Source organism: Achroia grisella, unplaced genomic scaffold, assembly GCF_030625045.1.
Source record: "Achroia grisella isolate CSIRO2021 unplaced genomic scaffold, CSIRO_AGI_Agris_v1 utg546, whole genome shotgun sequence".
Lineage (NCBI taxonomy): Eukaryota > Metazoa > Arthropoda > Insecta > Lepidoptera > Pyralidae > Achroia > Achroia grisella.
The window spans coordinates 3,188,330-3,308,974 of record NW_026712931.1 but is presented as its reverse complement, the minus strand read 5'-3'; the positions used below and the strand labels follow the sequence as shown (position 1 = coordinate 3,308,974).

Below are 120,645 nucleotides of genomic sequence, written 5' to 3'. Positions count from 1 at the left end.
GATATTTGTGGACCAGAGATTGAGTACTGTGTTATTTATCTATCATTCAAATTATAATGTCATTTTTATTTAAGTAATATTTATTTATTTATTTGTACAGTTTACATCAATGGTAATAGACAAAATATTTTAACACCAATCCCTATAGTAAGCCCAAGGGCTTGTGTCGCAGTAATCAGAAATCTTTAATTACAATAACTTAAATTAGTACAGGCTCCAGTTCAACGAGGTATATGATTAATTAATTTGATTTTTTAATATCAATACATCTTTTTCGGACAGGGTTTTATATATATCCTGTAGGTATATAAGTCAATTATAAAAAATATGATGATAACCTAATGTATGTAATGATTGTAACGTAGTATAGATTCGTGTTTACATTTACTTCTCTTCGCTCATTATTTATATACACTCTTATTTTAAGCAATTTATTATTACTGGTTCAATTTACTGTATGTTTAGCATTATAACTAAATATTTAAACTTTAAGAATAATTACTGTAGCTGGGAAGATTGTTCGAATCAAAATTTTAATGGAATTGTCAAAAATGTATCACGATTACCTATATGTTTGTCTGGTATGTTCTAGGGGTGAATTAAAAAGTGTCATATGTATTAGGTCCTAATATATAAAATTGGCATTTTGTAAGAGAGTAACATAAAGTCGATTTTTTTTTAATATAATAAATTAATTTAATCGAACCTTTACTAAAAAAAACATTCGGACGGGAATTCTTTAAAGGCGCTTTGGACGGCCCCATCATCGGAGTTGAATTTTTTCCCATGCAAGAAGTTATCCAAAATTCGAAAAAATTGTAATCTGTTGGAGAAAGGTCCTGGTAGTACAGTGCATGTCTTCGACATTCCAATTAAAGGTCTTCTAATTGCAAGTGTAGTGTGTGGTCTAGCGTTGTCCTGTAGCAGCAGTGGCCTACGGCGATTGACAAGCCTCGGTTGTTTAGCAGCTAGCTTTTCCATCATGATGTGCAATTACTAACAATACACATCTGCTGTAATAGTCTGGCCAGATTTAAGAAAGTTAAAGTGAACAAACCCTTCACTAGTCCTCCAAACGCTCACAAATAACATTTTTTGAGTCAATTCTCGCTTGGGGCAGGGCAGGGTTCAGCCATTGCGATGAGCATTTCCGATTATCGTACAAGATCCTCTTTACCAAGGTATATTAAGGTCAATCAGAAGCACGAAAAAAAAACGTCAGATATCCCGTCCTTCATTGTTCAATAAATCGAAAAGTATTCATCGGATTGTCTTCAAATATTTAGAGAATATTTTTAATATTGAATACTTTATAAAAATGTAAAAATAAAATATTTTTTTACAATTCTGTCTACTCCTAACGCCTTAAAATTTATTGTTAATATTTAGGTGCCCTTATCTATGATCACGACAACCAACGTGTGTTAAATGTAACTTGCAACATTTGAATAAAATTGTATTCAAATGTTGCAAGGTAAATTTACACGTGAAAAAAAAAATTAAAAAAAGAAAAGGAGTGCTCTCTATGTAGGTAACTGATATATTTTTGTGAATTAATGCATGAATCATCATCATCATCTTAAGAATTCGATGTATAGAATGTAAGCATACATATGCAGGTATATATGTAATACCTAAATTAGTTATTATTGATTAAACAGTTAATGTTGTGTATCATGTCATTAGTGTTTCATTATACTAGTAATGGACCAATAGTCCACATAACCATTAGTTCTTTTCCCCCAACCCATGCAGGATAAGGGGCACTATACACATTGGCACCATCGGTGATCGGTCGAGCTGATATAAAAGTTGAGATCTCTCATAGACCACATCTATGTGCTTTCTCTTCACCAATACTAACCTAAGTGTGTCTAACTAACTCTTTAATCTTATCACGTACTAATATGACAGATCAGCCCGACAAATCCGACGGATTTTTTTTTTTTAATAAATGTCCACTTGATATTATTTTCCTGTTAAACTCACATCTTGACTCAAAAAAAAAAATCTACATTATAAAGAGGTGAAGTTTGAGTTTGTAGGGGGTAATCCCTGGAATTATTGAACCGATTTAGAAAATTCTTTTACTAATAGCTAGTAAATGTGTCAAGTTTGGGTAAGGATGGAATTCGTTTTACTTTTTTCGTCTTAAATAATATGTCCAGCAGAAATATGCAAGACATCATAAATACCTACTTTATTGTTAAAATATTCTCTCAATATCTTATACATAAATATGACTTCATATTTATGTTTCAAGTTAAGAAGACCGATAGAGGCCTGTTGAATCAATTGGAATGAAAAAAGATATAGACAGTATATTTAATAGCTTTTTATTTCGGCGGTCGTAACTTATATCCATGCTAATATATATAAGAAAGCGTTGTTTGTCTGTTCGTTGCCTTTTATGACTACACAACTGAACAGATCTTAATTAAATTTGACATATAGATAGAGTGTGTCATGAGAACCGACATAGTCAATCTAGTAGGTACGTGCACTATACAAAATTATTGTATCTTAATTCTTTAAATTCAATTTGTTATATTTCAATATTCATTAAAATATTATTACAGTTAGGTACATAACTTACATAAAAAGTATTGAAACATTCCATCATCATCATTGGCTATCAATATATGCAGCTACAGTGGAAAAATATTATGTCCAGTCTAATAACAAATAAGTATTTATGTTGCTCAATGAACAGAAATATTGTTATTGTTTTGAAAATGAAATGAGTCACATCTATTGTGTATAAGTAAATCATTAGTTATTTACTTGCATTACTTACAGTGATATATACATATGTATCTATCACTAAAATACATATTAAAAAAAGAGCTTCAAACGTAAAAGATAACACCCTCATGTGAATGGCAGTGATCCTTGCGCTATCAAATATTTCAGAAACTAGTAATATCCATTAGATATGTAGGTAATATGTATTTTTAGATTAATCAATTTGGCTAATATTATTGGTAATGTTTTGTACAAAAAATTTGTTTTTATGACGGTCAACTATCTTCGTAATCCTCAAAATTTGATACAGATGACGGCGCCTGTTAATTAATGAACTTTTGTATTTGTATTTTGGACTCTTTTTATAGAAGCTGGAACGAAGCTAATGTGGAAGAAACAGCCAAAGACTGCTAAACAGAAAGATCTTTGTTGACCCAATCTCAATCTCCATCCCACTGCGTGTTCGTGGGTGTACCAGTCGCTGACCAGATTCAGTTAGATATAGCTTCTATCATTAGAAATTGATTTAGTATCTATATCAATATATATAGGCACTAAATTGAATATACACTTGCTTACATTATAAAGTTAAATATAAAACATATACCGGCTTTAAACAGATAACCTGCTTATACAAAACCTCCTAAAACTCTATTCTCCATATGGCTATAAAGCTACAGTAATTAACGAGTACGAGGTATTTTTATGGATTAATTAAGTAACATTTACTGGCTGATATTAATGTTGTACCTATAAGTTTAATAGTAATTATATAAATAAATAACTTAGGATGTGGCCTCCTTATATAAAATACTTACTGCACAAACATAGTTTACTTAAATACTTAAATATATAGAATAAATCATATTTACAATTTTAAAATTTGTAGATTTTTCCTTGATACCTATATTATTCTCGAGATTCTGTGTATCTGTACGGCTTCGTACCAAAAAGGTAAAAGCTTGTACATCCGTACAGCATTCATATATTTCAAATTATTTAGTGCGTATTGACAATCAATATAGTGTTTCTTGGAATCGTATTAATGGAGTATATTGTTTTGCACACTAGTTTATATGTTTAACATTGTTGTATTTTCATATCTACACATTACAATACACTTGTGTTTTGCAAATATACAAGTATACAAATATTTATATAATTAAAATATAATTCAATGAATTCTCAGAATCTGCTTTATCACTGCAGTTATTTTTGTTATCCACTGTTTACTAGGTTTAGATAAACTTTATCGTAATAACTCCTTGTACCTACACAACTCTAGAAATGTTGGTCATTCTTGGACAGGAAGAGAATAACATACTTATCTATCAGAATATACCTACTTAATAACGACTTGTGATTTCACAATAAAATAAAAAATGTGGGAATCACCAGTTCATGAAATCCAAGACAGTCTTAAATGTTCATTATATTGTATAAAGGTGGTTCTAATTTATGGGGAAGCACTGTCGATTTGGTGGAACTTAGTGACTAATCTAGAGACAAACTTGCGAAGTACATCCTGGCGCATACGTCCTACATCAAGGACTTCTTCATGATTCGCTTGTTCATCTGCTTCGTAACTTGTGACGCATTCATTCGTTATTAATGATAGAGCAAAGACATTCAAGTCGCAATGCCGCGCAGTTATTACCTGTAATATAATGTAGTTGATTAAACTTAGGTCTTGATAGTATAAAGACATTTCATCATATATATATTCAGTACAGTGTTGTGCATTTGAACGCCTAAACGAGGTTATATAAGGGTGTAGACTCAATAGCAGTCAGGAACATTAGAAGAATGGCTTTAACATAACAATACCCTTCATCTTATAATAAAGAATTAGCGAACTTTATGTCTACACCTTACCTCGTGAACAGTAGACATGCCAACGGCATCCACTCCAACCATTTTCAACATATTCAATTCGGCTACTGTCTCGAAATTCGGTCCTCCAAGGCATGTGTATACCCCCTCTCTAACGATATTTTCTATATTATATTCTTTCGCCACCTAAAATTTGTTTATACTTTGTAAATGACATTACGATTTCGTAGTTAATCTGAACAAAATTATCGTTTAACTGGCTGTCATTCGTGGTCTTAGATAACCTTTTACTTGATAGTATTGTTAAAAATATGACCGTGAAGTAGGTTATTTAAAATTACGCGCAATATAAAAATTTAGGTTATCTATACTACATTAAAATTCAATGAAATTAATCTTGCAAAATTTTATGGTGAACACATACTTTCTTTTTGCAAAGTAATATTATGACAGTGTAAACATGCAGACCTGCTTACTCAAAAACTTGAGCGGCCTCGCGGTTTTCATATTAATAACCTATATCTTGTATTCCATTTTTCATCACGAAAGGAACGTAAATGGAAATCTTAAATTCATTACAAAATCATATTATATATGAACCTTCACAATATGGCTGAAAACCCAGAGATCAGAAGTTTTCTTCTAATGTATGAACCTAAGGACTTAAGGAACTAAGGAAGCCCATCTTCTGTTAGTTAATGAGGCATATTGAGAAAGACCTATCCTCCTCTCTTTCAGCTCGGTTTCTCCAAAATCGAGGATAGAGCTGTCTCGTAGAGTTACTTTCAGGTTATACAAGCTTCTTGTAATGAGAAAGTGTTCCGAATTATCGGTAGATTAAAAAAAAAATGTTATGACTATTCAAAAGTGGAATGGTGAATAAAGGATTTTCTATTCTATTACTTTCTACAGTTGTCAGACTTTAACAGTATGGAAGGCGTCATGGAATACCAAAAAAGTGGAAGTCCACACTACTTCTTCAAAACGTTCGACATCTGAGTATTTCTGTGATTTACTTACCTCTTTAGCTAATTTTCTGTACTCATAATTATATGCCTTGCTCATAGGCGGAAATCGAGGTCCGAATCGCTCGTCATTGGGTCCATGTAGAGGATTGTTACCGGCAAAACCCATCATATTTATATGGTCTTTTACTATCATTAAATCACCAATTTTATAACTTGGGTTCAGTCCACCAGCTGCATTTGTAGCAATTAGGGTCTTTACGCCCAGCAGTTTCATCACACGAACTGGTAAACAACACTGTAAAATTAAGTTATATATATATATTTCGCCGAATAATACAACAGGGTATCGAAGATATAGGTATCAAATTTTTCACAATTACTTATGTATATTTAATATTAATTAATTGGACCCGGCGGCAAGAAATTTATAATTCGAGTTGCGATTGTTAGATCCATGTAGTTGTCCCAAACGTTTCCTATGCCTCATAAATATAGAAATAAGTTATACAGAGATATATGCAGATTACTTTTTTAGATAAAAATGTGTTATGATAAATAAGGTAAAGGGCCATATTATGAAACACCTTTTGAGTAGGAGTTGAATATTTTACATTGTTTAAAAAAAAATAGAGTTGAAACATTGAATTTTTCTAAGTTAATAGTTTGCCTGATATCTACTGAAGTGATAATAATTATTATCAAGTGAGTTTTAGTTGAAAATGCTAATAAATTGAATAAAGTAACAGACAAGTACATACGGCCGTATTTATGAAACAGTCTAAAGCAACACGTACGGGTGTTCCATCGGGAATGTCCCAAATTATGGAACTCAAAATGAACTGAAGTACTCGCATTAAAAACATTTTTCAGTTACTAATTTATTTATTCATAGTATCAAAAGTTTTATTACTAATTATTAATACAGTTAGATTTAAAAATTATACGAATAAACAAGCAATAAATAAATATTCACTTACAAAGTAAGTATGACAAAAACAGTTTCAAATCTTAGCATTAATAAACAAGATATAAAAACCAAATATACATTAAATTTAACCAAAAATTCAACTATTTCATTTCTTCTTTGATCCTTTGTAGTAATGCGTTCTCTAGTAGCTTTTTCCGTTCATCAGCTATCACTTTTTTCTCATTTAGTAATTGTTTTCTTTTATGTAGCTTTTCTTCTTTAGTTTTACGATCAGTTTCTTTTTTTGAGTCATATTGCATCCATTGATCAGATGTGCCAGCAGAAGGTAGTTTGAGTTTACCTGATGACTCAACTTTAATCTATTTTTTCTTGACTTCAAATTCAACTCAAATATTAATTCATCACCAACATTACGCTTCAAAATATTAGTTAAATTTAGTCAATTTAAATTACTACTTTCATAAATACCAGAATGAGCTTCAGTAACCATATTTAAGGTTCATTTTATACTATAATTTCATACAGTAATTACCTCAGGAATGGCTGCTTTGTTGAGACTGGGTACTGGTATTTATCAGAGGAGAATATTTATTAGAAGAATGACAATCATTGTTAAGTGTCATGTAATCATTAGTTTTATCATTCGATTTGATTATTAATAAAATTATTTTCTTACTGTTCTGTTCTTTCTCTAAAAATTCAAATTTACCAACGTCACTTCTTTGACAGTTAGTTTATTTATTTCAGGAAAACCAACCAATATCAAATTATAAAAATTATACCAAACAATCAAAAAAAAAATAACAATATAAAATAAATCTATAGAATAAAGATATCAAATTCTATAAAAAAAATGTATCTACCTACAAAAATTATTAATTTAAAAACATCTATAAAAATGTGATATGTAGGTGCTTCGTAAAAATTTTGAATTAAATAAAGTGTTATTAATTTTTTCAGGCAGGTTTTCCACTTAAGTATATGTTTTAATTAATATAAAACAATATTTATCATCCAGCTTATTCATTTTTGAGGTTATTTTCATTTTCATAGAATTTTACAATCTATGTACATATCTAAATGCAAATTTTTAGAAATATAAACTGTTCTAACGTAAATTGCTTTGTTGTAATTAATTAACAATGATTAACACGAAATTAACTAAATATTGTCCACTTTTTGCTGTTTCATAATTACGGACAACTAAGAAAATCGAATGTGAGGGGGATGTGGAACACTGAATATACTGTTCCATAAATACGGTCTGTTTAGAAATTTTTGCGGCAATTATGAAACACCTAAATAAAAAATAAATACCTTATTAAAGTACTTTAAATTCATTATCAATCAATAGATAATAAGTCAAACTTTTGATTGACATGTTTCAAGTATTTTTGTATCATTGACAAATATTTCAAATTGTTAAAACAATTGTGATGACACGTGTCATTCTCTAACTCTAAAAGACAGTCTTTTTTCATGCAACCTGACACGGGCATTTCATCTATTTTTTTTTTTGTATACATTTTAAGGTGTTTACAAAAATAAATTAATTTAATCAATAAATAGGTTATTAAAGAACATAAAGATAATATTATAAATACTGAATACGTTAGAAATTATTTGTAATTCGGATTTTTATCACTTGTTTCATAAACTAGTACAATGTTCCATAATATGGCCCTTTACCTTATAGATGGGCTACAGTCACAAACATCTTGATAATCATTAGATATTACGAAAGAGTGACGACTATTACGTCTTCTTTACGGACCTATAGAATCTATTCAAAACAAGCGATAACCTATAGACTGCTGGGGGTCGGAGTCGAGACGAGGCAGCGTCGAGATATTTTCAAAGACTACCGAAGTAATATTTCCATCCTTATCTATGTTAATTGTTGTTTTGTTAGTTCATGAATGTTGATAGAACAAGACTATGGTAATAAATCTGTAGTGTAGTCATAGTTAGGTAAGTATAAACTAAACTGTTTATTTAAAATTATTGATAGTTTGTAGATAACAATTAGGTAGAGATGAGAATATATTCTTGTTGTCTAATTTTTAGTAGTCGGAATTAAAGTAATAACGGTTTGGAGAGCAAAAATGTTCAGTTGGTGTCTAAGGCACTAGTTTTAATAATAAATCATAATAAGGGACAATCTATAAAATATATTATGTAGGTACTCTAGTATGTAAACTGATCCAAAGCAATAAAGCGAGACCAGATTTGTTCAATTAAATAAGTAGTTTAGAAATTATGAGGGTACAGATAAAAACATATACAAAAAAGCATGAATACATATCCGGCAAAATTACATATGAGTACCTAATCATTTTTTTTGCGACACTGTAGTAAATCAAAAAATATTATTTTCTTTTAATTGGCCCTTAATAGAGAAATATCCGCACCTTTTTCTTATTCATATAGGTAAGGAAGAGAAATAGAAATAGAAAAGGTAAGAAAAGTAGTGTAAGAAATAAATACTTTCTTACCTTCCATAGCGGATATCCTTCGTAATAATGGAAGCGTCCCTGCATGGCGACCACAGACACACCATCAAGTCGCCCAAACACCAACCTTCCATGGTGGCCTTCGACGGTGCTCACCGGAAAATTTGGAATCTCTTCATAAGGTATACTTTCAGCATCCATTATACTTTCTGCTAAAGAACCTATAGAAGAGTCAAATAAACAATTTTTTAAAAACATATAACAATCTATTTATACGAAATAATTTAATTCTTGAATCCCCGTACATGAAAGGTTAGTACAAAATGAACATAAATATCAAACATAATTTTAGTAGAAGATATGACATAAGGAAATTATACCCTCTTGTGTTATTTGATAATGACAAAGTTTGTATATTAGATAATGTGTTGAATTATAATTCGCTAGAGGTTGGTTGAATCCTGGGCCTCTAGAGACGTATGTACAAGTAAAATGTGACTAAAAAAAACAAAAAATCTACCACCTGTTCACCTTCTTGCCAAGTTCTTCTCAACTGTAGGTGAACTGAACGATAAAGATTGCTTATGCACGTTATATTGTTATATATAAATGTTTGTGAACTTGAGTTTTGAGTAGCATTACTGGAAATGAAATGAAAAAGAACACCAACATCATCAACACACATTGTGTCGTATTTTATATCTATTATTATGCAAGAATTACGGTAGCAACTAAAATTTATTGACAGTTTAATGTTTAATCGCAAAACATTAATATGTGATACCAAACTGAAAGAAGAAATGAGAAAAATAATTTTATTACTAGACGGTTGAAGTATTTTATGCTATGTATTCTACTATATACTCGTAAGTATATGGTTAAATTCTGACAAATGTATTTATTGTATTTCCAATTAAGATAGACGGCCAAGTAGGCACGATATCATTACGTAAACGTACAAAAGAGTTCGTTAGTATTACAGTATCCTGTAGGTCTACCACGAAAGTTACTGCCGATTATCGCGTAACGAAACGAAAGACGACCGAAATACTAGTTTAAAGGAACCATGAAGTTTCTTCGGAATAAGATATTTCGGACGGGTACCATAGACTATGATCGTGAACGAATGAAAGATGAGAAGTCTTTTATTATACACTCTTAAATTAGGAAAAAAATAAAGTGGTATACTCCGGATAAAATAAAATGTACAGTCGTTTATATTTAAATGTATTGAAATTATAAACTTCTAAAATTAGTAGTATTTTATGTCATAAGAAAACGTCAAACCTCTATTTACATTTGAATTTTTGTTTTTATTTTTTTATATATAAACTTAAGAATTATCATCACAAGTGTTTTTAAATAATTTTTTATTGCTAAATTTGTTCGTTAAACATCAATGAAAATGAACATCTAATAACTTTGATTTTATTTATTAGTTTCTATTTATGACAAGCGCTAACAAATGTATTTATGCATTTAGATGAGTCGACTATTTTTAGGCAGGGGTAATAATCGTACCACATACTGACAAAGATTCTCGAAGACTTCCCGACTGAGTCTGTATTTAGATACAAACTCGAAGTCGGGAATGGATCTTTGGAGGTACCTAGTACGCATTTTTCTTTTAAACCTGCGTCTTTCAATTTCTTCTTCATTGAGGGCTTCTAAAATTCCAGCCAATCTTGGCATAATGAAACTAAATCAAAATAAAGTAATGCTAAGTTGTAGGTTACATTGAACACAATAATATTTAAAAACACTAATTAGTTTAACTTTTATCACATTATTCACTGTAACACATTAACTGAATTATTAATTAATCACTTTTTTATATATTACAGCACTTATATACGTAAAATCCATACTTACGAAAGTAAAAAGTTAACTATTTAGGTTTCGTCTACTTCGCACTTTAAATCACGATAAACGTGCTGTCAAAACGTCATAATCACGTACGAACGGATACTTCATGGTACGATTTGGGACGATCGAAACGATATTCTCCGTTTTCGGGCACGATTTCGGAATGAACGTTTTTCATGGTACGAATCACACGAAATATCGATCCGAAATTTCGGAATTGCACTTCGTGGTAGACCTACTGCCTTAAATAATCGTTTTTAGTGCAAAATTTAATAATAGTAAAATAAAATAAATACATGGGTTTTTTTTTCATTTATTTGATTAACTTATTAGAGGCAATTTAATATTATATATTAAACCTTACAGATTAACATACACATAATATGGTATCCCTCACTATTATATCACTATCTTTCTTAGGTATTACCCACTTGTTATTACAAGTCTACTTATTCGTAGGATCGTTAAAATTTGCTATCACATATAGGTATAACCATGCTATAACCATTTAGTGTGAATAGTGCGTATTACATGAATAGTATGAAATAATAAATACCGTCTTTCCAATACGCACCCATCCCAGAACCGCAAATGATGCCAATAGTGGGCCGGATTGTGGTGCGCGTGAGCAGGAAGTTGGCAATCTCTTGTAGCGTCTCATACGAATATCTGTAATAGGTATATAGAAAATATAATTCACTTATGAACCGCATAAGTTACAGAAATAATTTTTGACAATGCCTTGGAGACTACTACAATTGTAATGGGAAAATTAGTCACCTATATCCATGAACTGCATTACAGACGTCACATCATCTCACAGGTATTGCCATTCGGGAATACTAAGGCGTCATGCCTCGTATCCTGTCATATCACTGACTAATCTATACCCTACAATCGAAACATAGCTTACAAAGCTAACAGCTTGGCGGATGAAATAGGTGAAACTGAGGTCGATCTTTTATAGTTTAGCGTACAAAATATTATATTTAGGTATCTATCTCAATTGCATTTTTAATTTTCGAGTTGTGATGTTGATTTATAGACGTTTGATACATCCAATTAACACATAGGGATTACATACTTTGGTCCTTTTATGTATAGCCGCATATAATATATATATATGCTGTAAGAGCTACTATTTTGTTTTTACAAATAAATACTTTACCCCCTACGAACACAGTCATCAGATAAACACATAAATGTTTGTATACATTGACTATCACCGAATTAACTCAACTCGTAAAATATTATTTATTACCAGATAACAATGTGTTTTATTTGCTTTCTGGATGTATTTTTCCAATATAAATTACATATCATTAAATTATGAAATTGATTTGTTTATATTTATAAAATGTATACTATCTACTTATATGGACAAATTCTTCTAGTTAGTTGCCTATTAACAGATACGCTTTCGCTTATTGTTTATAGCTACTTCTTTTGAATTCGACCACATCGATGTAGAGATTATTTTTAGTGGAGTCATTTCATTTCATACCCTATTTATCACAAAGAGATTACACGGCCTAACACTAAAATCAAAGGTAATATACCAAAAGCTCTGCATACCTGTTTCGCTACAACCTGCGAAGATCTAGGAAGCCACTGCTACGATTGAGTGGTAGTGATGCGGCTCTGATTATTATGGCGTGTGTAAGTTGTTTTATTCTACACAAATGCTTTAACATGCTTAAGTTATTTAGATATTCTCTCATTTTTTAAAAGCATCCTTGTTTCGCACGTAATAAATTATTATTTTCCCTAAAATAAGCCTATATTTTAAGCTAAAACTCGCTAAAACATCTTTCAGTAAACATAGAGAAATTTTCTCTATTGCCTAAAATGCCTTTGTCCTTCCAAAAAACAACAAAAGTAAAAACTCTGAAGAGTGATTTTTTTACTTTTGTTGCTCTTATAATGAAGAAATAGTAGATAGAAATCTTTCTGTTTCTATATCTATATATACATTCAGATTAGACATAAAGTAAATAAAAAATATGACCAGGAGTAGATACTTAAATTCAATAGATTTCTTGTATCATTACTCTGTACAATCAGTTCATTCATCACCAAAGTTAATTTGATATTCTCTTTTTGGCAAATATTTGCAAATATCTTAAATAACATTGCACTAAACCGGTTTCCAGGCGTAACACGTACGTAAAAGAATGCAGTTGGCCGTCATTAACTGTTCATGCATCGCAGCTCTTGATGGCGGTCGTTGCAGGTCGTTAACGTCGAAGAAAAGATACGTCAAGATTTAATATTATAGCCAATCATGCTAAAACTCCACATAGTGGTGTAAGAAGGGTCGCTATAGTGACCTCATGCCTCTATATGAAGTCATTATCTCTATAGACTGGTATCACTGTATATATCAGCAATTTTTTACTGAAAGCTTATTGAATAATTTGTCGATATATTTGCTAGCAAAAACCCGGCTCAGGTTTATATGCCTTATTATTAAATTTCGTTTAATTTTAAGAAATAGTGGAGCGGGAAATATTACTTGCGGGTATTTTTTCTTGTGGAATATTGTTGATAAGAACTCGTTTCTTTAAATAGTAGGCGTTCCATATCTTTATTCAATTAGTATACATTGTATTTTTTTAATTAATAACAATTCATTATTAATCTATTTCATAATAACACAAATTTGTTAAATTGTGTATTGTCTCTGTCTTTCACGTTTATAGGTCTAGAATAGCCATTTACATTGTTATCATGGCTGGAACGATATTTGTAAGATTATATTATTAGTGAATACTACATATATAGATATGAATGCAACATGTTTATTCGTCTAGTTGTTATCATAAACAAAGATAAAAAATTCTAGGAAATATATTTATCAACATCATTCACCGAAGCAGTCGAGTATTTCTTATTAAATAAACGATTGGCTTTGTAACTCGAATAAAATTTAGTCCACCACGCTTCAGGACTCAAGGGCAAATAAGTTCTAGAAAGTATATACCTATATTAAAACTAACAATTATTGTTAAACATAAGCTTTCAATTGACAATTTCAGAGCCTTATGTGAATCTTCTCCATTGGTTTTTCATTTCTGTACTATATACCATTATGTCTTTCGACCATTTTTTGGACGACGCTCGTAATATTGATTGACTTTTATGGATACATATATACCTACTCATATATATATAATATGTAGGTTGTTATTAATTCTGTGGTTTGTAGTAGGTCTTATATAATTGTAGCTAGATATTATAATTTATGGTTGATAGTCTGATGATTCATCCAATATTATCCTGTTTATCTGTTAATATAGAGTAAATTACGAATAACAAGTACAAATAGTAATACAATAATACTACCCTTACTCACGATTTTCTATAAAAGTTATTTTTTAATGTACACAAGTGTAATAAATATAATAAATGCTATTAAGATTTAACTATGCCAATGCATGCATTAAGCAGTTTAATGTATTCAAGCAAATTTTCGAGTGGTGTATGTGAGCAAGACTTTTTTTCATTCCTACCAGATGATTTTACTTTTACTACTACTTTTACTCTATTAAAATTTAACTATTAAACATAATGATATGTCCACATAGAATTACTAAAGACACACAATTACACTCGTTGAAAACGAAATATTTTAAATAAATATAGTTTTTTAATATTATTATTCACACACACATGTTTATTTAATATCAAGTGATAATGATAACTGAATTACTGCTTTTTCTTAATACTGTTATCTGCAAATCAATTGACATACCCATTTGCTGCACTTCCATTTCCGTTGCCCTCCGCGTCCACCTCTGGGAGGGTTTTTTTGGCAGAAACAAAATCCTTCGTAACGCCCATGTCGTTTACATTGATCGGTGCCATCACTGCACTTTATAATAAATGAGTTTTAATAAATACAACGTGCGTCGCGAGGTGTATAGTCCACTATGTCCAGTATACTGGCATGCAATGCGCGACCAACAACCCTACTCTTATTATATACACTCAATTGACGCTGCTCTTACTGATTATCGTTTTTAGTTTTGTTGTTGTACATGTTTACTATTATTGCTCCATGCTTATCAGTGAGATGATTCAATTCGGATCGCAAATTGACTCTGATTGCTGTTGAAAATTTTAATTAAGAATTTGAAAAACACGCGTCTTTTAAGGACCTCCTGTCGAATAGTTAAAAGAAAGATAAAATTAAAATTGTGTGTCCGGGAAATATGCAATTTGTAAAAAAAATATGTAAAACTTACAAATACGAAGAGTACACTTATTTAAAATCAACAAGTTTGATATCCGTTAAAAAGCAAAAAACGATCGTATGAAATACGTTTTCTCTGAAAATTTGTTTCATGTCTACTATACTACTACTTGAATATTTAATTTTCACTACTTACATACTTACTTTGATTATTTACGCAGAACTAAAAAATCAATCAGTATATAATTTTATTTCTAAATCAGTTCATAAATTAGAATATTTTATTGGTGTCTCGAGTCGTTTTCTAAAGAATGACAATACAATGGCATTTTGTGATGGTATCATTGCATTAGTTATGTTGTACCTGCGTACATATGAACATTTTTTTATGTTACTACTACATACTTTTATTTTCTTCCGGCATTTGGTTAGTAAAGATGTGGGTGTTCGTTGTAGGTATATTATTATTTTCTTTTTTTCTGAAAACGAAAACATCTAGCCAAGCATCGTATCCGCCAGGTTAAAGACGTCTTACTTATTATTTAAGGCATTCAACTTGCTGTATTTTTTAAGACTTTTCTTTTAATTCTTAGGGCCTAGATCGTTACCTATAATTGGAAATATATTATCAGTATGGTCAGATTTGAAGAAATACAAGTATCACCATAGAGTATGGCAATCATGGTTCCAAGTTTACGGCAATATTCTGGGTTTGAAATTTGGATTGTTAAAAATTGTAATTGTTTCTGGAAGAGAATTAATAAAAGAAGTATCAACTAGGGAAGTCTTTGATTCGAGACCTGACGGATTTCTTTATACAATGAGGTCATTTGGAAAAAAATTGGGTAAGTTCTTTGAAATTTATTTGCAATAATTACCTATATTTTGAGATGAAAGATTTTTAAATACTACTAATTGAGCCTACAAACTATGCTTCCATATGACTAAAAGTGGTAACAGTACACAATAAGTGTCAAAAATAGGTTTTAGCCACTTTCGAGAACTTGTAAGCAATATTATGTCAATAGGTCAATAGAAATAGGTAAGTTCAAAATTTAAGCGATTAACCTTCATAATTAATCAGCCTAAGTACCTAGTTATTGTACATATAGCACATCTGGAATTTATCATTAACCCTTCCCCCGTACTATCTCTTTTCAGATAAGAGAATATACAAAAAATTATACTACATATGTAAAATCAATAGTACCCCTTCTGAAGTCCTTGATACTGATATATACTGTAACTGTAATAGAATGTCAACTATATATATAGTAATTTATAACACCTATATTTCTTTTGATTCTGTTTATACTTATAATACAGGTATTGTATTTTCCGACGGTTCCACGTGGTTTTCAACAAGACGAGTTCTATTGAAGTATTTAAAACATTTTGGCTATGGCACTCGGTCCATGGAGTGTCTTATAACAGAAGAGTGCAGAGATCTCATCAAACTGCGAATGTCTGATGCTGGTACACCAGTTCTTGTTAATCAAATGTTTCATGTACCAATCACCAATATATTGTGGCGTGTAGTGGCTGGTAAAAGGTATAAAGTTTAAAAAAATCTATAATTACTGATTTAGGGTATTAATTTTGGCCATCATTCTACATTAGATATTGGTATATTATTAAATATGAAATTAAAGTAAGTTTTTTTACATAATTTAAATGGCCATACAAATTGGCTGCCCACCAGATGGAAGCTTGTAATGAGACAAATAGCACTACGATATCATAAAATATATTGAGACCATTGTAGTACCTCACTTTCATTGGCTAAGGGATAAGATCTCCATGTCCTCTAATTTATTCCGTCTCAAATGTGGAGTACAAAGTGAACTGTACTGTAATATCAATATATTTGACAAATGCTTAATATTTAAAAATCTTTATCACTCATTCTCTGAGGGAAGTAATACGTATGTATGATGTATCTTGGGATGGGATCACGTTAATGACCTCAAGTCAAGTCGAACAAACAAGTATAACACACCCGTATCATCTTTTCAAAGCAATTCATAACATTTTTTTTATTCTCTTTATTTCGTCTTGGGCAATGTTATCGTTTATTTTTATCGTACAGTTTTCGAAATAATTCAACTCTAATTTTGTTTATCACTTATTATAAAAATACCGCTCCCCTCGTATTTTCCTACATTTAATAACGCATTCTGCATAACGATTTTTATTATATTTTTAATTGAGGTAATCCATTCCGTAAATATATTTCTACATCTTATGTATAGTATAAGATGAGCCAGAAAGGCTGTTTAAAATATTCCATGGCCTCCCTAGAGCCCAGAGGCCTTACTCCACTCGGTTTTTTCCAATGTGGATACCTTAGAGTCGCGTTTACGCTAATAGACCAACCGCTGTAGTCCAACTGAAGAAAACCACTTGCTAAATAATGCTCCTAGATCTCACATATTGAACTGTCTGTGAACGTTTCCCTTAGTCCTAGATTATTTCAAAATTTATGATCCAGATTTGGAGAACGTCTGGATGGTTCGCATAACAGTGATGCTCTATAGAAAAAAAAATTCCTATCTACCTGCTTTTTCCCTACTATTTGTATTTTTTTAATGATGATTGGGTGGCCATTATTTCAGCTGATTTTAAAAATCTGTCTATTAGTGCATTATTTTACTCAAATCTAAACTGCATGAAAAAAATCATGTAGTTTGTAATTCGGTATGTACATTTGTAAATATGAGGGAATAATATGTTATTTTTTCCTCATATATAAATATTACAGTGTAAAAATCTGTGCCCGCTGTACTGAAAAGTTTATAAAATTCAAGTGAGTAAAGCCAAGTGTAATTTTCAAGATGGTCAATTAAACTATTGTGAATGGGTAATCACAAATTCATTTTAACGTTTGATTTCTTTTATTTGTTGTTATATGCTTCTTTATAAATCTAATTGGTTTATATAACTTTTAGTCAATTCTATTTAGAAAGTTTATTGACTATCTAATTAAGTTTATAGAATATCTAGGCACCACATAGGTATTGCACAGATTATACAGATACAATATTTTTGAAATACTTCCCAAAATGAGGAACATTGGCTCTCCATTTTGTGAAGCAGTCTAGCCTATGTTTCTAATTTTATTGATCATATAAGATATTACTCTGTGTCCTCCATACTAGAAAGTATTATAATTTTATATTTTAGATACAGTTTAAATGACGAACGGCTTATAAGATTGTGCGAGCTTGTCACACGATTATTTAGACTTTCGAACATGAGCGGCGGTGTTCTCACTATCATGCCTTTCCTTAGATATGTTGTACCTGACCTAATTGGATATAATGAAATGAAATCAGTTCACAGAAAATTACATGGATTTATTCTGGTAAGCTTCTTATATATTATATATTGTTTCATAATTTTTATACACTTAGCAGTGAGGTAACAATCTTCATTAAGGATCGACACAGTAACGTGCATTTATAAGTGAAAAATTAATGTGTACCTCTTCTCCCAAAAAATAACTTATATGTTTGTACTAACATTATAAATATGTCATTATTTGGTTGGATAAAATATAATAAAAAATATAGTAAGCCACATTGTAATTGAGTGATATATAGCGTGAATCCAAAGCTGACTTGACTATGAGATGCAGTAAATAATTATAACAATCGACAGTGGACTAAATTGTTCGTAATGTCTTGGTAAAATAACTGATTATAACTACAATATTTATAATAATAAGTTCATGTAGCAAACATGACCATATCTTATATTATTAGTTCACGGATGTACTATACACACTATAAAAATACTGTAAGATCTAATTTTACTCATGCGATAAATTATTGTATCAGGTAAATACTACCTATATAATTTTAACTGTATATAATTGAACGTAACTATAACTAGTTGGCAATGGCTTGATCTACGCAACATATTTAATAATGTCAGCAACTCTAGATTTTTTTATAGAGTTTGTTTAAAGCAAATACTATAGTCTTATAATGCGATGCCCAATATTATATAACTCCTTTTTTATGATAATGGAGTAGTACATCTGCCTCCGCTGACGCTCTTTCACCGTGCCAAATTCACCGGAAATTAACCATGAGGTGTTCCATGATCACCATCACATGAAAGTTGCCCGGATCTCGGTTGCTAGCAATGCGATCACTGGTCCTCGTTACTAAGAATGCCTGTCACCCCTAAAGAGTTTCAAAATGCAATAACAAAAAGAAGATGTGGCAGATATATGTTTCTTTCAACATAATTGACACTGTGCATTAAAAAGTGTGTTACATTTTTATAGGAAACTATAAAAGAACATCGCGATAGTATAGACATTAATAACCCCAGAGATGTAATTGATGCCTTTCTTATCGAAATGATGGACAACAAAACTACTGCAAGTTAGTATCAAATTGTACCAATTACTATGTAATGACTAAAAAGTACTTCATAGTTCGATATCTCATCAGATCTACTAATCTTTCAGCTTCTTGAATTCAGGAAGTGTGTAGTTATGTATGTCTGTGTGTTTGGCAAATATCATTTAAATCTTTTTAGTCATTTGTATCGTTATGTAAATAAACAATTCAAATATCTTAATAAACTTATATATTTTTAATAATAATAGCAAAGTAATAAATACTCTTACAACAATTAATGCCTAATAATCCATCTACGTTATTTAAACGCCTGGCAAATGTAATAAGCAATTTTCAATCTTCACGTGTAAATATAGAACGCGTTTTAAAAAGTCAATTTGGAAAAATTCTTGTTTTTCAATTTCCACCCAATTAAAAAAGGGACGGAGGTTCACAATTCGATTGCATTTTTTTGTAAGTTAGCTCAGAAGTTTTGTCTGTTTTTTCGCATGTATTTAACTTGTACTTCTAGTATATATAGATTTTTATATGATAGCTGTACCCAATTTAGAATACTGAACATTTTTAAGAGTGTTTATTTTTACAAACAAATCTTCGAGATGACTTATGTAATCAATATTGAATATATATAATACTACACTATCCATGACCTGATTCTGTCCAGCAAACTATACAATTACTTGCATGAAGCTACCGACCATGAACTAATATATCAGTTACAGAGGAGGAACTTCAAATTGTCTGCTTGGATATGTTAGAAGCTGGGATGGAGACTGTCACCAATACAGCAATATTCATGCTCCTTCATATCGTACGCAATGATGAAGTCCAAAAGCTACTGCAAGCAGAGATTGACAACGTGATAGGACTGTCACGATCACCGTCTCTTGATGATCGACCTAAGTATTATTTTCATTTAATGTAAATATGTACGTACTAGCTGACCCGCGTAACTTCGTCTGCATTACACTTACATTTATCATTAGGTATAATTCGCCCAATTTACGTAATATCTTTTTAAATTATATTGTGTTATTCTGATGTATAAGCTACATATATTTTTGTTAAGTTTCATCCAAAATCCGTTCAGTAGCTTATGCGTGAAAGAGTAACAAACATCTATCCATACTTATAAACTTTCGCGTTTTTAATATTAGTAAGATATCATAGTAATATAATTAGTTAAGCGTCTTTGCTCTGTGGTTTTCTACAGGTATATTGTAAAAAGTCATCTGAGTAAGAGAAACCTCAGTCTCACCTATTTAAGCCATGAAGGACCTCGATGGTGGGTATGGTAGCAATCAAGCACATGGCCCATCTGATACGCATCAGATGTATGATACTGATCATGTAAATGGATATCGCAGCCTATGGTCACATGAAATCAGATGGGTCACGTGCGCGATGCCGATCTTAAGAAATCTAAAATACACTTTTGTAGTCTCTAAATCTCGGCAGGTCGGAACCGCACGTGATCGTGCGGTTTCCGAGGAGCTTAGATTGTGGAATGCCGAAGCGGAATGCAAAAGTGTATTTTAGATTTCTTAAGATCGGCATAGCGCAGCCAGAGAAGAAACTTGGATCACGTGCGTCCGTCGTTTACCATTCCTATTCTGATTAGTCTCTCCCATGTTGGAAATATGTGATACGACATGTGATGGATTCAAATTAAAATATAGCGAGTGTAATGTTGCCATGTCAAGTTGCGTTCTCCATTACGTCGATAGCTGATAATGTCTCTGACTATCACATGCATTATAACAGTCGTAAAGGTATGTTTATTATTCGTTTATTTTTTGGATTGTGTTAAGCATGGTGTACACGGAGGCAATGTTGTTGGAAACTCTGCGTATATCTAGCGTGGCTTCTGTCGGCATTCCTCACATGGCGCGCGAAGATGCGTTACTTGGCCAGTATCTCATACCTAAGGTAAGATTGACAATTATTGCAACGTTATAAAATACCCTACTACTAATATAAAAATGAGTAGATGTGTGAACGTTTGTTATTTAGATTATCATGGTTGACACAAATGACTCTCTAGTCATGTAGAGTCTAAAATTTATTTATATATATAAAAAAATGGGATAAGGAAAAAGCAGTTGATGATATATAATTTTTTTTAATGTAATTGCAACAGCAAGCGATCTTAAGCCCAAGTGCAAGGACCGTCGCCTGTATACATGAACAGCACCATATACATCAAGTTATCATATAACGACCGTGGTAGTACTAGTGGTGAGTAAGCACTAGTAGTACTCTAATAATCTCGAGAACTAAGATCTCATGCCTGTGTATTTTCATGTGAATTTTATGTTCATGTGATAGCACAAGAAATTTTCTGATATCAGTAATGTTCGGTATACGTAGAATATCATGGTTATTAGTCTCTTTCAATGCAGATAGTCTCACCTATTTCAGTCGCCAAGCAGCTTGCTTTGTAAGGTATTTCTGCTGTAAGGTGCGATTAGGTAGGGTGTCAGCTGGTTTGTTATTTCAACTATATAAAAAAAAGGTTGCACCTTAAATTATCGTATAATCAAACTAATCTCCTTCGTCAATCGATCGTATCAAAGTGCGATACAGAGTAAACTGTTACTTACTTGTAACAAAAGGTTATAAATTGTTGTATCATTCTCTCTGTTACAGGGTACTTATGTTCTATTAGCGATACACGATCTCCATAATAGCAGCGATTGGGAGAAACCAGAATTGTTTCGTCCAGAGCGCTTCATTAGGGATGGAAACCTCGTACAGGATGAAAGGATTTTAGCTTTTGGCTTAGGTAACTGGAATATATGAAATAAAAATATATTCTTATTATTAAAATTAAGTATTATAAATAAACTAAAGGAAACTTTAGATTAAACTTTAATTTATTTATATTATTACAAATATTATAATTTCTCTAATCTTCTCAACGGTGTTTTGATTGTTTTGAAGTTAATATGTAATGGATACACTAAAGAACGAGTTACTATAGTAACTTAACGGCGAACACTTAATTTCGGCATCATTTTATTTTGGTGTTGATTTAAAAACTGTACGTACTTCTTTCATAGTTTCCTGTGAAAGTTAAGCACACTGAAAAAAAATATATAGTAGTTAAACAAACTTCTGGCACCTATCGACATTAACATCACTACTTACCATAAAATTACTCATGTTAAAACCCATTTGAATATATTATAATATATATACTAAACGCGAAAGTTAAAAAATAACTGTTACATATAATTTATAATATGTATTACAATTGATGGATGTAGGTGACACGCAGACAAGCACATCTATAATGAATCAAAATATTCATTATATTAGTTGTCATTATCACCATTCAGTGAACATAGATAAGAACTATAATGTTTTAATGTTAATGTTAAAAGTGTTTTTTAGGTAGAAGACGATGCATAGGTGAAGGATTGGCGAAGTCTGAGCTCTTTATGTTTGTGACACATCTCCTGCAAAAGTTCACGCTCAAAATACCTCAGGGCGATCCGATGCCATCAACAGAGCCTATAGATGGAATAACGCTATCCGCGAGGCCATTCAGACTAGTATTCGAGCCTAGATTTAAGTAAACTATGCTGTTATCTACATTTAATATCAAATGTTTGATCTGCTTCCGTTTGGTGATGGAATAATGGGGGGATGTTTTACTACCCTTTCCATAACAAAAAAATCACACTTACTTTATATACTGTTATATGCTTATTTATTATAATGTTATAACAAAAAAGTAGAATATTATACGTACTAACTTATTATTTAATAAATGAAAAACTTCAATGTTGTTTTAATTATAATAAAAAATAACACAGTATTGTTTGAAAACCTTAAAAGTTAAGAAAACCTCAATAAGAAGCTCATTTTACAACCTGAGCCTTTGCGTAATGGAGCTAACCCAATAACCGCAAAAGATTCTAACTAGGTTACAAGGTTTGAGAGTGATCAATGAATGCCCCAAATAGCCCTGAAGTTGCAATTAAACAGCTTTAATTTTATCTGCAAAATTCTGGATATATTTTAATTCAAAATTTTATTATGAACGCATATTTATTTTATTATGATTATTATTATATCCTTTACTACAACTAAAGATGTTACTACATAGTGGTAGTCTGTAATTTTCTCAAAACGAAATATCGTCACTGAAAATCAATGATGCCCGACACGCATGCGTCAGCAAATCCCCCGATCACTGTCAGAGGTGCCGGTTGAATACATCTTTTATTACTATTGTTGAATTAAGTAAACAATATATGTAACAATAATAAATATAAGTAGTTATTTCACTAAAAATGAAAAATGTAGACTAATTTAAAGATTAGACATTATTCGAATGAGGACTGAAATTACAAAGTATACTTCAAACAAAGATCGGTCTAATAATACTTATGTCATAACTTTGATTTTTTCTCAATAAATCGTATCGAAATGGGTGAAGTGATTAACTTTGTTTTTTATTGTAATATGAATACCGTAAACAACTGAATAATTAACCAGGAACATTGATAACCTTAAGTATGTAGCTATATCAGTGTAGGTGCTGTGAATTATGTCAGAGTGATACAATTTTAGACAAGCAAACAAAAATGAACGAGACTTTAGGAAGGGGCTACGCCCGAATAGAGGCAATTCGAGCAGCCCGTGGGGAGCCCCTACCTATGGTACCGGAGCCTGGCGCTCCGCCCCCCGATAGATACAACTCCGTTTACCTCACTTTGTTTGTCGCCGGTGCTGCTTTCTTATTGCCCTTTAACAGGTCGGTAAATAACTTCTTTATTACTATGACTGAATGATAGCATATATGTATAATAATATAAATGTAAACTTATAGAAAATAATGAAATGAAGAGTAGGTAAAAATAAATATGTGTATTATTTGTAGCATGGCTGATGCCCTGTTCATTTGTATTTAATTTTGCTAATAATATAAGTATAATATACTTTACACGAATGCAAGACCTATTACCACCAATTTATGCTAGATGTACGAATTATCTAAAAGGAATAATGAACGGTGTATAACGCCGCTGTAGTTAGTATTATGGGTAACTTTATCAACGAATAAATAGTATGCATATACTTTAATGATAAAAAACCTATCTACGTTCTTTCGGGAACTTTCTTAATTACTACTACTTCTCATTCCACTGAATTTTACCAGAATTCGTTTACTCCAACTAGTATTAAGGTATGGAACTATCAGAACTGCAAAGTCTATTGATATTTTTAAGCGATTTGATTTGACCATCTACTTAATGGTTGACTTTTATTCTTCGAATCTGGCATTTAAGCATTATTTTCTCAAAGCATAAATTAATTTTTTTTATCGTTAATATTATTTTCCTTCTTCATTATATCTATTCTAAAGTATATCTTTATTTGCATATCACTCATATGTTTCACAACTATATTTGTGACCCTTGTTTTGAAACAATAGCTTTTACATATAAGGGCACATTATTGTATTTATACAAATGTAATAATAAATATTGTTTAAGTGTAATTTTTCTGTTTTCTATGAAAGTATTATAGGTATTCTATCTACTTAATTTTCCTATTTAATATTTATATACCAGATATAGTTTTTCAATGTTGACGGATGTGAATTTGATCAGATTGATACTCTACTTTAAATTTAAATAAATTACTTTACAATAAATAGATATATTATTGGATAGTAATTTAAATTGATTTGTCAATCAAATAAAAACAAAACACATAATAAACAATATAATAAAGTTAATAGTAAATAATGATTATATATCATGACACATAATTATACGTACAAAAAATAACAATTACCCTGTTAACCTTACGAGATTCTATTATTTTATGTTTATATGATATTTTCGTGCCTTATCCTATTGTTTTCTACTAAATTATTGTCTTTCGAAGATGATAATAATATTAACTGCAATCGTCTTTTCTGTGTTAATTCGATACAAATAATTGTATGCTTCCGTTACAGTTTCATAATGGCAGTGGACTACTTCAAGGACCAATATCCAGATTCCACAATCATGTTTGACATGTCTACAGTGTACATAACTTCGGCCTGTGTAGCGGTCGTCACCAATAATTTGCTACTAGATCTCTTCACGTATAACACAAGAATAACTTTTGGTATAAGCCTTATATTGATATAATTGTTAGTATACTTAAAAAGATGACTTCACTTAACTTACTACACCTTCTCTCCTTTGGTATTGTAATTATACAATACAATATTACGTAAAGCTAGCAACATTTTATAAATATTCGTTTTTCAAATATAATATTCTTTCTTCGCTGACAGATGTTAGACTTTGTAGACATTCGATAGTCCTAAAAATTACATGTTACCTATTTCTAAGTTATAGTATGTATATAATTTTTTTTCTTCCTTCATTTATATCACTATCAGGTATACTAGTATCCCTCGCAACAATGCTGTTTGTAGCTGTATGTAACATCGGCTGGGATGGATTCTCGCCGCACGTCTCCTATACCATCAATCTGGTTGCGATTGGTGTGGTTGCTTTCGGCTGCACAGTCCAACAGGCCTCTTACTACGGATTTACTGGTTGCTTGCCGCCGAGGTATACACAAGCTGTTATGGCCGGCGAAAGTACGTATTTTATAATACATTATATTATTATAAACTCACAATTGTACTTTTACCAGAGACTACACTTGACCTAGGTTTTCTAGCAGTTCCGCAGTTCTACTGTACTAGGTTCTTAACATCTGACAACAGCTTTACCAGAGACTACGGAAATATTAGTATTATTATAAGTGTTTCTTAAACCGTTTTGATAAATGTAACAGTAAAAGTTTAAAGTACGGGTAGCTAGTCCCTACCTACAATTTAGTTTTTAATATTCGGCAAAAAAATTGAAGAGACCAAATTTAATTTCAGCCCAACTCAAAAAGCACACATATATGTAGCTATTTTGTATAGATACTTATTTTCACAACTCTTATCCAAGATAGATTTGTATCAGAGGCATTGTCGGCTGTCAATGAGTATTTAATGTGTAAATCCAAAGTGCTAAGGAGGAAGCCTTCACGCCGCCGTCACTATTTTATAATTTACTAATCAGAAAATAAGTACATATTATTCATCTGTTTTGTATTTAATCACTACGAGAATATTGTACTTAAAACATGCGATGACCACATTGCTCGAATATTGTTCAAGGCGCGGCTGGTTTCTGGGTGTCTCTTGATCGGGTCGTTACGAAGTACGGTTTTCACACTCCTCGACGGAGCACGTTCATGTTTTTCGTGTTCTCTATACTCATTCTTCTGGGACACTCGATGTTGCATCACGTGATGATGCGTCATCCACTGGTCCAGCATTATTTGAGGCTCACAAACGAATCAAGGCACCGGAGACGCATTCAACTGCATTTAAATCCTAATGAAGACGTTACTCTTGTAAGTTTCCATTTTATTATAATTTTCACTAAGGATATAAGTTGCAGTACTATATTGTATATCTACATATGTAGCAAATCACATTGCATATCTACAAAATTACAATAGGGCTTTCAAAACACATCCTCGAAATGGCTTAGATTTTCTACTTTTTTTAATAACTATAATAACAAAAGACAAAATAAGGACATCCAGTAAATTATTGTTTTGCATTGTTTTTGCCAAAACAATATAGATAAATGATCCGATACTAATATTGTCAAAATTAAAATCATCTTTTCAGTTGGTAAAAAAAAAATTTCACCTTTATATATCACGGCAGATTTAGGTTCGTTTTGTATATTGCTTATAAATTATAATAATAATAAGAGATTTTCTTCAGTCTTATGAATGTTGTTTTAATATTGTTTTATTATGTAAAATTTAGATACTATTATACAAGAGATACAAATCTTATAGTACATTTTGCGTAATATATTATATATTATTATAATATATACATTTTAGCATTAATAGGCTTTGTTACTTTGTTATAGATGGAAAGCGAAGCAGGTGACTCGAGTTATGGCGTCCTGAAATTACAAAGCCCAGCGCTTTCCAGTGCTACAGGACAAGGTACAACAATAAAAAATAAATGATGATACATAGTATTGTGATGTTGTACCTACTGACAATAAATTTTTATTTCTTCTTTCTAATTTGGCAACATCTTAATTTATTATAAAATAAACGTAAAATAGTTAGGGCTTCCTACTAAATTTAATGCAAACATTAAATTCGTTAACACTGTTTTACATTAATATTTTAAGCAAAGGACTTTATGTATATTGTATATTAAACTGATAAGTATAATTATGGAAACCGGTTAATTATGATTTTTTAAGAAGGATTATAATAGTATTAATATAATAGTACGTATCAAAAGTAAACAAGATAACAGAAGAATAATAATATCATATATATAACAATAAAATACAAAAAAATAATTCAATACTTTTTTAATTTATTTCAGCGGAACCAGAGACGAGCGCATTTAGTTTTGCCAATCCAGTATATTCGCCCACTGCCACTGCGCCCGCGTCGCTGGCGTCGCCGCCCAGCGGCACCGAGCCCACCATCTCGCCCTCCGTCGCACTCCAAACCCCACGACCCTCTTACAAGGTTGAAGATGTGGTGTTTGAGTCACCTGAGAGGCCAACATCCTGGAGGGCATTTAAACGTAACTCCAATATTTATGTATTTAATTGTCAAGTAAGTCCTACGTAATCACCAATTAATGTGAGAAGACTTCTTCGATTAACTATAGAAATACCTTTCTGTCCCATAAAAAGTCATAGGGGATTGTTTATTAATCACGTAGAGAATCGATAGAGTAAGGAAGTTCGGAAAAATCACGAAATATTGAAAGGGTCTGAAATATCTAGCGTATTTATTTTTCATTGAACACGTGAATTCTAAACAGATTTATCTATGTACATTTCCTATATTACAGGCTTTTGGTATTACACCAATGCATAAAAGTTTTAATAAACTGCTTTTTTTTTAAATACAATTTTCCACAGACATATATTAGAGAAACAAGATATGCAGTGTAAAACATAAAATTAAACATAAAGTTACTAAGTAACTGACAATTTATTTCTTTTTCGGTATATTAGATTATAAACCTCAATAACATATTCGTCCGTGCCTTTTTTAATTTACTTAATATTATTATATTTCTTTAATTTCCACTTTTGTACAACTCCAGCGGAGATGTTACAATTTGCCTAACAGTGGCACCGAGGCAGACCTTATCCGTCTGGCCCAGAACCACCGCTGGCCGGCCGGGTGAGTTGACAATATCCAGTGTCAGTGTGTGTCTTTATTAGGAGCCAGTTACATTTACCATATACTATTATATAAATCTTACACTACTATAATAAACTGCTTAAAAAAGCAATAATCTACAATCTGAATGTCGGTCAGGACATTATCGCGGTACTTAAATTGCCATATCTAATTTAATTAGATTTTAAATAGCCTGATATTTTTTTAGATTACTTGATGCCAAAAAATAATCTAAAAAAAATATCAGGCTATAAACGTAATTGTTTATATGTTGGTCTAAAACCTTGCCATGTGTCACCAGGGGTGATTAATGGATGATACTTAAACAATTTAATTAAGGTACTCTCCATAATTATGTTACTTCAAAATATATATGCCTATACTCGTAATTAATATAATGAACACTTAACTACACTGATTTACTCCAGTTTCTACATACATTTTTTCCAAAAATAATCCTTGATTAACTAACTTCATCGAGAAATAACATTATTATCATCCTATATCAACGACATTGTTATAAATTCACAGACTTGTGAAGACAATCAATCCCGGAAATAAAATGCGTTAAATGATACATCCATTATTATGTGTTTATTTACGTAATGAATTTATCATCTATTACATATTTATACATAATAATTTAGATATCTGTAATACACAACATGTATGTTTATACATTTCATTCTACTATAATACATATAGTATTGAGAATGTGGTAGGGTATGTCTATATATGTAGTTAGAGTATCAATCCATGCTTTATATAATAATAGACACGTAGTTTTATCAATCGACTTAAAATCGGGAATTTCAATTTCACTAAACTTTTTTTGCATGTATTAAACAGTGTGATCAATACTGAAATCTGTTTCTATTTTCTAGAAAATGTCATCTATACTCATATAAGGCAATTGTGTTTGATTAACATTATTTAAAAATGGACGCTACATTGAGAATTATCCAATTTTCAACCCATGAAATTCTGATGATCGTCGTGATATACAGTTTAATATGCATTTCGTAATTTTACAGGTGGAGTTAAGGCCAGGTGGGCGGTGGCGCGCGCCATCTACCCTTATATGGTGTCCATAGGACTGGTATACTTCACGACACTCAGCCTGTATCCTGGGATAGCTTCGGAAGTGCCGTCGTGTCGTCTCGGCACATGGATGCCAATCATATTAATGTCCGCGTTTAATTTCTTCGACTTCATTGGAAAAGTAAATACCTAATTATAAGACTGACTTTCCGATCTCTTCTATATCTAAATTTGAATTAGGAAGTAAATCTCTTATGTTAATAAACAACTATCAGAGACATCTCATCTCTTCTCATAATTCCTTTTAATAATAAAGATTTACTTCCATATTAGTGTACGATGTCTGTTAATCCAATTATGTGATTGAAATTTGTATGTACATTCTGCTAGATTAGTAGATCTACCTATGCTACTATTCAATTTTCTTTTCATACCTACAACTTCATACTTGAAGGGAGTTGTATGTAGGTACCAAAAGATAACTTAGATTAACTTATAACATCTTAATCCTCATCAAAATTTGTCCTAGGCTTTATTATGCCTTTTAATATTATTTGATATAAAATAGACTGTTTCTGTACAGGTATCGGTAATGTATCACTTTCCATAAGGTAGTGTTATTTGTATTTAAGAATTTTATAAAATCATTACTCGCAGTAGGTACCTATTTGCCTAACAAATGTGAAACTGTCTTTGCAGATCGCAGCAGCCTGGCCTTACGAGTGGAGTCGCAGTCAGTTGTTGATGGCGAGCGGTGTGAGGCTGCTGCTAGTGCCTCTTATGTTACTCTGTGCCGCACCTAGACACTCGCCGCATATCGTTGGAGACGTTAGTTTTTTTTTATTTATTGCATTACAAATGATAGTATAAGACATAAATACAATTTAACATCTCAAACATAGCAATGTAAACAAGAGAGGTAGACGTATACACTAGAGTAATGTATATTCTAGATATCATTTAATGCTGTAATATGCTTTATTATGAAGTGATGTTTTCAACAATTTGACGAGTTTACTAAATTATTTTCTTCTTTTATATGATGTCAATTTGAAACGTACATTGTATAAGGTCCAGAGCTATGTAATGTTATACATATACAGTGTCTGTTTGTTAAGTACTATTATTTTTATTGTATTTTTATATTTTTAACCAATGATGAAAGCATGGTGCATCTGTTTGCATTAACGGTTTACGCTAGCGGATTACCAGCGGAGGTTGATATCATCATAACAGTGAGGTCTGGTCAGTTAGCATCCTATCAAATTCATCATTCATCGAATTTATCATGCAGTATTGTATATTGCTAACAATGGGGTTATTAATCCATTTACTAACAATCCCTATCCTCCTTATATTTTTTTTATGATAATAAAATAGCGTTTCTGCCATGTTGTATCATGCGAGGAATCAAACCCACGATCATCGGAAATGAGACGGTGCTAGATCAACTAGATCATTGAGGTCCTCACTCAATACATAACATAACCATAAAATAACCGAATTATATAAGTTGGGATTCTATATATATAGAATTAAAATTTGATACAACAGTTTCGATGGTTAGGTCTCTTGGATTTATTTTATCTATACATTATTTTATTTTTATAAATACTATTCATATTTCAGGTCTACTCGATTATGTTTTCGGTCGTCCTCGGCTTCAGCAATGGTGTATTTGGTTCAGTGCCAATGATACTAGCGCCATCGCGTGTTGGACGAGAACATCGGGAAATTGCGGGTGAGATAGGGATCACAACATAATACAAATATACTGGAATCTTCGTACGGTACAAAAACATGTAACTTAATTAAAAATACTACAAACTATACTAACTTCCCTGAGGTAGAAGCAAACCTGACTTCATCCTACATTTATGTTTTTTTCTAATGCTGTAGGTATAAGATTTTCTAAAACAAAATTATATTCCATACAGTAATATACAAACGCTTGCAAGCCCGAGACAGTCACTATTAAAAATTTCATACTTCTCTATTTTTTTAATTTCAGGTAATATGATGACATTGTCATACAACGGTGGATTATTGTCTGGTTCCCTAGTATCCTATTTGTTGCTTAGTATGCTCGGTCCTCGGGCAGGTGACCCTTGTCGTTTACTGTACCCTACCCCACACCTGCCGACGGTGCCACCTGCAACCACCACTGCTGGTAACGTAACGTACCTAACAACCGCCTTACACTAAATTAGAGATGATCCATATTAGAAAAATATAGATGTTGATCAATGTTATTTATTATTAGTAACGATAATAAATATCGATTGAGAAAATCGATATTATAAGTCACCTATATATCACATAACCATTAATCCATCTTTCTTCTTTTTTTAGGCCTCCAATCATGTTATTTTTTTATTTGCGACGGCCTACATTTATTACTTTTTTTTTTATGGCCACTGCTCTTTGTTTTTGCTTTTTTGGTTGATGTGATCATAACAAAGATGTTTTCCCAATAAACATTAATTTATTAAACATTTTTTAATATCGCTCTTCACTTAATCAGTGACACAAAAATAGTATTAATTATTAAAAATTAGTTTAAATGTAACGTTTGCGTCATATTTAATGACAATTTAAGAGACAAATAAGTACAATATTGAAGTTTATTAAAGAATATGAAATTTTACCAGGTTATTAAAAGAGAGATCTTCTGTGTATTTTTTACTTAGAATATCTCTCTTATCGTTATTTAGTTCCATGTTATATCTCTGTCTGATTCTGACTTATGGAATATACACATACATACCATACATATATTTACTTAACCCCGACATAATTACCTATATATAATCCTAATATTTAATAAAGTAGATCAACTCACAATGCATATATCATATATAATGGTGATGATCATAACAGTATTGATTATGTAGAGCTTATTATTAAAATTATTATATATATCCAAGATACCATTACCTAATTATCTAATAACAAGTACATATTAGGTTTAGTGCGATTACAATGATTAGGCATTTATCATTATGTAACCACCCATATGTTTATGACGGAACGATATTAGTTTATAAGTCTATCTGGTAAGATATCTAGTAAGACATGTCAATAAATTATGAACCTACTTACAATTACATTAGCTCTTACAATTTAACGTAATAGTTTTCGATAGTTCATAATCCATCCAAGTCAAATATTTAACTGAATGAATATTTAAAATTCTACAATTTAGATTTGTGAGACAGATTGTTCGTTACAATCGTACGGTAACATATTTGTATATTTTATTTGTTTATATGAATGTAATTTTATTAATGGGTAAATTGTGAAGAAATTATATATACCGACGATAATACTTCGATTAATCGTTTCGCCTTAGCAAGCAAGCTTATATGGAAAGAGCGACTAAAGATGTAGTACCTAAATATATACGAGTAATTCCTAAATAGATATACTACTACTACAGAACCAACAGATCGATTTAATTTGGAAGAATATATAATTAAATATTACTGATATCATGTAAATGTTTGTAATTACATTCCCAACGAGGGACTTTGCCCCCCCATCCCTCCTCCCCTTGGGGTCGTAATGAGATATCAAAAAGAGAGTAATATGTACGAATGTGTTAATTGGCGAATCTCTACAAAAGAAAAGTTGGCTAAATTATATGCAATATATTAAAGGAATCGTAAACTGTAAGTACCTTACTTGATATTTAGACTCTACATTTGGGTTTCCCAACTTGACAACAGATAGTAACAACTATAGATACAGGTGTTATTATACCTAATATTAAAATGGGGTACCAATAAGATAGCTTTTGTAATAATAATATAATAATGTAGTAGTAAAACAAATAGTCGAAAGACTTGCGTCGTCTAACTCTCTCTCTCTCTGTGCTGTTAACACCTTTTTTTTTACTTGGAGAAAATCCCTCATGGAGACCCGCCGGCCCCGGGGGACCGTCAGATGAAACGTCAGTTTGATTTTTTTATTGAGTATTTTTACAGCCCTGGAAATTTCTTTTCGGCCAAACAATTACAATGTACAAATACAAGTCAGCTATTAATTTACTAGGTACCACTAGAACGTAACGTTCCAGTATTGAGGATGAAGTCATATAAAAATGGATAATTTTCTGTATTTTCTTCTGTTTCTGTCTGTTTTTCTGTAGGATAGATAGCAAGAGAAATACCCCGCGTATTTCTTTTACGTCAATTTGATTACCACGCTCAGTATTAACTACAAACATAATTCTATGTACTCTTTTGTTACTTATAAAATGTTCTCAATATCATATCGTGATAATACCTACCCACTACTAATTATTTGCGTGAGGTATCAGTGAATCTATACGAGTGAGACTGAAATAAATGTAGTATATAAAATTATGACTGATATTTGTTTTTTCTAACTTAGATTAACATTTAACTCTTCGAGTGTTGTTAGAGGTTATGTACCATAATTAATTATTATTAATTAATTAAAATATATTACTGCCACGTGACTAGAAATAGCTATATTAATGTCGTATGGAAGTCTTCTTCTTACTATCAATGATCGCGGGTTCGATTCTCGTACGACACAAATGTTTGTATTAATGAGTATGATTTATTGTTTTCATCTGGTTTATTTCTATGTATATTATGTATGTATTTACAAAAAATGTATCTAAATATTTATATTAGGTGTTTAGTATCTACAAGTTAAATTTAAATTGCGACTAGATGGCACTGTGTGAATTATCCTGCGTTAGTATAAATAATTATACATAACCTGTTACCTAATTATGTTTTTTAAAATAATGTATCCATCATAATATATCTAAATGCTTATTATTGTTCAAATGTAGATATTTATTTGTGTAAATAGGCAATAAATGTAAATATTAATAAAATATTATACATATCGGATTTCATTGATTCTCTTCGTCCCTACAAATATATACTCCATAAATAGGTCCATTATATTAAGATTCTTACTATTAAACAAATGTGACCGCTTTTTATACCAGGATGAAATATGTAGGCATCATAGAGTCAATAACTCAAAATCAGAGATGTTTTTATTTTTTTACTAAGATAGTAACGAAACAATATTTTGAATCAATATTATCTAAATCAATATTGAGAAAACATTCCGCAACTGTTTACTAAATAATCACGAAGGTATGCTACGTAAAGTATACCTTGAGATTATAGTTGTGAATAGAACTGTGAATCTGACAATACCTACCTACTTATTTGACTACGCTACGCATTCCATGTCACTAACAAATAGGAATAGAGCAAATCCTGTTACTTTCTAAACGATTACCTGAATGACAATTGTTCATGGCGATAGTTATTTATGGGGGGGAAGGGGATTGTTAGTAATGGGACTGATGATCTTATTGCCACCAATGTATCATGTGATGTCAGATCGATCTCCACGCGGTTCCCCCTGGAAACCATCGTGATAAACTCATGATGATTTACCACGATGGGCTAACTGACCTGACCTCATGCTCATCTTATCATCCTCCACTAGTGCCCCGCCAGCGTAAACCGTTAGCGCAAGCGGGTGCATCAATACACTATCATTCTTAAAAAAAACTAGTTGTTCATGTACGGAATTTTCATTTCATATTAGACACCTACATAAGTACACAATGTAAATAAACTGGTTTAAAAAAAAGAAATACAGTTGAAATCTTGTCTGTTTTTCTCAATTGTATGTGTAACTGGATGGTGTTATATTAAAGGTTTTTAATATAAAATATTGGATAAATAAAATATCAGTTTGAGATGTTGACAGAATCTGTTTATTATTCTTTAGTCCTAATTACATGTCATTCACTAAGAAGTTTCTATATACAACAGATGGGAAAAATATTAATACAAATAATTTGACGTTCATAAGCGGCTACGTGAATAAATAATTTTTCATTTAATTTGATTTGTTAATATGTAGGCGTATGTTGACATGGAACGCCGCACGTCAAAACACGTCAATATAGTATAACCTATTCTGGGCCCATCGTAATCGTCTTATCATGGTTATACCATTTGTTATTATATTTTCACTATATTCATTCTATAAATAAATATCCAAAATATTGTATCCGTGTGCATAAATAAATAAAATATGTTGTTTTAGCTTTCTAGTACAAATCCAAATCTGGGTGGCTGAAAGCTAACAGATAGTAAAATAAAAATCAATCAATTCATATATACCAACGAGTAACAGAAACTTTTAGAAAATCATATTACCGCGTATCGTAATCGTATCGTTTAATTCTTTTTTTATGCATTGGCAAATCACGTTCTCATATTCACAAATGCTTTAGGTAATCTGCGTTTGAAAGTCAAATTTTATCACTCAGGTCAGACAATTACCGATTATTAGTGAATAAAATTAAATAAAACAAGTGTAATTTATAAACGAAAAACTTCCATTAGTCAGTAATAATATGAATACTTAGATACATATAGGTAAATATATTAATTAATGAAAGGGTACAGCAATAAAAACCATATTAAAAAAACTGCTGCTACTCGTGACACATTATTTCTAACATAATTTTGTTACAACCAACCTTACATAAAATTAACATATCATGCGTGTTATGATACGGCGTACTCCCAAATATACTTACCTATCGTATCTGCATTTGGTGAACATGACCCACCAAATGCAGGTGCTAGGTAAGTGTCGCCGATTATTTAGTGCTTCGGTGCTCAACAAAATCTGATCTATCTATATATGTATATATAAGTTATTTCTTTAGATATTTAGATAGACCCTGTTAAATCTTATACATTACATTGTTGATTAGCAGTGGGATATTTGTAGTTATAAGTAGAACGTATTACCAATTTAAATTAACATTACAGATAAAATGAAAAAGTCCTAAAACCTTAGACATACTTATAAAATGTTAATCTATATAAATAAATAAATACATGGAGTAAAAATAAGAACTTAACATAATTCTTCAGATATAAATTTTCCTAAACATTTGTTATAGAAATGAAAGCATCAGAAACTTCTTGAATAATTTATTAACAACTTAAATGGAACTGAAAAATCATTATGCTGTGTTAAATATATATGAAATAAAATACCTATCGTTTACTAACATATGTTAAATATACCTACTCTAATGCATAATTGCACTAATACAGGACCAGGAGAAATATGGTAAACTAGAAAGCAAAATTTCACGGCTTATTTTATTTTCATTGTGTTTACGTAAAATTGTAGAGATATTTCATCAGACATGAATGACTAAATTACGTCTCAATTATTATCTCCACTGAAGCCACTCACTCGTAGTTCGAGACTTGCATGGACTTGATAGTAAGTAGTATGGATTGTAAAATTGTAAACAATATGGATATAGTAAACAAATGTGATCTAAAGTAGGTAATACATCTACAATTAAACGAGGTACAAAAGAAGTACTAGCAGTAATTTTTTTAAATAAACAACAAGTGAGTAATCGGTCGAGAGATTAATGACGAAATATGGACTTTACACTTGCTTTTATTTCTAAAGTATTATAATTAACGCCTTTTTATAATATGAATTCCGTTGCATTTTAGTAATCATGTCATTAAATATTAGTAATTTAGTGTTACACTACACACACAGGATTACTACTACTGAATGAAATATCTACGTATCTTCTAGTTGATATGTTTTGATATCCACAACTAATACCTATTATAAACGCCAAAACCTGGCTGACTGTTTTTTACGTTCCACAACTAAACGGCTGATTCGATCTTAATGAAAGTTAATGTGAAGATAGAGATTATATAACGGACGGATGCTATTTAAATCAATTATATTACCAATTTATTTCAAACGGACGCAGTTTAAAAAAGAACTGCAATTCTAATTGAAGTAAACAAATTATTTTATGATACGCTAGCGACCCTCGCACGGATGCATTACAAATCTTTGCATTTCTCGCCTTGTTCTATACTACAACACGCATGTATTACACGTATAAACCTTCCTCTTAAATTATTCTATCTATCTGTTGTTAACACTGAATTAAAAACGGTTGCCTAATTTAAAAGATATAAGCGAACAGACAGTGGCGTAAATACAGGGTAGCAAATCGGCAAAATGCCGTAAGGGGCTATCGGTCGGAGGAGAATCCCCAATTTATTATTAGTAAAAAAAAATGGAAAAACAGCAAATAAATGTAGGTGAATTACAATTTAGTCCTTAATTGAAATTAAAATACCAATAAAAGGTGATAAAACTAAATTATAGGTAACTGTATATTTTGTGCGTAGTTATACATAATTTTTTAATAGAAGTAAGTATTTTTCCAGTGTCAGTGAACTACACTTGGTTTAAAATATCTTTTTCAATAGTATGTAGACTGTTGTAGTAATAAGAAAAAAGACCTGGTAAAACGGAGAAAATGTATTAATAATAGAGAACTAACATATTGACAACAGAAAAAATGAATTGAAGTATCAAAAACAAGAATGTAATATAAAAGAACTATAAATTTAAATACAAATTTAGAATATAAAATACATATCTGATTAGCCAGTTACAACATAGACTTAAATAGATAGATACTGTGTAATATTTTGTCTGTTTTACTCTTAAGATATAACTGATTAAATCAGACTAAATATTCAATCGAAATTCTTACGTAACTTGTCAAATATAATGAAAAGAAGGAAGGAATATCGCTAAACACGGCAATATATAGTGGATCATTAAAATACATTAATATTTTGCTTGGAGAGTGGAGAAAGGGGAGCTGACTATCGATATCTACTATACCGTTAATGGCAATGTACTGTTACGGTAAAAGTTTTTCATGTTTTTCGTCTGTCTCTATCTACCTACTGTGCAATATCTATTTCCTATTTTTAAATTTCTAAGCTATATAATATTTTTTAAATATAGCAAGTTTACTATTATAATGATAACAGATTGTACTCCTGATACATGATGCCGATGCGTGGACTTTAGACAAATTAACGATATAGGTAAATGAACGATATTTATAGATATACGACGTATGTTTAAGCAAAAAGTTATTGTCCAACTTCTGTCTTCTCCTATCATTCAATTATTCTAGAATTCTAGGTTGAGCGTTCAGTCTATTAAATAATGTACTTCATAAATATGAAGATAGGTACGGTGATTCGCTACTCTAATAATGTATGAACAAAAAGCTTAAAAGAAGACAAGTCAGTAAGTTTGTCGTGGCAAATTCACTGAGAATTTAACATATTTTAATGGAGGAAGTTATTAGTAAGGGAGATTGACTTGTAAATAATCTGGTCGATCTTTAATCAGTCGTCCCTTGATTACATCGTCATAAATTCCTTTTAAGTTTTCGTGAATTCACTATAATAAGCTTAACGACCTAAAATCATCTTTCGACATGTATTCTTCTACTTCTACTACCTAATCTGACGACGACTTCGTGCATGTAAATCAACCTAAAAATAGACCAATTACTAATAATGTAATTTCTATTAAAAATCTAGGTATTTGCAATAACCAATTAAACTAGTTTTATTTCTTTCTTATTTATTATAATAAAATCAATAATTTAAAAAATATTTATCTATATTTGTGGAATAAGGAAATTTTTACCAATTATTTTGATTTAATTAACTACCTTCTTGTTAATTAAGAGGAAGATAAATAGAAATAATGCGCAATTATTTTGGAGACAACCTTTACTCGATCACAGATAACCTAAATGATATTATACATTCTTACTCGGATACGGAGTAACTTTAAGATCATTAACATCCTTTTCAGCCAACGTAGTCATGACACAAATATAACTAATAAAATTATCCAAACTTAATTATTAATATAATTATAGAATCTTATGTAGATTCGTTATTGACTTCATACAGTTCAATTTGAGATATCAATACTTTAGTACATAGTATTTGTACATATTTGAATCTAAATTAAATAGTAATGAGAATGAAAACTATATATTAAACTTTTCCAACATAATAACAACAACTTCTTGCTTATCTAGTATAATTAGGTGGGTAGATATGTACTTTATTATTAACAATTGTCTCAATGTATTACTTAATAGTGTTTAGGTACAAAATATTTATCGGGTTGTTTTTTATTAGTCAAGTACTTTAAATAAAAAGGAATGTTTCAGCTCTATATGTTTATTAAAAAATAATTAACATTCAACTCTTTATTTACTATATATGTCGCCACCACATCGTGCCTCCTGTTGTCAAAGTTCCGACGATACCTGACATACGGATGGACACTCGACGACAAGTCATGTAGTAAGTAGTCATTCATGTATTTTGATATTGATAATCCACTGGAGATCTATAACGGCTATCTTTTGCGTCGTCGAGTCCTTGAGCGCTGTGAGGAACGCGAACTCCACTCCAAACTGAGGTCACTAAGAGAAGACGGTGTCTCAGGAAATTGTGCGTCCGATGTCCAGCGACATGAAGAGCACGTGGATTTCGATGATTCGGGCTCTTTATTCAACTTTTCAGGACCACTGCCGTACGATTCCAATATGTGTTTGTAGGCACACTCCAAAGGCTCGGGGCTTCTGCCACGCGCAGCACACAGGCGAACACGTACACAAGCGTTACAGTAACCGCAAGTGTCACCACGGAGAAAATTCTTAACCATTTCGAATAATATGTGATGTCTGTTACGCTCAACAATTAGAAGAGTAATAAATGCGAATGTGTTGTGGCTTGATATTTATGTGCGGTCCAGTGACGAGTGGCGTCGCGCACGCGCCTCTGATAACCTCAAGTCCGGCGCCAGTGACAGTTGCCGACCGCCATTAAATCTGAGCAAGAAATAGATCGTCTTGTTACTACCTAGGTACTATAAAATATCAGTAACTATTAACGAATGACATGGTAGAAATTATTAATTTGATAAATTCCTTTTGTATCGCAATTTTAGGAACCGAATAATAAACAAGTTATTTTTAAATTAGTAGGTAGGTACCTCAATAAAATAGGTAGTTAATACAATTTTATTCAATAATTTTATCTATATTTGAGTTCCTGATTAAACCTAGTGGACAGGTTCTCTCATTGTTTAGGAGTAAAATATTGTATATCAATTACAAGATTTGCCTAAAGTTACTGCTGCTTTTGAAATTCATTTAAATTTTGCCACATCCAACCGATATCAACGTCCATGCAATTATAACTCCGCCATTTTTGTATTGAATATGATGAAATTTTACGCATTTTTACAGTAGTTGTACCTATGTATGTTTTACATATGTACTACTAGGGTGACTAACTTAAACAATATAGGGGCACCTGTAGTATTCTGTTTTAAGGCATATATTTATATTTTATTGAAATGTAAAAACTAGTGACAAAGTGCGAGCAAATTATTAGTTACTTCTGGAAATATTAGGTACATGTTATATTTCAATAATATCATTCTAGTATTTTCTAGATAATGTCAATAGAATTGCTCTAAATCGTTACTAGTTAGCACCGGTTCGTCAACCTCATTTGTAATTGCATTCATTAACAGAGTATACACAATTATGTTATCGCGTTCCCACGTAGAGATATTTACTACGCTCCATTCCTATATATTCCTTCTGTTGATAGTTGAGTACATCGAATAATCTGGACTAGACGTGCTTTATTAATATTTACCTATTTAATAAATTTCAGATATAAATAATAACTATATATACATTTGTAATAAAACTAAATACGATGTACGATCGACGAAACTTTATATAAAAATTATGGTATAAAATGATATCATGAATACAGATATTTTATTTAGATGTTTTATTTTACTTTAAAATTAAGGTAAAATATGTGTAGGAATTAAATACTTATACTTTTATTTTTATAATTAAAGTATGATTAAGTATTGTGAGTGTAGCTTGAAAACTAGCAACACTGGCAGAGGAGGTAATTTTTAACAATTTGAGATTATATTAAAAATAGATTGTAAGTAGGTAAACCTGTTCTAGTAAGGTTTACCTACAATGGATATCAATAATATGTATAGCTACCATATCACTATCATATACATATCACTATGTATAGGTATATGTTCTGTACAATAAATATAACAATCACATTAAGGAAAATTAAAATATTAAAATTAGGGATAAATGTAAAAATAAATATTTGTCAAAATTGTAAACAGGGTGCTGCGATGTTTATAACGTCGTCTTAGAATATCACGATGTTTCGTTGACTTATCAGAGACATTTCCAGTATTGTTCCATATATTTCTAGCACTAAATAAAGCTGCGCCTCTTATCTATAACAACGGTATCGAGTAAACAACTATTTATGATGTTCTGAAAATAACTGTAGGTACCTACCCTTTATCTTTCCACGTCCTATCAGATGTTTTCAAAAATATTTTAACTCTATATTATGTAGGTACCTATACTTTATCAACTGGGTTTCAGTGACCAACAAGTAGAAGTTAGGTACTATTTAAAAAAATATGTTTTCAACCGATTGTTACTAAAAGGAATAGTCTGATTATTCAACAACATATTTTTATTTTTTTTAAGACGGATATTGAGTTTATTGTAACGGTATTTCACCTAGGTTCTTATTATAGGTATATTGACGGTCTCGGATAGCGGTTTACAGCGCTTTGCCTCCGATGGTCGCGAGTTCTTTCCTCGCACGGTGAAAGACCGGTCTTGCACCGATACAAAAAATCATTTTGTAGTATGGTTTTTTGTATCGGTTTGGATGTTGTTATTATAGAAGTAGGTTATTATTATTATTATTTTGAAATATAAATGTTATATTTCTATACTGATAGAAATACTTAGAAACATCTATTTTATCTGTTCAGGATATACGCGAAATGGTAATACACAGACAGACGGACAGACAGATTGATATTTCCGCATTTATATTAGTACCTATAGATTAGTGTAGTATGGATAGGTAACTAATGTTGCCACTCGGAGACTAATTTAAATAACTATTCGAGTAATTGAGATAAATGAGAATAATGTATCTTTAATTACAAGTATCACTTTGCTTTATGAACAGCAAGATAAGAAAGAAAAATAAAATGTTATTCGTAACCAAAACGGCCTAGTAATAAGTGGTTACTGCGAGATAGTTTTATTTAATTTAGATAAATTAAATATTAAGACATTCTTGACACGCGCCAAGCAAGTATTTTTACAAGTAAACTAGAGGTAGACTTTGTACAAGGTATCCGTGTATGTACTTCTGTGTCATCCATTTCAGGTTTCCAGCTTCTGTTTCTGCTGCAAAGCAGCATCAATACATAAAATATAATATTATATATAAAATAGCATATATATATATATGTAATATGTATATATAAACATAAACTATTTATTATATAAATAATGTAAATATGTATGTGTGTCATCTATATTAATATATAACTAGCCCTACGAAAACTGCTGTATCAAATCGCAGCTGAAGTCAATACATGTTAATAAAAAAAAATAATAATAATAATAATGTCAGTGAAACAAATAAAAATAAAAAAAAAAAAATCCTACATGGTGGGGCGAGGCTACCACCGCTTCTCAGATTCTTATTGTAAATGGTCTCATTTGCTAATACTAGACAACATCGTCATCGGAAAACAACACTTATTAATTTAAAATTCATTAAATTCCCACACAACAGTGTAATAAATTTATTTCGAACCAATACATAATATTTTTTCTATAAACTACGGCTTAACCACTTATTTACAATAATTCGATTAAAATTAATAAATAATTAAAGTTTAGATGATAAATAAAGTATATAAAGTGTGCCAAATTGTATGCTGATAAGATTAATATTGATCTGGATTATGAAACTGACCATCGAAAGAATCACTAAATTATTTTTGTTTGTTCAAGTCCTATAAGTCGTAACTTACATTTTTAGGTTAGCTACTTAAATGTCAAAAAATATTGTATTCTGTATCGTTCTCCAGTGACATAATTACAACCATCTATAAATAGTTTTAATAAATATATATAAGAATTTCTGTTAGAATTAAATAAATTAAACAGAAATTGTGCCAGTCTATCAATTCAGTATAATAAAATATTACCAATAGGAAAATCTTAAAATATACTATAGGTTTTTTTATATAACTTAAGTCCGTTTAGAACATAGTACGACTTGGAACCATAGTCTAAGTTTATAACATACCAACACCAACGTACCATATTATAAATGAAATTATTAAGCAACTACCAGCTAATGCCGCAAAGGTTGGTCTGATATAGTTATTTACTGTGTTGCTTACTTGTTATAGGTAGTGTGTTGGCATGGTTACAAAGAAATAGCAAAGGTACGCGTAGTTATAGAATTCGTAAGTAGTAGAAAAAGGGGTCCGCGACACTGCAGAATAAAAATATATAATATGATAGTTGCTCCGTGCAAGTTCGGCGACGAGATGGTACTAGTGGATATAGTTTAATAGGATACAAAATACTGAATGTATCATAATTTAAAATAACAATCTCAATTGCTTTTCTGTATTTTTTAACAATTACTTGTTTTGGTACTTAAACTATTGCCTAAATTGTCATAACTATCGCTTTTACACAAAATATTTAGGGATTTAAGATAATGGCAGAAGCGATTGTTTCTTTTCAAATTATGATCAGTTTTAGCCTTCTCAATTCTACAGACAGAGCGACACGCGGGCCAATAGTCAAGGGCAAGTGCTTTTCGATCCAATACTGCTGATGGATTCAAACAACCAGCTATCATATTGTGTTGTGAGATTATCTTGTTTCTTTCTCTGTAACAAAGTAAAATATTTATTAATATCCCACTTAAATGATGAATATTTCCATAGAATTAAATATAACATATTATTTGCTTAGACATAAGATAAGATATATATATATATATATATAGTACATAGTATTCTAATATACATTCATGAAAAATGTATTTATATTTTAGAGAATAGGCTATCACGCAGGAAATAATATACATGTAAATGTAGACAAAAAGAACGAGAACAACCGCACCTGCTTCCGGTCCGCGCATTCCGCTTTCTTCAATCGTGCGTGATTTAGCTACTTTTTTTAACTAATTCATTATGGTTAGATAGCTAATTCGGTTGAGTTATTGATAATTTTAAAAATGAAAAGACAAAAACACGTGAAAGAGTGAACTTAAAAAATTGTTAATTACAATCGCTCACGATTGCGCGATACCTTTCCCGCACTAAAGTAAAGGCAGGCATCAACTGTCATGCCTATTAATAAAATTGTCTTATTCGTGACGTTTTTATTTTCACTACCATTTGCACGAATGCTTTCTTGCTTGGTAACCCACTGAAAATCAGCACTATGATATAATTTAGTTATCCTACAGTATGTATTCCGAGAGGGAGTCAGTTTCAGCGTTACCTTTGAATATAAATAGAGCAGACATTTTTTAGTAAACCCTATTAGTACCTATTGATAACGTCTTTTATTATTTTTACTACTTTTCGGCATTCAGAATTCAAAGCTATATACAAATAACAATAATAATCAATAAAATATAGTGTTAATTAAGTTTCCTAATATCCATATTTACATTTACTAACCTTTGATACGTCATATCTGGAGTGGTAATATTAAAATTTACTTCAAGTCCATTTCTTTCCTGAGTTGCTGTAATAAATCTAGTTATCAGTTCGTGTGAAATCTCATCAACAAATTCGTAATTCCTATTAAAAGTCCGAAAATTTTCATGTTCTGATACATTATCAATTTCAGCAGAGTACCATGGTTGGGATAAAATGTTGGCTGTTGTATTAAATACAAAATGATTGCAATAATCTGCAATTGATAGTGCATCAATCGTCTTGGCAATAATATCTACATTTGCAATGTCATTTTTTATATATTCCGAAGGTATTTCTTTAAGATGGGTATTATTATTCAGATTAGATTCAGATTTAGGATGTAATTTAAGTAAAGATGATAAACTCCACCACATATTAAATGACTGCATGGGATATCGGAAATTTAATAAACTTGATTGTTCTCTCATAAAAGACTTCCAAACATTATTATCCAAATAGAGATGATTTATATATTTTTCTTCCTGTACTTCAGACTCTGCCCATGACATACTAGAATTTTCATCGTCAATATTTACAATGATATCACTGTTTTGGGAATCAGACTCTTTATCAGTTTTCATTTCCTGTATTTGCGAAGTTACATAAAATTGTAAAGAATTAAGAGCTTTCCTAATATCACCTTTGAAGAAATCTAAAAAATTTGCTCCAGTTCCAGGCCAACAAATACCATTATCAGCTAAACAGAGAATATCCAACCATGTTCCTAGGGTCCTAGGTAACAATGGACGCATATTTATATTTTTTGCAAATTGAAAAAATCTTTGGAGGTGTGGACATGAAGTTGAAGATGCTATTAAAATTACAGGACGCTTGGAACTTTGAATTAATTGCATAATAGCAGAACAGAATCCATCATCTTGCTCGAATACTATATCTGCATCATCTATAAGAATGAGTGAACTTCCTGTCCTTGTAATTTCTTGACTACCAACATGAGACTCAGATTGACTTAATGAGTCAGTTCTTGGATCGGATTCCGAATCTTTTGTTGTACTCTGCAAAATCTGCTTCTTCTTGCCTTTTTTTTTATTATTTTTTTCACAAGAAAGCACATCCTGCATTTTTTGTGAATTTTCTAAATTGCATTTTCCTCTATTAACTTTATGAGATTGAGTAGCTTCTTGCAAATCTTGTAACATTATTTTACCAGTTCTTTTACTACTTGTATTAACTTCAATCACTTTTATAGCCAATTCTGCAGCAACTGCATAAACACTTGTTGTTTTACCACTACCCACAGGACCTGTTATTATTAAAAGTTGATTTGAAGCTTTCAAACTGTCTTTACTGTCTGTGTCGGATTGATAGAAATCTGAAGAATCTGAATTTACTAAAATTTTCTTCGATTTTATTTGACTTTCTGTCCAAGTCACTATCCACTTCTTTAATTCTTTAACTGCCTCAGAATTTCCAACTACTTGCTTAGCTGACGTTGCTCTATATTTATTAGTCCAATTGAGTTTATCTAGATTGTCATTGCTGATTTCTATTATACCATTAATGACTTCTATACTATTATCTAGTTCAGTATGCTCACAATCTTTCAGTAATCCTCTACTTTTATCTTTCAACATACGGTATGTCCGATAAACAGGAAATTTTGGAAATTTTCGTTTAATATTTTGTAAATTTGTGTATTTATCACTTTTCGAAATAGACAACATAATACTACTTTTGACATCTTTATCAATATTCACTAAATTTTTGAATAGTTTATCTTCAGAATTTAAAAACAAATCATCGGAATAATCATATTCAATTGAATTTTCAGTAAATGGTATCGAAGTTGAAGCGAAAGGTATAGTGATCTGTTGAACGTGAACAACAGTAGGAAATGCTAAATTTTCTGTATTTAAATTTCTTTGCTGCTTCATTTTGTTTTTTAGCTTATCTGGAACTCCACTATGAAGAAATTTATTTTTCGCTTCAATAAACGCAGGATCATTGTGCAATTTAGATTTAAAAATGGGAGCTAATTTGGTTTCTGATTTCGTTTGATTTCTTTTGACTTCTTTCTTCTGATTGTCATTTCCATTTAATCTTTTCTTTTCTTTATTTAATGCTACTTTTAAAGTAACACTACATACCTCTTTACATAATTCTTCTTTATATTCTAGCCGACTTTTAGTCAATTCCTTTGATTTCTCTTTGCTATCAACATTTTTCTTCTTTTTTGGTGTGATTATATGTAATTCTTCATCAGAACTAAAGAATTCTACATTTTCAGTATATTTAACTGGCTTTTTAGTAGCTCTTTTAGGTCTTTGGTCTTTACTATATTTTATGGAATCATCCAATTCTTCAATTCCAGAGTTGTTATTAATGATTTCCTTTCTTTTCCGTTTTCTTACTTCTTTATTGTTATCCATTATAAGAGGTTTATTTACATTAGATTTAATATCATTACAGTCACTCGATTTCTTTGATTCATTCTTATTTTCAATTCCTATATTGGCTTTTTTAAGACTCAGTTTCCCTTTTTTTGCTTTTTTCTTCGATTTACTGTTTAATTTCACTTTTATAATGTTAATGTTAGCAACATTGTCAACACTTTCAATGTCAGCATCTTCCATAGTATTTTCAATATCAACAGGAGTATCTTTTTCGAGTTTATTAAAATAGCAAAGCATGCTTTCTTTCTTTTTTAATGAAGGGGATAATTTTGACATAAAATCATCATCTTCTTTAGTAGGATATTTAAGATTAGCATTAATATTACTAACTGAATCTTTAAAGATATTTATTAATGTCAAAGAATTTTCAGAATTTGAGATGTCATTTATGTCTGTATGAATTTTATTACTAGAACAGGGCGATATTTCATTGTCTATAGTACACTTAAAATCCTGGTTATTTTTACATTTTTTTGAAGAATTCCTCCCATTATTTATAATCATATTTTTGAACCTTTGTGCCCTCTTTTCTAACTTTTTCTTAATGATATGCTCTTGATAATCTTCTAAATCTTTTTTTTCCAGAGAGCCCCTAGATTCTGCCATTTTTTGAAGCATAAGTTTTCTTTTGGCTTTAATACTTTTTTTATCAAAATTTTCCTGCAGTTCTTCAACTTCATCCAAAGTTCTCTCTTTGCCAGGGGAATTGGACCCAATGCTTTTATTTCTGGAATCCATTAATAGCTGAAATGCATTTTTTTGTATTGTCTCTTTTCTATCAGATATAGGTACACAAATCATATTCCTCTCATGTACATTTATCAATGTGGCATCAATATTAGTCAATGTTTCTACTGACTTGACTGTTTGTTTTCTTTTGCCCATTTTAAAAAGATAATTTTTGGGTTTGGTATCTTGAAATTCAGTTATATCTTCTAAACAATTATGTATATTTGAGTTAGTTGGTGACTTTATCTTAAGCACCCTAATCAATGTGTTAGACACATCTAATACTTCTGGATCTTCCTTTCCATCATGTCTTAGCTTATACTTTTTCAATTTTTTCTTAAGGGCTTTATTACATTTATGTTTTAGAAAGTTTTCCTTTGCTTTTAAGACATGTCTGGATTGTTTTTTATTAGAATAATCACTACTAATGAAAGGAAAAGTTTTTAACTTCTTGTTATTGTCATTTTGTATCAGCAAGTTTGACATTACCTGAAAAAAAAATGATATGATTTATACTAACATGTAATAAGATAAACTAAATTTAAGGAAAAAATGTTATACATTATCCATATCTGCAGCACATTTTTTACATGCAGAAAGTCCACAAAATATAATATAGGAGAAATAATTATAAACACTATTAAATAGTGAATTTTTTTTATTGTATGCCTTGTTCGAAAAGGCATTCTCATCACAAGAATGAGAAACAAATATGTGTGTTGCTCTTTTAAAAAAAAATTGACTAGTACTACATTATTAAGATTTTTAAGTTTATAAATAGTTACTTGAGGAACAAAATAAATAAAATTAGTTATGAGAGCAGACCAGTTCCTACAAGCAGCACCTGTTCATGAGTGTGAACCTATGTCACAATGATTTATTACTATAATATAATATGTGAAAGCACACAATACATATTAATAAGGAGCAGGCATGCGACAATCAACACAGGAACCACTTTGCTCTCATTCCTTACGCAATCAATATAAAAATAGTTCTTATTCAGCTATTACAGATTGCTAATAATATTATATGTGCTGTAGACTTATGCTGCAGATAAACTATAAAAGTAACAAACTGATAATGAAATTCAGAAACATATCTTTCATTTCATTCATAATTTAAGAGCTATGCTCTTGTCGGTGGAGCTCTTGCCACTTTCCACGATCTTCCATCATGCTCTTTAATTCTTGATACGACACGACTCCCATTTTGTCCTCAATTTGTTTGATGTAGCTATCTTTACTAATATAAAACAAACTTACTCAGTTAGTACTTAGTCTTCTCACTTATATCTTTTAAACTATGCAACAGATTTTGTAATTAATGCAAATTGCAGCTTGTAGAGTGAATCAAGAAGGTTTATATGTATAATACAGGTATACCAATGCAGAGGCCAGGGTACCTACCCTTGTTATTTATATCATAGACATTTTATTACATAATTTATTCTAGTTATACTTGAATTTAATTCTTATAATGTTAATGTCTAATAATTCAATGTGTAAAGGTGATAAATATTATTAGTACATATACTATTTGTAATTAGGAATACACTTCTATCATTAGTATTTACTCACATGTAATGCTGTTTCTAAACATGATATCAATCATTTTGATACCATAAATCCTATTTAGAATTATTTATGTACAAAATTAAACTAATATCTCAAATGAAATGTTTTAGTTGGAAAATGGGAATATCAAAACATACTGCTGCTGTTCTAAGGATAATAATTTTATACTAAAATCAATCATATAATGGTCAAATACCATATGTATAAATATACATGTTATAAAATTATGTCAGAAAAAATATATATCTAAATTCCAGTTAAATTAACTAACCAATTACAACTTCAGATAAACATAAAAAAGTGTATAGTATATGTTACATATTTGTTTACTTTACATAGTATAGTGTAAAATAAGCATGTAGTAAGGGGCAGTATGCCTACTCCACATACACTTAATTTAAATGTTGGTTTAGTATATTTCCTATCAGTGTACTATAACTCTTTCTCTATTACAGTCCATTATTGGTGTAGTTAACACCATCACCAGTAAATACTTAATATTGTGCATCTTATGTGTACTTTCATATATATAGCGAATGTGAGGTAGGTTAGTCAACATCAGCACTTATGTAGGCGACAATATTCAATAAGCTAGTACTGCGAAGAGAAGCAGTAACTCGGAGAATCTGCTCTTTTTGTAAGAGTAGAGCCAAAATAAAGTCTATGGCTTAAAGTTTACTTTTGTTTATGTCTAGGATATATTTTTCAATGTCTCTAAGCATCTCATCCTTCCAAATGCTGTAAGATGTGTCATACCGTCTTTATTTACTAATAATTTTTAAATTACATACCATGCACGTACCAAGCTCGTTAAAGTGGATGAAAAGACGCCAATCAACTCGTTAAAATAACAGTGGATACAATTAAACGAATCAAATTACACACGAAAATGGTTAATATCATAGAAAAATTGAAATATTAACCTCTATAACACATATGAAATTAGAAATATTTGTAAATTCTCAATTACAAACGGGTTTAGTAGAATTGGCGGTATTTACCACAAATATAGAGTACCTCATATACAAAGTGAGATACAATACAATATACTTAACTAAAAAAGTACAACTATAATGCTAACCTAGTTACGTAAAGAAAAACTGCTATTGACGAAGAGAGATGCCAATATTTTTACCAAAATGGCTACGAAATGTCAAACCAAATGTAGAGTCATAGTTGTCATACTAGTCTGACAGACCTGACAATTTAATTTTTTTTCTTCTCCTCCATCTTTGGCTTTGCCTTCGCATTTAGCCAATATCAAAGTTAGGGAAATATACACAGAAATATACGGAATAGAACGGAATTTTGTAGGATAAAGGATTGGTCAGGTTTATGATGTTTACAATGTATATATATTATATACATATGGATATATTTACAATTTTATATTATTATATAAAATAAATGTGGCTAATATTTTATATACATTGGTATCGCTATTATGTAACAAACAATTAATAGATGTAGGAAGTGGGACACGGATCAGAAGGAGTTGGGAAATAAATTCAGAGCGATCATATAGAGGGCAGGAGAAGAACACATGATTAACATCTCCGTACGCTCCACAAGCACATGTAGGATCAGAAACAATATTAAATTTGTATAGATTTGCTGGTGTACATACATGTCCCAATCGAAGTCTGCAAATAATTGATGTGGTTTTTTTATTAAATTTAAATTTACTAAACCAAGGTTTATAAGGAATAGTTTCTTGTAGTAGTCTGTAATTCTTCCCCTTTTCAGTTGCAATTGTCCAAAGCCGATTCCAATCCTCATACAAGTATATTTTTGACAACAAAGCTAGGTCATTACAGTAATTGACATATGGGAATAAATCGCCATCGCGAACAGCATCATTAGCCAGTTGATCAGCTTTTTTATTACCAGATATACCAAGATGGCTTGGTATCCAAGCGAAGTGAACATTTAATTGTAATGATAAGCATTGAGAGAGTAGATCACGAATTTTAAAAATTATCGGAGATTGTTTGTGGGTGTTATGAAACCTCTTTTTAGTTTAATTTTTATATTGTAAAAAGTAATGTATTATAAAATTATTATTGCAAAAAAGTGACATTATATTTTTCTTTCGGAATTTCCTAAAATATTTTATTTCTATATATAAATCCATTCGTCCTATGTACCTGCTGTCCCAGAACCTATTATCATATATCATATATCACAACATCATCGAATTATCCAATCCATCACATTATGGCGACCGTGAGCGAAATGGACCAGGTACAACTACAAAGGAAAGTGGTACGTCGTCGTTTTACTATGTGCGCTAAAAAAATAGAAGAATATCTAGACAAAAAAGATAAAGTTGGTATGTCTTCGGAGATAATAAATATTACTAAGATTTTCGACGAGCTAACGTTACTACAAAATAGATTGATGGATCTATGGTTGAATATGGAACAGCGAGACGAGAATTTTTTTGATAAGGATCTAGAATCTTCAGAAGCTTACAATAGTCAATTCTATTTATTGAAGCACAAGGTCAGTGAATATTGTAGTCATACCGTATCCCGCTCTTCGGCATCTGACACTGTAGTAAAAGCGGATAGTGAGGGTGGAGAGACTTCTCAAAGACATCGTCGCCACTTTCGCCTTCCCAAACTCCAGCTGGCAGGATTTAACGGAGAGATAAAAAGCTGGATACCCTTCTGGACTCAGTTTAAGAAGATTGACGCTGATAGTGACATAGACGACGAAGATAAATTTCAATATCTCTTGCAAAGTATTGAGACAGGTTGTAGTGCCAGAGATCTCGTGGAAAGTTTTCCTCCGTCGGCCGAAAACTACCCTAAGGTGATACAGCAGCTCAAACAAAGGTATGCAAAAGACGAACTTATAATTGAACATTATGTTAGAGAGTTATTAAAATTAACTATTGTTCAAAGGAAAGATAACTGTAAGATGTCCACTCGTACTCTATATGATAAGTTAATGACACAAATTCTAGCTTTAGAGTCTCTTGGTGTTACGCAAGACAAATATGCCGCCTTTTTATTTCCAATGGTGGAGTCAGCGCTGCCAGAAGACATATTGCGAGCATGGAATAGGTATCAAATAAACGTCACTACTGATGATAAAGGTAAAAGTCAGTTGACACAATTGTTACATTTTGTTCGTAATGAAGTTGAATCTGAAGAAAAAATTAATTTATCACGAGGAGGCTTTGCAAAAGTGGATCCAAATCCAGTAATTCCTTCTGCCAGTTTTTTAACTACATCTATAAGGAATAAAGAAAAAACTATTGTACATACTAATAATGAAACAAGAGAATGTGTGTGGTGTGCAAAATCAACGCATAATAGTTCGGAATGCAAGACACCGATCAAATGGAATGTAGAGGAGCGAAAAGATTTTCTAAAAAAGAAGAATTCCTGTCTGATATGTCTTATAACTGGACATCATGCGAAGAAATGTAGGAAATATCCTAAATGCGTCATCTGTGAGAAGAGACATTACCCAATTATGTGCGTAGAATTACAAAAGTCAACAAAAAAGAGTGAAGATGAAAAGTCAATGCTCAAACAGTCGACAAAACAGAGTACTGTTCTATTGCAAACCGTCAAGTTACATTTATTTCACGAAGATCAAGTTGTTACAGTAAGAGCTCTACTAGATTCAGGTGCTCAACGCTCTTTTATTAGATCTGATGTAATTGACAAACTAAAGATTGTACCTACAGGCAATGAACACCTAAGGCACAATTTATTCGGAGGGGTAGTGACTAAATTAGAGAACCACAGATTATTTACGCTAAACTGTAAAAGTCTTGATAACAAATATAAACTACAAATAGAGGCACTCGAGCAAAAGACAATATGCGATAATTTGCCAAAGGTGAAACCAGGTATACTTTTGTCACAACTACAAGCAAAAGGTATACATATTACTGATTGTGTTGATGAAGTGACTGAGATTTCTTTACTAATTGGTTCTGATGTTTTAGGTTCGCTGTACACTGGGCGATCAGAACATGTGAGTGATAATTTAGTGGCAATCGAGACGAAATTTGGTTGGGTAATTCAGGGACTTCCGGTATGTATTCTATTTTTACTTCAGTACACGCTTGTTCTTTTGATATTGATGACTTGTGGAAACTAGAATCCATAGGTATTAAAGATGAGGCGCAAGTAAAAAGTATTAGGAAACGCGAGGAAGAAGTCGAGAATTTCTTCGAGAAACTGTAGTCAGAAATGATGAGGATAGGTACGAAATTAAACTGCATTGGAATGATACAGCTGATTTATTGTCTCCTAATTATAATTTAGCTTTGAAACGTCTTCATTCAACTACCAATAAACTCAATAAACTAGGATTATTGACAGCTTATGATGAGGTGTTTGGAGAATGGTTAGATTGTAATATAATTGAAGAAGTTGTAGATGATAATCCGCAAATTGGCCATTATTTACCTCATCAGGTCGTTGTTAAAGATTCTAGCCTTACCTCGAGAATTCGTTCGGTATTCGATGTGTCTGTGATTACTAAAGAAGGTTGTTTGTCTTAATGCTTGTCTCGAAAAAGGAAGTAATCTTATAGAATTAATACCCAAATGACTTATTCAACTTAGGAAGGGCGCTATAGGTATTACTGCCGATATAAAGAAGGCTTTCCTACAAATATCTATTCATCCAGATGACCGTAAATTTCTCAAATTTTTGTGGTGGAATAATCCCGGTAGCGCAGATAGAAAACTAAAAGTTTTTAGGCATCGTCGCGTAGTATTTGGTGTTACGACAAGCCCTTACCTCCTATCAGCTACAATACTGCACCATCTTGAGAAATACGAATGTGAAACGACCAGTCTATTGAAGAATAGTTTTTATGTTGATAACAGCATTGTTAGTGTGAATAATGAAGTCGAAATGGAGAAATTTATCAACGAAGCTTTAAATATTATGAATGAAGGTAAGTTTGAGTTACGTTGCTGGGTGACTGGTTCTACTCTAGATATAAATCAAACAGACACTTCTGTGTTAGGAGTAACTTGGAATTCACAAACAGACGAATTGTATTGTAAAGTTCCATTTTTAAAACAAATTGATACAAAACTTACTAAACGAGTACTATTATCGATGGCTCAGAGCATTTTTGATCCAATCGGGTTTCTTTGTCCTACTACACTGATACCAAAATTGTTAATACAAAAGTGTTGGGAAAGGACAATGGACTGGGATAAGGAACTTACTCTCGAATTAGAAAAGTCTGCAAAAGAATGGCTCCAACAAGTATCATCAATTGAGAAATGTCGCATTCCACGAAGATTGAGCAAGTGTAAGGTAGGCAATACTTCTACGTTTGATTTAAACCAAGTTAAATCACCTAACCTTACTACTCGTTATATGTAGTTATATCGAAAAAATTAATACAGATCTACAACAAAGATTTCGGTCAGAATATTTATCTTTACTAGTACAAAAGAACACTAAAAACGAGAACAATCTTCAACCTGGAGATATCGTGCTTATAGGTTCAGATGATTTGAAGCGCGTTAACTGGCCTTTAGGTCTCATTTTAGAGATATGTTTAGGTGTTGATAATGTCGGTAGGGTAGCACGTGTTAAAACAGCAAAGGGTGAACGTGTTCGTGCACTGCAACGTTTATTTCCTTTAGAGTTATCGAGGTTAGAGAGTATTCAGTTTCCACAGTCATCAGGGTCAAATGATAAAGTCGCAGATCCCACTCTTGAGCCCGACAATCTTTTAACAAAGACAACACGTTCTGGTCGTCCTGTGAAACTGCCTCGACGTCTAAACCTGTGATTTATTTTTATTTTATTGTTGTTCTTTAGCATTGCGCACACGCAAGGTGGGGTGTATGTTATGAAACCTCTTTTTAGTTTAATTTTTATATTTAAAAAGTAATGTATTATAAAATTATTATTGCAAAAAAGTGACATTATATTTTTCTTTCGGAATTTCCTAAAATATTTTATTTCTATATATAAATCCATTCGTCCTATGTACCTGCTGTCCCAGAACCTATTATCATATATCATATATCACAACATCATCGAATTATCCAATCCATCACAGTGGGATTTAAAGGGAAAATGTGATAAAGCCTGCAAACTACTAAGTGAATCGGAGAATATTATTGTTTTACATAGTTTAACAAGAAGTACATATTCAATCGCCTTAAGAAGTCCGTAGCATTCTCCAGTATAGACGGAGGTCTCTGGCGGAAGCTTAATTTTTTGATGAATTTTGTATTGTGAATGGTAGACTCCAACACCTACACATTCGCCGTTAGAATGTTTCGAGGCGTCCGTAAAAATGTAGTGCCAATCTTTCCATTCATTATCCATAATATAGTTAAATTTGTCATTGGCGTTAATTTCATCTTTATTTATACCTATATTATATAATATTTGGGGATTAAGTATTAGCGAAGTGTAACTATGTTGGTACAGGGGAAGATATTGAGTCTGATATGTTGGAGATGTAATGTCTTTAAATTTTTGGAACCTTTTCACTAAACAAGGTTGGTCTTTATGAGTCCAATACTTCGAAGAGGCTATCACCTCAGCCAATTCCTTTACTCTAGAAATTAAGAGATTTTTTTTTAATGCTAGGCTACGGAAAAAAATGTATCACTCAGGTACTGTCTTCGCAGTTTTAGCGGTGGTTCACAACACTCTATTTGTAACGAATTTATTGGGCTGGATTTCATTGATCCAGTGATAAGTCGTAGTGCCTTATATTGAATACAATCCAATTTTTTAAAAGCTGCTGCGTTTGCTGGATTTAATAAAACCGAGCCGTAGTCTATAATGCTTCTAATTAAGGCATTATATAGGAGTTTCATAATAGAAGGATGGGCGCCCCACCATACACCACTAAGACACCTTAAAATATTTAGGTTGCGTTCACATCTCACTACAACGGATTCACAATGTGATACACCTGTGAGTTTTGAGTCCAATACAAGTCCCAAAAACTTTGCCTGATCCTTAACTGATAAGGGGGGAATCATCATATAAGACATTAACTACTAATGGAATCCTTTTTCTAGAGTATACAACTACAGTGCTTTTAGATGGGGATAGATCTAGACCATTATTATCTAGCCATTTTTTAAGAAATTGTAATGCTGCAGAAAGGGAATCGCTAATCTCGTTAATTAATCGGCCGGCAACATAGAAAAGCAAATCGTCCGCATATTGCAGAACTTTTACACATTTATTTATGGATACTTCTAAATCAATAGTATAAATGTAAAGAATTGGACTCATTACGGAACCCTGAGGTAGCCTCTTCCATACCGTCCTATATATACAATCATTATTATCTAAAGTATATTTAATAAATCTTTCTGTTAACATATTTATAATAAAATTCATTAAATGTCTAGGTACATTCAACATCTCTAATTTATGTTTCAGTATCAGGATATTAACATTATCATAAGCTGCGGTTATATCTAGAAAACCAGCTATTACAGAGTTATTTCTAGAAAACGCTAATCTAATATCTGTGACAAAAATCCCCAAACTGTCAAAAGTGCTCTTACCTTTCCTAAATCCTAGCTGACTATCTGAGAATAATCCATTGTGTTCCAAAAACCATTCGAGGCGATTTTTTATTAAATGTTCCGATATTTTCGCCAATACAGTAGATAGAGCTATGGGACGATATGATGAAGGTTCAGAACTTGGTTTATCTGGCTTTAGTAACAAGATTAAAGTTTGTGTTCTGGGAATATTACCTGATGTCATAGCTGTGTTGATTAAAGAGAGATAATAATTAAGAGCATCTTCGTCTAAATGTACTATAAAAGAGTATGGAATGCCGTCTTCACCAGGCGCCGAGTCTTTAATAACAGAAAGTACACCTTTTAATTCATTGACAGTGAAGGATGAATTAAGATCAAATGTAGAATCATTATTATTAACTATTTCTGTATTAATAGTTAAAGGATTTACATGGAGCTGTTCTGGAACGAAAGGTGGGGCTAATCTATCTAATATTTGTTCTGCAAGAGTGGGAGAAATCTTTTGTTGTTGAGATACATTAAAGGCCGATCTAAATCTACGTATATTTTGCCAGATAATAGAAGGATTGACATTAGGACATAATGAGGCACAAAATTTACTCCAACCTTCAATCTTTTTTTGTTTTAATAAGTTTTTAGTATTATAAGCTACTTCTTGATATTTTTTATAGTTATCTTCAGACATACAGATACAGTACTGTCTTTCAGCTATTTTCCTTTGTTTTACTGCAATAGTACACTCTTCGTCCCACCAAGGTGGAGAGGGTATTGTACTAGGACCACTATTTTTTGTTGGAAATGTTGAATCAGCTGCCTCAATTAATAATTTAGCTAATGACAGAGAACACTCTGACACATTGTCATGGGATATTTTGGGTAAAGTTGTTAATTTTTCATGTACTTTCTGTTTGTAGTTGTACCAGTTGGCATTACTTAATTTATACCTCATATGGGGCTGTTTCATCTGCTGCAAGGGTTTTGAAAAAGGAAAAGTAATTAATAATTGATAATGATCACTATTATAACTATAGTTAAGCGGACACCAAACAAGAGATGAAGCGAGATCTGGTGTACATATCGATAAGTCTGGTGAGCTGAGACCTTCAGTGGGTCTTGTGATGCGTGTTGGCATACCAGTATTTAAAATACATAAGTTATGGGAGTCAATTAACTCCAATAATTGGTCACCATAACTATTGGATGAAGAGGAACCCCAAGTCTGATGGTGAGAGTTAAAATCTCCTAAGCATATAAATGGTTTTAGTAGGATGTTGAATAAATTATTGACTTTATTGAAAATGGCATTACTTGGGCGGGAGAAATATATAGACACATAACAAATACTATTCACTATAATAGCAATAACAGAGATATCATCACTGTGTGAAGGCAAAGGAAGAATATTATAGGATAATAATAATTCCTGATGAGTATGGCGACTCCTCCATACCCATCAGGTCTGTCAAATTCAAATTCAAATTCAAATTCAAAAATCATTTATTCATGTAGGACATTTTAGCCGCTTATGAACGTCAAATTTTTACATTATAATTTTATTTTTTTCCCTACCGTCCAGTTCGGTATATAGATCCAATTGAGAAGAACTGGCAAGAAACTCAATTGAATTACTTTTTTTTTAAAGCCAGTTTATTTACAATGTATATTTATATAGGTGTCTATGTCTAACATTAAATGAAAATTCAGTGCATGAACAACTATTGCCATGCACACTCGTCATTCAAGTAATCGTTTAGTGAGTAATATGCTTTGCTCAGTAAATATGATTTAACAGATGTTTTGAATTTATTTAAGGGTAATTCCAACATATCCTTTGGTATCTTATTGTAAATTTTTATACCTATTCCCATAAAAGACCTATTAACTTTTTCTAAACGATACTTGGGGACAGCAAGTTTGTCTTTAAATCTTGTATTAATATTATGAATATTGCTGTTTTTTTGGAAATAAGTCAAGATTTTTATGAACATATAGGATATTTGAATATATAAATTGAGAAGCAACGGTGAGAATATTTGCCTCTTTGAATTTCTCTCTTAATGAGTCACGACTCTTCATACAGTAGATCGCTCGAACGGCACGTTTTTGTAATATGAATATATTTTTAATATCTGCCGCTTTTCCCCATAGTAATATTCCATAAGAGAGTAAACTATGAAAATAACTAAAATAGACTAATCTAGCAGTATCAGTATCAGTGTACTGTCTAACCTTACGCACGGCAAAAGCTGCTGAACTTAGTTTCGCTGCAAGGCTTTGAATTTGTGCACCCCATTGTGTTTTATTATCTAGTGTGATTCCTAGAAAGACAGTAGATTCTATAAATTCCAGAGATTCGTCATTTAATTTAATATTGCAATTAGTATTAAAACTTTTAGACAGAGAGAAATTAACACATTTTGTTTTTTTAGCGTTTAACATAAGATTGTTAGTTGTAAACCAGTGCAGGAGACGCCGCAAAGCACTATTTACATCGTCATAATTATTAGTCATTCTATTAACTTTAAAAATCAATGAAGTATCGTCTGCAAATAATACTATGCCGCATCTATCCTGCATGGCATATAGGAGATCATTAATGTAAACTAGGAATAAAAATGGACCGAGAATAGATCCTTGAGGTACACCCATTTGCACAAGTGACCCGTCAGACGTAGCGTTGCTAACCTTCACTTTCTGTATTCTATCAGATAGATAAGATTTTATTAAATTTAAAGCATTGTCTTTGACGCCATAAAAAGCAAGTTTTTTTAGCAATGTATTATGATCAACGCAATCAAAAGCCTTAGAAAGGTCACAAAAAACACCTATCGCATCCATTTTAGTTTCCCATGCAGCAAATACGTGTCTAAGCAACTCTGCACCTGCGTCTGTAGTTGAACGACCTTTGGAAAAACCGAATTGACTATTGTGGATTAAATTATTTAAATTGAAATAACTGACAAGCTGCATAAGGATTATTTTTTCAAAAATTTTACTGAGTGCTGGGAGTATAGATATAGGTCTATAATTTATTGGGTCACTCCTATCTCCAGATTTAAAAAGCGGTATGATTTTACTAATTTTCATTATGTTAGGAAATTTACCTTCATCTATACATTTATTGAAAATAAAAGCAAGAGAGGGCGCAATAATTTCCATTATACTATCTAGTATTTTAACAGATATACCCCATAGATCCTCTGTTTTTTTATTATTAAGCTGTTTGAATATTTTCATTATTTCTACTGATGATGTATGTCTAAAGTTAAATACAGCTGATGACTTGCTAACATTGTCTGTTAGTAAAGTTTCAGCAGCAGACGGGGAAGATTTTAGAGCCTGTGTCGTAATTAATGGAATATTAGTGAAATAAGATTCGAATGTATCCGCGACCTCTGTGTCGGAATTTATCAATTTGTTATTAATATTTAAAGCTATTTTACTATTTTGAAAATTAACTTTTCCAGTTTCGCTATTTATTACTTTCCAAGTGGCTTTTATTTTATCTTTAGATTTAGTTATTATTTTACCTAAATAGAGAGACTTAGCTGTATGACAAACCTTTTTAAATATTTTCGAATAAGATTTTACATGTTCATGAAATAAGGGATCGGATATATAGCTTCGTTTTTCGTAAAGTTCGTAAAGATTAGCCCTAGACTATAAATACCAAACGTGGCCCAGTCACAAAACTTTGATTTTACACTAGTTGAAAAGGTTTTTGTTTTAAATTCACTGCTAGCTTCATGTTCAATTAAATCAAAAATATGTTCACATACAATGTCCGGGGCATATTGAGGTACTATGACACTAGATATTTTATGTTCAATTTTATTTTTAAAACGTGCCAAATTCTTTTGTGTTATTTGTCTGCATGTAATTGTTTGAGTCCCTTTGGATCCCTTAGTTTCAATTATAACTTTTTGTCCATAATGATCAGATCCAAGACAGTCGAAATTCATTTTCACCTTTACTTCACAATTACAAAAAACATTATCTATACAAGTGGCAGAATTTCCTGCGACCCTAGTGGGTTCTAAAAAAAGATTGTGCAAATTAAATGATTTAAATAAGTTAATCAATCTTAAGCTTATTGAGCATTCCGATAATAAATCAACATTAAAATCGCCACATACAAATAATGTTTTATTCCTCCGTGCGACTCGTCTCAATGCTTCCTCCATAGCCAGTTCAAAAGAATCAAAACAAGCCGATGGCGGACGATAAACGCAAATTATTATACAAGTAACTAATTCTACGCAAGATAGTTCAATTGTTTGCTCAATAGAAATATTTACAATGTCTTGACGGTTTTTATATTCTACATCATTTTTTAAAATAATAATTGACCCGCCATGAATGGCATTGTTCCTAGCAAAAAAACTAGCTATATTATAATGTTCAAAAGGACAAATTATTTCATATTGTTTAAGCCAATGTTCTGTCAGACATAACACCCGTACATTGTTAGATTCTAAGAATAGACTTAATTCTAATTCTTTGCTGGAGAAGCCACGAATATTTTGATGAATAATGACCATATCCTGTGGCTTAACCAATGTCGTAGATGTTAGTTTAAATTAACACATGTCACATTATTAGTATTATTACTAATATTAAGAATTAAATCCGTTATACTACTTATAATGGGATCATAAATGTTATACGCTAGTAAACTAGCAATAGTCTTTTTTTGTTTTTTAGGAAGATAAAAATTACCTCCCGTCATATAATAATTTGTAACAAATTTGTTACTTTCAAAATAAAATATATCATTACAATGATATGTCATCGAATAAATTAAATTATTTATACTATAAATGAACTTATTCTGTTCATTAGTCAGGGATTGAGAGTAGGGAAATGCGCATAATAATATTTTACCTATACCAAGCTCCACTATATTATATAATGATTTTATTAAATTAACTATATCAGATTTACGCATATGCAAACAATTCCCTAACGCTATTACTAGGGTCGTGTGAATATCATATTTTTCATTTACTATATTTCTTATAATCTTATATATACCTGATCCCGGAAAACAATTATTTATTACTTGTTGCGAGAGACAGTTCGATAATAAACTACCTAAATCCTTGCCAAATTCATCTGAATAAATAATTGTTCTCCTGATGGTTTCATGTACAGTGCTGCATTTATTTACTTTTGTACTGTTTCGTGTGGGTAAACATGAAACGTCTGGTTCCGTGACGGATGAGATATCAATGTTCAACTGATTATGGTGGGACGGTTGGATATAGTTATCAGACTCTGGTGAATTACAGTGACATCTATCCGTAAGAGAAACAAACCGCTCCATGTTGTAGTTACCTAATTTTATTAAATTATCCAACTGATCAGAATATTCATGTATTTCATTCTTAGCTGATTCGTATTTCAAAGATAAATTGGACAACGAGTTCTCTAATAGTTTAATTTTTTGTGATAATTCATCTATTTCTAAATCTTTGTTATATATTTTTTCTTTACAATTATTTAATTCTATTGATAAGTCAATTTTTTGCTTCCTAGTAATAATTGATTTTAAACACTTTTTATGACTTTTCACTAAATTTTCTGATTTTCGAATAAATTTATTTAATTTTACATATTTTTTTAACTTATTATTACTATTAATAGGTACTTTATTAGGACTATAGGAGCTTGGTGTATTTGTCAAATCTATGGTCACAAGGGGCAGAGCAGATGTTTGATCACTAGTAGTATTTAACATTTCTGTATACAGATCCATGGTCTCGTTATAACTACTCAACCGCCTGTGATCCAACAAAGATTTATTTTGTGATTGAACTTCCTCAAGGTGCCGCTCTAGATGAGTGATTTTCTGCAATGCTGACTCATATGTGTCTCTGCACAGATCATATTTATTTACAATATCTTGAATCTTTTCATTTTCGATATGTAGAACTTCAAAGTCTGTACTGATCTTCACTAGGTCATTCTTCAGAGCCACATATTTATCAGACATCAACTTAATTTCAATCTCACTTTCATCTCGTTCCTGTAATAAGGCCTTATTTAATTCATTGGATTTTTTTAACTCTAAGAGTGTCACCTTGAGCTTAGCATCAAGATCACATGCTCTGCGGGACATCATTTTTAATTATTAAGTTAAATATCTACGAAACAAGACAACAATGAATATTATTCAATAGAAGAAATACAGTGTTGAAAGTGCGCTATTTCCCTTCAATAAAATAATTTAATAATAAATAAATAAATAAATATTGTTAGTAAAAACTTTAAATACCAATACTGTTACAAAAAAATAATTAATCTTATATATTACCACTACAGTAAATATGTCTTAATTTGTCATATGATATCTAGCAATGGCTATGGATTACTAATATTGTATTGTTATTTAATCAAATACATAAGTTTAGTTTCGCACAGCTATTTGGAATATATTATCAATATGATAATAAATAAATTTTATGAGCTGTATTGCAATAACAATAATATTTTATGTTAGTGGGTAGTTTTTTTTTTTTCCTCTCAACAACAACAACCGATCTTCACTATCGAATATTTAACTTTAATATTATTGTTTATTTGTAAACGGATATAGTAATAGTGAAGTGTAATAACTGTATTTAATTATTAAAGGAGTCAATAGAAATCCAAGACTTCTATTGTAAATTACCAATACTTTGACAGTTGGCGGTCCCACAAATTTTGTAACGTAGATTTTTGTCACAAAGAAATCACAGATTTGCACACCAACAATAATCGACGTTACTTATGCCCAAAAACTCACTGATTATATACACTAGTATCGTTATTTCACAAGTAATAAATTAAAAACAATAAATAAATAAGAGCCAACTGACAAAGACTGTTATCGGCAGTGTTGCCAGAGAGAAAAAAAGTCATTCCTTAAACAGGAATAACCAGGGATCTTAAAAATAGATCCCGGTTTTAACCAAGTTTCTTGTAAACAAATTATGAAGGGTTCATATTTATTAATGATGTGTATAACATCATGTTTTTTATTGATGAGGCTCGGCAGTTCCACTGTATGGCCTGAGCTTGATCCATTATCTGTGATCTTATATATAGTATCAATAAGTAAAGCTACGTTGGACGGTGATATATTTGAATTTGATTGTTGTAAAAGGTCTAATAATGTTTTTATAATTGCTGAAATCTGAATATTTTTATCATGATTATTATTATTAAAAATGGGTTGAGATGGAGGAAGTGTGGGACTTTTTATGATCTCATTGTGTGCATATTGATCATATCCTCTTGAGAATTTTGGTAGGGCTTTTGGTTTCAGAAACACTGTCTTTTTATATGACCTATTTTGGTTATTTACAGGAACTGTATTTAATGTAGTATAGTTTGGAGATTTGTCATTATTTATATTAGATGGGGAGGAAGGAGCTGTAAGTAAAGCATCTGCATAAGACATTTTATTAACTGGTGGATGTAATTTGACGGCTTCCATATATGAAATACAACTCTTACTCATAGTCTCTTTAATTGCTTTTTGCCGGTCAAATTCTAAACATTTTTTACTATTTGCTTGGTGAGAACCCTTGCACAAGCAGCACCAATAGTCATTTTCATCAATATTGCAATTCTCCCCTGAATGTCCCTGTCCACATTTAAAACACCTTGGAGTGGCCCTACATTGGCTTTTAACATGGCCATACCTACAACAGTTGTAACATTGTACTGTGGGATATATATAAAGGGTTACAGGTAATGCAGTATAACACATATAAACTCGGGTTGGCAGTACTTGTCCATCAAAAGTAAGAACAACAGTGCCTATATTTTCAAATGTATTTGTATTATCGATATTAACTTTCCTTTTAAGCCTTCTCAATTTAAGTATTGTACCGCAACCTATTGGGACACTTATATTTTGTAAAATGTCTTCATCAGACCAATCAGTGGGGACACCCCTTATTACACCCATACGTGTAATGTTAAAAGTAGGAATAAAAGCTTTGTAAATAGTTGTTAAACTTTGATTGCATCTTATACATGAATTTGCTGCTGTGAAATTTGAGAAAGACAAACTAATTCTATTACGACCAATTCGTTTAAGACTACCATTCACAATACCATTAATTTCTTTACTTTTCAGAAAGCGACCAAATGTGACGGGATGCAATGTTGTGTTGCTGTTATCATCTGAGAATTCCGTCTGGACATGAATTATATATGGTGCTGCATCTGAAGGCTGATACCTAGTGCGAGCAATAGGTGTTCGAGTAATTTCAGTGTTTTGTGTAATATTATTGTTAAGAGCAGTAGAAACTGCATTTTGAGATTTGGAATTGACTTCAGAATCTTTATTATTATATTGATCTATTATTGTTGTTTCATTTGTTATGCATGTACAAACATTTGGTCCCATCCTTTTTGAACCGTGTCTCCTTTTCTTACCTAGACATGTACTACAAGTTGCACGAGCAACTCTTTTCCTTTTTAATTTTCCAGAATCAGATACTGAACAGTCAGTATCCATAGACGACTCTAAAGCCGTAATTAAGATGTCCATTGGAGTGTTTGGAATCTCATTTTCAAATCCTGGAAGAACTATAGTCGTAGTTCCCCCAGGATCGTCGGGCGGTTCGCCCATATAGAAATAAAATCTAACTTACCAATATGATATGTACACACCAAATTACACACTAAAAATAAATATAATAATAACACTAAATACAACTAAAATTACTAAAAACCAATCCTTAATCTATATGTTATTGAAATAATATTTCCTGAATTAAAAAACGCGTCCGGTCAAACCAAAATTTCCCGCCATTTTTTCGACAATTTAATTTTATCTAGATTCAGGGAAAGAGTAAATAAAGCGTAGAGCACAACAATATACATACTTTTTTTGAACCGTTAAAATTTCGGATTGATAGTTCTGTATGGGATCTTTTTTCTCCCCATTTGGAACTCCGTAAGTAAAATATGTGACAAATATTGTTAAATTTAGTTGCTATTTTAATCATAATCTGCATTAGTCCTTGTTATTCGATTTTATCGCATAGTCGATGAAGAATCGACTTTCCACAATAATATATAATCTGTGGTATCGATTCGAAATTTTCGAATGTCGTCTTTACATATTCCTTTTGAGTGACCAAATTATTTTGCCTCTTTTTCAACTATAATGGCATCGAAATCACTTGCAGCTCCATTTAAACGCTATTTTGCGGTAACTATTTATCATACTTTAGTTGTTTAATTTAATTTCACTTAATTGCCAAGACCCTCCCGATCTGTCAGACTGTAATAGGGGTATTACATAAACATTTTATACATACTTTTTAACTAATTTTCATGGGTATTATACCTAATATTTTACATAAATTCAATTCTATTTCAGAAATAGTGTTTAAATTGGTATACTTTTCTCTGCAACAAAGGTCTTTATATTAATGTTATCTGTTACTAGAAAAGGGGATACGCACAGGCAGTGCCTGCTGTGAAAAAGGATGTGCGAGTTCAAGCAACTGTGCTTCCTAACAAGACATTAGTAGCAGCCTTGGATAATGGTTCTCCAGTCACTCGTGTTACAATAGCATTTAAGTAAGTACATAATTTTTTTATTCGTACTTCGTGCACATAATCAAAAGACCACTGTACATGAACCATCGGTATGGCGGCATCTATTAATTTGTTCATAAAATAGGAAGTGCCTAGCTTAGGAAGCTAGGCACTTTCCTTCTATTTTATATATATTGAAAAATATTATTTGAATATTTCTCTCATTTGTTTATCTTGTGTGTTCATATTCATTTAACAACATAGTCTATGATAATGTTTTCATAAATCCTTTTTTTGAGACCTTTACAGAAATTGACATTGACAGTTTTCACTTACCTTTACTACTATTTTAAAGCCAATGATAGCCAATGATTAACTATCTAATGATTCATATTTTCCATGACAGGGCGGGATCTAGATACGAGCCACAAACTGAACTGGGCATCTCCCATGTCCTGCGCACTGCAGCAGGACTTACGACCAAGAATGCTAGTGTCTTTTTGATAGCACGAAAATTGGCACAAATTGGTGCTACTGTTAGTGCTTCTGGAGACCGGGAGTTTGTCTATTACACTCTCGAGGTAAATATTTTTTTATGTTAATGAATATTAATTATTAATGAATAGGTATAATTACAAATAATTTACAATTGCAAAAATGTTTAAAGAAAATGTAATACTGAATTTCAAAATATACAACTTGTACAATTAAATCATCTTATTATTTTGTTTATAGCTTTCAATTTATCTTATAACGGGGAATATTGTAATATTAGAAATATTATATAGTTAAAACATAATACTGATTATTTCACATTGATTTTATTTTAAATAATTAAATATTTATTAAAATATTTTTATAATTAATTACTTACATTATATGGTAAATAGAAAACACTTAGACAAAAATAATTAGATATTTTCACATATAACCTATTGTCAGAAAATTAAACATTGGAAAGTAAATAAATGTGTAATCTGCTTTAAAATTAAATGTATACATTATTTGGTCCTATAGACCATATTTAATTGATATTTGGTATTTTCAGGCCACTCAAGATAATCTTCCTGAAGCCCTGGCTTATCTGAATAATGTTGTGTCAAACCAAGAGTTCAGACCATGGGAACTTAGTGAGATTACTCCTCGTCAGAAATATGAGATTGCTTCTCTCCCACCACAAGTAATGATGCTATTGTTATTTATATAATTACAAAATAAATTAGATTTATGCCTAGTTGTAAGTGTATAAAACTTTTTTTTATTTATACCACTTAGGTGGCAAACAAGCCGTATGCTTGTTTGCCATCTGATGGTAAATGGTTACAGAATATCGTATATCGTAGAATATCGTAGCCTATGGACGCCTGAAACACCAGGGGTGTCACATGCGCGTTCCCGACCCTTAAGAAACCTTAATATACCCTTCTTGAAAAACTCCATGCTGTAAAACCCCCCCGAGGTTGTCTCTCGAGAAAACCTCGGCAGGTAGTTTATTCCACAATCTAAGTGTACGCGGGAGAAAGTTCCTCTGAAACCGCACTGTCCGAGACCACTTAGGTTCCAGCGCGTGGGGATGAATTCCCTGTCGATGGCGAGCGGTGCGATGGTAAAAGGTAGCCGTAGGCATCATGTCAAACAATGTACAAAACATGTTTATTCCATAATTTTAGTGAAGTGACTTTATGATAAATCTGCTTGAAGAACATATAATTAGACACTTTAGTATAATATGTCGTAATTCATTTTTAAAGCTATAGAGTTCTTTTTTGAGTAGATGATCTCCTGAAGGAATATATCTCTGATTTAATTTATCTGAAATAAAATAACCTGAAATATTAATTAAGAGGGAAAAGGATATTTTTTTATTATTTGCATGAGTTATTTAACAATATCATATAAATTATAAACTATATGCAATCTGAAGTTGCAAATTAAAAATGTATGATTGACATAAATTATGAAATCTGATTAAAGATGTGTTTGTGTTATTACTTCTAAGCCCTAAGTGATATGATATAAATAGGTATCTAATTATGGCATGATTTTGCTTTATAAAACCCAATTATTTACAGGTTCGTGCCATAGATCTTTTGCACAAAGCAGCATTCCGCCGTGGTCTTGGTAATTCCCTTTTCATTTCACCAAAGAGAATTGGCAAAGTCTCCTCTGAGTCTCTACAACACTATGCCAGCACAACATTGACTCCTGGTCGCTGTGCTGTAATTGTTGTTGGTGATAGCCAGGTATGATAAATATTTATACAAATGATTGTTATATCTACATCACTGTAATGATAAAAAATTGTTGATATATGATAAATATGTAATATAAGTTTAATAAATTTTAGACTGAATACTAAAGCTTTTATTATAAAATTATAACCTTGATACATTATTTAACTTAAAAATTTATTTGAATTTATGTTTTAGGAGAAAGCTACATTGGTTGCCCAAAACCTACAACTCCCAACTTCTGGTGATGCTCAGACTGAAGCATCAACATACTATGGTGGTGAACTTAGGTATAGCAGTTTATTTGTACTTGTAAGCCAGGGACATATTTTTTTTTAATTCCTTTGAGAATTCGCCATAATAAAATGAAATAAACTAACTCTATGCTCATCCTGTCATCCTCTACTAGTACTAATTATTAGTAATGGATACTAAGTTACTTAAGATTAACAACATATTTAGCAATTGCCATTTTGCTTAAGAATGCTATCAAGCGCTATTTTTCTGCAGAGATAGGGTTACTGAATGTATTTGTGTATTCCCAAAGCTTACTAAGTGCATTTTGAAGCTATTATGAAGTGCTAATGACAAAATATCTCAGCGTCAGGTATTTATAATATGATTACCGAATGTACGCCCCACCCTATGTACAAATCTCTAGCTGGTAGGACTATTTTGTAGTTACAAGATTAATGCAACAATGATTGTATAGGACTTTAGACTATAGATTAGAGTTGTTTGAGCAAATATTACTATTTTATAGGAAAGAAATTGGTGGTGATTTGGCGCATTTAGCAATTGCAGTCCAAGGAGCTCCAGCTGGTTCTCCCCAAAGTTTGGCATTGGCTGTTGCTGCAAGAGGTACATATATTATGTATTTATATCGCTAGCCGCACACTCCTTGTACTGTTATTCAATATCTTGTTTTTGTAGTTGGAATAACAAACAATCTGTGCCGCCACCTCATGGTAAGTGGTGGTAACCCAGTCCTCTGGAATAACAATGGCTTAGTACCAGCATTGCATTGCTTTTCCAGAAGACTAAGATCTCATGTCACTTATCTCAATATGTCACTGCCTAGACTCACCCTACAATGGCAACATAGCATACAAGCTGGCAGAAATAGGTGCGACAGAAGTTTACTTCAGTATAAATTTACTGAAGAATTTCTCAAGCTGTTACATGAAGTGGAGAAACAGTTAACTTACTATCTTCATGTCAGATTCCTTAAAGTGTCGTAGGAGACATGATAATGTGAATATTAATTTTCAGTTGCGACTATATTTGCATTTATTTGCAGCCTTTGGCAATGGTCCTGTTACTAAATGGGGTGCTGATAACTCCCCTCTTGCCAAAGCCGTTGGTAATATTGGCCCATTCGCTGCTGCCGGTTTCAATGTTTCATACTCCGACAATGGTCTTTTCGGCGTCGTGCTCTCCGTGCCAAAAGACGAAGCTAACGTTGTAAGTAAGACATGCCGCTATATAACAACTCATTAAAACAATAATTATAATTTTTATTATTAAATTAATTCATCACTAATATTAAGACATGTCTATTGTACTGGTTGCACAATACTTTTGTAGATTAGGGTTTCATAGGTTTTTAGGGTTGTTTCAATAACAATCAACGTACAATCGCCTTATGGCATCTCGATATTTTAAACAACTTAATGGGGAGTATTATCTGTTGCCTGTCAACTCAATGTTTCTTACAGTTATCGAATTTTTTTATATACTATATATATATTAGTAACCTCATTAAATGCTTACATTAATTTCAGTTGTTATAAATGTTATCCTGGTACTATAGCGTGTAGTGATTTAGTGCTAGAATAGCAATATGTTAAGCTCGAATTTGTTGCTTTTGAAGGAACATGCACATATTTTAATACATTTGTAAATTTATTCGCGCATTCTGTGATATCAACTTACGATTAGTTAGTCATTCTTTTGCATACAGTTTAATTACGAAGTTTTAATCATCTACTAACTTAAGTATAACTTAGCGGTATAAAGGTGGTATTAGCCTAGTTTTCTTTTATACTGAGATATACACCAGGGGTATTACATACGCTTTGCTTAACCATTAAGAAATCTTAATATACCTTCTTGACCAGTGGAGACAAATTAGAAGTATGGTATTTAAGAATATGCTATAAGTATTTAGAAGTATGCTATAAGTGTTTTACATAATTTGTTTTTATTGCAGGCCGCAAAAGCAGTCGCCAAATTGATCAAATCTTCATCTTTGAGTGGTGATGCTATTCAAGCTGGTAAAAACCAACTTAAACTTCAAATTCTGAGTGAAGCAGAAACGGGAACTTCTCTAGCCGAGAACCTCGCCGCTCAAGGCCTTTACACTGGAAATGTAAAATCACCAGCTGATTTGGCTAAAGAAGTTGATAATATTTCAAACAGCGATGTTTCCCAGGTAAAATATTCTAATAAATAACATAAGATATATCACTTTAATAAATATTTATGTTGGCAATTCAACAATATTTCTTTTATATTTGGGGAATCCATAAATTATGGTGATATGTTAAGAGGCGGCGGGGTATGGGATGGGGGAGGGATGAGTGTTGACAAAGTGTAATATTGTGTTGCAAGGGATGAAAGGATATTTATGTTTAAATGGAAATGTTATAATAATATAATAGCTTTGTTAACACAACATGCAACTTTTAGTGGATCAGAATTATAATTTATTCAGAACAAAATATTTCTTTACAGGTTCTTGCTAATGCAGCGAAATCAAAAATATCTGTGGGCGCCGCAGGAAACCTTGCATTTGTTCCATATGCTGATGAACTTTAAATTATTACCTACCTTTAAATGTTAATCAGATGATACAAAAAATCTAATGTATTAGTACATGTTGTAATTTATTATTGAATTAAATGATTCTGTTTTATATAAAACTATTATTCTGTGGTGATTCTAACAGATAAGTACTAAAAAGATGTCCTTCATTTGAGAGCTGTTTATAAGTCCATACAGATGATCCATTATTACCCTAGTAGCAATTCTTAAGTACCCATTAATTTTTAATATTTGAAGTATAATTATGAGTACAACAGTTAAATATTTCCATTAGTTTTATTTAAATGGAATGCTGAATCTGATTAAATTCAATATACAAATCTGTATTTAGTTTTAGCATTAAACATTACTAAAGTTTTATTCTATATAGTTTATGAAAATATTACATTGTCTGTGCTAGCTAGTGGTGGTTTAGATGAAGTTTACAATTGTCTCACTATTTCGTTAATACTTACATTTATTTATGGTTTCTAAATGATGTTTATAAAGAAATAAAAAAAAAATAGTTTTATTTTACTATTTTATTGAACTTCAGCTTCTGTTAATAACATATTTGGAATTCCTTTGGAAATTGGAAATTGCCTTCCTGTTTCTGGGCATATAAGATGTCCTTCTTCAACTTCAATTTCCAACAATACTTTATGAGCTTTCTTTAAAAACTCTTCATTCTCTTCAAATTTCGGCTCTACCGTTTTTGGTAGATCTTCACTATAACCAATACTATCTGCAGCACCCCAAAGAACTTCCCAATCTAATTTGGGTATTATTCGAGTGACAAATTCTGGGTTGAAATCTACTTCTGTCAGCTTCACATTCGTTGCTTTTATAGAAAGTGGATAACCGGTTGTAACACCTTTTAAACATTTTGAAGTAAGCATATTGTGCGTGATAAGCTTCATTTTATAGGATATAGGTACTACTTTTACAATTTAGTAAAATAAATTAATAATGTGAGTTTACAGTTCACACATGTCTGTAGTGCTGAAGTAAATAGGTTATTTTATTATTAATTTAGTCATAGAAAATTATTTATTTAGAATTCGTTAATATCTCACACTCTGTTACGTTTTTTACATAATTTGAATTTAATAATAAAGTAAATCGCGAGAAAATTTTGTACACTAATTATAGATGTGTCAACTCGATTTGTGCTAAGTATATATAATAAAGTACTCTGTGCTTGAAGTTAATTCGAGTAAAATACATCTGTCGCTAAAACTAAACAAAATAAAAGCGAGGGCGTCTTCGAAACATATTTATTTTATATATATACTATACTATTTTATATATACTTATTGCAGCATTTATTTCGTTAAGACTGCTATATACGTAACAAATTATGTTATTAAATATGAGAACTTGCTATAATAACTAAACTAAGATCAAAACCCAAAAATAAATGGGTAATGAATCTAGAGAGAAATGTCACATATTATATATGGAAGAACAAATATGGAAAAAAATAATTTGTATACCATACCTTGTGGCGATTCTACGGATAGCGCGCGGCAACACCGTAACAAGCCTGTCAGAGATGAGACCTAATCGTTTGTGTACTGATACTTTATTATTCGACTTATATATTTTAGTTAAACCATGCAACCATTGTAAATAACGCAAGAATATACATTTGTACATAACCACCACTGGACTCGTTATTTCATCTTTTTGTCGCTGTCCGTACCAGACGAACACAATATAAATAATAGCGGTAACAATCTAGCTGCTAAAAGTTTCTATCTATTACTCGTTGTGTAAGTCGATTACAATTCGGTTATCTGATTTTAACTCGATGTACTCAAGTCCTTTTCCAAGTTGGCACACCTGTAACGGTTGTTTGCTATTTCCTTTCATACTCTGTTTCTACAACCCACAGGCCCTTTTGGTATATTTACTTTACTCTTTGCCACAGCCATAGAAGACATTTCAGTTTACCCTAGTTTAAACTGAATCTGTGGTACTCCTAATCTATATCTATATTATCTATGTCACAAATTGACAAATCAAAATTTGTTGTCGTATAATATTTTCCCATATTCGCATTTCATATCAACTGGTCCTTTAATTAATTAATTAATGTAAAATTATATCAAATCCAGCGTATAGAAGGTATGAAGACACTGAGAATAGCGATGTCGATATCAAATTTGAGACGGTTTTTTAATTGTTGAACTAAATAGATCTTTTTTCTTTCAGATTTTTCAATTCATTTTTGAGTTAATTCTGGAAATATAAGATTAACGAAAATATAGCAAGTATCAATCAAGTTAAAAATACAGCTATGAATATGGATACAGGAAGTGATTTATCATCTCGGTGCCAAAATTTAAATATAAGTGGTACAAATGATGTGAACAATAGGAGTAACCAGGCATCTACTCCTTCAAAGAAGAAAAATGCGAAAAAAAAAGAAAGATTGAAACCGATACAAATGCCAACACCATCCATTGAATTTAATTCATTAAGGGGACTGAGCAATTCCATGCAGCGGTTTTTTATGAACGAGGTAACACCAATGTATGCTAATAATAGTACAAGATGTTTAGAATATGCTTATTTTCCACAATACATGAATAACACTAGAGAAATGTCACATAATGTATATCATCCAAGAAGTGTTCCTAGCACACCAATATTACAAAATGGACAGAACATAATGGGGCCATCAAGCCCCCTGTTATATGCATCTCAACCTGCAACACCATTAGTACAAAATGTAATGCAACATCCTTTGTTAAGTTTATCATTGCCAAATGGTCAACAAAATCCTAGTTGCTCTCAACGCAATAATATTACACCAAACATGATGAAACAAAATTCTATGCATTTTTCGAAAGTTTATTATAAGAATTCTCCAAGATCTACAATGCAGCAGAAAAAAAAGCAAATGACTAAAGATGACAAAAAATTTGAACCACATTTATCTGTAGAAGAAGTGCAACTGGGATTAAAAAACAATAGTTTCATTGAAGGTGTTCTCAGAATAAATCCTAAACAATTTCAACATTCATATGTCTCAAGCAATGATCGCAGTGAACAAGACATTCTTATTGATGGAATTAGAAATCGTAATCGTGCTTTGGAAGGGGATATTGTTGTAGTTCAATTAATATCAGATAGTGATAGTGAAGATGGTGCAGATGACAATAAACAAAAGAAGGGTAAAGTTGTTTATATTAAAGAAAAAGTTCATACTCGTGCTTGTATTGGAAAATTGAAACTGATGCCTGACAAAAATAGGCAAAAAGCTTTATTTGTTCCTCGTGATCATAGAGTACCACGATTAAATATACCATTTACATGTTGGCCTGACAATTTTTATTATGATGCTAAAAATTATGAAAATACTTTATTTTTAGCCAAAATAATAGATTGGTCTGATACTAGATTTGCTATTGGAAAAATTGAATGTAATATAGGCCAGTCTGGTAATATGAAGACAGAAACAAAGGCTATATTAGCACAAACAGATTTAGATGTAACACCCTTTGGACCTGAAGTCAGAGGGCTATTCCCTAGTCAAGATTATGTAATACCTGAAGATGAAATTAGGAAAAGGGAGGACTGTCGTGCACTGTGTCTATTTAGTATAGACCCATTTAATTGTCGTGATATTGATGATGCTGTTTCATGTAAAGTACTAGATAATGGAAATTTTGAAATTGGTGTGCATATTTCAGATGTGGCACATTTTCTTACTGAAAATACAATACTAGATGAAAAAGTGGCAGACAAAGCAACCACAATTTATTTAGTAGAGAAAGCATATCACATGTTGCCTGATGAACTGTGTATGCTGTGTTCTCTTTTTCCTGGTATTGATAAACTGGCATTTTCTGTGTTTTGGGAAATAACCAAAGATGCAAAGGTAATCAGTCACAGGTTTTCAAAAACTGTAATTCATTCTTGTTGCCAATTAGCTTATGATCATGCACAGGCAATTCTAGATAATAATGTGGATGCTAAAGATAAATTTCCAGAGACATACAATGGATTTCAATATTCCGATATACAAAAGTCAATTAAAATATTAGGTGAAATATCATCTAAATTTCGTAGGCGTAGATTTGAGAATGGGGCATTAAGAATTGATCAATCGAAAGTTGCCTTTCAATTAAATACTGCAAATGGGCTACCAGACTCTTTTTACATTTATGAAAGTAAAGAAAGCCATCAACTTATTGAAGAATTTATGTTGCTTGCAAACATGACTGTTGCTGAAAGAATTTATAATGACCACCCAAATCTGGCATTTTTACGGTGCCACCCAGAACCTAGTGCTTTTATGTTGAAACAATTGGCTAAATCATTAGAGCCCCTGGGCATTAATTTGGAAATATCCTCAGCGGCTGATTTACATCGGTCATTATTGCCACATGTGGGGCTTAATTGTACGGATAAAGGCAAAGCAATGGTGCTGAACATGTTATGTGCAAAGCCAATGACTAGAGCAAAGTATTTTTGTGCTCATGGTTGTGATAATGATGACCTTCATCACTATGCTCTTAATGTGTCTTTGTATACACATTTCACAAGCCCTATTAGACGTTATGCTGATATAATGGTTCATAGGTAATATATTTATTATCAATAGTATGATTCATTTCTTAAATATGTATTATTATTAACAGATAGCTTTAATCAAACTGTGTTTCAGCTTATCAGTAGGTATTGCAATATGTAGTATATATTTGTTCTGAGATAACATTTTTTAATGTAATTTAAGTGTCTGATAATAAATCCATTGTTGTTCCAATTTAGGTATCTAGTATAAGATGTAAATATGATATAGTAAGCATGTTTTGGATATTTGGAATTCAATGTTCTATGAAAGCAATATGTTTGTGGAGTTATTTTTTTCCATCTATATTTTAAGTTCCTACTTAAATCCGTTCAGTTGCTAATAAGTGTGTTTGTTAATATACACACACACAGTCACAGGCTCAATTCTCCCATGAACAAACATTTGTATATATGTCTGAGTATTTTCTATGTGAATTATGCAACTTCTGCTTAATTTAAGAGAAGACTGCTGAGCAGTGACTTTTTTTATACTATGGTGGTGGTAAACAAACATGGGCCATGTTTGTTTATGGATGCCTGAAACACCAGCGGTGTTACATGCAGGTTGCCATTGTCCTGGGTTATTATTATTTTCTTTTAGGCTACTGTTCTTAGAGATAAAGTCAGAACTAGTCAGAAATATTTATTTTAATGTATTCTTTTTTCAGATTGCTAGCAGCCAGCTTGAAGTATAGAGAAGTACCAACATGGGATGTAGATAAAGTTCGCATGATAGCAGCACAATGCAATAAACAAAAATATAATGCTAAAAAAGCAGGAGAAATGTCAACAGAACTATACACTTTGAAATATATTGAATTAAATTCACCATTTGTTACCGAAGCTGCTGTTGTTGATGTACGAGAAAAATACATTGATGTAATTATAGTAATCATGGGTTTGAATAGAAGAATATTCTTTAATAATGTAAGTATAATTTTGTTTAATTTCCAATAATAACATATTAATTACACACACACAGGGCTTTTCAAATTAATTCCCTGTTTTTATTGAAATTTGTTCAGGTATAAATAAATGCTAAAGTTTATCAAGCTTAATAATATTTCGTTGAAAAAATAGTTGTGTAATATAGTATGGATGTGTAAAGATTTTAATATGAATTAATTTAAAATTACAACAAACTGACAAACATTACTTAAAAATATCCTTTGATGAATTCCATTTAGCATATTTTAAAATGGCCAGAGTAGTTTAGGGTTTGGTTTTTGATGCTTACTTTTCCGTCTTTTCAATTCTAAAAGATAAATTATTATCAAAAAGAATCTGTAATAACAAAAAAACAGTTTTAGTATTGTGTGTATTAATAGGATTGATTATAATTTTGCACACTAATATTATTAGTGTGCAAAATTAATTATTGTTTAAATTTATTAAATAAAATTTTTTTTTTTACTCATTCATGTGATTCACATAAAGTCTTAAACGGTAATTACAGGATTTTCCCGGTCAATATAAATGCATAAAAAATGATGCCGGAACGAAGCTCTCCAAAATGGAATTAACTTGGCATGCAACTGCTAATTTGCCCGAAATAACTCAAGTAATAGGAGTGTTCTCTATTTTGCAAGTTGAATTAAACAGAGATGATGATATGGTTAAAGTAGAAACTAAGTTAGTACGACCCAAATAGACAATTTAAAATGTTTATAATTTTATTTAAAATTAAAACTATTTTGACTACAAATTATAAAAAAAAGTGTACACTCTGTAAATAGAACGGTATATTTTTTTTACTTAATTGTTAAGTAATTTTATCAAATTGTGATAGAAATTTCTGAAATGTACTTTTTATCCTTATGATATGGTCTTAATTTTTTGCTTTTATTTTACAATTGAAAATGAATGTACTTATGTGATGAATTTTCTAAGATAATGTCTCGTCAAATCTATTTTTTTATTATGTATACCTATACGTAATAACATTTTTGACTGTTATAAACTATGATATATATATATTGTCATGTGCATGTCACATGTGTTTTATCTATATTGTATGCATACATGTATTTCTGACGATATTTTTCGCCGTTTTGAGAAAATAAGTAGTGTATAAAGTAATAGTACTATATGTAGTTAAACTAGAATTACATTTAGTACTAAGCGAATTCTATTCTCTGAAAGACATTAAAAATGGTCTACCATCCATGTATATACCTATGTACGCCGCGACCTAATAGTGACCGAACAATCGCTGAGCGTACGCGTCGAGCGTGCGAAGCGGCGGCAGCACGTAAATGTCAAGATAATTAAGACCACACCCAATCTTTCAGTAGACATTTTATCGCTCTCTGCTTCTTTAACGTAACGGTAGATTTATGCATGCCACTAGGGGTTACAAATTCAATTCTGGAATAATGTAAACTGTAACCACTCTAAGTTATCGAATATTATTCTACAAGAACATTTTCCCACTGTATGTAAGGTATATATATACTTCTTTGCTATGTTCTTCTGTAGTATGTAATTCGTTAATACTTTATAAATAGGTATTTCTTCATATAAATGTTAAGATAGAATTAAAAGTTTGTTTCTAACATTCTGTTAACCATAACAGTATGGCAGGTTTGTCACCTCATATTTACAACCGATAGCCCGCGAGCCAGCATCAGGTCATTGACCTGATGTCAATGTGAACACTTTCCTCCGTGTTGAAAACTTCTATAATGGTCACGGTAGTTGATTTATGTAGTTTAGTGAATGTCAATTGCCGTTACGAGGGTGGGTTAAGGAACAGGACCCTCACAAATAATCATTATTTTTTTAATTAAAATAAACCTTATGCGCTACAACTTCAACTTTCATTTCAATCCTTATTTAGGAAATTTATTGTAACATATTATCTACTCCTTATTAGATTCGGTTGTATAAAATGTAACGGCTATTATGTTGTACTGTATGATATAGAATATAAACTATGCATTATAACTTCAAAGTCCATTTCAGTTCTTGTTCAAATTAGTTGAAATTATATTAACATATACTATTTTGTCCAGTGCTCAGATGGCGTTGTAAAAAATAAAATGGCGCTATTTAGTTTGTTTGCTTTTTGGCTTACATTGCGTTGTACAAACAACGCCATCTACTAAGCAGTAGTACAATCTGTTAAAATAAGTTCTCTAAATAAACACTATAAAGTTATTGTGCATAGGATCTATTTTCATCAAAAAAAAAAATGTTTGCGGGGATGGGTTGAGTAGCAGGACCCTCCTGCTATTCAACCCATCCCCGAAACCGCAGTTGACTTTCATTAACTTCATAATACAATTATCTTAAGCATTTTAAAAGTTTTCGGCCGAGAAGAAATAATTTCGGGTACTACTATAGCAATAACACTACCTTGTATTATTTCATTAAGATTAATTACATAAGTCTGTGTATGCTTTATTTTATCTTACATTTATAAGTAGTCTTAATGTTGTAACGATGCAAGTTCGTAATAATGACATTAATTTAAAATATTGTATTAGAGTAAATCTTTCTTATCTAGATGTGGAATAGAGTTCAAATTAATTTGAATAATGAATAGTCACTCACTAATAATTTAAATTACAATTGTTCTTATTGACAACTATGAATCCTAATATTTGTATGAAACCCCTAAGTGTATGTATAATATTCGAACGCGTGAAAGCTATGAACAGATGGGTTATATTGTACATAAAACCCTTTTGAGATTCTTTCAGTTTAAATTTTACTACATTAAATATCATAATAATCGATATAGCAATTAAATTGCGCATGTTTTTTTCGGTTATGTCATGTACTTATAATGTATATAGCATGAAGCCATACCATGTGCGCTGTAGCATGGTGCGGGTGACAGTTTGATTAACGTTTCGTTTCACTCTTAAAAGTTGCCGCGATTTCCAAATTATGACTTAGTATTTTAGCTGTACCACATTCGTAATATATTAAATCATTAATAACTGTATTAATTTCAATGTAGCAATTGTTAAATGTAAAATTAGTAACTGTCACCCGCGCCGTGCTATAGCGCACACAGTATAGTAGCAGTGTATTAACACTGTTAAAACAAGGGGAAAATAATGGGTGTATTTCATTAGTGTATTCATATATGTTCATATAGTCTGTGTAGTAGCAGAGTTTATAAAATCCTTATTCCACGTAGGTATATCTGACGGTAGATCAATCAATAATAACATCGTTTCTTAAGCGGTCTTAAAAATCTGGGGTTTGCTATTTTCTATGAACCATTTAAGAGTTGCAGATACGAGCTAAATTGTACGCAATTGCAACTGTTAAATGGATCCATTTAACAATTGCAATTGCCAACCCTACAATTAGAACGTAACTGCAAAATTTATAGTTTTTAGCCTGTTTCAAATCACTTTATAATTGGGACACAGACAAAATTTACTGATGACTTGACTATATTTTGGACGCGGCCTGTAGCATAAATTTTTAGAATCTTAGTCTAATAAGTAGTGTATATAGGCCGAGAACTTGGTTAGTAATGGTGGGTTTCTATTATTGTTCTTAGATATATCATAAAATAAGTACTCGTCAATTTATGATGTCTGAACTTTTTTTTATTTAACTGTAGTTAAGGTTGTGGAGTCCATTGAGCACGAAAAGACTTGTAGACCTGTATTGGTCTACAAGTAAGTAACCAAAATTAAACAGAAAGATTTCTTTTTTGCTGTTCTGTATAGGTTTAATTTTCGGATCAGTATATAGTAAAGACTATGCTTCATCTTTATATACAATGATAATTAATCATTGTATAAAATTTGGTACTGTACGAAGCCGTAAGCCAATAATAGTATTCATTAAACTGAACAACTACTCCAAAAACAAAGTGGAAAATTAAATGTAATTTCACAAACTTAATGAAAACTGTGCGGTCACGTTACTACTTTGGTACTTATAAAAACTTTATTATCAGATTACCAATTTTTTTTTGGTGAAGTGGTTGAGTTCTGTCTTTTTCTAAGGCTTCCGGTTTTTATATCCTTTATGACTAGCTCTCTGAGTTCATATAATAAAGAATAATTATTTCATATATGCTTTAAGCATAAAATATTATAGTTTGTGACGAGGATACACCAAGGCAAATTATATTTTATCAGATGTCTAAAATAGTTACTACATTAGTAGTGTTGATTATACTTCTGGACTAACAGATCTTTATGATAACTGTTATAATTATTTTAATGCTCAATCATGTTTTTATGTATTTAATTCTACTTCTATGATCTATAATAAAATTAATTATATTGACAGTAGATATTCCCGTTCAATTAATTTCCTAATCTCCCAAGCAGTATCGAGCCACGTAGTTTATTGCGAGACTACCTCGCTTTGTTTTTGCTACTAAATACGACAACGGTACTATGGATGGTGTTCATAAGAATTGCGTGACGTGATGCTTACACCCACTTCCCACCATTGCACCGCCCGCCATCGACAATTCGTTTCGTAAATTCGTATTCACCCTGGATGAATGGTCATGACGAGTGCCATTTCAGGAATTTCCCTAAGGAGACACTTCTGGAATGAACTTTCCTAGATTTTTTCTAAAGACACACACAGTAGCATTTTTCAAAAACGATATATTAAGCTACCTAAGGGTCTGCCACGTGCACATGACACCACTGCTTAAGGCGACCATACGCTAATTGTTTACAATGGGCCGTATGGTTGATTGCCACCATTGTGGTAACACGAATTATTAAAGTTTTTGGAAGATGGTAAATATTGGTATAATTTTATTTTGTAGATGATAATTTTATGTGAATAAGGATGATATTTGATGTACAACTACAAAGGAAAGTGGTACGTTGTCATTTTACTATGTGCGCTAAAAAATAGAAGAATATCTAGACAAAAAAGATAAAGTTGGTATGTCTTCGGACATAATAAATATTACTAAGATTTTCGACGAGTTAACGTTACTACAAAATAGATTGACGGATCTATGGTTGAATATGGAACAGCGAGATTGTTTTTGATAAGGGTCTAGAATCTTCTGAAGCTTACAACAGTCAATTCTATTTATTGAAGCACAAGGTCAGTGAATACTATAGTCATACCGTATCCCGCTCTTCGGCATCTGGCACTATAATAAAAGCGGATAGGACAGTGGAGGGACTTCACAAAGACAACGTCGCCACTTTCGCCTTCCCAAGCTCCAGTTGGCAGAATTTAACAAGGAGATAAAAAGGTGGATACTCTTCTTGACTCAGTTTAAGAAGATTGACGCTGATAGTGACATAGACGACGAAGATAAATTCCAATATCTCTTGCAAAGTCTTGAGAAAGGTGATACAGCAGCTCAAACAAAGGTATGCAAAAGACGAACTTATAATTGAATATTATGTTAGAGAGTTATTAAAATTAACTATTGTTCAAAAGAAAAGATAACTGTAAGATGTCCACTCTATATGATAAGTTAATGTCACAAATCCTAGCTTTAGAGTCTCTTGGTGTTACGCAAAACAAGTATGCCGCCTTTTTATTTCCAATGGTGGAGTCAGCGCTGCCAGAAGACATATTACGAGCATGGAATAGGTATCAAATGTCACTACTGATGATAAAGGTAAAAGTCAACTGGCACAATTGTTACATATTGTTCGTAATGAAGTAGAATCTGAAGAAAAAATTAATTTATCACGAGGAAGCTTTGCAAACGTGGATCCATATAAGGAATAAAGAAAAAAACCATTGCACATACCAATAATGAAATAAGAGAATGTGTATGGTGTGCAAAATCAACGCATAATAGTTTGGAATGCAAGACACCGATCAAATGGATTTAGAGGAGCGAAAAGACTTTCTAAAAAAGAAGAATTCCTGTCTGATATGTCTTAGAACTGGTCATCATGCGAAAAAATGTAGGAAATATCCTAAATGCGTCATCTGTGAGAAGAGAAATTACCCAATTATGTGCGTAGAATTACAAAAGTCAACTAAAAAGAGTGAAAATGAAAAGTCAATGTTCAAACAGTCGACAAAACAGAGTACTGTTCTATTGCAAACCGTCAAGTTACATTTATTTCACGAAGATTAATTTGTTACAGTAAGATCTCTACTAGATTCAGGTGCTCAACGCTCTTTTATTAGATCTGATGTAATTGACAAGCTAAAGATTGTACCTACAGGCAATTTATTCGGAGGGGTAGTGACTAAATTAGAGAACCACAAATTATTTACGCTAAACTGTAAAAGTCTTGATAACAAGTATAAATTACAAATAGAGGCACTCGAGCAAAAGACAATATGGTATAAGGTGAAACCAGGTTTAGTTTTGTCACAACTACAAGCAAAAGGTATAAATATTACTTATTGTTTTGATGAAGTGACTGAGATATCTTTACTAATTGGTTCTGAAGTTTTAGGTTCTTTGTACACTGGACGATCAGAACACGTGAGTGACAATTTAGTGGCAATCGAGACGAAATTTGGTTGGGTAATTCAGGGACTTCCGGTATGTATTCTATTTTTACTTCAGTACACGCTTGTTCTTTTGATATTGATGACTTGTGGAAACTAGAATCCATAGGTATTAAAGATGAGGCGCAAGTAAAAAGTATTAGGAAACGCGAGGAAGAAGTCGAGAATTTCTTCGAGAAACTGTAGTCAGAAATGATGAGGATAGGTACGAAATTAAACTGCACTGGAATGATACAGCTGATTTATTGTCTCCTTATTATAATTTAGCTTTGAAACGTCTTCATTCAACTACCAATAAACTCAATAAACTAGGATTATTGACAGCTTATGATGAGGTGTTTGGAGAATGGTTAGATTGTAATATAATTGAAGAAGTTGTAGATGATAATCCGCAAATTGGCCATTATTTACCTCATCAGGTCGTTGTTAAAGATTCTAGCCTTACCTCGAGAATTCGTTCGGTATTCGATGTGTCTGTGATTACTAAAGAAGGTTGTTTGTCTTAATGCTTGTCTCGAAAAAGGAAGTAATCTTATAGAATTAATACCCAAATGACTTATTCAACTTAGGAAGGGCGCTATAGGTATTACTGCCGATATAAAGAAGGCTTTCCTACAAATATCTATTCATCCAGATGACCGTAAATTTTTCAAATTTTTGTGGTAGAATAATCCCAGTAGCGTGGACATAAAACTAAAAGTTTTAGGCATCGTCGCGTAGTATTTGGTGTAACGACCAGCCCTTATCTCCTGTCAGCTAAAACACTATACCATCTTGAGAAATACGAATGTGAGACGGCCAGTCTATTGAAGAATAGTTTTTATGTTGATAACTGCATTGTTAATATGAATAATGAAGTCGAAATAGAGAAATTTATCAACGAAGTTTTAAATATTTTAAATGAACGTGAGTTTGTATTTCGTTACTGGGTGACAGATCATACTCTAGACAAAAGTCAAGCAGACATTTCTGTGTTAGGAGTTACTTGGAATTCACAAACAGAGGAGTTATATTGTAAAGTTCTATGTGAAAACAAATTGATAAAAAGCTTATTAAACGAATACTATTATTATGGCCCTTTATTAAATAATAAATAAATTTGCAATAGATTCCAACCTCAAGCGCCATGGTGGGGTGGATTGTGGGAGCGTATGGTTCGGTCTATAAAAGAAATATTGAGTAGAGTATTATGTAAAGCTGCTCTATTAGAAAAAAGAGTTGTTGACTATACTTTGCGAAACATAAGCAATCATTAAGTAACTGAAAATTTTAAGGTTCTCACTCCAGCAATATTTGCAATTTGAATTACTACGATCGAGCGCGTTAATTGGCTTTTAGAAACGAATAACCGTTAGAAAAAAGTTATTATATTATTATTTGTACATATTTTTATTTATGAGATTAAGGAAGGACTGAATATTTTTTGCACAATTTTTCATTTTCGTTATATAATTCTAAACGTTACGTTTAGAATTTTATTACTGAAGTGAATATTTTTAATACGCAAAATTAGTTCTTCTTAGTTGTAGAGGCTTCAACAACTACATAAAACTAAGTAAAAATTGTATTACCCAAATAAAGTATTTGAAATAGATGTTTAAAAACTTGGTAGTTTATTGGACCTCCATTTAGTGGGCTTACCCAAACCTAGTTGGCAAGACTGGTTCAAACAAAAGTCTGGTGCACAGCCTGCACAGAACATAATCTATGTAATCTGTGTACAGAAGTTCTAATTGGACTATTGGTGGTAGTTTTTGAATTTGTTATTATATTGTATATTTTTATTTTATGTGGAATATTTGTTAGGTCCAAGTAAATTAATTTTGATATATACATACGCATTAAAAGTGTTGGAATGTTTTCATTGATTCAGGAATTAATTAGTAGTGAAAAGTGCAAAAATTTGCAAGAATTTTTGGAAAGGATACGTAGTTCGCTTGAATCTAATATTAAAAAAGCAGACTCTATATCTTCAGTTTTGATAGATAAAGATTTTTTTGATGAAGTTAAAAATATTGTTTTGTATGGTCACATACCTTTGTTTTTTGGTAAATCTCTAAGAGACCTGAAATGTATTGTCGAGGATGATAACAATAGGCAACATGAAATATATATTCATTATAATGGCCCTAAAAAATTGTCCATAACTTTAATATACATACCATATTCTACATTTCAAGATCAAGAGTATAGTTCCATAGAGGATATCATTGTGGCTTTTAAAAAGCAGTTATCATATCTAAAAGACTATTTAAATGAATTAGAGCGAATAGATAGGTTATGTACTGTTATGGAGCCTGTGAATCCAACATTTAAAGACAACTACAGAAGAATTTTTCTTGGTAATTTTTTTAATGACCCAGTATTTTTCACTGTTTTACTTTCAGTAACACCTGGCCCTACACTAAACAGAGATGGTATTATAGGTACTAAAGGTGAAATAGGAGCTTGCACAAAAGGAATTTAAAATATTTTATAGAGACAAACTCGAAAATTTGTATCCTCAGCGACATAGTTTGTATTGTATTTTTCACACATGCTATACATACATATTATATAGACTTTCCTCATATCCTTTATATGATATGAGGAAAGTCTATATCATGAACTTGAAGAACTTCTTACTTCAATCATTAGCAAAATCTTGTATAAAAAATATTCAATGTTAACTTGAAATATTTTTTCTTAAACAGGGAGAGGCAGAAAAAATTGTATTGTGATTAATGGTATGGCTATATATTATCTTTTATTGGACCCTGTGATTCTCCAATAGAAGACAATATATGGCCATACCATTTTCACTTAGGAATTCATGTAGGGTATATATATTTTACTAATAGAAACAATTTATTCTTACAGATAATAGGTCCTGGTTGCATGTTGAAGTTACAGCAGAAGGGTTAGGAAATAACATTAGTATCTTGGGGAATAGTGATGAGTGGAGTGAGAAACTGCAGAGTAGACTCATGGTATGGGACCATGATAAAGATATTGTTGAAAACATAATGAATGTCTTTGGTAAGAACACTAGACGATTATTTTATTGTATATTAGTTGAGCCCAAAGTTTCATGTAAAATTTACAGCCTATATGTTATTCTGATGTATTATAAGCTATATTACTGTAATTTTATGTTGCAGGTATTATAGTGTGTTGTGTCTGTGTCATTTGTAATTGTAATTTATTTACAAAAAGTTATCAAGTATTTATAAGTTGTTTTTACCTTATTTATTCACTTTTAATAGAGATTCATTTTTGTTATTTTATTTCTTTCTGACTTGCCCACTGTCTGAAAATAACAAATTAAAATATGTACTGTAAATAATTTTTATTTAAATTACAAAAACTTGTTTTTTTTATTATTTCAGATCTGATTAATTTTGCTTCACCACAAAATATAACATGTCTTCCAGAAGTTGTAACTGACCAAGTACCAGTTTGTAATATTTGCCTCAGTGTCGAATTGCCTGACAACTCAGGAGTACCACAACCCCTCTGTTCCAATTCTATTTGTGGTGTTTACTTCCATAGAAATTGTTTATTCCAGGTATTTTAATAACTATTGTAATTTTTAAAATGTTATTTTGTTAATTGACTCAATATCAACTGAATGTTACATTTTTTGTTTAAATTGGTATCCATTGCACCTCTGCAACAATTGGTCATCACAAGTCTAATATTGTGTTATTGGTACCATTGAGAATGCACAAAACAAGATGTTTTTGTTGCTCTCCAGTATGTATTTAATAAGCGAGCAAAAACCCAAAAATATTTGAGATACCTACAAAAATGTTTGAGTTCTCGACATCTAGTACATTCGCTCGTATTATTTTTTAGTAGTTATTATTTACACAATGATGTATAATGAAAGTATGTGATTATTTCAGTGGTTGGTAGCAAGTAGTGGTGGCCGCCATCCAACCTTTGGAGTTGCAAGTGGGAACTGCCCAACCTGTCTGAAACCCATTTCATGCAGTGAAAAAGATGGGTGATTATCACCAATAATTTTTATTGTTTTTAAAAAATTCGTAAAAATAATTTGAGCAATCATCAAAATATTTTAGTCATAAATTGTTGCTATATATATCTTACCCATTTCTATTTTTGGCAAATTTACCAGTAATATGAAATGCAAATCATATATGAACTGTGATTTAGAAATAAGAGAATAAATAAATAGTTATTGAACACTTTTTTTTTATTATATGTTTATGCTAATTGATAGAAAGTGAAATATAAAATTCACTTTACCTTTTGTTTTGTTAAGTTTATCAAAAATTTATTTACGATGATTGTTGAATACCTACTAACATTTATAAGTATGAATATATGTACTGGTCTGGAATAAATGTATTCCTATTTATTGGTATTTTTTTTATACTATAATGTAAATGGTAGCTGAAACACTTATGTTGTCGACTCTTAAGAAATCTTAATGTAAAAATATTAGTAAACAATTTTTATCGTTACTAATTATTTAAAAGCGTGCTCTTGTAACGAACTAAAAACTATATCATAAAACAAGTTGCACAAGATACATTCTTCCAACTAATGTTTTAGAAATATAGACCTTTAGAGCTATCAGTTATTTGAGAAAAATGTGGTTGCTGATTGTATTAAGTTTTTTGTTTATTTACGCTAAAATTGCTAATTTTAGACAATTTTAATGTAACTGAATATATAATACGCAATTGGGAACTTCAGAGCTAGTATGAGAACACATAATAAAGTCTTGATGTATGCCTTTACTTTTTAATTAAAAATTACGTAGACATATTTTATGGTTACATAGAATAATTCAGTATAAACAATGTTAAGAAGTAATGCACCAGCCTTTCTTATTTGTGATTGTTGATTAACATTTTTTTAGGACTGTTATGATATTATTGATTGCTACACCCACTCGGGTATTTCTCGCATACCAGAAAAATGAAAAATAAAACGTGTTAATCATAGACAGGTGTTTTTTAATTTTCACATGACAATTTATTATTATTTTTACATAATATTACTCGAAATTTAAATTTATTAAAAAAAAATAGTGGCTATTTGATTGGATTGTGAATTTAATTTTGTACAAGCTGTGGCAGTGTAATTTAAATTGTCATGTAAAAGTCATATGGTGTTGACTATCTTATACAATAAATTCATCACAAAGGTACTGTGTCGAAGGTACGGGGAGTGAGACTGGTGCTAGAGCCAGGTGCTTCGCCAATTTGAGGCCCAGTGTCGCGACCAATGTTCTGAAATTCAATTGAGATAATAAGTGCATAATAGCCATAACAATAACTTATGTGCTACAAAGATATTAGTTACTGAGTTAACAGACAGAATATATTGATGCTTCTAAGTAAAGATAAATATACATGCAGCAGATATAGACATAGGTACAGGTGTTGTCAAATAGTGCTTGAATTATAATAATTTTGAGCATTTCAAAACCACAGTCATTAATATAGTACAAATTTTCTTTTGCATATCATATTCGCATATTATAAATAATTATATTTGGAGATATAGGAAGAAGAGAAAAGTATCATTACTGTTATGACTATTTTTGTCTGAGTTGTTAGTGTAAAATTTGAAAGTCATTTAGCTGCTTCATCTTGTAAATATGGATCTAAACTAAAAGCAGTTAGATACTGAAATATGCTCTATTTATTAATTATTAAAATTAGTTCAGTTTCTAGATTATTGTATGATTTTATAAACTAAAAAAGTCACCTTACCTTAACATGAATTTGATTTTTGAGCATAGCAGCACGTAGGATAAGCATAGATGTCCGTCGCTGATACTCTTTTCCCATGGAGAGACTTCTTTCAAAAGTAGTGCTCCTTTGATCTACATCTTTAGCATACAGAATTTTATTATGAGAATCTATACGAGCTTGTATTTGTCCATCGAGTATTAATTGCATCAGTTCATCCTCTAAAGCATTGACAGTGCGGTTGAAAGCAGCAGCCATTAGGCGCATATCTGCTGATAGGTATGGACTGAAGTACTGAATCAATGCTCTGTTACGTATTTGCATGTAAAGAGAATTTAAGTGTGGAGCTAAATACATGTCTAATAGAAGATTGTCTCTTATTTCATCCAGTAGCCTTAGGCAGGATGCATATTTAGATTCATAAAATTTAAAAATTATGTCACGTAACTGCGGTTCTAGTTCTAAGAATAATTTAAAAGAACTGCTAACTATGACTTGCTTTTGCAACTCGGATCGATCAAAAGTTGCGAGAGCACACAGTCCTCCATAGACAGCAACATTATTGCTGCTCAATAGCTCTGAATAATCACAATGGTCAATACTGGCTGCTAGAAAGTGCTTAGCAGCAGATTTATACTTTTTTGTAGCTAGTTCAGCAAGGCCGGCAGCACATTTTAAACGAGTTAGAATAGACTGGTTAGTATCTTTTCCTGGCACTTCATTAAAGTCTGGTGTGCCTTCTGCCTTGGAGACATAGTTAAGGACATGAGCCCAATTTTGCAAGTACACTGAGACCTTAACTACATTGAGGCACATCATTATAATGTGTTTCCCACTAGTACAATAATCCCTTGCCCTTGAATAGCACTTTAAAGCACTAGTAAGATCACCACAATCCAGATAATGATCTCCTAAGTCATCATGTCCTCTCCGAATGCTCTCTTTTATTGAATTTGTTTTGTAATTTTTGAGGTCAGTGTCCAACTTTTCCAGCTTAATAGCTGCTTTTTTAGTTTTAGATTCAACCCACATTGTGTCAATTACAGGGATATCCTGTGATCCCATTTGGACAGCAACATCAGGTAGACCTGCAGATGCCACAGCTTCAGCAAGCTTTTTATGTAGAGTTTGGTACAAGCTTACATTGTATGTAGTCATAACATGTGATATGGCCATTTTAAGAGCTTCCAATCTTAGAGGAGGGCAATGATCTGCTACAAACATTAATCTGTACAACTTGGCAAAGCCAGTATAAGAGGCTGCATATGTCTCTAGATCTAAAGTAGGATTCTCAACGACATAGCATTCGGTTTCATTGTTTTCATTATCTTCTAAAGGAACGTCCACTTGCATGGGCTCCGCTGTGTTCTGAAAAACAATGACAGAACAATTATTAGTAGGCAATCTTTGAATGTGAACAGTAATTTAGTGAATATGTATTACAATTAAATAAATATTAAATTGCAAGTGCACTGAACTCACCATTTCGAACATTTTATGTAGATTATTTGATTTTTAAAAGAAAATACGCGAATTCTATTGTCAACGCAAGAAACCAACCTAAAACAAAGCAATACTTATTACTTAATATATTCAATTTATTTAACTTTTGGGACTTTATAAGATATTTAACTTTATGTTGAAACTCACACATTTGACGAAAATTATATGATGATCTTAACACCATTAATTATTATCAAAATACCTTTATCATTACGTTTCTTTTTGGCAGCGGCATTTTTCTTTTGACGAGTAGCTTTTTTCTGAATTTCGACTGGGTATAGCAACTGGAAACATTCATACAGCTATATTCATCATCATAAAAGTTACATAAACAAAATTATTTACTAATTCAACTATATTACCTAGTAATTTACTGTACAAAAAAGGTACTTGATGCTAGAAACTCCGATGAGTAATTATACTTTGGGACGGCTAATAGTAATCTCAAGGAAATAAAATCTTATCCAGTAATAGAAGGATGCAATATTTTTAAAGTAATTTATATGTCAATATAAATTCTATTAGTGCTATAATAAAATGATTCCTTGCATACTTATTTTGTATTTTTTGCTTGATATTTTATTTAATGGATATGTAATTAAATTATCTGGAAATTGTGCGAGAGGGATAGAATTACTTGTTGCCAGGTCTCGTAAGGGACGTACCTTTTTTATGTCGAAGAATGAAAAAAAAACTGTAGTCCACAGGAATAAGAGTGACATTCCTTTTATACTGTGCACCAAGTGCACGTTCCAGTTTATAAATCTCTTGCGTCTTTTATTTCCCATAATAACATTAAACTTTAAAACCCCTGATCACTAATTCCGAGTATATTCAAAATTTAACCCGTTCCTTTCCATTATCCCGTCTCGTTTTCTGTTTTTAGTGGTATAATAGGCAACACTAGTCTCTTGCCAAGGAAAAAAAAATAAAAAACTGGTATTATAAAAAAAAAGGCACATTTCCTAAAAGTTTCAGAAATCGCCAAGCGAATACATTTATATGAAGCAATTAATTACATTAATAAAACAGTAAATAGCATATTGAAGAATATTGATATTTTTTTCTTATGATTGATAATGGAATTCCCGCTTATGCTAACGGTTTGTACTGGCGGGGCACCATTGGAGGATAATAGGATGAACATGAGTCCAGTCAGTTAGCTCATCGTGGTTTATTATAGTAATAATAATAATATTATAATTTATATTCATCATGAATTTATTACGATGGTGTTCAGAGGGATGAAATGGGGATACGGGACAAAAATTATTATTTCTCCCATTTGGGATATTTTATCTCAGCTGTTTATTGTAGGATTTGTTGATTGTGCTATAGAATGCTGTCTGTGATAATATATATTTAAGAGTTGGATGGATTGTATCTTAAAATCACATCGTAGAGCTTATTTTTGTTCTTAGGGCTAATAAGACACACAGTAAAAGTACGTGGGCCTTACTTATGTAATTTTTATTCACACAATATTATAAAGTTACACCTATTTAACTTTTTGATACTGCTATGCATGTAAAGAAAAGTGTCTATCGATAATATATAAAAATTGCTTAGGACTGACAGACGAAGATAATGAAGAATCTGGATGAAGATGTTTAGAATTGATATTTTTAGATTAGCGATTGCTAGAGAGTGACAATACTTGTTGCTTTCCGGTTGATTATTTTTGACTTTTATTGCTTTCTTTAGGCATAGGTTGTACATATACTTCAGCTGCTCAGATGATGCAAGACGAAAGTCGCTAAGGATAAATGGCGTGATACCGTCAGGCCCGGTCGACCGCTTCAGTTTCAATTTTGCTAGGGCTCGTATAACATCAGGTAACTGGAGTCTGTCTATGTGTGATCATGCCAAACCATTTGTGCGGGGGAAGGGGATTGTTAGTGGACTCATGACCCCATTACTAGCAATGTACCATGTCAGGTTGACCTCCACGCGGTTCCCCTGGAAACCATCGTGATAAATTTTTGGTAAATATGTCACGATGGGTTAACTGACCTGACCTCATGTTCATCTTAACATCCTCCACTGGTACTCCGCCAGCGTAAACCGTTAGCGCAGGCGGGTGAAACATACCATTATCACCCATAAAAAAAATCAATTTGTGTTACCTCCTACAGTTACTGTTCTCAAGTTGAGTTTAATCAATGCCGTGATGTACCTATACCAATTAATTAAATTAAAAATTCCTTTCAGTACAGTTATAAATTGTTATTTTCTATTACTATTAGTGTTAGTATTGAGTTTTGACTTTTTGAATGATGATTTTTTTTCCGAAGTGTTTGTATTTATATAGGACAGTAGGTATATAGAAACAGCTCCGTAATGATTTCGCTTTATACCTCTATCGCTTGTGAAGACCAGCCTTTTATTTTACTATTGTGGTTAATTTCTAATGAATTTTTCATGATGTCTTAACTGACTTGAATTCATACCTTCTCTATTATTATTTTTTTACGTGGGGAAAATCCCTTATGGAGACCCGGCCGTCTCAGTGGTTGGATGAATGGGTACTGTGAGACTCCTACGCACCAAAAACCCCACGATATTCCTCCTCGCCGCCATAGTGTCAGGGTCGCGGGATCGAGCTGGCAATCAACCGCGGTTGCACGCAAGCGGGCCCTCCTCAACGCGTGGGGGGAACTCTTCCCAGTTCCCCCATCTCCGCCCACCGTGGGGACGACGCACCGGAATACGGGATACGCCTCCCCCCCCATCTCGGCTCCTGTAGTGTGGACGGCAGACTTGAACCCCTGACACTGCCGCCCACACAGAGCCGCGCCCGCTCCACAGTCTCTACAGGAGTAGAGTCATAGCAGGAGCGGGCTACCAACGCGACGCTTAATGGCCGGGACTGGCCCCACCTGGGCTCATTGTCCCAGCCTGCGCCGCCCCCCTTCGTCGGACTATCGGCCGACATAGTAGCAATATCCCGAAGGAACTACTACTATCTCGCACAGGGCGTATCAGAACCAAACCATTGCTCGGCCATCGTTCCCCGCGGACGTATCTTCGAGGATGGGGAAGCCTCCCAATGACTGGAACATACCAGGAGGTTGCCCGACTCACGCCCCATACATAGTCAACATCTAGAACAGTATAAAAAAGTATATTTAAGTACTCATAAAGGCGGTGTGCATACTGCGGCTACATAAATATTTATATATAACAGATAATAGATTAAAAAAAACATTATTTTTCTCTTAAACAATTTAATATAAAACTTCTGTACTACTTAAGAACATGTATTTAGGCAAAAAACAGACGTCTTCTAGATTATACAAAATGTTTCGTATATTGTTATGCAAACGCTACTAATAGATAATTGCACGTGTTCTTTTTACGTTTACCTGCCTAATATTATAAATACGAAAGCGTGTATGTTTAGTATTCATTCTCGCCTGAATCACTGAACGAATTTAGTTGAGATGTACTGTAGAGATGGATTACACGCGACATTGGAGAAGCGCGATACAAGATCTAATTCTAAGGCTACTATTCTACTGTCTCTTAGAATAAAATGTGACGTTTCTTAAGGAATTGCTCGTATAAGTTAAGGATATGTAGACTGATTTCTCGATAACAGTTGTATTATCCAGTTGTAGTCGCAAAATATAAAAATGAGAAAAGACTGATTACACATTTGTATCTCTTGAATTTTTCCGTTACTTCAGACATTCAGGTATTCAGAGCATTATCAAATTTAACAAATCAAGGATCCTAAAATTTGTGTAATTAACCGAACTTGTCTTTATTTATATTTTTCTTATACTAATGGAAATAGCAAACAATCAGACGGTCCACCTGGTAAGAAACAATACCACGGACATCACGACATCATGTGACATGCTACATGTAACATGCATTATCTCACGCTACAACTGAAATACATTTCATTAAGCAAGCTGCTTGACGTGTTTAGAAAAAGATTACAACTTAATTGTTAAATTTCATAAGTTTGGCTCTAAAACTTATGAAATTTAACGATAAGTTGTATTCTTTTTCAATATTAGGCTAACCAGGGCAAATTAACTGAAATATCAGTATCGTATCAAAGTTTGGCAGAGTGGTAATAATAGCAAATGATTATTAAGTGTTAAACCTAAGATTTTTATTTTTATCTGTATATTTTTGTATGAGTGCATCGTACTACGTGATATGATTCATTATTGCAATGTAGCAAATTTTATTTGGTATGTATTGGTATGTGGTTTAGGTAGTTAAATAGCAGTATCACAGAGCGGTTGCTTGTTACGGACGACGCGACGCATGCGTCCAACAGACATCGATTTAGAACCTCTTGTCAAAAATATAACCACATGTAATAAAATGTTCAGTTTACCAATAATTCTTCTAATAAGTTACAAAATATTAATGAAGTTACTGCGATCACAGACTAAAGATTTTAACAAAGGTAAGCCAATAATTTTACGGTAATGAAAATAAAATTATTTTAATAACATACCTATTGATTTCCGCTTTGATTATGATAAGAAAAGATAATGAAATCTATTTGGTATAGTTGTATGATTCTATTGTTTATATCAGTGATAGTAAATTACAATGGACTAAGCCAAAGTTCGAACCTTTAGCAGTGTCGTCATACTAGAAACGTGCTCGTCAGGCAGGAAAAAGCCTTCAGTTATTTGCATAATAAGATTGCATAGTTTTCTTTTAATGGATGATAAACTGATGATGCACTCGTCTGTCGTTAACAGCTTACGCTGAAGGGGTACTAATGGAGGATGATAGAACGATCATGAGGGCAGATCAGTGAGCCTATCGTAAGAAAATCACTAGGAGTTTATTATTATGATTTTCAGGGAGAATCTAAGGAGGTTAACCTGCAATATACGAATTTGAATGTTATGTAATAATATAATTAACAAAATAATATCAACAATGTAAGTAGGTACTAAGTGTACGATAGAATTTTATATAACTAGCCGCCGCCGCCAATTCTTCCGCAAAAAATAAAAAAAATTTAATGATGTAACCCAAAATATATAATAAAAAAAAGTTTCATCCTGCTACTTTCAATAACGACGAATTTTAAGGGTAAAATTTTTACAAACTTTGAAATATATATTTAATAAACGGCAATAAAAATAACTTTCAAGCTTCTAGCATAAAAAGGAACGATACTTGCATACAATATTTAATCTCCCCTTGCAACGCCTTACAACCCATTTTCTTTATTTATATTTAATCAACAGCTTAAAAAGTTTCAAGCTTATAGTTTTAAAAATGACGATACCGTATGTATAATATTGTACAACCTTTCATCTCCTTTTCCATAGGGTTACATTAAAAAGTAGTCTATGTAGTGTAGAGCCTAAAGTACCAAATTTTATTTACTTCGATTTAGAAGTTTTTGTTTAAATGCGAGACAGACAGACATAATTATTTTCGCATTTATTATATTAGTAAGGAAGGATAAGATAGGATATAGGATAAGGTTAGGAAGGATATTAATAAATCAATATCTGTAAATAAATTGTATAATAAGGATAAGGATAAAAAAATGTGTTTGAAATTTATATTAAATAATTAGTATTTATGTTTATATTTTAAGTTTTACTGTAGGTATATTATTGTTGTCTGGATGAAAAATTGTTCGTCAATCGTTTTAGTAGTTATAAGAGCCATATCCATTCGTAATAAAGTCGGATTATTCATTTAATTAAAATTATTACACCTATATATGATTTGTTGTCGAATTAGTTTTTAACTTCTTTTTTTTATTTAGAAACTACTGTTTTACAGTAATAAAAAGAAGCCTACCCTACAAGGCATATTTAAAGTAGTTACCTACTCAGTCAAGTGGATGTGTGTGGACACACCACAGTATGTGTGTATAAAAATTTATCTAATATTATAAATAATATTGAGGCTCAATATTCTTTCGTATGTCGTCATATTCACATTCAATAAAATTAGACGGATAAGGTGTCGACTCGGAAGAATCTGAATACCTATATACGTATACAAATGTATCTAGATTTATGATATTATTAATTTAAATAACATTAATAACTAGTCCCAAGTCATACAGAGTTTGTTTATGTATTCTAGAGAACTGATAAAATACTTATTCAAGTATTAATTCAAATGTATTTACATGTTTGTAAATAAATACTTAAATATTTTATATATATATATATATATATCAGTGAATGATTCAGTCAGTATGTAATTATTGATAATTTGTCTAAATATATAATATTTAGACAATATATGGTTAGTGTACTTACAATGATATTCAATGCACAACATGATTCTTTGTTACACAAGGAAGGAGCTGACTAGAATGGAATCGCCAAAGAAACATTTTTCGTTTATGTCTATAACAATATTTCGGTGTGCTAAACCAGCAGACTACCGACGAGTCCAATTATTTACTCAACCTATTTTTTATGTTTCTGACACACAATATCAGACTCTTAAGTTTCTCTATACACATATGACTTCGTAGGGCGAGAACGCTAATACTTAAAAGAGATAACTCTAATGCATTTTTAGGGGAATATTGATTTCATAACATATCAAAACACTTGTCCGTATATCAAAAATCTCACCGCCATTGATTACATGCATCATCTGATATTTGTAGTCAATAATATTCGAATACAGTAACTCCTTAAAACATATGCTCATTAAACGACAAATATACTACGTATACGTGTACTATATATACATATGTCAATCGCGTTGCATTTTTTGTAAAACGACAAATATAGACTAGTAGCGCTGAAGACATGTATAACTTTATTTTACATCAACGAGAATTGAAGAAGTGTAAATGTTATAAAAAATCTCACAGTAGATAATTTATTTTTGGGTTGCCAAAGTGTCATGATAAAGTTATACAATACATCTGTAAAACTTAAAATAGTCCGTGACATATCTATTTGTTGTTTTACGAACGATGCAGTTAACACAACATACATGTGGTCAGTATTAGATCGTTTGTCGGTGTGGAACAGCATCTCTCAATACTCTCTATGTCGACTTCATAAATCATTATTAGCTAAAATATTGTTAGATAATTTGTATGGCAACTTTTATAATAAACGTGTTTACGTAATAGTTGTATAGTAGTGCTGAGAACTAATAGCGATAGTAGTAAATTCTTTTATAATACAATTTTAGGTGGATAGGTGGTTTATTGAATAGTTGGCTTGCATTAGTGACGATGAAGCTAGCACTCTTGTTCATAGTGGTGTATTTTTTCCACTGCAAAGGTGCCGTGGTCACGAAGAACGAGGAACAATTAGTTATCAACAATAGACCTATTATTGGAGTTTTATCCCAGGAACAATCTTACCATCTTCAAGAAAAATACAGTGAAGATAATTACACCAGTTATATCGCAGCCTCGTATGTGAAGGCTATCGAATCAGCTGGAGGAAGAGTTGTACCTATTTTGTAAGTATACTTATGCAATAAAAGTCCTCTATACTTGTCTACATATATCTAGTTCCTTGCAAAAGAAAAACTGAACCCTCAAGTCTTATGATTAGGTAGCATTAATGTGGAATATATTTTTTTTATGTATTTTGAATAGTAATCAAGCCAACGGCCTATTTGATGGTTACATATTTACCTACCTTTCAAAATAAGCACAACCTATAAAGCATGCTACTGCTACTAGCATAAAAGTCTTCTCTGTGTCACCGAGAGACATAGTAAGAATATCATGTTTTTAAAGTAACGAATGATAACGCCAAATTGGTAACGGCAAACAGATACTAACTATAACTATACTATAGTTTTATGGTAAAAATAATGATTCGATATTGTAATTGCTTTTTTGTTGTAGGATAGGAAAAAATCGTGGGTACTATAGGGAATTAATGAGCAAGATAAATGGGTAAGTGTTTATTTCTTAATTAATAATATATTTTGATGTTCACTGTAGAATATTTATGGAGTTGCGAATCATGAGAACCAACTTGTTATACTTGTACGCAAGATATTTTAGATATTTCGAGTTATATATATATATTTCATATAAAAATAAGAAAGCTTTAATTATTGTACCACATTGTCATAAATGCGGAATAGAAATGAAAACTTATCCCATCAGAAACAAAACATTTGACTGATATTGAAAGTGCGTCACTACCGTGATAGATGAATCTAGATATGTCATAGTGATAAGTCCCTTTATAATATCTGATATATGATAAGATAAAGATGATGCAAACAAAATATTAAAATATTGCAGTATCAGTATACCTATCATTATAATATAAGAGTAATATAATACAAGTAAACATATTCGTAGGTATTTTAAAGATACAGTAAAATTTATACGAAATAAAATTTCCAAAGTTATATGTATTAATAATGTATTTCATTTATTATCAAAAAGAAATATGAATTTGAAAACGAAATTTAGGACAAAAAAATATATCTATATTATTATAAATTACAATTGATGACATTTATTGTAATTCTTTGTTTTGCGCTATGCATTATAACAAAAAGTGTATTTTGTATGACGGTGTGGTTATATAATTATTAAGGTACCTAATACTTGTCAGGTTTTTTAAATAGTTTATGTAACGTTTTTAAAGCAGCAGATAATTTGCAGGTGGAATAAAAATTGTATAATAAATACATAGTACGCTTCTTAATAAGACGAATATGTAAATGATCATAATGTTAATGAAACAAAATCTACAGGTTTCTGACCGGATAAATGGTTAATCTAATTATATTTGATTAAAGTGTGCTATTCCCTGGTGGAGCGACATACTTCAATCAGTCCAACGGTTATGCGGATGCTGGACAACATATCTATGAGATAGCACAAGAGTTTAATGATGCTGATGATTATTTCCCTATATTTGGGACTTGCCTTGGTTTCGAGTTACTCATTATACTCGCATCAGGTCGCGGGGAAAAAGAAAACAGAATTACATGCAATTCTACTTTGAGTCGTTCACTTAACTTTATTGATGGTAAGAAAATATTTAATATTGTATAAATAAAGTCATATATCAGCAGTCAACATTAATTTTTCAGTGCATACTGACTCTACTGCCGTATTCAAACACTAACTGTGTCACAAAAACAACAGATGGTACACTACATTTTGTTCTAAACATAATATGTAAGCTAATCCAAGTAGTCTGTATAACTCAGTTTTATAATAGAGAATCATATTGTTTTTAAAGTTTATAATAATAATAATATAGCCATTTTACTCCAAAGTTGGGGTACATTTTGTTGTTTACAAAATGTACAAAGGCACACCGAGTTGCGGAACATTTTGTTGTTAACAAAATGTCCGCAACTCGGTGTGCCTTTTGACATAGGCCTCCTCCAGCTCTCTGCATAGAACTGTGTCTTTCGCAGCCCTGTTCCGGAACGGCCCCAGAATCAGGTTTATGACCTCTTTCATGCATTTTATTTGGCAACTCTGTTTTCTGGTCCCGTTTCTAGGATATGAGAGGGTCACTTGCTTGCTCCATTTATTTATTTAGCATCTTACCCAGTCTAATACCATCTTAAATGGTCTATTATGAAGAGTACATCTGTTACTTTTGTTATCTGTCTGATATTCCATTTTTTTGACATTTTGCCAGTCTGTCCCTATGATTCTCAGAGACCATGTTTCACATCCATAATTTATACAAGGCAGGATACTGGAGTTGTAAGTTTCACTCTATATGTGCTTGCACTTCACAATTTCTTTCAGGGACCAGTATTTCTTCTAACCAATTGCCATTCTTCTGTTTATTTCCATGTACAATTAACTTTAAGCCAGATAGCCCGTGGTGAAGTTGGATTGCTACTTGTAAAATGCCTACGCATTATCTGGGTACACTATGGAACTTGGGAATTTCAGATTTTCCTACTACAAAAGCGAACGCAATTATGTGGCCTACTTATTATCACAATAAAAGTAATTTATTTGTTTTGTTTCAGATTTACGTGATACTAAAATGTACAAAAATACACCACAGGATATCGTTAATTTATTAGCCACTAAGGACATAACAGTTAACTACCATCAATATTGCATAGTTGACGCGGTTAGTTTTCTACATATAACCTCATGTATAAATAATTATAACGGTACAAGTAATGTTAATAGGAAACGCGAAAGACTTTTTTGTAACATGTCTAGGTTGGTCACTGTATTAAGTACCTGTATATATTCATAATGCATCCATTGTTGTGAAAAAGAAACGGCTAATACCCAACTTAAAAGTATTAACGTAACACTACTATAAGGTTCTGTTTATTATGTTTAATTTTCGCATTGGCCATTAGTTTCCTCGCAACCTGGAGCGAAACAGCCCCACAGATAGAACACACTGATTTTTCAAGTGAGTCCATGGAAAGGAAAAGTTGATGACTTTTTAATCATTATTTAAAAAGAAAACTCTATAAATTATCTCTATAAATAGAACTGCAAATAAATGTTCAGTGCAAGTAAAATAGCATCTACTGATCCATATTAGTGACCAAAAATTAATATTTGAATTCAATATACATAAATAGCTAAAAATATAAAAGGATATGAAATGACATTACTATCAAAATATATTTTCTTTATCAGATCATAAAACTAAGTAATGGTTCGTAACTATCATTTTATGTGGTACAAATTAATTAACATATACTATTGGACATCATGTAAAGCGTTTTTATATCCTCTTAGACTAAATTTTTGTAACCTGGCATAACATACTATGAGTATTTATTTATAGTATGTATTGTACACCTTTCTTAAGAAAAGCAGAGATTATTTACCTTAGTTCATAGTTTAGTCTTCCGTATCAAAACTACTACCTATTTCGTTTTTTCTATTTAATAAGGCTATAGTTTGTAAAAATCTGTATCTATGAAATTAAATATGTTATGTATGTTTCTATGCATGAAATAATATATTATTTTTGTTGTAGAATTTACATGCCTACGATTTGAACAAAAATTGGCTAGTAACATCTTATTCGAATGATAATAACGGACTAAAATTTATCGCTACAATTGAAAATAAAAGGTGAGATATTTTAAGTAATATACTCGTTTTATCTATTTGTAATTAGGTTTCAAATTCATACTCGTATCTAAATAAAACTAATTCGAATGTAGTAGTATTAGTAGTGTGTAATGGAACCCTTTTCGACTACAAGAAATGAAGGACGTTCTCAAATAAACTGTATTTTTTAAGTGACTTCCGAAGTCATTCCTACAGTAACCGATTTTGATGATTCTTCATTTATTTAAAAGCCGGTAATTCTCATGTGGTCCACCATCTGACTAATACGAGTTAACGTTAACACTACGATTGAAATAGTTGTTTTCTTACCCTGTATACTGTGTAGAAGGAAAGATGGTGACGCAAGAATGGATGTATTTCTAATAAATGTTTTTAGGTTTAGTGTTTATATAGTATTGAGAACATGTGTAAATATTTTTTAGATATCCATTTTACGGCGTGCAGTTTCACCCCGAGAAGGTTTCTTTCGAATGGAAGGAGTCAAAGAACTATCCACATTCATCAGAAGCAGTGCGAGCAAACCGACATTTCATGGATTTCTTCTTGAATGAATGTAGAAAGAGTTCTCATGCATTTAAGAGTGTGGATGAAGAGAGAGATCACCTGATTTATAACTATGAACCCTTTTTTACCGGAAAGGTTGGCAGTCAATATGAGCAATGTTACTTCTTCGAACCTAGACATCGTCAACATTTGACAGTTTAGTACCTGTTAATCATAAAATAATTATAAAATATTATATAATATAATTTTTATAAGAATGTTATTTATATTAAATTTAGTAAATTATACTACTGTTGTAACATATTTGATATTATACAATTTATTTCCAGATGTTTATTTATTTAATCTTACTTCCTCACAAATATTATAAATGCAAAAAGTAACTCTGTCTGTCTCACTTCACGCCAAAATTACTAAACCGATATAAATGAATATAACGATAGTCTAGACCCTGAGAAAGGACATATGCTAAATCAAAGGGCTGGAAGGGGAAACCAAAGTTTGTACAAAAATATCGTAATTTTTAAAGCTAGAGTCGCAGTTTATTTTTTAGGCTGTTGATTAAATATAAATAAAGAAAAAAGGTTGTAAGTTGAAAGGGGAGACGAAAGATTATGGAAGTATGGAAGTATAATTCTTTGTATTTTTTGGGTTAAATAATAGTTAATAAACTACTTTTTCTTCATTTGGTCAAACTCACTATTCCTGTGCATACTATTCCTGTCCTGGCACTGTGCCTTTATATATTTATTATAAACAAAAAATAGTGTACTATTTAGGATGAGATAGAAAATGAAAATAAATACAGTAAGACTCAGGTTAACACTGTTTCGTTAAGCGCTGTTTCGGTTTAGGGCTCCGTTATTTCATTCCGGGGAAACTCCGAAATTGTACGCAGCGCTAGGTTTCGCAATATTTAAATAACAGAAAGACGTGGAGGAAATAGTTCAAGAAACGAAAGAAAGAGTTACAAATGTTTATACTTGGACTCTTTGATAATATTGTAAGGCATCGCTGTTTCGTTTAGCGCTGTAACTTATTGGAACGTATCTCCTGCGTTAAGCGGGGTCTTACAGTGTTGATTAAATACATAGCAAACTCACATATAGTTTGCATAATTCACTTTGGATCAGCCTCGCCTTTTCCCGTTACTCGGGGTCGGCTTTTCTAATACTGGGGCGCCATACATTTCGCTGGTAAGCATCATCTTTTGACAGGCCCAACTCCTTCATGTCCCTATGGACATTAGTCAACCAGGTAGTTGGTGGCCTGCCTCGCCCTCTTTTTTTGTAGCCATGGAAAGGCACTTTATTACAATTTGGTTTTCAGGTTTACGCAGAATATGTCCATACCATCTAAGTCTACATTCTCTAAGCTTTTCGGTAATAGGTACCACACCGAAACGGCTCCTTACATGCTCGTTTCGGACTTTATCTCTAAGCGTAATTCCACCTGCCCAACGAAGCATACGCATTTCAGTAGTATGTAGTTTTTGCTCATGTACTTGCTTAGTAGCCCAGGTTTCTCTACCGTATAGTAGACCTGTTCTAACTGTTTTTTTTATAGACCTTGCCTTTTGTTTTTATTGGCATTTTTGGGTCACACACCCCCGTGAGTTCGCTCCATTTACTCCACCCAGACGTTGTTCTATGAGTAATGTCAGTTGTAATCGTGCCATCTTCTGAAATAACAGAAGTCAGGTATTTGAACTTGCTTACTCTTGGTAGGATTTTTCCGTCTAGCTTCAGTTCAGTGTTTGTTGTACTAGATTTGTCGGGGCCGAAGTTGAACGCCATATATTCCGTATTAGTTCTACTAATGCGCAATCCACCAGACTCGAAAGCTTTTCTCCACAGATCTAAACTGTCCTGTGTTTCTTGTTTACTTTCCGATATCAAAACCACATCATCTGCAGAAAAGAGGTTATACGGTACTGGATTCAGAATGTTCTCTGTGAGGTAGTTCATTACTATATTAAATAGTAAAGGGCTCAGAGCGCTGCCTTGATGGACCCCCACTTCAACATTAAAGCTCTTAGATACACCTGCCGGACTTCTGACACTGGTTTGTACATTTACATTAGAAAACTAAATCTCATCCAAATTTTTTCAGTTTTGACAATAAAATTTGAAAACGATGTGCAATGCCTCCATAGACTAAAAAATCCTATGTGATGTTGTCCTATAAATCGTGTTGTGTCTAATAGACAATTACTTCTTAGTAGGCTAAGTGTTTTCTTCATCTGTCTAGAGATTACAGTGAAAATAGTATCAAATTTCGTTGCGAGGTATAAAAGAAGAAACTGGAGAAATTGACAGACAAACAGCAACTTTTCTTTATGCTATTTATAAACAAGGAAATATAAAATTTAACAATATTATAAAATATTTATATTTATTTTAATTAAAAAAAAACTTGTCAGATATTAATACCTACTTATCTTGTGAATTGAACAGATAAATTGATGATATTATTTAATTATCTGATAACCATATGTATGTTGTGACTACCATTGTCAAAAGAACAGTAAATAAATAAAAATAATTACAGATATAATATTATATTAAGGTTTAATTTGATAATATGCTATTTAAAGCTGCTATTTAAATATATAGACGTACACATAAAATGACTAAGTTTATAAATACATAATAATATTAGTCAACTATATAAAACAATATACTCTATCTTAAATTCCTGTTTTCACAGGAAATACAGAAATTAGGTTGTGATTGTGATATGTCGTATAGTCCTCCGGAATACAAGATATACATTATTAAGATATCAAACTGAACGCATACATACATAATGTTTTTCATGTTCTTCAAGTAACTGATCTTTGGTTTGGACGTGGTAAAAGACATTACGTGATTTCATTTTTATCTTTATATAAAAAAAACGTGATCCGAAAACTTACGTTAACTAACTTTAACGTTAATTAACTGTTTATCTGTTTATGTGTTACGACTTCACGTAAAACGGCTGGATTCATTAGAATGAAAGGCTCACAGAATGTGTTGTTAAACTAGATATGCACGCTAAAAAAATTAGAGTAAACAATTACAAACTAAAAATAATTTAATTACTTCAATGTTTAACCATATAGGAGATCATTTTATAGATAAATTATTTATTGTTATCGTTTAATTGTCATCCATTGTCACATGGGTTGATCGATCTATAAATGTACCGTGTAGGTAGCTACAATGGCCCTTGCCTACTAGTAACAAAATAAATTAAAATTAAATGTGTTTGGCGATCTGCAATCTGTCGATGGAAACTTCCTCTTTTTGTGCTACACATAAAACAGTACAAATTACAAACCATATCTGCCACACACATACAGTACGTAGACTTGTAACATTTACAATTTTTATTATTGGCAAATATTTATAATTTTATAGATAATACAATCTTCATAGTGTTAAATCTTTTTAATTATAAACAATAATAATAATAATAATTGTTTTTATAAACGAAAATGTGAGATAATAATAATATTTATTTATAACTTTTAATCTGACTTAAAATCTTTGCATGAATGTTATCATGATTAGATAAGTAATATTTTGTTGCTATTGGTAATTTTAGTATTTGTTGGTAATTTAATTATCTTAATATATATTTTTTTACATTTATCAATTGTAGTGTATTTAATTTAGATGTTAGACTCAATCATCTAATTCTCATCAAATTATCAATTTTATGCCAAATGTCTCAAACATGATTAATTATTTAAAATGTTTTAAGTTACCTACTTTGTCGTTAAATATTTATAGCCGACGTTTAAATAAAATGCGCTGACTGCGTCTGTGTTTTCAGGCTTAGTTCCACAATCGGCAGGATCGTCAGGATGTTTTCATCATCCTGACAGTCCTGCTGTTGGTAAGTATAGCTCAGTAATAGATCACGCTGCTGGTCCCACCAAAAACAGAACATAAGCTTCATGCGACGAATATTCGGCTTTGTGAAGGATGTTGATGGTGGGCCGGGCAGAACCATGACTTTTGCGCTTGGGGTTGTCATAACGAATCCACTTTTCAAATAGCCCTTCCTTATTTGGCGAGAAAAAGAAGTCCCCGCAGAAACACTTCACCTGGTACGAAATTAGTTTGAAACAATATTTGGTACTGTTGTATATGTTTTAACCAAATGATACAAGCTATTTAAGACGGCAACATACTGTAGGTTTTAGTTGGAAGGCATTGCAAACTGGAGTATTGAAACATACACATACATACTTGGCGGCCTCTTGATCGAAACGCTCATTAATTCAAGTAACCTTAGTAACCGTCGTCGCCTATATACATAAACATCACTACTAAGTAAAAACACCTTCTTTAATGAACCTATTTCGATATATCATATAGTAAAGATCTAAAAAATACTAATCTTCTATTCTTACGCAATATGGTCCGAGCGGTAAACATCAAATGATCAAAGACTAGATAAAAGATAACAACTAATTAACTTATTAGTGTGATTTTAGCAACATATTGATAATGATGTCTACATATATATATATATAGGAGTACATTTAGTGAATGAATATACATACTGTTCGGGAAAGTTATTAGGATGAGGTTAATATTATTGTTGACAGTGATATATTTGTTCCAATGCGAAGGTGCTGCTACCCTTCGCAACAATGATCTGCCGATAATCAATGATAGGCCTATTATTGGAGTCCTATCTCAGGAACAATCCGCCTACCTTCACACTAAATATCCTGTAGAGAATTATACAAGCTACATCGCTGCTTCCTACGTTAAAGATGTTGAAGCTTCTGGAGCGAGAGTTGTGCCTTTACTGTAAGTGATTTATTTTTATTAGAAATTCTAGAGCACTAAATATAATTCGCGATTTTTTTAAATTAATTTAGGGCTTATAGTCTATTTTATATGAAATATTATTAAGATCCGTATTTGTAATAGTAGTAGTATAATAGTAATAGTAGTATTTGTAATATACTGGATATAAATATAGATTTTTTTTTATTGTTATTGAAGTATTAATGATTGTAAACTACTAATAACTGTGTTTGATTTGAAAAGAATTGTAAGATTTTTTATTTTTAGAATTGGGAAGAGTCGTGAGTATTATAGAGAAATGATGAGCAAACTAAACGGGTAAGTGAAATTCCCTAATATTTACTATCAAATTATTAAGAGTTTTCTTTAGGTTATTGGAATGGCAAACATGCTGTCGGTACACTTGATAGCAAGCGATAATCGTATTGCCATTTCAGAAAATTAAGATGTCATGCCTTTTATCCTGTAATTTCACTGTCCAATCGCATTCTAAAAACTAAACACAGAATACAAAGGCAAAAATAGGTGAAACTATGGTAAATTCCATATAACAATCTCTCTGGTTAATAAGTAATTTTGTTCACTATATATTCTTTGTGTACTATATTTCATTATAATGTTATTAAATATTTATATTATGTTTAATAACATAATATTTTTAATTGTGTATTCAGAATACTTTTGCCCGGTGGAGCGACATTTTTAAATCGGACTAACGGTTATGGCGACGCTGGGCAACACATCTATGAAATAGCACAAGAATTAAACGATGCCGGGCAATACTTCCCTATATTTGGAACCTGTCTTGGATTTGAGCTTCTAATCTTACTCGCATCAGGCCGTGGCAAAGAGGAAAATAGGATAAGGTGTTACTCTTTTGAAAATCTTCCTCTTGATTTCACCGATGGTAAGACATTATGATTCTATGACAATAACATTGAAATTGACATAAAATTATTTTATTTAAAACACACTCTGTTCATATGTGCTTCATATTTTTCTGATACTGTAATAAATGAATAAAAATCTTCATCCCACGTACACTTAGATTGTGGATTGAACTAGCTGCTGAGGTTTTTTCTAGAGGCGAGACAATGGGGTTTTTCAAAATGGGTATATTAAGGTTTCTTAAAGGTCGGCAACGGCACGTGTTACCCCTGATGTTACAGACATCCACAGGTAACAGATTGGCCATATGCTTGATTGCCATCATATTTGTATAAAATAAAATAGGTATTATAATAAGTTGATACAATGGCGTCTAATTGTTACAGATTTCCGTGACAGTAAAATGTTTAAAGATGCGCCTGAGGATATTATCACACTCTTGGCAACAGAAGATGTGACAGTCAATGCCCATCAGTTCTGTATAGTTGACGAGGTTAGTGTCAGATTACATTATTTTGCAATATTACTCTGTCAATTGACATTTTATTTAATGTTTTTTTTTAATTCGATGATAATGAACCCGCCTGCGCTAACGGTTTACGCTGATGGAGCACCAATGGAGGATGATAAGATGAGCATGAGGTCTTGTCAATTAGTTGATCGTGACAAATCCACCATGAATTTATCACGATGGTTTCCAGGGGGCATCACTTGCAGGTCAACCTGACATGGTAAATTGCTAGCAATGGGATTATCAGTCCACATTACTAGCAATCCCCTACCCCTCAGTTAGGGGTACAAAATAGCCAGTATTTTTTGATGTATTTATTAAGTTTTTATCGATTAGAATGCAAGAAACAATCGTGTCGGGTTACAATGATGAGACCCTATGCGTGTACCTCGCTCTATACAAGTATTTATGTATGTCTTGAGATCTTAAAAATAATATACAATCTATAGATAATTACGACTCCTTAAGGAAATTATCGCCATAAGTTAGTTTGATCAAGTGATCGTTTTATTACATTGAATTTATATTTTAGAACCTGCAGGCTTATAACTTGGAAAATGACTGGCGTGCTACTTCTTATTCAGATGACGAATATGGAATAAAGTTCATTGCAACTATTGAACATAACAGGTAATATAAAATGTAACCATTCTAATGTTGTACCAAATATGAGGGCTACAAATTAGACGAAAGCAACAATTCTTTGCAAGTGTTAGGTACGAGATAAACTATTTTAGTTAGTTTATATACACACAGTATACATAAACGATCTTTTCAAAAGTAATTGTTAGTCAAGCCAAAAAAATTGCGTAGGTATATAGTCTTATATAGTATCTCACAACTGAGCCGTACTACAGACACGCCAAGGAAGATTTGTGATATTAGTAGACAATTATGTATTTTGTGATAATATTATCAGGTGGTGTGGTTTTCACAACAACTGCAAATGGCCTTGGTAACCAAGTGTTACGCATTCGAATTTTGTCAGTTGAGCAGGAGTTAATTTTTTAATATAATATTTTGTGAAGACTGAATGACATGTTATTTTTAAAAATTTGGTAATAAGTAATCATGGTGTTGTCAACCTGCGTCTGTTTACCTCTAGAACATACATACATGATAGTAAATTGTGTCCTCACAAACTTGAATATTTAACTATAGGTTGTACTATGGATATCTGGTTTATTTTTGAAATGAGTATTTATCCAAAAATATTTGTTTTAGGTATCCATTTTATGGTGTGCAATTCCATCCTGAGAAGAGTTCTTTTGAGTGGAAACTCTCCAAAAAATATCCACATTCTGTAAATGCTGTTGTAGCAAATAGGTACTTCATGAATTTCTTTGTTAAAGAATGTAGAAAGAGTGCCCATGCATTCAGGAGTGCCTCTGAAGAAAACAATTATATGATATATAACCATGAAGCCAAATTCACAGGAGTTCTTGGCAGTCAACATCATGAGATTTACTTTTTTGAGCCCAGAGGACCCGTCTCTAATTAAATGTGCGATGTTCATATAATACTGGCATGAATAAAATTATTTTGTCATTTATATATCTAGTGTTATTTTAATTTTGATTATCAAATATGTAATATAAATTGTAAGAAATTGTGGATGGAAATGTTTTGAATATACATAAAGAATTTCCAGGTCAAATAATCATTGAAAATTCATGGGCACATTTCCTGCTGTGCTGAAAATTATGTTCATATATTGTAGTATACCACTTTAGTCTCATACTAATTTAGCAATGATTGATGTTCATTTAAAGTACAGAGCAAGGAGCTTATGTTAGTACATAAAAATAAAAATTTATTTATTTATAAATCATCATTATTACATAGTATAAAACAAAGTCGCTGTCGTTGTCTGTACCTATGTATGCATAAATCTTTAAAAATACGCATCCGATTGTGAAGCGGTGTTTTTTAATAGATAGAGTGATTCTAGAGGTAGGTTTATATACATAATAATACAAAGTCGGGGCGAGTAGCTAGTATTAAGATAAACCTTGATTGGAAAATCATTTACAAACAACCATCTGCATTTGATGCTTGTCATGATTATTTAGGTAGTCTACAACAGCGGGAGCCGCCCTTCGATTGGGGTTGAAATAAATAAAAATGAATCCCTCTTATATATTTTACGTTTGAAATCTCTAGGATTATGCATCGGATTTAATTTTTGCAATCAGTTATGGCATGTCAACAGAAATATTGAATTTAACTTGTTTAAAAATAATGTAAATTAATAATATTATAATTTGTCGGTAATAATGTTTCAGTGGGTTTATTTGTACCTCGTGACGGCCACGGTGGTTAGGCGGTTAGCTACGCCACTTTACTTATGGTGATCACGGGTTTGATTCTTCGCACGGTGCAAAGATTTGTATTTATCAATATCATTGCTTGTACTGTTCTGGGTGTTTGCAGTGTATTATGTATGCATGTACAAGAAAATCTAAATATTTCCTAGTACGTTGGACCTAGGACGCTTTTTGGGACTAGAGGACGATGTGTGAATTATTATTATATATGTATAATCTATACATATAAATAAAATTGGAGTGTTTGTTTGTAATATTGGAATAATCGTTTTATATCATATGCATATGAATATAAATAAGTGTATGTACACACCAAAATAACATTTTTTACAACTTTTGTCTGTCTGTCTGTCTGTTTGTTCCGGCTAATCTCTGAAACAGCTAGACCGAATTTGACGGGACTTTTATTGACAGGTAGCTGGTGTAATAAGGAGTAACTTAGGCTACTTTTATTTTAGAAAATAAAGTTATATTCTACGCGGAAGAATTCGCGGGTACAGCTAGTAAAAAATAAAAATAAATGTATTGGACTAACACGACAGTATCTAAACTATATTATTTCCAAAAAACAACTTCAAATTTATTTTTGAAACAAATACATGCAATTTAATATGCCTAGATTTTCTAAGAATTGGTCAACGAATGCAGTTCATTGGACAATTCTTAGAAAATGAATCGTTGATAAAATATTCAAATTATTTGGACTTCTTTTGTTCTTCGAATAAAAATTAATTAAATATTTATGTATTCTATTTAGGTTCTCAAATATGATGGAATTGATTACTTCTATCATTGTCACCTGGGCATAAACAAAGAAAAAATAATATATCTACTTGATATTAAAACAACACCGTCCTCTGTGGATAAAAGGTAGGAGGTACAAGTTTGTTTTTTTTACTTTTTTACCGATTAAGTACTTTGTTTTTAAGTTGAAGCTTTTTATTGTGTATGTTTAACTGCTTATATAACAATAAGTCTACATTTTTTATACTGTGCTTTATTTATATTTTTATTTCCTACAAATATATTTAAGGGTTATCGACCTTATAGCCTTGACTTTACTTATACCTTTTATTTATTTTTGTTAGACAAACGACTTCGTATCTTGTTTATTGGAAAACGGTCTGTGACAGGGTGGAACGTGACAGAATTCTAATGAAGGTAACTATTTTCCAGGATATATTTTTTCGTATTTGCATATATTTATTTACCTTAATTATATCGGAAGAGAAGGTATTATCCTGTATTATAACCTGTTACATTTAATAAGAATATAGGTATATGAGTACTTAATGGTAAGTGTAAACTGACGAGGAGTTTTTTACTTGATTGAAACTTTTTAATGAAACTATTCAATAGGAGTAGAGTAAAAAATTAAAAATAATAATCGCAACATTTTTAAAATGTGGGTGTGTAATGAATTAATATAAAAATAGTTAATTTATTTGCAGATTTCCATTTTGTGTCTTAATTGTGGTCAGTTTAATTACTGTTTTGTCTAGTTTTCGTTTTGGCAAGGATTAACTCTGTATAGGGCTCATGTCTAAATTTAACTTCACGTAATTTTCCATCCCATTTTAGATTTATAGGTAAAGACTTATTTCTTAATTAGGTGTACAATATTTTTATGCTAGAAAATAGTAACTTATCTAAACTTTTAGGAAATGATTTTATCGTAAACAGGATTTTTATACGTTCCGCATGTCTCTTCTAATTCCTTAATTATTTTTTTGTACGTAAAGAAGAATAAAATCAAGCGCATTAAAATGTACACAATAGAGAACTCTCTCATTTTTTATGATTCAATTTGAGGTCAAAGACCCGTTAATAAATCTTTGCTTTGGTTAATAACTTCAATAAAAGCCTTAATCCTAAACGTTGACAGGCATTTACGCTACACAAAAGACTGCCGATGATTGATGGGTTGATTTCTTAAGGGTTTGTCACATTGCCATCGGGGTGGGATAATGACCTACGTTATTTAGTTAAAATATTCATTTAATCCAATTCTGTAATAATAAAATTTGTTATAGATTAATTGATTAGCAATATGTTAGATGCTGCTGAACAAAGCAAGACGGGCTAGGTGGTAGGAAATTGTTAGTAATGTGGACTGTTGATCATGTCAGTTTGACCTACATGCGGTTTTTGCTGGAAACTATCGTGATAAATTCCTAGTAAATTCACCACGATGTCCCAAGGATGGAATGTTCATCCTATCATTTTCCACTGGTGCCTCGCCAGCGAATACCGTTAATGCAAACGGGTGCACCATTTCATTATCATCCATTAAAAAAAGTAATCTTACGGTTTAGGCACCGCTTTACTGAGTATGATAATATAATGAATATTGATCTGAGTGTTTTGATATATATTTATATCTGTTGTTTAGTACCCATTATGTAATATTATCTGTGGTTCCTATACCTAATACAAACTTTGGGATTAGATGGCACTGTGTGAATTGTCATTAGATATTATAACACGTGACATGAGACTGTGACATTAAACGTAACATTAATTTAATAAGTATTATTATAATATTAACATAGATTAATTGACAAAGTTATACAAACATATATCTATAAAACTATTTTGAGAAATAACATAGGTTTTGCATAATTCCCATATTGTAAAATTTTAATTTACCACAACTATGGCAATAAATTTGTTAGGTTTCTGTGTAAAATATTTTTCAGGATATGGTAGTAGGTAGATGTTATCTGTATTGGAATCTACTAACAAGTTACAAATATTATATTGTATTTTCATCAAGGTCTGATTTCAAAATTTTATATTTAGTACTTATAGATATTATTTTGAATGTGGATAGAATATAAAATGATCAGATTTTATAAAATTAAAGAATAAGATTCTCGTATCTGTCTCAGGGAGAATGAAATAAAATAAATCGTGTATATTAGAAGGTGGTTATTCTATATCCATATAAGTTCACGTAATAAATCGCATTACGATTTATCTTTAGTTGGACCCCAACAGAACGAATGTAGGATCATTTCATAAATCACGTTCATTTAACAAAACGGTAATAGCGACATATTGTGTTGTATGACAGAAATATTTATTAGGTATCTACTGGAAGAAAAGTTTTTATTATGGTTTTCTGTCAGATAAGTTTTACGATGTTGGGAGAAAGGTCAATAAACTTATAAATTAGGGCTCTCTGTGTTAACATTTATTTATATAAGTTGGAAACAAATATATATACGAAACTTATCATGGTTTATAATTGTCCTGATAGTAGAAATAACATAGAATGATAAAATTATTATAGACATCCTCGGTGGTCTGGCGATTTAGCAAACCGCTTAAATTCATACGATTGCGGGTACGATTTCTCGCTCGGTGCAAACATTCCTAAGTATGATCGTTTGTATCGGTATGGGTGTTTTCTATGTATGTTATGTGTTAAACAAAGTTCAGTAGCTTTAACAGTCGATAAGTGTACGGATACCGTGAGTGCTTTGTGTCGCGAACTTTCGTTGAACAATCTTGTGACGGTAGATAAAAAACTGCTGTCACCTATCTACATTGACATCGCTGTTACTCCAGGCAGCTCCTGACCACGGCTAGTGCAACCTAGTCGAAACGTCGAGATAGGTAAACCTACATTCATTTGCCATAAAATTATTCGTGTTAAGACCTGGTTATTAACCAGGTCTTAACTTTAAATTTAAATGTAATGTATTATAATGTTATGTATGTATTTAAAAAAACATTGTATTTATATTAGTCGTATAGTACCTACATATAGCACAGACTCTGTTTACCGTGAGACTAGATGGCGCTGTGTATTATTCAAGGTTATTTATTTTATTTTTTATAATTAAAATAAAAGTTCAACAATTATATAACCTATTGCAATTACAAAGGTTTACGACTTAATCCTCCTTTATAATTGTATTTACATTATTTGGGTTATAGATGTTTTTAATATTAAACAGCCAAGTTTTTGTTCATGTAACCTCAGATAGTAAGTTTCGGATTTATTTTAGTGTTTTATAAAAGTTTAAAAAAGAAATCTTATCTTCTATAATTATATTAATTTAGACAACTATGTGACTTATAAATAATTCTGTGAAAAAGGGTGACATCTTTTTTCTTATCTGATAGAAGGAGTTTGGAATACGTAGGTATCTATTTAACAAGATTCAAAAGTCAATGACCTACAGTATTAGATTTTAGAATACTTAGTCTAAAGTTAAATTGAGTTGTCTGGATCGATTTCCTATTTGGTTTCTCAATTATTTAAGTTTTATTAAATTTGTTTATTTAGATATTATACGTAGCATGTCTAAGCTATCAAAACACATTACTGTAATGTTACTTATACTCATGAATAATAGCTTTTGAATTTTAATAGATAGGACCTATATGAAGGAATATATAAAATAGATAAAAGTTACTAGTGATTTCTAAAAATAAAATTATTGACTGCATTTTAGATTTTTGTTCTGTATTGAAGCCTTGTTTGCCTTGTGTTTATTTTATGATTCCTTACAACAGATCTCGAATATGAAAACACAAATTACCCTACATTTTACTCTAGAGAATGGACGATAGCCAACTTTAGGGTTTTTAGGAGTCATTGACATTATTAAAGCAGAGAAACTAGGAATAAGTATATAGTAGTGGTATATACTACTAGATTCATAGCATCAATAATGCCCAAAATCTGTCATTAAAGCAGAAACAGATGCTAATATCTTAATATTAGTGTCTATTTGTATTTGAATAACAAATTAGGTATTGCGTCTTCATTTGCAAAGGTGAGGTGACTGATAAGGTAGGTAAAAGTAGACTATCATATCAGATTGTTTTCTTAATACACAAAGAGAATCAGTGATCTACAAAAAAAGGGTTTTTTATTTTTATTGTTTGACTATTAGGTACAATACATTTTGACAGTATTACAATATTCACAACGGCATCTAGATGCCATTTATTACAACCGCATGACACCTTACGCTGTCTTGACGAAGTACCAAAAAATAGAATTAGATGTCGCTCTACGGAATAGCATAAGGAGACTTAAGTAACTGTTATAAAATTATATAAATACATATTATTTTATGGTATCCAAAAACACGTGACCATAATGTAATGATAAAGAACTCCTATTATTCTATTGCAATTAAGACTTTTATTTAAAGGTGCTTACAGAATATAATATAAATCGATCAGGTAGTCCGGTAATTTGTTGTCCGAAGATAGAAAATCCAGAAATTTAATGTATAAAGAAGAGTAATTTTTGTTTACAGATACAGATAACTATATATTAAGTTTAGTAAGCTTTTCCACCTCTTTCGTATATAAATGACTGCTTAATTAGTACTTTGTACAATAGTTATCTTTCTGGAAATTAATAATTATACAGATTATGTGTAACTATGTAATATTATGTTATCTGTGGTATAACTGAGAGCTCAAAAAACGAGTATCGAAATTAACATAAATAATGAATTGGTAAATGTGCTCGTAGGTAAGTTTATATAGTAGGACTTTTTAGTGTTTGTAATTTGTAAAAATAGTATTTAAGAATCGTACAGAAGAGAGGAAAATCGATTTCGTTATTTCTCATTCTATTTCCTCAGATAATTACAATAAAGATTCCTAGGCCGTAGGCGTCTCCTTGAATATGGTCTATTCTTTTTTTTTGTGCTTATTGTCATGTAACTCTCTTTCCGTGCCCACTTATACCTCTGTAATTTCAATCCCATATCTCACCCTACAACCGAAAGTGTCTGTAAATAAGTAGCTTGGCAACTAAGCCTAGGTGGGACATTCTATCTCATCTAGTGTATTTAGTAGTAGGTGCTCACATAAACAACTTTATTGCCTATACATTTATATTCCTCTCCCTATATGCAGCACGCCCCGCATCTAGGTGGGGCAACGACATTCGTAGGGTTGGGGTAGTAACTGGAAGAGAAGGCCTGAAGATCTATAGAAGATATATATATATATATCTCATAGTTAATTTATTTTAAATGCAGAATTATAATAGTAGATATTGGTTAGCTTATGTAAACGATGACGTAAAACCATTCGCCTGAAGTGTACACCTCTGTGAATAAGGGTCATGTAGGTAAAAGCCAATGCGAAGGAGACCTACGTCATAAATTCTATTTTCTGGTTGCTAGTTAATATGGGATACTGATATTATAATATTGTAATATTTTTATGGCTAAACGACATTTCAGTTACCTACATTTTATTACATACATATAATAAAATGTTGGTAACTGAAATATGAATAAAACGCCTACAAAACATATAAAGCAATCTTATAAAAGTGTGAACAATGGCTATAAGGATTGTGATTTAATTCATAGACTTTATTTGAATGTAGATCTCTACATGTGATTGTGATAGGATATAGGTATTTTAACTTATTTTACATAATATGCATCTCAATGTATTGATAAATACTAGATATTTTTTAATTCATCCTTTGGAATATAAATATATTAAGGTGTATACGCATTGCTAAATTTGATACGTTAAAAATAAAGGATTCTATTTGTGTTACTCAGTTTCTGCCACTTGGAAAAATCCACTCGGAGATCAATTATTAACGAGATATACTTATTTTTGTTTTAGATTACAGGTTAAAACGGGCCTCGTTTTCCAGAAAAGTACACTTATTTTTATTCAAACTGTGTGTGAATGTGTAGTACGAATGAATGGTGCGTCATGCAAGTTTTGTAATACAATAGGTGGTAATATGTATATTATTGTCATATCTCAAATTATGGTGAGTGGCGACCGTGGACCTAAAGCCGCAGTGTGAGTAGGCCTCCGACCAGGTGGACCGTAGATCTGGTCAAAATCGCTGGAAAGCGTTGGTTGCGAGCAGCGCAGGACCGATTCGTGAAGATTTTGGGAGGAGGTCTTTGTTCAGCAGTGGATGTCTTCAGGACTGAAGTGTTGATGATGATCGTATCACCAATTCTCTAACTCCAGCAGGTAGTCAAACCAGAATTTTAAATTGTATCCGATTGAAATATGTGAGACAGAGATACTCACGTAGATGACACATACCCTGACTTTAGTCAGTAAGGACACGTCCTTTATACTTAAGTACATAGTTGACACGTATAAAACTATGAATAAATGACGGAAGTCTTAGAAGTCTTAATCTAATTCGACTTCTATTTTCCCAAATCGTAATGATTTGTTTCTAAGACTAGATTGTCCAAAATATTTGACCACTCTTTATGATACTATCATTGGAATATAAATATGAAGAAATACAAATATATGAAATGAGGTTATTTGTATAAATTGTGTGTTATACTTAAATAAATAATATAAAAAAAGTAAAATACCTAAATAAGTATTTTACTTTTTTTAACGTTATTCTTGCATAAAAATCGTAAAAACATCATGCTATTAATACAATCATATAGAGATTATTAATTTTATTTATTATACGATTACTATAAATAAGTACCTACCAACGTATAAAACCTGTAACAGTTATTTATAATTTTCATCTTACGGGCGATTTTCTGTCTATTAATAAAGACGTGCTGGCAACCCAAAATAATTGGATTAGATTTTATCGTTTCATATTACTTACTTGTATAGTTGAATGGACTTTTGTTCTTCGCAACTTGAGTATAGGTAACGGTTAGGTTATTCGTAACTAAATTTAATACGCCTTAAGATCAGTAATTCTATTAATATCTATATTTTCTTTTACTTTTATTTTTGCTTTTATAATTTTATTCTCTTTATTACATAGATAAATGCATCACCTTGTATTTAAATAGAATTTATTGTTACTTGTGTTTAGTCGGGACATATTCCATACGGAACCCTTTACCGTCCGTTCTTAATACTTAATAATAACTCACGATAATTTTACAATTAAAACAGCGTCATTTAGTACCAAGTTAAGCTGATTTTGATTTATAGCTTCTGTACAATTTTGTTAGTACCTAAAAACATTTTTTGATAAATGCCTTGCATACGTAGTATAACACCCAGACCAGTACAAATAAATCAAACACACGAATACAAATGTTTGTATTGTTACTCCTCCGATCTTTCCCCGTCCAATTCAATCCGAGCTTCGAACCCCTAGCGGTACCCTCGGACTAAAATCGTATCCCTCAGGCGGGAATTGGCCTTCAGCCATAAGTCATCCGTGGGTTTGGAGTGTCATCTGCAATGTCCCTGTAAAGGCCAGCTGCAGCCAACAGCATTAGAGTAAAAAAGCGAGTAAACGAACCTGCGGCTAGACCACTGAGGTCGTCACTTGGTTTCCACATTCTTATCATGCAATGTGCATTAATCAATTGGACCTTGTTTTATTTATAACAGAATTTACATATTTTTTTTAAATGTTGCAGTTTGAAGGTTCTTAAATATAAGGGGGTATCCTTCAATTCTATAAATAGACTTGATATACCTCCAGGGTTGTTTCTCATTGACGCGGGAGCATCGATCGGACCCCGGGCCTGCACCACCAAGCTCTGGCCTAGTTCACACGCTCAATGGGAGGGGGTAGACACCTGAAGAACGAATGACAGTAACCGGATTTTTTATTTTACCTGTTTAGTAAACAAATATCTCAATTGTGCTGACTCATTGATATATTATTTTATAAATAGATTTATAATTAACTAGCTTTGTCCGCGTGGTATTTGTTATTTTATATTTAATAAGAGGAATTAAAACATATATAATAGGATTAGAAGAATTAGCATTCTTTGTAAAAACCAGCAAACTAGGTTTAATAAAATTATAACATTATGAGGACATAATTTTTATGTACTGTGTAAAATTTGTTCCAGTGTTTGTCCAGTGTTATTAGAAAACTGTGTAGGTAGTTGCATTGTGGGTTTGTTATTATATAATTAATGTAATATAATATAATATAATAATAGTCATAAAATATTAGTGTAAAATGTACCGAAGTTTTACATTTTGCTACGAGGAAGCTGTTTTCCGTTGTTGTTGACTAACAATAATTACAGACAAGCTTTATTCTTTTTTTGTATAAATATTGCTATTAAAAAAATAGAGTTTCAGAGATACGTTACTGTTGTAGTTGTGACAAGGTCCTGCGCTATAACTGCATCGACCGGGGTCTTTGACCGGGCGACCCAGTTTTCAGTGTTGACGTCACGGCTACGAGCCTCCGCGAGCCCATTCAAAACTAGATCACAGCCTCGCACCCTGCACCGTATCTCCCTCACCTTCATGCATTTCTACATATGTATAAATAAAATTATCAATGCCACTTACACCCACA

General features: G+C 31.6%; 12 protein-coding genes and 1 long non-coding RNA gene across 18 annotated transcripts; 8 read left to right on the top strand and 5 right to left on the bottom strand.

The window, feature by feature from the left end:
- Positions 1-2,793: 2,793 nt before the first annotated feature.
- On the bottom strand, positions 2,794-14,759 carry LOC131848304 (purine nucleoside phosphorylase-like). Of its 3 annotated transcripts, none has more exons than XM_059198113.1 (6): positions 14,548-14,759; positions 11,350-11,462; positions 8,970-9,148; positions 5,599-5,841; positions 4,621-4,764; positions 2,794-4,402 (listed from the first exon to the last, which is right to left on the bottom strand). In XM_059198113.1, exons 1-6 carry the CDS (start codon positions 14,658-14,660, stop codon positions 4,202-4,204), a joined length of 993 nt encoding a protein of 330 aa, XP_059054096.1. In that variant the 5' UTR covers positions 14,661-14,759; the 3' UTR covers positions 2,794-4,201. The 3 variants fall into 3 exon arrangements, with proteins under 3 accessions (XP_059054096.1, XP_059054097.1, XP_059054098.1); XM_059198114.1 differs by having other exon boundaries at positions 11,368-11,462; XM_059198115.1 differs by lacking the exon at positions 14,548-14,759 and adding an exon at positions 12,369-12,720.
- A 666-nt stretch (positions 14,760-15,425) lies between these two features.
- LOC131848303 (farnesoate epoxidase-like) lies at positions 15,426-22,942 on the top strand. The gene is made up of 9 exons (XM_059198112.1): positions 15,426-15,507; positions 15,582-15,833; positions 16,315-16,540; positions 18,172-18,352; positions 19,283-19,382; positions 20,078-20,264; positions 21,173-21,290; positions 22,011-22,146; positions 22,758-22,942. The coding sequence occupies exons 1-9, from the start codon at positions 15,426-15,428 to the stop codon at positions 22,940-22,942; spliced, it is 1,467 nt and encodes a 488-aa protein (XP_059054095.1).
- Positions 22,943-23,570: 628 nt separating this feature from the next.
- Positions 23,571-32,417, top strand: LOC131848115 (equilibrative nucleoside transporter 4). The gene is made up of 10 exons (XM_059197873.1): positions 23,571-24,126; positions 25,339-25,493; positions 25,774-25,977; positions 26,551-26,789; positions 27,326-27,404; positions 27,802-28,008; positions 29,654-29,841; positions 30,360-30,488; positions 31,290-31,401; positions 31,672-32,417. The coding sequence occupies exons 1-10, from the start codon at positions 23,957-23,959 to the stop codon at positions 31,863-31,865; spliced, it is 1,677 nt and encodes a 558-aa protein (XP_059053856.1). The 5' UTR covers positions 23,571-23,956; the 3' UTR covers positions 31,866-32,417.
- Positions 32,418-43,294: 10,877 nt separating this feature from the next.
- On the bottom strand, positions 43,295-51,038 carry LOC131848182 (enhanced level of genomic instability 1). Of its 2 annotated transcripts, none has more exons than XM_059197959.1 (3): positions 50,751-51,038; positions 45,219-48,871; positions 43,295-44,417 (listed from the first exon to the last, which is right to left on the bottom strand). In XM_059197959.1, exons 1-3 carry the CDS (start codon positions 50,751-50,753, stop codon positions 44,156-44,158), a joined length of 3,918 nt encoding a protein of 1,305 aa, XP_059053942.1. In that variant the 5' UTR covers positions 50,754-51,038; the 3' UTR covers positions 43,295-44,155. The 2 variants fall into 2 exon arrangements, with proteins under 2 accessions (XP_059053942.1, XP_059053943.1); XM_059197960.1 differs by having other exon boundaries at positions 50,762-51,038.
- A 6,643-nt stretch (positions 51,039-57,681) lies between these two features.
- LOC131848274 (uncharacterized) lies at positions 57,682-65,695 on the top strand. The gene is made up of 3 exons (XR_009357748.1): positions 57,682-57,928; positions 58,390-58,700; positions 65,604-65,695. It is a non-coding gene; the product is annotated as an uncharacterized LOC131848274 (long non-coding RNA).
- Positions 65,696-66,549: 854 nt separating this feature from the next.
- On the top strand, positions 66,550-72,319 carry LOC131848218 (cytochrome b-c1 complex subunit 2, mitochondrial-like). The gene is made up of 10 exons (XM_059198008.1): positions 66,550-66,686; positions 66,927-67,060; positions 67,425-67,599; positions 68,067-68,198; positions 69,091-69,261; positions 69,448-69,539; positions 70,013-70,110; positions 70,550-70,713; positions 71,462-71,683; positions 71,986-72,319. The coding sequence occupies exons 1-10, from the start codon at positions 66,642-66,644 to the stop codon at positions 72,067-72,069; spliced, it is 1,317 nt and encodes a 438-aa protein (XP_059053991.1). The 5' UTR covers positions 66,550-66,641; the 3' UTR covers positions 72,070-72,319.
- An 82-nt stretch (positions 72,320-72,401) lies between these two features.
- LOC131848219 (multifunctional methyltransferase subunit TRM112-like protein) lies at positions 72,402-73,326 on the bottom strand. The gene has a single exon (XM_059198009.1). It carries the CDS (start codon positions 72,972-72,974, stop codon positions 72,597-72,599), a length of 378 nt encoding a protein of 125 aa, XP_059053992.1. The 5' UTR covers positions 72,975-73,326; the 3' UTR covers positions 72,402-72,596.
- Positions 73,327-74,083: 757 nt separating this feature from the next.
- On the top strand, positions 74,084-80,178 carry LOC131848225 (DIS3-like exonuclease 2). The gene is made up of 4 exons (XM_059198015.1): positions 74,084-74,184; positions 74,272-76,647; positions 77,307-77,565; positions 78,095-80,178. The coding sequence occupies exons 2-4, from the start codon at positions 74,357-74,359 to the stop codon at positions 78,287-78,289; spliced, it is 2,745 nt and encodes a 914-aa protein (XP_059053998.1). The 5' UTR covers positions 74,084-74,184; positions 74,272-74,356; the 3' UTR covers positions 78,290-80,178.
- Positions 80,179-85,826: 5,648 nt separating this feature from the next.
- LOC131848006 (E3 ubiquitin-protein ligase FANCL) lies at positions 85,827-88,717 on the top strand. Its single transcript, XM_059197744.1, has 4 exons — positions 85,827-86,414; positions 86,932-87,090; positions 87,441-87,619; positions 87,960-88,717. The coding sequence occupies exons 1-4, from the start codon at positions 85,928-85,930 to the stop codon at positions 88,062-88,064; spliced, it is 930 nt and encodes a 309-aa protein (XP_059053727.1). The 5' UTR covers positions 85,827-85,927; the 3' UTR covers positions 88,065-88,717.
- Positions 88,718-88,810: 93 nt separating this feature from the next.
- Positions 88,811-91,575, bottom strand: LOC131848005 (COP9 signalosome complex subunit 1). Of its 3 annotated transcripts, none has more exons than XM_059197743.1 (4): positions 91,486-91,575; positions 91,263-91,340; positions 89,802-91,148; positions 88,811-89,315 (listed from the first exon to the last, which is right to left on the bottom strand). In XM_059197743.1, the coding sequence occupies exons 2-4, from the start codon at positions 91,272-91,274 to the stop codon at positions 89,223-89,225; spliced, it is 1,452 nt and encodes a 483-aa protein (XP_059053726.1). In that variant the 5' UTR covers positions 91,275-91,340; positions 91,486-91,575; the 3' UTR covers positions 88,811-89,222. The 3 variants fall into 3 exon arrangements, with proteins under 3 accessions (XP_059053726.1, XP_059053725.1, XP_059053724.1); XM_059197742.1 differs by having other exon boundaries at positions 91,431-91,536; XM_059197741.1 differs by lacking the exon at positions 91,263-91,340 and having other exon boundaries at positions 91,486-91,564.
- A 6,560-nt stretch (positions 91,576-98,135) lies between these two features.
- On the top strand, positions 98,136-103,025 carry LOC131848236 (gamma-glutamyl hydrolase A-like). The gene is made up of 7 exons (XM_059198028.1): positions 98,136-98,251; positions 98,451-98,726; positions 99,121-99,171; positions 100,035-100,267; positions 101,238-101,344; positions 102,221-102,318; positions 102,741-103,025. Exons 1-7 carry the CDS (start codon positions 98,154-98,156, stop codon positions 103,021-103,023), a joined length of 1,146 nt encoding a protein of 381 aa, XP_059054011.1. The 5' UTR covers positions 98,136-98,153; the 3' UTR covers positions 103,024-103,025.
- A 1,344-nt stretch (positions 103,026-104,369) lies between these two features.
- On the bottom strand, positions 104,370-104,789 carry LOC131848070 (uncharacterized). Its single transcript, XM_059197827.1, has one exon. It carries the CDS (start codon positions 104,787-104,789, stop codon positions 104,370-104,372), a length of 420 nt encoding a protein of 139 aa, XP_059053810.1.
- A 39-nt stretch (positions 104,790-104,828) lies between these two features.
- LOC131848068 (gamma-glutamyl hydrolase A-like) lies at positions 104,829-110,533 on the top strand. The gene is made up of 8 exons (XM_059197824.1): positions 104,829-104,886; positions 106,645-106,707; positions 107,393-107,633; positions 107,901-107,951; positions 108,308-108,540; positions 108,908-109,014; positions 109,565-109,662; positions 110,257-110,533. The coding sequence occupies exons 1-8, from the start codon at positions 104,829-104,831 to the stop codon at positions 110,531-110,533; spliced, it is 1,128 nt and encodes a 375-aa protein (XP_059053807.1).
- The last annotated feature ends 10,112 nt before the right edge of the window (positions 110,534-120,645 follow it).

Excerpts from the sequence above, each read along its gene's own strand:
- LOC131848304 (XM_059198113.1), bottom strand. The coding sequence starts at position 14,660 with ATGGCACCGATCAATGTAAACGACATGGGCGTTACGAAGGATTTTGTT. Across the intron at positions 9,149-11,349 it reads GGGTGCGTATTGGAAAGACG|GTTCTTTAGCAGAAAGTATA; the intron begins GTATTTATTATT and ends ACTCTTCTATAG. Across the intron at positions 4,403-4,620 it reads GCATGTCTACTGTTCACGAG|GTAATAACTGCGCGGCATTG; the intron begins GTAAGGTGTAGA and ends ATTATATTACAG.
- LOC131848303 (XM_059198112.1), top strand. The coding sequence starts at position 15,426 with ATGTGGGTGTTCGTTGTAGGTATATTATTATTTTCTTTTTTTCTGAAA. Across the intron at positions 15,834-16,314 it reads GTCATTTGGAAAAAAATTGG|GTATTGTATTTTCCGACGGT; the intron begins GTAAGTTCTTTG and ends CTTATAATACAG. Across the intron at positions 18,353-19,282 it reads AATTACATGGATTTATTCTG|GAAACTATAAAAGAACATCG; the intron begins GTAAGCTTCTTA and ends ACATTTTTATAG.
- LOC131848115 (XM_059197873.1), top strand. The coding sequence starts at position 23,957 with ATGAACGAGACTTTAGGAAGGGGCTACGCCCGAATAGAGGCAATTCGA. Across the intron at positions 24,127-25,338 it reads TTCTTATTGCCCTTTAACAG|TTTCATAATGGCAGTGGACT; the intron begins GTCGGTAAATAA and ends CTTCCGTTACAG. Across the intron at positions 29,842-30,359 it reads TCTTCGACTTCATTGGAAAA|ATCGCAGCAGCCTGGCCTTA; the intron begins GTAAATACCTAA and ends CTGTCTTTGCAG.
- LOC131848182 (XM_059197959.1), bottom strand. Across the intron at positions 44,418-45,218 it reads CCAGATATGACGTATCAAAG|AGAAAGAAACAAGATAATCT; the intron begins GTTAGTAAATGT and ends ACTTTGTTACAG.
- LOC131848218 (XM_059198008.1), top strand. The coding sequence starts at position 66,642 with ATGGCATCGAAATCACTTGCAGCTCCATTTAAACGCTATTTTGCG. Across the intron at positions 67,061-67,424 it reads CGTGTTACAATAGCATTTAA|GGCGGGATCTAGATACGAGC; the intron begins GTAAGTACATAA and ends TTTCCATGACAG. Across the intron at positions 69,540-70,012 it reads TACTATGGTGGTGAACTTAG|GAAAGAAATTGGTGGTGATT; the intron begins GTATAGCAGTTT and ends ACTATTTTATAG.
- LOC131848219 (XM_059198009.1), bottom strand. The coding sequence starts at position 72,974 with ATGAAGCTTATCACGCACAATATGCTTACTTCAAAATGTTTAAAAGGT.
- LOC131848225 (XM_059198015.1), top strand. The coding sequence starts at position 74,357 with ATGAATATGGATACAGGAAGTGATTTATCATCTCGGTGCCAAAATTTA. Across the intron at positions 76,648-77,306 it reads GCTGATATAATGGTTCATAG|ATTGCTAGCAGCCAGCTTGA; the intron begins GTAATATATTTA and ends TTCTTTTTTCAG. Across the intron at positions 77,566-78,094 it reads GAAGAATATTCTTTAATAAT|GATTTTCCCGGTCAATATAA; the intron begins GTAAGTATAATT and ends CGGTAATTACAG.
- LOC131848006 (XM_059197744.1), top strand. The coding sequence starts at position 85,928 with ATGTTTTCATTGATTCAGGAATTAATTAGTAGTGAAAAGTGCAAAAAT. Across the intron at positions 86,415-86,931 it reads CTACAGAAGAATTTTTCTTG|ATAATAGGTCCTGGTTGCAT; the intron begins GTAATTTTTTTA and ends TTATTCTTACAG. Across the intron at positions 87,091-87,440 it reads AAACATAATGAATGTCTTTG|ATCTGATTAATTTTGCTTCA; the intron begins GTAAGAACACTA and ends TTATTATTTCAG.
- LOC131848005 (XM_059197741.1), bottom strand. The coding sequence starts at position 91,518 with ATGCCGCTGCCAAAAAGAAACGTAATGATAAAG. Across the intron at positions 91,149-91,485 it reads AAAGAAACGTAATGATAAAG|AACACAGCGGAGCCCATGCA; the intron begins GTATTTTGATAA and ends ATTGTTTTTCAG. Across the intron at positions 89,316-89,801 it reads AAAATCAAATTCATGTTAAG|AACATTGGTCGCGACACTGG; the intron begins GTAAGGTGACTT and ends ATTGAATTTCAG.
- LOC131848236 (XM_059198028.1), top strand. The coding sequence starts at position 98,154 with ATGATAAAGTTATACAATACATCTGTAAAACTTAAAATAGTCCGTGAC. Across the intron at positions 98,252-98,450 it reads GTTAACACAACATACATGTG|GTGGATAGGTGGTTTATTGA; the intron begins GTCAGTATTAGA and ends ATACAATTTTAG. Across the intron at positions 101,345-102,220 it reads AATATTGCATAGTTGACGCG|AATTTACATGCCTACGATTT; the intron begins GTTAGTTTTCTA and ends TTTTTGTTGTAG.
- LOC131848070 (XM_059197827.1), bottom strand. The coding sequence starts at position 104,789 with ATGAACTACCTCACAGAGAACATTCTGAATCCAGTACCGTATAACCTC.
- LOC131848068 (XM_059197824.1), top strand. The coding sequence starts at position 104,829 with ATGGACCCCCACTTCAACATTAAAGCTCTTAGATACACCTGCCGGACT. Across the intron at positions 104,887-106,644 it reads CTGCCGGACTTCTGACACTG|GCTTAGTTCCACAATCGGCA; the intron begins GTTTGTACATTT and ends CTGTGTTTTCAG. Across the intron at positions 106,708-107,392 it reads TCCTGACAGTCCTGCTGTTG|TTATTAGGATGAGGTTAATA; the intron begins GTAAGTATAGCT and ends TGTTCGGGAAAG.